General features: G+C 38.8%; 1 protein-coding gene across 1 annotated transcript; it reads right to left on the reverse strand.

Moving 5' to 3' along the window:
* Window positions 1–674: 674 nt before the first annotated feature.
* On the reverse strand, window positions 675–115,474 carry SPAG17 (sperm associated antigen 17). Its single transcript, XM_050708444.1, has 48 exons — window positions 115,146–115,474; window positions 107,173–107,313; window positions 106,782–106,845; window positions 90,349–90,476; window positions 84,586–84,793; window positions 82,687–82,881; window positions 76,930–77,111; window positions 73,303–73,458; window positions 72,496–72,577; window positions 72,010–72,128; window positions 70,979–71,116; window positions 70,786–70,896; window positions 70,049–70,199; window positions 68,219–68,449; window positions 66,029–66,114; window positions 65,254–65,370; window positions 63,627–63,781; window positions 58,738–58,922; window positions 57,388–57,482; window positions 56,285–56,527; window positions 54,612–54,723; window positions 53,918–54,046; window positions 51,921–52,034; window positions 47,743–47,951; window positions 41,068–41,188; window positions 38,446–38,819; window positions 36,650–36,779; window positions 33,356–33,576; window positions 32,280–32,424; window positions 29,095–29,249; window positions 28,507–28,683; window positions 27,301–27,422; window positions 26,134–26,264; window positions 24,393–24,520; window positions 23,815–23,997; window positions 21,353–21,466; window positions 19,004–19,049; window positions 16,253–16,355; window positions 15,790–15,843; window positions 13,782–13,884; window positions 13,040–13,136; window positions 11,604–11,702; window positions 9,931–10,082; window positions 9,267–9,436; window positions 5,568–5,628; window positions 4,232–4,376; window positions 3,006–3,143; window positions 675–734 (listed from the first exon to the last, which is right to left on the reverse strand). The coding sequence occupies exons 1-47, from the start codon at window positions 115,242–115,244 to the stop codon at window positions 3,007–3,009; spliced, it is 6,618 nt and encodes a 2,205-aa protein (XP_050564401.1). The 5' UTR covers window positions 115,245–115,474; the 3' UTR covers window positions 675–734; window position 3,006.
* Between the last annotated feature and the right edge of the window lie 20,218 nt (window positions 115,475–135,692).

A 135,692-nucleotide genomic window follows, 5' to 3' on the forward strand; every position in this document is an offset into this window, starting at 1 on the left:
AACTACACTTGACCGTGTGAATAGGGTATCTCTGAAAGAGATTAAGACATTTCCTTTAGTCACTACTATTTAAGTAGGAACAAAAGTGGGAAAATGCCACCACTAAGCGTTTCAGTCTTTCATGATGGAAAAAAATGAGCATTTGAAGATAATCATATCTGACAGTGAACAAGAGGATATAAAGAGAATTCCTCTGTCAAGTGCAACTTTGTACTCAAAATCCCCATCTGCTGTCTGAAGATAATTAAAGGTAGGTGAACGGTCTGTGCACAGAAAGCTAAGCTCTGATTGTGAAAGCAAGGAGAAATGTTGGAATTAGAAGACCAGAGCAGATCAGTTGTTCCTGCTACAGCTTCTTTCTCAGAGTCACTGTTGACTTCAGTGAAACCAGCTGCTCAGTACTTGAAAAATTTCAGGTGCTTCAGCATGGGCTGTAGAAACGTAACTGCTTTTAAAAACAAAATAAACCTATCAGGATGCACTCAGCACTCTTCTGAAGTGCAATTATGAAGTATTGGGACTGAAATATAAGAATCATTCTGCTGTTCACAATTCAGACAGAAGGTAGTGCAACTTTCAGACTACCCTTCCCAGACAGAAAACAAAATTTATTTGTGTTATTTTGATTAAATAAATGAAAAAGTCTACATTGGGAATATTTCCATAACATTGGACTAAAATTCAGGTAATTCACTATTGCCGATTTTTTTACATCATTCTTCCAGGGCTCTGACCTGTGGTGAAAGAGGAGAGAAAATTAACATGAGAAGAAATAAAAACAAAAAACCCTACTTTTGTACAGTTATTGAAACACAGTAATAATGTCAGACCGCCTTCAGTAGAACTGGTCTATGCTGTTGCTGTTGGAGGGCAATAACATGAAAAAGTGTTCTTGCATAGGCTTAAACTGGATTAAGGGTTTGTTTTTATTGCATAAATTGCACGGAGTAAAAATGACCAGGAATTCAGGCTGGCAGTCTACTTGGAAATACTGAAGGCATTCACTGGCAGCTTCCTATGCAGTATTTCATTTTGAGTATATTAAGAGAATCCTTGTGAAATCCTTTAAATATGAGAAATAACTAAGAAAATATAATAGATTACTAAATTTGAGCAGGTTATGCTGCTTCAGTGATTTTTGCTTCTTGGCCTCTGCTAGGAGGTGTGGCTAGTTTGTGATCAGTTCTAATATTGCAGGGAAGTTTTGAGGTCTCATTGGAGAGAATCATATTGGCTCTGGTGATAATCACCTGGGAAATATGATGGAAATTTAGAAAGTTATGTGCCTCTGCAAAGAAAAACTTAACTACATCTATTCTGGGTGACTGAATAGGACTATTTAACGGAGTTCAAGACTTAACCTAGGAGTGTCAGTGTTCTGTGACTCCAACCAATCCATTTTTTGACATGTTGGAGCTGGACATGGTTTTGAATTCAGGGTTTTTTTGGGGGAAGAATGTTCAAAGAGGCATTTGGTTCAGTTGCTTGGGTAGCGTGGTGTAGCTAATAATCGATAATTCAGTACAAATTATCAATCAACTCTCACAAAGGCTTTCTTAGAACAGAAAGGAGATCTGGCTATGGCAATGGCAACTAAAAAAACAGTCCTCACGATTAGCTGGATTAGCCACATGGGAAGAGGATACTGTGATGTTAATTTCTCTCCACCTGGAAATTTTAATGGGAGATGACACGGGTCAGAATTTTTAGGGCTTAGACTTGGTAGGAAAGGGTGTATACTTGGTGTACAGAGATGATCCAACAGCTGTATTTTAGTGCAGGACTGTAGTGGGCTGAGTTGGGACAGCGAGGTGTCTCGCTGAAATATGAACTGACTGGGTTGAGTATTCTCTTCCATTTCAAAGCAAGGTAAGAGAGGTTTGTCTAAAATGCCTTCACTGATGAACTACAGCTTGTAAGCTGCTAAGATGGAAAACATTAAATTCACTGCTCTTCCTAGACTACAGTTGTCTACAGTTGTCTGTTACTCTGGGAGTAAAATTCCACATTGAAAGGGTAAGAAGATACTTAAACAGGAAAAAAAGCTATGTTTGAAGTACTCTGGGCAGTCTTAGAGCAGATGCAGCAGTCAGAGGTGCATGTCTCTGTGAAGTTTCTTTTGAGAACTGACCGATGTGGTCTTTTTTTTCTCTAGAGAGGAAATGAGATACATCTGGGATTTCTTTACTGACTTGTTAGATAACATGACAGACTTACAGATGTTAAAGTTGAAAGAAAAAGTTGATGTCAGTGTTACAGATATGAGACAAATGGGAACTCTAAGCAAAGCAGAGAAGAAACATCCATAGAAATCCTGTTTATGAACTGTCACCACTGGTTGTATTGTAGAGCACCTGAGTTGATGTGGGTTAGATGAAACACCAGCCTAACGTTAAACATGTTGGTTGGCGGTTTGAAGAGAAATTCCCCGATAAGTCTGTGTTGTTGGCAGGGAAGACGTCTACTCTCTGTATACAGAGTCTGATTCTTTAAGGGTACAGAAATGTGCTGTGTGAAATGTGTGCAGAGGGTTGTGTGTGCTGGAGGATGTCATATTATGTCTGTGTAAAGCTGCTGTCCCTTATTAGGCTTGCTGTCAGTGTCAAAGGGTCAGCAGTAAGACGTGGTTTTAGAAAGTGAAGAGTGTTAAAAAGAGGCTGATTTATTAGGGCTTAACTGCAATAAATCTAGCCTCCTGCTGCCAGGAGGCTCAATGAGTTGTTTAATGTGGAGGCAGTTAAGTGAAGGACACGACTAGGGAGGCTCTGCTGTGAGTGTACCTCCACTGAGCAGAGCAGCTGCAATAATCTGTAAATCTCTTGCAGTGAGTCTTTTTGTTAGCGATGCCATCCAGTGCTTCCCTTTTCTCATGTCGTGTGTGGTGTGTGCATGACAGCTTTGCTGTCAGTACCATGAGGTTTGTTGATGATGTGAATAAGAAGCCTAGAGGAGGTACAACTACTGTGATTTAATTTACAGCTGGCATCACTGCATGAAGTACTTACATTAGCTAGAAAGTTTTCGGGGTAGTGTGATCCGGAACCGCGGCTTACGCTTTGTAGAAACTGTCCAGACTGCTGCTGCCATCCCACCCTGGGGGTATCCTTGAGGGCGGCACTCATAGATGTCAGTGGCTAACACAGGTGGGATATTACGTTAAGGATCTAGCCATTTCTGTACATATATATAACTGAAAGAATATGGGTGGAGGCCAGAAGGAATTCTGGAAATGAGGCTGTGAAACAAGTTGAATCTGAACTACTGACCTCAGCTCAAAGATTAAAGACCAAGTAAAATAGCGGGGAAGGGTGCTTGTTTTGGAGGTCTGTAAGTGCGTGACTGAGGAGTGGGTGAGTGGGAGTGGAGCAGAAACTGTTTTTGCTGCTATGCCATCAATCCTGTCTAGCTCAGTTCCACAATAATGGACACAAAAGACTTCTTCATATCACTACAAAGTAAATTTGCAGAGTTACATTGAAACTTCCAGAGCATATAAAGCCTCAATGCAGTTGCCATTACCTTAGTACTCTGGTCAGCCTCAAAGGATCCTGATTTCTTCCTTTCTTTGGTAAGGGTGTTCCTTACTAAGACTGAGAGTTTCTGTCATGATAATTAAGTGTTTGGGTGCATCTTACCTTACTATTTATTTTAAAGCCTTCAAGACCTCTTTCTCTTAGGAGAGGTCTGGAGCATAAGGGAAAGAGAAATAATAGTTCTTGACTTTAGTACTTTTTTTACTCTACCTCTGTCCTCAATCAAACAACTAAAAAGTCTACTGAACACACACTGGGCTCATTTCAGGCAGCATTCATGCAGTTCTGTGCTCATGCATTTGCTGACATGGGTATTGTCTCATTTATCTGTTTAGTATGTGAGGCTGTACCATCAGATGCTACCATACATTCAAAACTGTTATAAAAGATTTCTACCAGTGAGGGATGGGAAAGAGTTCTTATACTTTGTTTATTACTTAAAAGCCACATCTTTCTGGTCTTAATACTTTTCCTTTCTCTGCTTTTCAAAACCTTGTTACTTTATCTAAATTACTTTTGGGACCAGAATCCTAAATTCTTCATTTATTTTGCCTTGGAAAACACCCATCTGGTGTTTCCATAAAGGACACTACAGCTTGCACTGGAAATGATGCTTAAAGTTCCTGACAGGTGGACAGTCCTCAAGGTTGAGTCTAGTTGTGCATGTGGAGGGTGAGAAGTAAGACAACAAAGGATATTTGCTCTCACAGGCAGGAGAATGGTCTCTGTTTCCGTTAATATTTCAATATCATGGGAAATTTCTTCACGACCGTCAGTACCTTCCCCTGCAATTACCATGGCGAATATTTCTATCTCCAGTTCAACCTGCAATCCTGCTGCCACCTAGGAGAGACAGAGGATTGCTCACAGGTAAGGTGCATGTTTCATTCATAGCTCCCTCCAGCAATGCTTACGGTTGGTTCATGTTCTGTGTTTTCTGATGAAATCAAAGACTTCTGTGTCTTTGAATCATCTTCAGTTGTGCCCAGCACAAATGCTTGTGCTTGCCAGTTACTGAGTACCTGTTTCACTAAAAAGGTCTGTACAAAACAGTGGTTCTTCACATTGCAGATTGAAAGGAAATTGTCAGGTGTTCTTTTCACCTCTTTGCAATTTTTTCCCCTTAAATTTTCTTTTATGAAAATGAAATGAAAAAGAACATAGATATCAGGGAGAAAGGGGAGATGACAAATGAATGGACGTGTGGAGAGGAAAAGAGAATGGAAATTCTTTTAGTCCTTTTAAGTGTCAGTTTGTGGCTGGGCTTCTGGACTAGAAAATTTAACTTGCATTCTGGCACTGACTCCTTGCACAAGGTATTGCTTCTTTATTCCATGCCTGTAAAAGCATGGGCAAGGATATTGACGTGTATTTACCTGGGTGCTGTGTGGATACTGGCCCAAGTATCTGAACAAGATTTGTTCACATATAACATGCAGGGGAAGAGAGAGACTAAAGTAAAACAGAAAGTAAGAAAGCTTTTTACTTAATGGGACAATTTCACTTGCTGTGGCACTTTGCTAGATAAAAGAGTTAAGGTGGAGGATAGTTGCAAGCAAGAGGAGAAAGGGCTAAGGCAACAGTTCACTAGGTTCAACTCCTGCAGGTAACAGGAGAACAGATAAAAGACCAGGCATAAGGTGGAGCAGCTATAACAAATACCCTAAGCCACGGAAAAACTTGGAGGTAGAGGCAGAGTATCCAGTCTGTATCAAAAAATCCCTCTTTAACCTCAGTGCTTGACCTGCTGCTTTCCACTGAACTTAGCATGTTTATCCCTCTGCATTCTGGGGCAGGCTTTGAGACTTGGAGTCTCAGGCCAAAATAGGGCACTTAGTAGGAGGCAACAGAGAGACAGCAGAAGGTAGCATCACTTCAAATATTTTTAAAGTTATTTGAATATATAACTGCATGTATAAATATAATAAAATAACTACCCGCTCTATTCCCAGACAGCTGGTATAGGAGGATCTCTAGATGGCCTGAGGGCCATGTGAGTCTAGCATAAAACAAAAGATCTTTTGTGTAACCTACAGGTCCTGGTGTGTACATCACGCTCAATCCAGTGTGCGGAGGTGGTTGCTTCACCCGAAACCTGTCAGAATAGGAAGAGAATCAGTTCGCTAGAATCTGTTTCAAGCAAGCAGAGTGCACAGCTGGGAAGCAGGCCATCTGCTTTTCCTGTGTTTGTGTAAATGACAGCAGAATCTTTTAGATCATCCTTCCCATCACAATGTACAACTTTGGCTACAGCAATATTCCTGGGCTTTTAGCCAAGGCTCAGGTTTCTACCAAAAAACCAAAGCAGCAGTTTAATGGGCCAAAGTAAGTCTCCAAAGAGCTCATTACTCTGCCTTGTCCTTAAAACAGGACGTGAAACATCTGCAGCCTAAGCCTGCACACACACAGGAAGCTGAACTTACATCTTTTTCACAAACAGCTGTGTGTTGCACACCCAGAAGTCCTTACTGATCTTCATTTGATGTGGTGTGATATGATTATATTGCAAAGCACGATCCTGGTATAAATTTCACATAAATGAGCCTCTTTAATTTCATGGTATCCATTAAGGCAGTAGTTTCATTTCATTTCTCATTATTGTTTCATATCTGTGCAGTCCTTTTGCCACGCGCGTGCAACTTCCCTTGCTCCAGATCATTGCGATGGGACATTGCCCATGTCCCTTTGCTTAATCAATACTATGCAGATAGTTATGTTCTATTGTGGCTCTGGCTTGTAAAAACAAAACATATAAACAAACGAGACACTGTTCAGATCTCTAAAGATCTTAGAGCAGATATGGCCTCTACTTTTTTACTTTACCCTGTGATTTTCATTTCCACCTGAACAATAGTTACTAGTTCTTACAGAAGGAGGTGATAAAAGGAAAGGCAGTAGAAGAGGCATACTCAGTACATGGCTTCTTTTTAGGGAAAGCTCTGGTAGAATTATAAACTGGCTGTCAGAATTCCTGGAGTGCTGGCTGTTAATAGAAACTGGACTTGATCTGTGTCAGGACATTCTAACTAGTTCAGGCAACAGTGTAGACAGTTTGGAAGACGTAAACTACGGACTCTGTCCTGGAAAATGCTTCAGAACGTGGTGGGCATGGGCCAGAACTGCTAACCCATCAGCATGTACTGCTTCATGCAGCACCTACTCACTTAGTTCACCTCTCAAAGCAGCTAGTAAAAGACTTAAAGGTTAAGCTGGATTTATCAGAATGAGGGTGGTATTTTCCAGGACTGTCTCCATATAGTGTTCTGGCATGAATCTAAAGAATATAACATGCATATCTTGAGCCACAGGATGTTGATATATGACCTACTGATTTATCATTGGTATGCACTATGATGCTGAAATGTGCATGAAAGAAAAAATGTCCCTTTGATACCACATGTAATTTGGTTTATTTTATTTTAGTCTCCTCCATTCTGATGGAAGGAGTTGTACAAGAGTCTCTCAGTTGGTCTTGAACAGGTTTCTGAAGTGCTTAGTTGACTGACTTAGTTGACAAGAGACCATGATGATTCCAGCTGGGTGTATCTCCTTTGAGTTTCTGTTTTGATGATAGTTTGCTACTCAAAGAGGAAGAACAAATAGAGGTAAATGCTGTACGTTTATGTTATTCTGGCATTGTGGTACCATAGTAAAGGGGTGCTGTGACTGCTAAGATAATGTCACTGTGACAGTTGTCTTGATTGTCTTTTCAAAGAAGACATCAGACTGCATGTAGAAAGGGAACGTTTGGCAGGTGCTTTCTCACGTTTCCAAAGAAACATACAATATTAGAAGGTACAGCCATCAGGGATGTGACACTTGCACACTCAAGACTAAGGCTATTTAATTCTTTCCTTTTTATTTTCCTTAATCAGGGTTGATGTTGAATTGAAAGCTATAGCATCAGTGCTAAAAAGACAAATCAGGTTTTGAATGACCCAGGCTAACATGACAGTAGGAAGTTTATTTCCGTGCCTTCAGTTAGCCTCCCTCTCCTGTGATCTGTTGGTCTAGTACAAAAAAGGTCCATACAACACGAATGGTTCAAGTCTGGTTTACTCCATGATTCAGAGAGAACAGTCTATAACTGTCCATTAGGACAAATGGCTGAGATATGCCTGAATCATAGAATCATCAAGGTTGGAAAAGACCTCCAAGATCCTCTGGCCCAACCATAAATAGCAGCAGCCTTCACTTAACTGCTGAATCATAGAATTGTTTGGGTTGGAAAGGACTTTGAAGATCATCTGGTTCCAACCCCCCTGCCATGGGCAGGGACACCTTCCACTAGGCCAGGTTGCTCCAAGCCCCATCCAACATGGCTTTGAACGCTTCCAGGGATGGGGCATCCACAGCTTCCCTGGGCAACCTGTTCCAGTCCCTCACTACCCTCTGAGTAAAGAATTTCTTCCTTGTATCTAATCTAAATCTCCCCTCTTTTAGATTAAAGCCATTACCCCTTGGTCCCATCATTACACTCCCTGACAAAGAATATAAATGGAATACTTCCGGTTGCAGTGTGTAATTGAGGATAGGTGTGAGTAAGAAAGTGACATTGGCATACTTTGGCAAAAACAGCTATCTCAGAATGGAGGAATTTATAAACGAAATATTCTTGGGTTTTTAGCTTTGGGGATTTGGGGCCACCTGAAATGAAAAATCTTACTAAATCCTGCAATTCTTGAAACCATCCAGTGGGAGTCTACCCATTCAACTGAAGCTATACTGAAGCTACAAATCCTAGGTGGAAGCTCAAAAACTGTAGCACTCAAAGACAATTATTGCAGGCTCTCCCTTAAGCTGAAAAGCAAGGTGTGTAAAACACAGCGAAGACAAGTGCAGTGGAGAGAACTGAGTGGGAGAAACATGGTTGACCCTCTTTTCTGTCACATGTATGGCAGCTGGGAGGACAGGGGTCATAAGCACACTTGCCTGAATACTGATCAAGTAAAAACTCTGGAACAGTGCTTATGCAAGAGTAATTGAATTGAACATATGTGCAGTCACCCCAAAGGGGCATTCTAGCACAGAAGAAAGCAGTCATAAGCATTTTCTTACTGTATTTGTATATTTTCTAAACCGCAGCTGGGTAAATCTGGTAACTTCCTGTACTTTGTCAGGCAGTGCTGACTACACTGCTGGACTGCAGACCTAAAAATGGATTTATCCTCACCATGCTGGAACATAATGCAGTACTATCTTCTCTCACTCACTGATAGGGGTGATACTGAGTGAAGGAAACATGCACAAATAAAGGTTTTATATCATCCTTATCCTCTGAATCTGTCACTGCTGAATCTGGTTCTCAATGCAGCTCAAGGCTGCCAGACATGGCTGCCTGATTACAAATCAGACCATTTAGATTAGCAGATAGGCAGCATTCAGCAGCAACTCTAGCAAAGCCAAACATAATACTGGCTACCACAAAAGAGTTTGGTCCCTGAACCTCAGAACTTCAGTAAGAACCAGTATATCATCTGCTGTGGGCTAGGGCTATGCATATAGGACCTGTTGTTCATTACTGATTTGCACCTTCCTAGTAACAATAATATGCAAATAATGCTGAAGTATTTCTAATATTATCTTGTCTCAACCCAGTCAGCCATTATCAAATGATTCTAAATATAAAAATAACGTTTGTTATTTCATATTACTCATATGAAAAGGTTGACAATTAACAAGCAGTGCAAATTATGACAGTTAAAAAACAAGTTACTAAGAATTAGAACAAACCTTGAAAAGTTTATGCCAACATTCTTCAGAATCACAGTGGTTGCATAGGTGCAGCCTTCCTTTAGTACTCCAAATGTCACTCTAGGTGGAATGAGATGGAAGCCACAATGATGCCATTTTGTTGTTGCAAGAGAAGATATCTTGACCTTTCCTGCAACAGGATCTTCTATCTTTGTAAACAGAATTAAAATATTAGACAACAGAGAAAGTTGGTGGCCAACAACCTAGGTTCAGAGTTACCACACCTAAATTAACCTACATTTAACCTCTGCCCACTCATTCTGAAGAATTACAAAAAGTCACCCTAACTGAAGAAGCAAAGCTAAGTACTTCTAATATTGTCTGCAAATTTATAGTGGTTTGCGTTTTCAGACGTACTAAGAAGCTATTGAGGTATCTCAGGGTAACTGAGCATACTCTTTTGGCAACCAGTGCTTTCATGTGGGTGCCTGGTACAGAACTATGCTTTTGGCATGAGTTAGTCCCTAGTAGTTGAGAGGAAAGCTACTTTTAGAATTGCTAGTAAATTTATGTATAAACTGCAAGCTCTATTGTTTCAGTAGACAGATTCAAAACATTGTCCAGTATTGCTCCATAATGAAGATTTTATGCAAAAGAGATGACTGAGAGAATATTAGTATTAACAAAAAAGACGCTATTTTACCTTTTTGTGTGGTATGGAGTTTGGTTTTCTTCCCTGAAGTGAAGATGGTAATCTCACTTTCTCTTTTCTTGGCTGTCCTGCAGCATTCACCAGCAGACTCTGAACTTTAAGTTGAAAGGGCATCTCTTGTGACCGTGCAGCCTTGATTAGATCTGGAAAGAAAAGATTTCCAAAAGCACAAAAAAACTAAGCACCAAATTCTGCCCAATCCCAAAGTTCTTGTTCAGATAAGTCTTTAATTTTCTATGAACACATTTGATTAGCACAAGGACAGCAGAATTGGCTTCATTAATATTTAAGAGGTCAACAAGTACATTTAAAAAATGCTAGCAAGTGATTAAAATTTAATAATAGGCAAAGATACACTATAATTAGTAAAACACTAATTGGAAACATCACAGTGGAAACATGCAGTGAAGGTATTAAACACCTATGGAAGTGATTAAAAACAAAAGAGGAGGTACAAAAACCCCAAGCACTAAAATCAAATTTGAGGACATTACTATTCCAAAGGCAAGCCTAGACTGCACAATGATCACCCAGGTTGGTCAAGCCAAATCTGTAATTCCACGTAGCAACAAAGTCTAGTCTAGGTCCCAAAGCAATACAAGTCTGTATGCATAACTAGCTAGTAATCCCTGTCTCTTAGCAGGATTTATTATCTTGAATGCAACAATTCATTTCTGTATTACCTGTATAGTTCTGATTCTGGGGCTAAGATGGTCTACCACATCATCTACCAAGCCCCTACCTTGTCATCTTTGAACTGTGCTCCACTGTATAATAAGGACAGACTGAGCACAGCAATGGCCAATGGAAATGTTTTAGAGGAGGAATTATAGCTTGCTTGTGTCTGAAGTTCTGCCACCTCCATCATGCCCATATTATTATAGCAATCTGCTAGGGTAAGGGAGGGAATTTCTCCCTGTTGTGGTTTAGCCCGGCTGGCAGCCAAACACCACACAGCCGTTCGCTCACCCTCCCCCCTCCCTCTCCGGGATGGGGGAGAGAAACGGGAAAGTGAAGCCTGTGAGTTGAGATAAGGACAGTTTATTAAGACAGGGAAAATAATAACAATAATAATAATAATAATAATAATAATAATAATAATAGTAATAATGTGTACAAAGTGATGCACAATGCAATTGCTCACCACCCGTTGACCGATGCCCAGCCTATCCCCGAGCAGCCGGCCCCCCCACCCCGGCTAGCCACCCCTATATATTGTTCAGCATGACGTCAGATGGTATGGAATACCCCTTTGGCCAGTTTGGGTCAGCTGTCCTGGGTCTGTCCCCTCCCAGCTCCTGCTGCACCCCCAGCCTGCTCGCTAGCAGGACAGAGCGAGAAGCTGAAAAGTCCTTGGCTTGGTGTAAGCATTGCTCTACAACAATTAAAACATCAGCATGTTATCAGCGCTCTTCTCATCCTAATCCAAAACATAGCACCCTGCCAGCTACTAGGAGGAAAATTAACTCTGTCCTACCTGAAACCAGGACACTCCCATTATTTTTATAGCGTTCTCCCTTTCTGCCAGTCATGTGTTCAGATGTATTTTCAGAATACTGAACAGAAATAGCTGTATTTAAATTTCTACTGTACATATTTTGTCAGAAGTTATAAAAAGATAGAAATTAACCTGCTCCAAACAACACTCTGGAAGGCAGCCTTACCTGTTGCACTGCTGGAACCTTTACTTTGCTTTGAATGAGTCTTCAGCAGAAGACCTGGAGATGGTGAAGAATCACTTGTGCTGTTGAGACATTCAGATGCTAAAGGGAAAAATAGTGGGATACTGTGACAAGTGTTTTTCACAATCATCAACATTTTAATAAACACGAAAAAAATACCAACGTATTTGGCACCTTAATTTAGACAATCTTTGAAAACTGTTTACATGACCATGAGATGCTATGAAAATCCTACGTGTAACGTTTTGCTCCACAAGGCAACAAGGATCATTTAAATATGTGTATCCTATGATTCTTTATTTGTTGTTTTCTGGATAACTGAGAAATAAGTCAGGACGGTCTAATGAACAATCCACCACAGGCCTTCTGGTAACTGCAAAAGGAGAAAATACGGGAACTAGCAGGGGTCTGATAAAACTCCATGGAGGACTGCTTTCCTAATATGATTCTTTGTTGTGTACAACTTTTTATCTCACTACATCATCTTAGTACTTGCTAGAGCTGCCGTTCAAACAGAGTTGAAGTATTTCTCTCAATGCTGTAAAGCTTAAATCTCAGATGATGGTCCACTCTTATGCTGCTTACCCTCAATCACTGCTTCATCCAGCTTCAAGTGCTTTCCCCCATATTTTCCAAACTATACTTACCCTGCATGTTTCCTATTGCACATCCTTTCTGCTCCAGTCCCCAAGCTTCCCCTCTTCCCCTTTCACTTCACAATTTGTACCATCTCTCAGCTTTTTCCTACACTCATACTAGTCTTTGTCCAAGCTTGGCCTTCCCATTTCTTGCTCATCCACGACTGATTGTTTATTTCACTTAAGATTTTCTTGAGCATCTTGAGCATCCAATTGATGGATTTCTTTGCATCCATCAACTCCCACATTCATAGCACAATTCTTCAGCTTTGCATCCAAAGCCTATGGTGCTTTCATATTCAGTGATGTCTGTAAAGGCTCCTTTAACACATGAAACATAGAAGTCTCATAGACTGCATTGATATCAGTGGATTAAACAGGAACATTCCCAGATATTTAAACATGGTAATCTATACGGTTAAATTGCTGAACATTGGAATGATACTGACTGTGCCGTTGAGCAGTCTCCCCAGAAATATTGTTGGGTAAATGAGTTTTGGCTAAGGAAAAGATCACCATTTTTGAGGAGACTGAATTTACTAGCACAGACACAGCCTTGTCCATACTGGTGTATCTCAGTGTCAGGGAATGCTGCTGTGTGTGTTTCATGTATTAGAATAGATATGGTTATTGTGGTCCAAGCACTTCATGTATCAAAATGTCAGAATACATATGGGCAGATAATTTATTCTTAAATTTAACTGCAGTATGAAATGAGACAACTGAATAATACAATAAAGAAGATATTAAAAAGTTACCAGACAGTAGAGCTCAAATTACCTCTCCTGGGGTTTTTGATTGTCTCTAAAAGGAGATTTTCACTTCCTATTTTTGGAACTGGAGGAAGTTCATTTGACAGTGCTTCCACATCAGGAAACTAGAGAAAAGCAAGAAAAAGAGCTTAGGTACTCTAACCAGAAACACTAAAAAACAAAACAAAACAACAACAACAACAAATAGCATCCTTCCCCTCTCCTCCTCCTCCCCTTGCCCCCTCCCAAAAAAAAAAAAAAAAAAAAAGAGGATGCAATGAAAATAAATAAGGAGAACCAAAGTAGTAAAAAGAGGACTTATAAGTATACCACAGATTTCAAAGTGCATTTTTGAGGATACTTTATACTGAAAGCATTGATCAGGTGAGAATACAACAGGAAAATTCCCAAGGCCATCTCCAGTTAACATGGGTTGGTTTACTCTTACTTTCCTTTCCAGTTAACAGAGAGAGGTTTTGAAGGGGTGAATGAAAAGACCCAAGGTTCAGCATCTGTTTTGAATCAGACTGTCCCCAGACATTAAATAAGGAATCTACATGGTTTGGCCTCAGTACATATATGCCATCTTCAAGATATGTTTCCTTTGACAAGGGCATATAATTTCCAGTATTAATTCTGCAACAATTGTCCTCTGTAACAGTGTCTTGAGATAATTTGAGGCTGAGATGTAAAACCATAACTGTCTTTGTGGGATGATGACTGACACTACCTGGCCTCACATAAACATACCTGGTTTACAGCTTCATTACCTTTTTTGAGAGAAATGCCTTGCCCAATTCTGATTCAAAATATGGAGGAATTATTTTGTTTCTTATTGCCATTAAGGTTTCCTTTTCTTCATCAAGTTCTTTCCTAAGAAATTTTTGCCATTGTTAGTAAGGAAAAGAAAGAAAAAAGCATTATAACTGAGTTCACCCTGTTTTTCAGTATTATGTCCGAAACACTGAGAAATAGAAGAGTTGCAAGTGGCATTTTGTTTTCTGGTTAATCACGTTGAACAATATTCTTGCAGTTTTCTCAGTAGTAACTGAGAAGAGGCTGGTCTGGCATGCAGAGACAAACTCCTCTGCAGATACCGATTTATGGAGGGGCTGATCAAAATGCTTATGGACTGTGGGTTTGCTGCTCCAAAGAGCTCCCCCTCAGAACATGCTCCAGTTCTCTAAACCTTGTGGAACATGTCCGAGACTGCCAATATAGTGCTTTCTGAACCTTCCAACAAATATTTAAACCTGAGGATTGGTGTTTCAGATGCATTGTGATTGCCAAAATTTATAAAACAAAATTAATCCAATTTCCTTATTTTATGACAGAAAAACTTGACGGCTCTGTGGATACTCAGAAAAAGCTGTTCAAACTTCTGAAGGTAAAACTCACCTGAATAAAGACCACTTATGTTTTCAGCTTGAGTTAGTCCAGTTTTACACTATTAGTAGTGTAAATCTGTTTTACACTACTAGTAGAGCGGGACAATCACTTCCCTCGACCGACTAGCGATGCCGTGCTTGATGCACCCCAGAATACGGTTGACCCTCCTGGCTGCCAGGGCACACTGCTGGCTCATATTCAATTTGCTGTCAACTACAACCCCCAGATCCCTCTCTGTTGAGAGCAGCCCCCGCATGCAGCCCTGCATGCAGCCATCGCTAGTCGGTCGAGGGAAGTGATTGTCCCGCTCTACTCTGCGCTGGTGCGGCCTCACCTTGAGTACTGTGTGCAGTTCTGGACACCACAGTACAAGGACATTAAACTGTTGGAGAGTGTCCAGAGGAGGGCGACGAAGATGGTGAAGGGCCTAGAGGGGAAGACATATGAGGAGTGGCTGAGGTCACTTGGCCTGTTCAGCCTGGAGAAGAGGAGGCTGAGGGGGGACCTCATCGCAGTCTACAACTTCCTCACGAGGGGGAGTGGAGGGGCAGGTGACCTATTCTCCGTAATCACCAGTGACAGGACCCGCGGGAACAGTGTTAAGCTGAGGCAGGGGAAGTTTAGGCTGGACATCAGGAAGAGGTTCTTCACTGAAAGGGTGGTTGCACACTGGAACAGGCTCCCCAGTGAAGTAGTCACTGCACCAAGCCTGTCTGAATTTAAGAAGAGATTGGACTGTGCACTTAGTCACATGGTCTAAACTTTTGGGCAGACCTGTGCAGTGCCAGGAGTTGGACTTGATGATCCTTATGGGTCCCTTCCAACTCGGGATATTCTATGATTCTATACTATTGTTTCAACAACTTCCAGAAATCCTCACCCTTTTAATCTTATTGAGAGTTTTGACGCTGACTTTAGAGCCAGAACTGCACATGATATTCCTCAGTGCTGGCTATGCAGATGTGTATGTATTTATTCTTTAAATTGTATGCAAAATAGTGGAAAATGTTATATTAAAGTATAAATTTGGAATTATATATAAAAAAAAGATTTATATCTCATGCAACTCAGTTAGAAAGTAATTAAGAAGTAATAGGGAAGAACACTGTTTTCAATTGCTATTTAACCTCTTACAAAATCAAGAAAGAAAAACCAAGTGTCTGATCATAATACTAGTTCATCACCATTTCAGGTTATTCGGTATAATCTGAGAAACAGTGAATGGCCTAAATAGCTGTCAAAATATTTTAAGTTCGTTGTGAATGAATGTGTAAAAACATTGCTGTGTTTTTCATGTGGAATAATGGTGAAAACAATAACAATCTTTGCAAATGTAGACTTAAGGTGGCTCTTAAAACAATTAACTTTCTGACCTACTAATACTATTACCTGTACTCTTGTAGTTTGCTCTGCCATTTGGACACTGGTCTTTGTCCATTTGTGCTGAATGATCAGGAAGGAAAAAAAGAAGTGAAAGTGAGAAAACTAGCATAATGTTTTATAAGCACAAATGCATTTATAAGATAACCCTGGAAAGAAATGCTCTTTATGAAGTATGTTATATTAATTTTAACTAGAGACTCATGACTTGAATTTGTATACTTTGCAGCAAAATTGTTCGCATAAATCCTAATTTTTATTGTATTATTCAACCAAGATAACCCACAAAATCCTTTTCCGACAAACTTACAAGCATTTTTCAGATAAGGAAAGAGCGGCACAGAGGGACAAAATAATCATAGGAAAAGCTATTGTGTTATGTATCTAGAGATCTAGTTCCTGGTTCTTAATGACAGTCAGCTTCGTTCCATCCTTCGTGTTATTTACATGAGTTCTCACTGGTCTGTCCTACCTGAAACTCTGCTCTTGTTCCTCTGTTTGCTTAGTGACTGTCTTCTCTGTGTGATGCTGGCATTGGGAAGCGACTGCATGTTCATACAGCTCAATTATGTCAGCTGCAGAGTAAAGAATATCACTGAATGTAAGTGTTATCCTAAACATTTGTAACTGTTATGAATAACAAACGTAAAAGGATATATTTTTAATGCATCTTTCTAACATTTGATGAAAAGCTATGGTTTAAAAGCTGTGAAGATAAAATTTGTCCTTATTAATTACATCCCTGTACTTTTAATCAAATTAAAGATTTATTGCTGGAGAGCCAACTGTAGAGCCAGTTGAAGAGAAGCCTGGATTATTCTGTCTTTTATTGTCAAGAAGCAATTTTATGAGAAAGGCCAATTACAGATTCTTTATTATTGTGGAATAAGAGGCAAAATTCAGTTCAATGTAGAAAAAAAACAGAAGCATATTAAGCTCAAACCTCCACACTGTATTTCCTGAAATATATTTATGTTCTTTCAAGACACAAATCAAATACCTGTGAATAGGAAAAGTTGCTGGCATTCAGTCAGTTTGAGTGGGGACCAACATTCCAGGTCTCTGTCTCCAGGTGAAGAAAATAATTTGGGCTTTCAGGTACCTTTATTACTTTCAGCACTCTTACATTGTACTTAATTTTGGCTGCCTTCACAGTCACAATCAACATTCTCATGGAAGGAACTACTGCTTCAACATGTACAATGCAGAAAAGCCAAACTTTCCATATTTGACTCAGAAAAGTTTGGGGGCTTTAATAAAGAATTTCCCTGTCCACTTACATCTTCTATAAAATGTGCTGCTTACTTCATGCTTTGCACCTAGACTGTGAATTCAAAGAAATTTTCTTGGTTCAAACAAAATTTTTGTGGCAAAACTTAGGATATATGAGTATTTGAGAGATATGATGCTATTTGATCATGACAACATCTGTTAGCGTTTTAGGAATTATGTAATAGCAAATTTCAAAAAAAAATTGATCACCTTTTTCACAATAAAATAACTTGTATTTTGCTTTTATTTTTTTCTTTCTATTTTTGCCTCTTTTAAAGAGCTTCTCTTCCACTCTGTCTTCCTTGTTAATAATGTTATATTACAAGCACATTATAATTATACTTTCAAAATCAGAAAACCGTAGCAAGCCTTTGCAGCAGTTTCCATTTACATTGCATATTGTGCTTTGATATTTTTTAACAAACAGAAATACTCTTAGCAAGGCAGGAGGGGCAGAAAAATAACGTTTTGAAGACTAGCATCACTATGGGATTGAATACTATGGATTTTTCTACTGAAAAGGTCCATGGAGTTTTAAAGGAAAGAAATATTTTTTTGTATTTATTTAAAACATTAATAAATGCTAACAAGTATATTATGAAAACTTAGTAGAAATTCACAAAGGAAAACTAATACCAACCATATGAAGTTAAACGAGAACAAGTGTCGGATTCCGCACTTGAGATGGAGCATCTCTGGATATACATACAGACATGGGGATGAAAGGCTGGAGAGCAGCCCTATGGAAAGGGATGTGGGGGTTCTGGTTGACAGCAAGTTGCACGAGTCAACAGTATGCCCTGGCAGCCAAAAGAGCCAACTGTATGCTGATGTGCATCAAGCACAGCATTGCTAGCCAACTGAGGGAAGGGACTGTCCCGCTGTACTCTGTGCTGGTGTGGCCTCATCTTGAGTACTTAGGGCAGTTTTGGTGCCACAGTATAAGAATGATATAAAGCTATGAGAGAGTGTCCAAAGGAGGTCAATGAACATGGTGAAAGGTCTAGAGGGGAAGATGTATGAGGAGTGGCTGAAATCAGCTGGTTTGTTCAGCCCAGAGCAGAGCAGACTGAGGGAAGACCTCAAGGCAGTCTACAGCTTCCTCACGAAGGGGAGTGGAGGGGCAGGCGCTGAGCTCTGCTCTCTGGTGACAGTACCAGGACCAGAGGGAATGGCATGACACTGTGCCAAGGACTGGATATTAGGAAAATATCCAATCAATATTAGGAAAAGGTTCTTCACTGACATGATGGTACTAGAACAGGCTCCTTAGGGCAGTGGTCACGGCACCAAGCCTACTGGAGTTCAAGAAGTGTTTGGTCAATGCTCTCAGTCATATGTTTAATTTTTAGGTAGTCCATTGTGGAGTCAGGAATTTGACTTAATAATCCTTGTGGGCCCCTTCTAACTTAGGATATTCTATGATTCTAGTACATTGGCCCTTCTTTTCCCTCAGACAAGACTAATAGAAAAAGATGATTGTTTGAGACACGATTTTCAAATGTAATGAACAGCCAGGACTTACTCAGTTGCTTTGAAAAACCTATCTGAAATATTGATATATGTATAAAATTAACCAAGTAGAGCTGTGTCATAGTTCTTATACCTGAGAAAATTGTACACACATGGAAATGTGGATCAAAATGACAAATACACATGCCTAAACACAGGAAGTGTTTTTTTAGAGGTACTGAATCATTGATGCTAACAAGCTTTTAACGACCTGTGAATATCATATAATCATAGAATGGTTTGGGTTGGAAGGGACCTTAAAGATCATTTAGTTCCAACCCCTGAGCAAATCATGCTCAAAATGAAAGAGATGGAAGCATGTACGTAGCATACAGATTAATTCACTTTTGTGTTACTTCTTTCAAAATACCACTACTGTACTTTAATATTTACTATGGTATTCAATCATTTTAAAAGATAGATATTCAATTTTTATTACCTCTGGCACTGAGATCTTCAGATGACTTCTCCCAGATAGGGAAGGACTGCAAGGAAGAACGAATAACTGTGACTAGGCGAGAAACAGATCTCACAATAGCATCCTCTTCAAACGATTTCTAATCCAAACATTATTCTGTTTTATTATTATTATTATTATATATTATTATTATTATTATTATTATTATTATTATTATTATTATTATATTTATTATTTATTATATTATATTATAATTATTATTATTATATTAATTTATTATTATTATTCTGTTACCTGAGAATGTGACTACAGGAATGAAGGTATTTCAGTGTGTTAGAAAACAATAGCTGGGACAAAAGGAAATGAGGTACAATTTCCCTGGTCTAAACAGATACTTTTTTCTTTCTTGATGATGCACTTCACAGGTGGCTTCATATTTTACATGGTTGCTGTTTATTAAACCAATTAAGCCAGTTCATATTCAAACTCAAATCCTCCTGCAAAGGATTTGAACCAGTTTTAAAACTCATGGACACAAGAAATCAAATAGGAATTGTGTTCAGGAATTTGCAGGTTTCATTAATGAGGACCTCTCCTGAGGCTGGTTGACAGTAAAGTGTTTGAGCGGTGCGAGATACTTTTAGTAAGATATTTCCTTTATTTTCATGCTGGCCCCGAAACAGTTAACTGGAAGCCAGAGTTCTTATGACCAGGCAACCTAGGTTGTAACAGAGCTAGGGAACAGTGGAGACTTGGGAGGAGTGTGGCACTGATTCCTGGGTCACAGAAGGTCCACAGTGGGACTCTACTGGTAAGAGAATAGTTGTCTAATGTGAAATCTGTACCTGGAAATGTGTTCATGGCAGCCAGGACAAACAAAAATGATTAGTCACTAGAAAAGGCCATTGGAACTGAGTAGCATGTTAGATTCAGCACCTGACTATCATCAAAACACATGAATGTCTGCCTAGAGAACTGAAGCTGATTGAGTTACTAAAAGATTATTTCTCTATAATCTTCCTTTCAGAAAGGTTGTGAGTTCCCGCCTGCTTTTTTGCTAGGTGTCTCTTTTCTCTACTCTCTTTTTAAACTTGAATGTCACTTGAAAAGTGCTGAGCAAAAATATATATGGAAGCTTGTAATATCAAAAAATAGCCTTTTTGTTTCAGCAAATTAAGGTTACTTGCCTAAAAGGTTCAGGGATGAATTACAGAATTACATGTTTGTTTTAAGCTTGTAAGGAAAAATAGAGTAAAATCCAGAGAGCTAGGAAAAGGACTTTAACAGCATTTAACACTGGAAATATTTCATATTCACTGTTTTTGCACATTAAGACAAGTTTTAAAACACAGACTCTAAGCCTAAGACAATGTTCGTTTGCTAGAATATACTCACTTTTGAGAGGTGGATACTTCATTTAGTAGTGAATATTTACACTAATATGACTAAATCAAGTGCCAGATTTTTAAATTCAGTATGTTTGAATTCACTATATGCTTATTATTTGACTAAATAGAAATAAAAACATTTCCTAAATGAGACTAAAAAAGAAAACACTTTAGTAACTATTAAAAGTCTAGCGCGTGAATTAACATAACACAAAGTAACAAATTTTAAAGAAACCTGTAGGAAACAAATGATTTAAAGAACTGAAATAGAGCAAACTGACCACTACATATATGATCATTCTTAACATAAGATGTAAACAGTGTCTCTTTCATTCATTCTAATGCCCAACCACTTTTGCTGCGTGAACTTCTCTAGTTTATTTTCACCACACATCTCCCACTAACCTCACCATTTCCTGACTCCTACTCCAAGTCCCTCTTCTCCTTTTTCCCACCTTTCCTATTCCTCTCCCTTTTCTTCTCACAGTCTAATTTGCTGTGCAAATTAACAGAGCATGTGCGCCCAAAATACAGGCAGAGGCAAGTAGTAATGATCCAGATTGTTTTTGGATTACCCCAAAACCAGGTTTTAACCCTTTGTATGGAGGTCGCAGTGACTGAAAGACAAGTTTCTTAGCTGCAGTGACAACAGCCTGGAAACATTCTCATCCTAATTCTGGGAGACACAAGTACTTCAGTCATTTTTGACCTGGGTGTTTGGGAATGTATCATTCTGAAGAGGCTAAACTCATAAGCTGTTTTCAGCATTGCTTAACAAGAATGGCAGTAGTGACGTTCAGTAGTCCAGATCAATGCTCAGTGTGGCTCTGCTTCACCACTAAACTACAGCAGAGGTGGCATTGTGCTATCCAAACATTTGTTATTCTATTAATAGATTATGATGTGTTTTAAGGATGACACTTTCAACACAATACAACGTATTTGTTGGAAAGAAGTGGTTTAAAATTGTATTTTTTCTCACCGTAACCAGATCAAGGAGATTTGCAGCATTCTCTTTTTCATCTTCTGTTCTTGGTTCTTTTACATTCATCTCTTCCAGCTCACTTTCCTGCTTTAAAATGTTTTCTATGTATTCCTTGTGGAACAATGGAAAAAGAACAAGAAAGAGGCAGATGTATGCTTTCGAGACGTAGACTTAATGGACACATACATAGAGAAAAAGATTTGCAGAAGCAATGAATGCATGTACTTCTCAGTGTCATAAAGACCCTTTCTGTGTGAATCTGTGTCACTGGTTATCTAGAGGTTTATATGGAGAAATAGTTACAAAAACCTACCAGGTCTAAGAGAGATGTATTTGCTAAGAAGGCAACAGGTAACATCTTGCCAAAGTCTAATCAACGCTCATGACTAGCAATACTGTTGAATCTGCAAGAACTGATAAACTGATGGCACCATGCATCTGCTGAATCTGTAGCAGGCCGCTAGCACACATTAGCATCCACAATAAGCTGTGTGACTTGGAGCGTATCCAAGAGGGTGGTGATGAGCTACCTAGAATCCCCTGGTGCACCACTGTGACCCCTTGCTTCTCAGTATGCAGTCAGGCATGGCCTCCCAGCTGCTGTACAAGCCAGGCAAGTATGAGTGAGTGACAAGTGCCTGAGTAAACTATGTGATTGAATAAAAGAATGTATTGAGTAAATATCTATCTGCTATTAATAATAACAATTTGATTACATTATTAAGATCAGCTTAATGAATAAAAGATGATCTAACAAACACCAGTTGTGGTCTTTCTCTCCTTTTCATTTGATCTCTGTTAGGGAAAAGGAAATTTACAACATCATAGTTGAAAAAATATCTCAAAGTGTCTGAAACTCTGCTTCTACACACAAGTTTACTTTGTCAAAATCACACTGAGTGCTAAAGAAAAGGACGCTTTTTTTGTCCACATTTCTTTATGCTATAGAAGATTAGCTGGAGGGAAAAAAGGGTCCTTACAGAGGGTTGCACTAACACACCACCCTGCTAAAAAGCTACATGCAATACTGAGTTTTATGAACGGAGAAGGTTGGCAGAAGTAATCCGGTTCCAGTTCTTTTTCATTCCTTCATGCTTCTCCAAGTAGATGGAAAAAGGAAGAATACATTTTCTTTAGATATTGATTTGGTTCTGCCAAAGTGACTATTTGGCTAAAAATTTAAGATACCCATTTCTGGAGAAATGCATTAACTGGACATTGATATATAAGCAATGAGGATTTTTCCTTTTCAGATTAATGCAGTTATTCACAAATGTCTCTTCAGTGCCAATAACTGCAATTCTTCCTTCCCGACATAACAAAGTATTCTTTCTCTATAAGCCAAAACAGATCTGGTCAATGGAGAGACTTAAGTTGGGATTTCAGTCTGGAACTTTTTTCTCTAGAGTGTTGCCTTCGAAAAATCAGCGTGCAAATTAAAGAATCATTTTAATGTATGTATAGACTGTAAAAGGATAAAATTTAATGCTGCTAGATTGGTATGTTCCAAACCACGCCAGGGCTGAAAAGCTGTCAATGATATTCTATTACTTTGTAACGTGAAAAAAATAGTCTAACAAGCTACAATGTGCTACTACCTTCACAGATTTCACACGCCATTAATTTTGAAATTCAGTCTGCAATACCATCATCAAAATATGTTAAATAATTAAGTTATAGAACGTGTAAATTTGTTACTCCCTAGTTGGTAAATAATAATGTGTTTTTAACTCTAAAATCTGTTTTAAGAGCATTTTCACAGTGCAAATTAAATAAATCGGTGTTTTATACCAAAACAGAGAAGTGAAGTATGGAACTGCTGGCAAGGATCAACAGCAGAATTTTCAGATCCTATCTGAGAACGCTTAAATAGGAGGTGCAACTTTTACCTTTTTATGAACCAGTCACTAAAGAGGGATGGGCAGACACTTTATCAGAAGACTACACAGCTATTTGCTAGACATGAACAGTGATGGAATTTGGACTTGAACCTAGAAATATTCAGTACTGATCCATGAAAACTAACTGGTAACAAAGACTACTGTTTCTGTGACTTATTCACTAAGCTAACTAGATTTATGGTGGGTTAGAAATACTTGTACAACATTATAAATATAAGTTTTCAAGGCTTTGTGCAGGAAAACAAACCCTAAGCAAAGTTAAACTAACAGATAACAATACTGACAGAAAAGACACTATTTGTTAGTATACTATCTATGATGTGTACTGGATTGGACCCCATGTATTTGCATAGAAGAGTAAGCTCCAAAAGGGATGGGAGAGGAGAGTTGAGCTGCTTCAGAAATACATTCTTCTTAGAGCACCTGTCTATGTATGAAATGCTGTTTGTTTTTCAAAAGTATTAGAATTCTTGTCTCAGATATGTATAAATTCATGTCACCTGATTTGTCTGTTCTCTGTTGCTCATTGGAAGAATGAAGCAAATATGATTGTACTACCTTGAGAGAAAGCTGTAGCTTTTCTCTCAGTTCGTCACTGAGTGGCTCATACTGGAACAGCTGACGGATTTGCAGTTTATTAGGACATTTTCGCACAGGTACTGGCAAGCACGGCTGCTTTTTAGATTCGATGTGGAGACCCTTCCAAATATGTGTTCTGACTGGAGGATCTGTGATCTTCCTCTGAACATAGGCAAAAACAAGGAAAAAGAGCAAGAGGCTATTTATATTACTGGCTAAATGCAGGTATCAGTAATGACTATCTCGGCTGAAAAGCACATATTCTGCTTATAACATCATAGATCTAGACAACCAAGTCTGTAGATTATTAGGCACAATTTATCTATCTTACAAACTCTTCATCTGGAAAAATGAACTCTCCTTAAAACTGCTGTAGCACCTCACTGAGTATAAACGAAACACAAGTTGCCTAGATTTTCCCTGACACAGCCTACCCTCTGCTTTGTTTGCTTAATAAACTGAACTTAATGTCACATTGTTTAGAGTTCCACTTCCCCCTCTGTAGCAAACATCTGATATTGCTTAAGCAGCAAAAGACAGTTTTGAAAAAGTTATACCTCATGAGGAGAAAATGTATTCCAAGTCCTTGTCTGAAGATTTGGAGGAACAATACTCTCTGGTTCTTTCTTCATTACCCAGGGAGAGGCTTCAAGCAAAGGGCGGAGGACAGTAATACTTAAAACACCTGGGTTCAAAGGCACATTTTAGTAAGAATCAGTTTGAATCCAAAAATGATGGACAAATGTTTCAGACCTCCAGAAAAAATATACTTTCATAAGTATAAAGAAACTTATTATCAGGTGTAAAAGTCAATGTGAAAATATGATACACATGGCTATAGGTAATATTGGATCACTTGAGGTGATTGTAGAATAGCTGACAGCTTTGGATTACTCAGACCATGTTTAACAACTGACTGCCAACACTACTTGCTTTTAGTCTTGGGTAACAGCTCAGTTGTATAGTGTGTGCAATATCCCAAACAAAGAACAGACCATTGGTCCAAGTTTACTGAATACTAATCTCAGAAGATGTACATCATATTCAGAATAAACATAATTCTTTACTGTGTTTTATACATCACAGTCTGGTCACTGGATGAACTCCATTAGAGATAAATTATTAACTCTTTTTATTATTTTGACTAATTTTGAAGTTTTTCAAAATATTTTTTCTTACCCAAAGTCCCCCTACCCTAATCTTATTTATCCCATTGTTGGGCTTCTGATATCGCCACTGGAGGTACTTTGTTACAATGATTCAAAATTGTAAAGCCTCATTATCAGTGCAAATAGTGTACAGGGAAAGGTAGAGTATGAAATCTGGAAGAGCATCCTAACAGCTGGATCCAAAGAAAACATCGAACATGGAACTCTTCCTCTGTCTTTCTCTTAACCTGTGATTGTAATACTTTAATGAGAGTCCTTGGAGGTAATACTGAAATGCCACCATTACGAATGACTGTTGGTTGCAAGCAGGTTTTCTTGGCTGGGATCTTCACTGGTATGCATCCTCTCCATCTTCCTGAGATTTCCACTTTCCCTATCTTTTTTGGCTCTCTCAGTGCCCTTTCTCTTTCCTTTTTCCCATGACAAAATTATTCCAGTCAGTTTATACAGTGGTGAGGAACTGGTCATTACTATCATCCCCCATATCTAGGGGAACCATATATTTCTGTCTTTTTCAAGATATGTTTACTATAAGTATCTACCTGTTATACCACAGTATATTTATAGAAACACAGTATCTCTAACTAACTTCACAATCAGCCATTTCAGGTTGTAAATTCTTGCACTGCTGTAATGGGGTGGTTGGTGCCAAGTACCAACCCTGTATTGGCTTCTCCTACTTCAGTCATATTTTTCCAGCTTCTTAATAACATATTTGTTCTTTCTAACAGCTAGACTAATGGTCAACAACAGAGCATCATTGTCTTCATTGATAAACACAACTATATCATTAAATGAAAACTGCAATATATTCAATATTTTTGATGGAAACACACAGACAATCTATGCATTTGGTAAATGCTTTTGTGTGCGTATCTGAGAGTGGAAAAAGATACACCAGTTGTTCCTTCACTGATCCCTTCAAAATGTCATTCATTTAATTCTCTGTTTCCCAGAGTTTTTGCACAAGCTCCTTCCCTTTGCTTCACTGCCAGAAGTTTGGATGCCTGTCTATGTGGGGAAAAACATTTCAAATTTCCTCTCCAAATAAGAGTTTTGAAACTTCTGATCCCACCTTTGTAATTTTTTCTGTTACTAGTTTGTCAGAAAATAAATTAAGTTTTCCTACCTGGATGTTCTTGTACAGGTTCCTGCAAGACCACAGCAGCTGAATCTCTAGAAGCCTCAGCGAGATACTCTTCTACATCCCTGCTCCGTAGGAGTTCAGTTCCTGAACCATCCGTTTGGATGACGAAGAACCTGGAGAGTCATCCACAGAAGTCCGATTGTATTGAACACAGGAGGCAAAGTATTGGCACTGGGGGAGGTTGCAGGGGTGGCCTCTGTGAGGAGAGACTGGGGCTGCCCCATGCTGGACACAGATGGTTCCAGCTGGCTGCAATGGCCCCAGCTGCTGTGCACAGCTGAGCCCAGAAGCCAAGCCGGACCCTCTTCTGGGAAAGCATATTTAAGACAGGGTCGAATGCTGTGCAGGTAGTGAGGAGTCAGGAAAAAAGTGTGGGAAACAACCTTGCAAACACTAGTGTCAGAGAAGGAGGAGGGAGAGGAGGTGCTCCAGGTACCGGAGCAGAAGTTCCCCTGTAGCCCATGGAGGAGACCATGGTGGAGCAGGTGGATATTACCTTAAGGAACTGCAGCTTTTGGACAGCCCACACTGGAGCAGACTTGTCCTGAAGGACTGCAGCATATGGATAGGACCCATGCTGTAGCAGGGGAGAAGTGTGAGGAGGAAGAAGAGGCAGAGAGGAACTGTTATGGACTGACCACCACCCTCCATTCCCCATACACCTGTACCACTCAGGGTGTGTGAGGGAAAGGAAGTAGAGGAGTCATGTTGAGCTGGGGAAAAATAAAGGGTTGGGTTGGAAGGTGTTTTAATTTGTCTTTGTTTCTCACCATCCAATTCTATTTTAGTTGGCAATAAATTATGTTATTCTTCCCTAAGCTGAATCTGTTTTGCCCATGACAGTAATTGTTATGCAATATGTCTTTATCCCACATGCTTTTCCATTTTATTTTCTGCCCTTGTCTTGTCAAGGAGAGGAAACGAGCAAGCAGCTGAGTGGGTGTCTGTCAGCTGGCCAATGTCAACCCACCACACCGATCAAATCCAATGGCTTTCGAACTACATTCTTTTCTAGATGGCAAAAATTAAAAAGCATTTTGATGACAAAACAAGAAAATGGAACTTCAAGAAGTTGACATCAAGTGTGTAGATACACAGTACTGAACAAAGAAAGTGTCAGTCTACAAAACCTGAACTCGTGCTGTTTACCTGGGGACATGCTCATCATAAATGATAGGTTTCTTATCTTCTGGGAGTACTGATGCTGAACTTCTGTTCTCCTTGTTGCCCATGCTAGGAACAACCACAGATGTGCTGCCATCAGCCATGACCTATAATTGAAATTATATAAAATTATTTGAGTTTCATGATTTATTTAAAACAGTAACTTACTGCTGCTGGACTGTAATATGATCTAGCCCAGTGAAAGAGAGGAAAAAAAAAATCATATTTCAGGTGGAGTGATGTGAAATTCACAGGAAAAAAAAAGTGAAGACAGTGAAAAAAGAAAAGCATAGTAACAAGCATTGGGTAGGTTGTGAAACTGTAGTACTCAGCCAATGAGGAAACAGGGAAGGAAACAAGCATCAGGTAATAGCGGACATAGGGCTATGATACACTTCTGCTGCATGCTCCTGCTTGCAGGATGCCTACCATTGCAATTGCGAATAAATTAGCTTCACAAGAGACCCTGTCTTAGAAAATCATCGGGATATTTCTCACATAATGCCAATGTATATCCAAGAGAGTCTCAGTGCCAAACTGTGTAAGTTTGAAACCCCTCTATATCCTCTTTAGTGTACTTTATATCGGATTTATCAAGGCATGTGATTACAAACACACATAATCTATAGGAATGGTAATGATTACAATTGGATGTCACAACCTTTAACTAGAACCTTTAACTGGAAAACAGTATGTGGATCACAGACACTTAAATGAACTCAAAGATAAGTACTAACCTAGCTCAAAAGCATGTCTTAGGTGTGCAAGGATTGCAGCACAAACAGTGTGACTTTAAAGACTGAATTTTACAACAATATTTGCCTTACCAGGCAGATTAGAGTGTTTCTATGGATCTTCTGAAAAGTGAATAGCCTCTCTCATTTTTAATCCTCATTTGCAGAGCTGATTTTTTTTGCTATAAGTCAATAATTAAGGTAGCTTTACAGGTGAGGTAAACTGCAGACCATGTGTTTTATTTTAATCTTTCTAAAATGGGGAAATACCAAAAAAGAGAAACCTGAGAACTGTCATGTTCTCAAGAACATTTCAGAGATCTGATTCAGGAACTGTTCTTCTGGCTAGCTGGGCTACTTTAAGAATTAGTACTAGAAGGCTACAAACTAACTGAAAAATGTTTATGAGATAAAATTACCTAAAATGCAGAGACTCATTTCCTTCCATGTATTTTACCTTGAAAAGATTTCCTTCAGGATCCATCGCCTCACAGATAGTGCTGGAAGTGTGTTTCATAACATATCTCCCTGTTTGTTTTACTTCCTTCTTGCTGATGAAATTGTAAACTTCATGGGTATAAACTGCTGTGCAATCTTCATCAATGAAAAGGGAGCCTGTCTTGATGGGTAAAACCTATCACAGTAAAAAAGTGATGAGGTTCAGTCCTCAAAGGTGAAATATTCAGCTTAGATATAGCATAAAAATAAAGAACAGGTGCAAATCAAGAGGAGAGCTCTCAGATCTTTACTACTGAAACATACAGTTTTGAGGGAATGGAGGGTGAGGAAGAAAGAAGATGATAAGAGTAAGCTGATGCTAGTCTTTGTAAAATCTTTGCCTTTAGAAAATTTAAGATTGTGAAATAAATTTACTATACAGCTGTGAGTAACTACGTAAACATTGGCAGAGTATAAAATAGAGAGACTCATAAGATTCATGAAGGCTACAGAGAAGGGAGTTAAAATAGTCAAGGTGAGAAAAGCTGATGGTGTGGAACTCTGGTCACAGATAAATATCACTGTCACGAAATATAGTAACTCCCACCTGATATGTTCCCTGTGGCTTTGCTATAACAGATGTCCCATCTCCAAAGATGGTACAACAAGAACCATCCTCACAATTTGTTGTAACAGTAGCAAACTTGGGATTTTCTACTCGTACATATTTCACTTTCTTTGTGATGGCTTCTGAGAGTTCATCTAAGAATTAATACAGAACAACTAGACTGGAGTAAATGAACCATAGCACAGTCTCAGGACTCAATTTGCATTTTCTCTCAAAAGTCTGGTCAGTAAAAGACCCTCAAACTTTTGATAACATCCTTTATCATATAATTTTGTTGTGTAAGCATTATGCAACCTTAGAATTTTTGAACTCTCTATTGAATATAGGAAGATTCATAGAATCATAGAATGGTAGGGGTTGGAAGGGACATTAAAGATCATCTAATTTCAACTCCCCCCCCCCCCCCCCCCCCATCAGCAGGGACATCTTCCACCAGATCAGGTTGCTCTAAGCCCTACCCAACCTGGCCTTAAACACTTCCATGGAGGGGGCATCCACAACTTCTCTGGGCAACTGGTTCCAGTCTCTCACCACCCTCACAGTACAGAATTTCTAACCTAATATCTAATCTAAATCTACCCTCTTAATTAAAAACCATTACTCCTTGTCCCATCACTACACTCCCTGACAAAAAGTCCCACTCAAGCTTTCTTGTTAGGCCCTCTTTTAGGTACTGGAAAACCACTATAAGGTCCCACTGGAGCCTTCTCTTCTCAAGGCTGAACAACCCCAACTCCCTCAGCCTGTCTTCATAGGAGAGGGGTTCCAGCCCTTTCATCATCCTACATGGCCCTCCTCTGGTCATGTTCTAATATATCCTTCTTGTGCTGGGGACCCCAGAGCTGAACACCGTACTCCAAGTAGTCATCACTCCAGCTGCTCATTGACATAGAGGGTAGTAACCAAATCCCTGTCTGTGGCACCAGTCCTGTAACCATCTTTTTATTTGCCAGATTTGACTGGCCTTTTCAATCCCCTTCCCTTTAACCGGCAGAACTGTTGAAAAAAACTGCCTCTGCTCCTGAGTCCTTTACTGCTGCTCCCAATGCTCTGTAATCCCTTTTGATGCTCCACAGACTGTTCCTGGCTGCATCAGTGGCATCCAGTTTAACACCATCACTGGTGTTAAACAGCAGCAGCAGATCATAGTCCTTAGGCTGTACAAGGCTTGGCATTCTCTTGGTGATATCCCTGATACGAACCCCTGGTAAGCAGCAGACTTCTCTCAAGAGCGGATCAGGTCAGCAGATGGGTGCCTCTGTACCACTCAGAAGAGAGTCTCCTGCTACTATCACTTGTAACCTTTTCCTAGTTAGACTAATTGATATGAAGGGAGCAGACCAAAGTTGTCTTACTCAGCTCCACCCTCCCTGCAATGGGTCTTTTCTTTTCGGTCAGCAGAGGGGTGAAGTGGTTCCGTAAGGGCACCTCAGGCTTTGGGGGAAGACTTTCTCCTGTTGGTTCCTGTTGTTGCCAGCTTCCACTCTGCTGTGTTATTGCCGCCCCTCTCTTCTGTGAGTGCCAGTGAGGGAATTTCAGGCTGTTTGGTCGTGGGCTGTTTGGTCTTCTGCAGACTATGCTAGGATATAGCTATCTAACTCCTCCTCAGCTTCCTTGATGCTACGCAGCCTTGTCATTGCCTCCTGCAGCTCTAACACCTGGTGCAGGAGGTCCTCCACCTGGGCACACCTTTTGCAGGCAGGTCTGCCACCTGTCCCTACCCCAAGGAAAGATCTAGGCACTTGCAGCAGTCAGAGGTCTGCACTGCAGCCTCACCCCTCAGTAGCTCTGTCTGGGTAGAGGCATTAGCCACCACTGGAGTAGATGGTGCAGCCAGTGCCACAGTCTTTGCCCACCATTCTGCCTTGAGGATCAGGTAGGGTGAGTGCCCTTGGACTGTGCAGATCTGGGTGCAGGGTTAAGGTGTACTTGTCGCCTCCCTCTTGGCCAGTGGGATGGCCATTCCTCAAAGCGATGCCCTCCCACCCAAACTGCCATGCCAACTGCCACACCATGCCCTTTTTGCCCACTCTGTTTGCCGTGCTCCCTAGGGGCTGCTTATGTGACAGGGGGGTGGTGGCTGCCATTACTGCTGGCTGTGCCCACACCTCGTCAGCTGCTCGTGTGAGTTGTTGGCCCCTGGTGGGTCTCTGTGCTCCCCTGGGGCTTCCCCGGCTCAGGAAACCCCCCTGTACACCACCATCCCCAGCTCCACTGTGGAACCCACCTGCACCAGAGCTGATCGCCTCAGCAAGTTCATTCATCTAAGGATGGCCAGGAGACTACATTCTAATTTATCAAGTATGTAACTAAACATAACGATCTGGATATTTGTAACATACAAGTTGGATAACTCAAATTCTTAATGTCTGTGATACATGCTCTAGGATGCAAAGGAATTCCTATTCAGCAGCACAAGTGATGGAAAGCAAATCAAACTGGTGCATTAATTTGGCCAGTGCTTTCCCATTGAACAGACAGGTCACTGTTTTGATTTTTAAAATTCCACACTATTAACTAAATAATTCTTTCCCTGTACAACCAGAACTTCCTACTTTGTTTGAACAGTTTGTCAGCTTGAGACTGACGCAGTCAATATACACTTCATATTAATTACAGAAGACAGAACTTGTCCAGCAATTGAATGAAGCATACAGAATACACTGCCAGCCAGAAGAAGCATGGATGACCATTAGCCTCGTTTGTTTCAGGCAAATGTATCTACATGGGGCATTTTCCAAGGTCATATTCAATGCAATTTTGAATATCTCCAAGGTTGTGGAGTCCACGGTTTCTCTGGGGATTGTAAGGATGCCCCGGCTCTTATATATGTATTCAGTTAAGACTCAAATCAGCTCACATGCTATATCAGGATAGGTGTAGAGAGGGCAATGAAGATAACAAAACTCTCAGGCACTGTGTTCTCATGGTGAGGTGGGTCATACAAATATATAAGTGAAAAGAAGGAAATTTGCTTGTTGCTGCAGTGTAAATTTTGCACTGAATACTGATGCAAAAAAAAAAGACCAGGCAGGCAAACCTAGTCTAGACTGCATCATTGGATTTGTTATCTAGGCTACAAACATGAGCCTTCTTAAGTATATTTTGACAATTATCTGGTTCACAAGATAAAGAAGACATAAGTGCGCCCCTTTTGATTTTACCTGTTTCCTCACTATCCTCAGGCATAAAAAGTTCTTTGCAGTCTTGATAAAAAGTTGTGATCCTAGTACCATCAGCATGGTCTACTACTCTGCTACCATCCAGCTTCTCAACGATTATTACTTCATCATCTCGTACAGTCATAACCTGAAAGAATGAAGGAATATGGATATATATTAGCACTTAGATACCTCTAACAGCAACAACAGTAATACAAGATGATATGTATTGAAACTCTGAACAAGCTGGACTACTACAACTTTATCTAGTTCAGACACTGAGGATTTACATTTTCTTCAAAATCTGCAGCTTTTATATTAGTAACAGTGTAATAACAAAATCTTTGAAAACTGTATTGAAAGAACAGTAAAATCAAGCAAATCAACAGATGGTTAAGGACTGGTGCCACAGACAGGGGTTTGGTTACTACCCTCTATGTCAATGAGCAGCTGGAGTGATGACTACTTGGAGTACGGTGTTCAGCTCTGGGGTCCCCAGCACAAGAAGGATATATTAGAACATGACCAGAGGAGGGCCATGTAGGATGATGAAAGGGCTGGAACCCCTCTCCTATGAAGACAGGCTGAGGGAGTTGGGGTTGTTCAGCCTCAAGAAGAGAAGGCTCCAGTGAGACCTTATAGTGGTTTTCCAGTACCTAAAAGAGGGCCTACAGGAAAGCTGGGGCGGGACTTTTTGTCAGGGAGTGTAGTGATGGGACAAGGAGTAATGGCTTTAAATTAAAAGAGGGTAGATTTAGATTAGATATTAGGTTAGAAATTCTTTACTGTGAGGGTGGTGAGAGACTGGAACCAGTTGCCCAGAGAAGTTGGGGATGCCCCCTCCATGGAAGTGTTCAAAGGCAGGCTGGATGGGGCCTGGAGCAACCTGGTATAGTGGGAGGTGTCCCCGCCCATGGCAGGGGGTTTGGGACTAGATGATCTTTAATGTTCCTTCCAACTCAAACTGTTCCGTGGTTCTCTGATTCCATGATTCTGTGAACACATCCTACAACAGATGATGGCATCTCTGTCTCTTAGCTTAGTAGAGAGTGCTATAATAACACAAAAAATAGTAGTACCGTTCCATCAGCTGGGTCAGTTGCCTGATAGATTAAGATTGGCTCCAGATCCATTCGTTTTGCTCCTTCAGTGCCCACTTGAATGCCTAATGGGGTTGTTGTTATCCAGGTTCCTGCCTGATTCCTCTTAGGTTGGTCAGAATCAGCTAGACCCTGAATGGTATTTTCAGACACTTCATCCTTGTTTGGGTGTGATACACCATTTCTGTCACTTCCTTTTCCTGCAGAAACAAAAATGTCTGTATTAGATTTTGTATTCTCTAAGGCAAAAAACAAAATCAATCAACTGAAGAATTTCTGTGAGTACTGTCTTTGACAGAATTGAAAGAATGATTTACCAGACTAGATGGAAATTACAAGAGCTGCTACTCAAAGGTGTGCTCTTTAATATATTTATTAATGACACATAAAGCCAAACAGCATGCTAATGATATCTGATTATAACGTGACTTTGGAATGCACTATCAATGCAGAACAGAATCTGAATGGCTTATAGGAAAAAAAGACATCCCAAACTATCCCATGAGCTTGAGGACTAAAGTAATAGGAATTTGATAAAACCTAATAGAAAGAAGTTTATGAAAAAAGGACTAATAGAAATGATTTCTGCTTCAGACAAGTTTGCAGCAGTTGAATAAGACAAAGACCTGGATATACCATCCATATAGAATGAATATAAGTTATCAGTGTGAAAGTACAGTGACAAAAAAGGCAAATCCAAACCTATGGCACATCAGAAGAAAAGAGATGCAGATTATATCATGAAAGGTAATGGAGAGATCTTATCAAAAATACGATAGAGAATTCTGGCCTCCCATATTCAAGAAAAGGAACTAGACGAAGTGTAGGCAAAAGACAGCAGCATAGTCTGGACAGGACTCTGAAAGTTTACAGCATACAAATCCTAGCCAACTAAATGCAAAAAAGATACAAATATTCACTGTAAGTTTGTCAAGACTAAACAGTAGAGAGGAAAGGTGGCGGGAAAAAGTGATTATAAAAAAAGGATAAGTAATAAATTATATACACTGGCCACAGATACTGAGACAAAAAAAATAGAAGACGATTTGTCAGAGTAGTTCTCAATCATCCTTCCAGATATCCTAAGGAATATCCTAACAACAGGGATACAGGACTGGATGAATCAGAAAATTTTTTTTGAAAGACTTCTCTTTAGCAGCAATTTTTATTCACATGCTTCCAATAAATTATAAGTTAATGTTATGACAGTTCATAATTATTCTTTGTACTATGTAGCACTGACAGTGATATGGGACCACACTCTGAGGTATGAAGCAAGTTGAGGGAGTTGGCAGAAGCACTCACCAAGCCACCTTCCATCATTTATCAGCAGTCCTAGCTATCACGGGATGTCCCAGTTGACTGGTGGCTAGCAAACGTGATGTCTATCTACAAGAAAGGCGGGAAGGAGGATCTGGGAATCTACAGATCTGTCAGTCTGGATTCAGTGCCAGGGAAGCTCATGGAGCAGATTATCTTGAGTCCCATCATGAGGCACTTACAGGACAACCAGGTGATCAGGCCCAGTCAGCATGGATTTATGAAAGGCAGGTCCTACTTGACAAACCTGATCTTCTAGGACAAGGTGACGCACTCATTGGGTGAGGAAAAGGCTGTGGATGTGGTCTACCTAGACTTCTGTAAGGCTTTTGACACCATTTCCCACAGCTTTCTCCTTGAGAAACTGGCTGCTCATGGCTTGGATGGGTGTACGCTTCGTTGGGTTAAAAAGTGGATGGGTAGCTGTGCCCGAAGAGTCATGGTGAATGGAGTTAAATCCAGTTGGAGGCTGGTCACTAGTGGTGTCCCTCAGACCTCAGTAATGCGGCCTGTTCTCTTCAGTATCTTTATCAATGATCTGGATGAGGGGATCAAGTTCACCCTCAGTAAGTCTGCAGACAACACCAGGTTAGGTGTGAGTGTTGATCCGCTTGGGGGCAGAAAGGCTCTACAAGCGGATCTGGACAGGCTGGACCGATGGGCCGAGGCCAACCATATGAGGTTCAACAAGGCTAAGGGCTGGGTCCTGCACTTGGGGCACAGCAACCTCTACAGAGCGCTACAAGGTGAAGGAAAAGTAGCACGAAAGTTCCACAGCAGAACGGGACCTGGGGGTTGACAGCTGATTGAATATGAGCCAGCAGTGTGCTCAGGTGGCCAAGAAGGCCAACAGCAACCTGGCTTGTATCAGAAACAGTGTGGCCAGCAGGACTAGGGAAATGATTGTTCCTCTGTACTTGACTCTGGTGAGGCTGCACCTTGAATACTGTGTTCAGTTTTGGGCCCCTCACCACAAGAAGGACATCAAGGTGCTGGAGCATGTCCAAAGAAGGGCAGTGAAGCTGGTGAAGGGTTTAGAGCACAAGTCATATGAAGAGTGGCTGAGGGAGCTGGAGTTGTTTAGACTGGAGAAAAGGAAGCTCAGGGGAGACCTTATCATGCTCTACAATTACCTTAAAGGAGGCTATAGCGAAGTGGGGATTGGTCTCTTCTCCCACGCACCAGGTGATAAGACAAGAAAATCTTAAGTTGTGCAAGGAGAGGTTTAGGTTGGATATTAGGAAAAAATTCTTCACTGAAAGGGTTGCAAAGTATTGGAACAGGCTGCTCAGGGAACTAGTTGAGTCACCATCCCTGTAGGTCTTCAAAAAACATGTAGATGTAGAACTTAGATACATGGTTTAATGGTGGACTTGTCAGTACTAGGTTAAAGGTTGGACTAGATGATCTTAGAGGTCTTTTCCAAACTAAATGATTCTATGATAAGCAAACATTTGTTTCTTTCTCTGCCACACACAGTAACATGAGAATACTGTGACAGACCACAAGTCCATACAACCAATTGATAATGACCAATATTAGGTGCCTTGAAATACGTGCAGTGAGAAAGAAAAATGTTGCAAGTCCTCTGTGAAAAGAGCATTTCTCAACACCAGGACTAAAAACTTATGTGTAACACATAAGTAAGGATTTCACACTACCGTAGTTGCAAGGATTTCTTTGAAATGACTGTTAAGTCACTCTTCTAGCTAGGTAGTTCTTATATAACCTTTTACTTCTTAGAGTTCTTGCAGTTTAGAAAAAAAAAAGAAAACTGGAGTAGGAGAGAAATGATCTGCTATGACGATATCAAATTAGCAGTGTACAGCAGCTGAGTACAGATAAAAATTCACTTTTACACTGGCAGAATTTTCAGACTAAAGAAAAGTGCCTTTTATTTAGTATTATCAACCCTGCTATCTTTAAATCTGTCTGAAACACTCAAAATGTTACCTTTCTTAGAGCTGGTCTCCGGTAAAGGCTCTGATTCTGGTAACAGTTCCGTGTTATCTGGAATTGCAGGCGGTGGAAGGACAGGGCCAGAATCAGGACTCCTACTCACTGTGCCATTAGCAAACAGAATCTACAAAAAGCAAAGACACATTAGAGGCTAAAATAATTTCAAACACTAATAAAAAATCTCAGAAGTATGTGTCACTAATATAATAGTCACTAGAATAGGGACTAGAATATTGGGTTACTAGAATAGTGGGTGATAGAACTAAAAAAGTAAGACTGCCAGAATAAATACAAAAAATAAAGAAGCTATCTTAAAAAGAAAGGACTGCTAATTACTGTAGTTCACATATGTAATCAACAGGGATTATATTTAGTAACAAATAGGCATTGTAAAAGCAAAGGCTATTCTTTGTGGTCAAAGGTTGATGTCTTTTTATGAATACCACTCTTTCTAGCAATGGTAATGCATCCATATCACCATATTGATCTGGTATTCAGTTATTCCACATGTCTAGGATTGCTGTTAGATTTTTTATCCATCAAGGCAGCTAATAAAAAGTAGTCATGGTTATTTATCTTATCATAGCTGGTTTCTGAAATCTACTGTCCATAACGCTTAACTTTTGATATGCATATTCCCTGTGTGGCAGATAAAGCCTAGAATTACCCATATCATCTCTGAATTCATTTACAAATACAGCACAGATATTTGGGGGAGAAGATGGTACAACGTGGAAAACAAATGGACAATGTATAGTCACATCTTCAGAGTTACAGTTACTGTAAGATAATTAACCATTTCTTCTTTTTTGAGTACTTGTCTGTATGCATTCCATTTTTGATGACTCATTGACATTAAGTTAATGTAAAGAAGGTGGCAATTAATCTGCATATGCAGGCATTGTGTTACTATCATGCTAGGCACATGACCTATTTTCTTCTGTCAGGAGACTGTATCTTGAGAATATACAAACAGCAGCCAGCTCCTTTGTATATTTCTGAAATGCGTATGTTTCTCAGAAATCCTGGGTAAATAGTTTAAGATCTAATGTAATGAATGAATCTAATGCATTTGTACTAGGATTTGTGGTCTACTTAGACTGTAACAAACTTGAGGAAATAATAAGGAATAATTTGGATAGTTTCTGAGTACAATCAGACAACTCGTTTCATCTGTTTGCTTACTACACATAGAGTTTTAGACTTTGAAAAGATAATTGCTTGTAGATTGATTACAGTATCTGCAAAAGTGGTATCTAACTTATAGCACCTAAAAATTCACTCCAACCTACTATGTGTAAACAAAGGAGGAATATAGAAATACAGGAATATAGGAATATAGAGTCTTTTTGATGAAAATTTAGGATACCTGAAGGTGTCTGCAGGACTGAAGATCAGGTCTTTTTTGGTTCCTGTATGACCATTAAAATGACTGAAAAAACATATGGATGCTTTTGTGTTGCCAAAATACCCAAAGACTAACTAATCCACACTTTAGATGTTTAATTCCAGGAATGTAGTTCTCAAAACTTTATTCAGCTGTTTCCTAAACCCAAAGTTGTCTAAATGTTCATGTGCCTAAAATTTTCATCATTAAAGCTCCACATGCACCCTAAGTTCTGATTCTGAACAAAGCCAAGAACATTTTAAATCTTGACATAGCTGCAAAGCTCAGTTGTTACTTAACTCCTGCATCTATAAGCTGGATACTTCTCTATGTCAGCTGACAAGCACAAGTTAAACGCTAATCACATACACAGGCTGCTTCCAATTAATTCTACTGAACATACCCAGGTAGATCCATCCATCATGTACTTTACGACAGTTCCTTGTCCAGTGATGACTCTTGACACCTCTTGTTCTATATGACTTGCCACTGATGTATATAGTTGAGAGTTCTTTATCTTTTGGGGATAACTTTGCCTTACAAGAATTTCCAGAGCAGGCTGTTTCGCCTTTTTTCTTTTGGTGTCTTCTTGCCTTATTTCACCTTCTGTAACCTCATGTTCCTTCTCTCCACTTTCCACAACCTCCTCCTCCATTGCTTCATTTGCTTTGGTCTCACCTTTCTCAGGCTCCTCTTCCTTGGCTTCACCTGCTTTGGTCTCACCTTTCTCAGGCTCCTCTTCTTTGGCTTCATCTGCTTTGGTCTCACTTTTCAAATCTGAAAACATATTCACAGTTACTTAATACTGTTAAACACACACTCAAACAGTGTAAAACCCCCAGCACCATGTTGTCTACAGAAGGTATTCAACTTAAGCTATTAAAAGTAACTCTCCTCAGTTTCCTCTGTAATCCATGGAGTTAGGGACAGTCTCTATCAGAGAACAATTCAAAGCAGTTATCTAATTAGAAACTCCTGTGGAGGTGTCTGTCTTTTCCACATGAAAACAAAAGAAATTTGAAGGATTTATTATGGATGCTGAACTTTTGGAACACTGACATTTGGTGAGAGGAATCTCCTAACTTCCCCTAATAGAGAAAAAGTTACTTTCACCAAATTTAAGACTAAATGGAAAATGAACTTAGATATTTTGTCTACTTGAACAAATAAAAGTTTTTAGATTAAATTATGGCAGTGTGTTGACTGTGCTAATGAGTATAACAGGCAGTTGTGTCAAGACACTACATGTATGTGTCCATAACTGTTCCATTCACCTTAACTATTTCGTATTTGAACTTATGCTCCTTGCCAAATTGTATATTTGAAAACCATCTGCATCCTCTTTACTGTACTTTGTATCAGATTGATCAGAGCATATTTACTCTAAACTGCCAAAATATTTTGATATGAAGAGGGAAGGGATATCCAAGAAGAAAAATGAGGGAAGATTTTACTATTAATTCAGGCCTGTATGACAAAAAAATAAAAATAAAAAATCAAGATATTTCTCAACCACATGATTATAAACCTGTGCTGTATCCTGGTGGACAATATAACATTTCTATGCTATTTAATAACAATAAGTTTTTTTCTTAATTTATATATACTGGACTTGCTACTTGGCTAGTTTCTAAGAGGTATGGATGACATTTACTGTTGTTTCATCAGTTGCCAGGAAAATGAATGATTCTGCTGTTTTTTATGCAATAGCTCACGTATAGGATATGTTGGAATTACTGATAGCGAGATTTCACAGGTGTGATAAATCCTGGATATATAGGCACTTCTGCAGTTGTTCTGGTCTATTTTCACCCACTCAGTAGCTCTAACACACCCTGGGCTGCATGGATCTATTCTACATAGGCATTAAATAACATCTGTATGTGGCCATTTTAAAAACTGACCAGGTGACAAAAGAAAACTAAAACGCATTTGTCTGCTTCAAAACCCAAAACTTATGAAAACTGAGGATTACAACAGTTTATGGTATGCAAAGATGAACCTCATGCTGATTTTCAAAAATGCAGGGAAATCGAATCATTGCAGAAGAATACGTCTAGCACAGAAACTTAGAAGTATCTATATACCTGATCATTCTTTGAAAGGAAATTCAAAGATAAATGTATAAAGGGTTATTACAAACACCTTGTCTGTACAGTCTGGGTGGCATAAAGCAAAGGACTTACTTGAAGTGATTCCTTTTTCAACATGATCATATCTTTTAGAAAAGCAACTAAACCTGATTATAAAATATCCAGCAGAAGACAGTATATCACAGCATGGGTTAGTTTTGTTAGTCACTCTTAGCATTAAAAAATGAGAGTATCTTAAATCTAGCATAAAAGCACTATTCTTGAGTTTCAAGTTCCTAAAATTTGTAACACATTTATATACTGTGTTTACAAGCTCTGTATTTACAAGCTGTCACCAAAATTCTGATTTCTTTGTACTTCCAGAATGGCACCAGTCACTCATTTGATCTTTATTTTGGTAGTCATATAGAGTTCTCCTGACATGAGCTCACAGTAAGATAAACTTTCTGATCCACTAATCATTCTTGTTACTCTATCCTGAATATTCCAAACTATGAAAAACTTGCCTTGTAGGCTTAACAACAATACATAATATTCCAAACACAAATATAGGCAACTTAATCTTACTGTTATCACTTAAGATTCCTCTGTATATATGTATTCAGTAACTGAATGTGCTCCTTTTCACCTGTATTCCTATACATACGCATATTCAACAGATTATTCAACATGACTCCCACATTATTTTTAGGGTTCCTGCTTCTCTCCCCCCAGTCTATGTCTAAATCCTTGCACTGTTAGATTTTATATTTGAATTGAAACACATTATTTATGTTGCAATTGCTATTAAATAGACATTATGAAAGAATCAGCCATCTGAGATGTTAATACTTCACATTGCTATATCTACACCCATCAAAGCAGAAATAATTTCCTTCTGTAATTTTAACTTCTTTAAAAACTCCTTATTCTACAGTGGCTGAAAAACTAACCTTCAAAACTTTCACCAAGGAAAGTTACTACTAGTCCATTGGGACAGGAGACATTCAAGCTTCGGAAAGCAAGAGCATCTGAAATGACTTGTGTTTGGGAAGCTGGTTCTTTTATCTCCACCTATGGAGCGAAACATGAATTAGTTTTATTCCATTTTAAAAGACTTAAGAAAAAAAATAGATTATATAGATATCAGTTTTACCAAAACATTTCAAAAAAGTACTTTCTATCAGTCATTTATAGCACTTTGAGAATGTATGGATTTTGAACTGGAAACATTACTCTGTTTTTTTGATTATGCTATCTTATTTCATTCCTCTTCATTAACCCTTTAAGAAAAACTCTTCCTAACTTTATTAATTTTGCTGAGTCATTATGCTACCTTGTGCATGGTGTCAGGATGAGATGACAATAAATGGATAACATGAAGTGGAAGACCATAACAGAACAGCATTGAGATTGCATCAGCTACTTTACCTATAATTACTAAAAGAGCACAAAAGATAAGTAGAACAGTACTTCCAGTCTGCTGGAAATATGACAGATGAGAAGAGGACAAGAAGGAATAGTTGACAATCAAAAGGTGTAATTCTCTTTGTATTGCTCCGTAGTGGAAACCGTCCTGATAAATAGAAAAGATGAGGATGACCTAACCTAAGGAATGTCTGAAGACACTAGAACATTTGGGAAAAATACAACAGTGGATCCTTTGACGTCATCTCCTCAGAAATGTATGTGACAATGAGCTACACTATGCCAGTCCTAAGATGAAAGCAGTTTTTTGCAGACAGGTAACAGAGAGAACTAGTCCTGGTATTATCCCGTATTCTTGATTTATAGGAAAAGAAATATAGAGGAAAAATAGAAAAAAATGGCAGATGTTTTGCCCGATATTTTTAGATAAAGGATACTGTATATTTTATAGCTACTTTACATATTACTGGGTAATTAAGGCTATCCTCATTACCCTAAGATCACAGGCACAGGAATCATAAGGAAGACAACAAAGGAAAGGGTAGAAGTAAACCTCAGTTGTCATCTACTTCTCCCTTTCTAATAGTTAAAAAAAAAAAATCAAGTATAACTATATCAAAATATCAAGTATAACTATACAGTTTGAGAAAACCTACCTATTGTAAAAATTTCCAGGGCTAGACATTTCCTAGTTTCCCTAGGCAATATATTCCAAGTGCTTTACCTTGTTTAACCTTACTGAGACTTTCCTATTGGTTAGCCTGAATCTCTCTTGCAAAAATAAGTTTACTTCTGATAATTTCTTCTGGTTATATGGGCTAACATAAGAGATGACATTGTCCATTTAGCTCTTTAGAGCAGGCTGTTCTGTCTCTAAGCTCTGGATCAAACAAACCCAAACCAACTCTTTTAACCTCTCCTCACTGGTCAAGTTTTCTAGACCTCTTACTGTTCCTGGTGCTTTCCTTAGAATTCTCCAGCGTGGCCCATATTTTTCTTGCAGTGCGTTATCCATAACTGGAAACAGCACTGCAACTGAGGCCTTACCAGCCCTGAACGGAAGAATAATTTCACTTTAGCAGGCTATTCTCCTGTTTATTCTCTTCAATATGGCGTTTGCCCTTCTCACAGCAAGATGGCATTGTTGACTTATGTATAGCTTGTGATCCTTTTCAACTCTCAGACCTTTTTTTGCATAACTGTTATTGATGGAATGGTCATCCATTCTGTTGATATATTATTTATACGCAATTGTAGAACCTAGTACATTTCCTTACTGATTTGCATCCTATTTTCTGGATGATGTCCATGTGAATTTGTCAACTTCACCTCAGATCTTGTCCTCTAAAATACCTGCAAACTCACATAGCCAGGTGCTGTATGCACTAGCAAATGAATATTGATTGATTTATTTATTTTTTAATTTTTATTAAAACACAAAAAATTACTGAAGACATTCTAAATGAAGTCATAAATAGCCTCTTGGAAGAAGAGGAGGAACTTAAAGATGTCCTCATGACAGAATTTTTGTGGTATAGGAATTTATGCAGGTTTTCTTTTGTACCATACAATTGCTGTACATTACGCTGAGTGCTGTTTGGCAAATCCCTGCACCACTTTCAATGCTCATGCTCTATAAATACCTAGTTAAACTTGTGAAAATTGGCTCAGTAGCAATTTTTGTGGATATGGACAGAATCCATGTTGAAACAAGAGACATAGCATCACCTCATTCACTGGGTACCACAGAGCAGCATAGCTATGTCATGTCAGAGAGTCTTCCAAGGATGTTCTCAGCACCTGTCCATTCTTGTCTTTCTTACTACCCTCTCCTCTCATTTACCGTTCACTGGAAGCTATTTCCTGTTTCAAATGTATCTGTATTGCATTTAACCCTTCATTTCCATGTTGCCTATTCTACCTCTTTGAACAGCTTAGCCTAGCTCAGTTAACATAATTATGATAAGCTGGCAACTCTTTAAGGATGTTTTTCTTAGAGCATAAGAACTCTCCATCTCCCTGTGTAAGAAAGTGAGCAGGGAGGGAAGAAAACCAGGATGGCTGAGCAAGGACCTGCTGGTCAAACTGAGGAGCAAGACGGAAATGCACAGGCAGTGGAAGCAGGGATGTGTGGCCTGGGAAGAGTACAGGGATGCTGTCTGGATGTGCAGGGATGGGATCAGGAAAGCCAAGGCACGGATGGAACTGAGCTTGGTAAGTGACGCAAAGAATAACAAGAAGGGATTCTATAGGTATGTTGGCCAGAAGAGAAAGGCCAAGGAGAGTGTGCCCCCTCTGATAAACAAGAAAGGAGAACTGGTAGCAACAGATGTGGAGAAGGCTGAGGTACTCAACAAGTTCTTTGCCTCAGCCTTCACTGCCAGTCAGGCTGCCCACGTCTCTCGAGTCCCTGACTCTGTAGATGGGGGCTGGGGGAGCAAAGTCCCTTCCACTGTAAACAAAGAGCGGGTTCGAGACCACCTGATGAAACTAAACACGTACAAGTCCATGGGGCCTGATGAGAGGCATCCCAGGGTCCTGAGGGAACTGGCTGATGGAGTTACCAAGCCACTCTCCACCATATTTGAAAAGTCCTGGCAGTCAGGTGAGGTCCCTGGTGATTGGAAAAAGGGAAACATCACTCCTGGTTTTAAAAAGGATAGAAAGGAGGACCCAGGGAACTACAGACCAGTGAGCCTCACCTCTGTGCCTGGAAAGATCATGGAACAGATCCTCCCGGAAGCAATGGCAAGGCACATGCAGGACAAGGAGGTGATCCGAGACGGCTTCACCAAGGGCAAATTGTGCCTGGTCAGTCTGGTGGCCTTCTGAGATGGAGTGACTGCATCAGTTGACAAGGGAAGACTGACTGATGTCATCTACCTGGACTTCTGTAAGGCCTTTGACACAATGACATCCTGATCTCCAAACCGGAAAGAGATGGATTTGAAGGGTGGACCATTCAATGGTTAAGGAATGGGCTTCAAGGCCACACCCAGAGAGTGGTAGTCAATGACTCTATCTCCAGGTGGAGGCCGGTGATGAGTGGTGTACCTCAGGGGTCTGTCTTGTGACCGGTACTGCTGAATATCTTTAACAACGACATAGACAATTGGATTGAGTGCACCCTCAGCAAGTTTTCAGATGACACCAAGCTGAATGGTGCAGTCGATACAACAGAAGGAAGGGATGCCATCCAAAGGGACTTGGACAAGCTTGAGAATTGGGCCCATGTGAACCTAATGAGGTTCAACAAGTCCAAGAGCAAGGTGCTGCACCTGGGTTGGGGCAATCCCAGACATGAGAACAGACTGGGTGGAGAACACATTGAGAGCAGCCCTGCAGAGAAGGATTTGGAGGTTCTGGTGGATGAAAACCTCAACATGAGCCAGCAGTGCATGCTTGCAGCCCAGAAGGCAAACTGTATCCTGGGTTGCATCAACAGAGGAGTGGCCAGTAGGTTGAGGGAGGTGCTTGTCCCCCTTCTACTCTGCTCTTGGGAGGCTTCACTTGGAGTACTGTGTTCAGCTCTTGGGCACCAAGCACAAAGACATAGACCTATTAGAACATGTCCAGAGAGAGGCCATGAGGATGATGAAAGGGCTGGAACCCCTCTCCTATGAAGACAGGCTGAGGGAGTTGGGGTTGTTCAGCCTCAAGAAGAGAAGGCTCCAGTGAGACCTTATTGTGACCTTACAGTATCTAAAGGCAGCCTACAGGAAAGCTGGGGCAGGACTCTTTGTCAGGGAGTGTAGTGATGGTTTTAAACTAAAGGAGGGAAGATTTAGATCTGATGTTAGGAGGAAATTTTTCACTATGAGGGTGGTGAGACACTGGAACAGGTTGCCCAGAGAAGTTATGGATGCCCCATCCCTGAAGGTGTTCAAGACCAGGTTGTATGGGACACGGAGCAACCTGGTATAGTGGGAAGTGTCCCTGCCCATGGCAGGGGGTTTGGGACTAGGTGATCTTTAAGGTCCCTTCCAACCCAAGTCGTTCTATGATATGCTTCTATGATTCAGTTAGCAGTTCTCTCTTTTTTGTTTCAGCCATCCTTGATTAAAGATATAATCAAATTGGGGGAAAATCAAAACGTAAAATATATACTTTAAATATTTTTGCAGTTAATTGGGAAAGATATTAAGAACCACATTCAGCAAGCGCAAGCAAGTTATCTAGAAATGCTACTCTCTTTTGTAACTTGATCACTCAGGTTAGAAGGGATAGCTTTTTAAAATAATTAGTATTAAAGAATTATCCCAGAATGTATATTTTAGAGCATCAACGTTAAATGAAACTGTTTATGGACCTCATTGCTTTATGTACCAATAATACCTGTTATCAGAAGACACTGCTTTCCTAAACTGAACGTGGTGACTAAACTGGTTCTTAATAGTGTTCATGTTCATTTCTCTCCTTCTCTCTGAGCTTGTTTGGTGTTTTAAAACATGCATTTCTAGGACTACTTGTTGGAGAAAACAGCGTCAAAAAAGAAAAGAGATTAAATCATCTCAAATAGAAAACTTTTGCATCCTCTTCCAGCATGCTGCTATATCTTCTGTATTGCTTTGAGAACTTTTGATGTAACTGATACTCTGGCAGGTCTGTGAGATCACAGGATCAAACAAACCTCCTGTGGTTGCCTAAAATATTCTACCATTAGTTAGCTAATGACCTGAAATAATCTAGGTTAGTTATATTGCAGAGGGGAATTGTGAACCATTTGTCCCCCACTCACATGTTTTAATGCCCCAAAACTTCTCACAGAACTCTATGGAAGATGTTCAAGATCAAATGTTATGCTCTTCTGATGCACATGGCCATGTAATTCCTGTATTACTCTGTGATAAGTATTCCATAACAGAAATTCAGAATCTGTTTTTGAAATGCCATCCATCCTTTCCAAAGGCCTGTCCTGGGACAGAAATAACTTCAGCCATCGACAAAAGCAGGTTCTTCAAGTTGCTGGTCCCTGGCTAATGACCAACTGGAAAGACCAAATTGCAAAGAAGGCTTTTGCAAAACTCTCCGCTAATTAGGCTAAATGCTGGGTGCTGTGCTTGGGTCATAACAACCCCATGGAGCTGAACATGCTTGCGGAAGAGCAGCTATAAAGTTGCCCAGCAGAAAAGAACCTGAGGTTTTGGCTGACAATTGGCTGAAAATGAGACAGCAGTGTGCCCACGTGGCCCAGAAGGCCAATAGTATCCTGGCACATATCAGAAATATTGTGAACAGTGGGACGAGGGAAGTAATTGTTCCTCTGTACTTGGCACTGGTGAGACCACACCTTGAGTACTATGTTCAGTTTTGGAACCCTTACTACAAGAATGGTACTGAGTTGCTGAAATGCATTCAGAGAGAAGCGAAAAAGCTAGTGAAGGGACTAGAAAACAAGATATATGAGGAATGGCCAAGGGAACTAGGGTTGTTTAGTCTAGAGAAAAGGAGGCTCAGGGGAGACCTCATTGTTTTCTAACAACTACACGAAAGGAGGTTGTAGTGAGGTGGGTATCAGTCTCTTTTCTTAGGTGACAAGTAATAGGATGTGAGGAAATAGCCTCAAGTTGTCTGAGGGGAGGGTTAGATTGGGTATCAGTAAGAATTTATTCACAGAAAGAGTGTTTAGGCATTGGAACAGGCTGCCTAGGGAAGTGGTGGAGTCACCATCCCTAGAGGTATTTAAGAGATGTGTGGACATGGTGTTTAGGGACATGGTTTAGTGGTAGACTTGCTAATGTTATGTTGATGGTTGGACATGATGATATTAAGGGTCTAAATGATTCTATGATTCCAATTTGGTTGGTTAAAGACTTTCCAATACAGGTTTTGGAAAGCACAGAGAAGTTTTCTTATTTGGTTAAACTAAAAATTAATTTCTAGAGCAGTTCTAGTCAGTGAGAATGTAACAGGTTTAACTGTAAAGCCAAAGTCAACAAAACATGTGGATTACGGAAGACTCACTGTTCTACATCATGGAGTCTTAAAGGGTATCTTCATTAACAACTGCCAATATTTATACCCAAGAGCAATTGGAAGAGTAAAACATATCCTTAGAAGCACCATAAATTATTAGGAATTTGTTAAGGCACATCTCAAAGCCCTCTGAGACAAATATATTTGTCTAGTACATAAGCTTATGTATCTAAATTTTTGTTTGTTTCTTTTCTGTGTTAATTGGATAATGTCTGTTCTCTCACCTTTCCTTCTTCTTGTTTTATGTGGGTGTCTGGTGGTGGAGAGCTTACTCTGCTATGGCTTGCTTTTGTAGATGGCAGAGATTTTCCTGGTTTTTGTTTGACTGACTTATCTTTTTTTCCTGAAGCTGACGTAGTAGAAGGAAACACAGTCGGAATATGAACAGAAGGGATGTTCAGAACTGTTGCTAAGACAGGATCTGTTTCATCATCTAAAAAAGGGAAAAGAAATATTTTAATGCAATTACGTTTCATAAATGTAGTTTACCACATTCTATTTTTGACAATATTTTATACACTAAATTTTACCTTTGAAATAATAAACTCAGTGGAATAAGACAGAGGGACTGAATATATGAAATTATTTGGAAAATCTCTCCACAGCGGACTACCTGTTAATCTAAAAGAAATCTTCAAACTTGTTTCCCATAGCTTGTCATTGGTCTCAAAAATAGAAATTACAGCTTTGTTTTTCTCTTTTACCTCCGGAATACTTATATACATGGAGACATTTTGAGTCTAGCATCTAGGATAAGGTCGCTGTTATTATGCTTTATCACAGGCTGATGGAGCATGGACTGACTCCAGCAGTTTTGGACTTCATAGCTCTATTTTGCTAAAATGATTCAGAAAGATTCTGTTGCTGAGTCTCTCTCACTTCTTAAAAGTCAGTCATTAGGGCAGCCTGCTAAGCACGCTGACAGGAAGTACTCATGTTGCCTTCCAAAACACTGACTTGAAAATAATATTAATATAAAATAAGATTTTATGTAACACATTTTTTTGTTTCAATGAACAAATATTTCTCCTTAATCTGAAAAACCCAGCCAGCTGTAACCCTAATCCTTTTTTTTTTTTTGACACTTTTTTTAATCACCTCCTCTTGCTTGAAGGCAGCTTAAGTCCCAAGACTACAATTCATGGAATAGCACCTTGTTTTCCATCCAGATAATTCAGGCAATTGAATTCCTGTCCGTTTTGGAAAATTTCTTACCCCAGATGGAGCTATTTATTATCCATATCTTAACCACATCCATATAGATAAAGGACTGAAAACGCGAGTGAGCAAAACATGATGCTCAGAAAACAGCTTTTTTAAAATTTAAATAAATACAGCAAGCTTGATTTGCTTAGTAGTTTCTGAAAGTATGAAGTTTAATGACAAGTCAGTCATTGCAAGAGTGTCTTTAGGAAGACTTCCAAAAATCCTTTTTTTATAAAATCCTTTTGATTAAATTACTTTTTAATTTTGCTTTTTCCAATGTTTTTTAATATGAAAACTAATAAATTAGGCAAAGAAAAGTTAACTCATTGACAAATTGCAAGCTAAATTGCATTCAGACAAAGGGGGAAGAAATGCTTACAGAAGTGTGCTAATAAAACCATTCCAGTATGAGCTCACTGTATTTTCTGTAATGCAAATGAAGTGTTAATATATCTTCAGCTGAACAAGACTGTATTTGTGGTTTCCAGAAAGGTTTTGGCTTAGATGCTTTTAGCATTGCAGGTAAGAAAATGCAGAGCCCACATCAAAAATAAAATTCTAAACTACTAGAAAGGTTGTCTGTGTGTTCTGGAACATTTGTCTTATAAATGATTCTGGATTTATGGGAACTGCAAAGGTGACACAAAAATTAACAATCTAAGGCTAGAAGAAACTATCATCTAGAAACTATCATCAGGTGATAAAGTCATAATTAGAAGCCCTTGGAAAACAAACCTTCCACCTCAGGTTTTAAGCTAAGCCTTTAACCTCAGTTTTTGTGTTGGTGCCAGCATTAGGGAAATGCACCATTATCCCAATACATTCACGACCTTTAGCTGATAGGAAAATTTAGATCAGCATAAGGATTTTTGAAGTCCTCATTTTCATTAGCTGATACGTGGCTGACACATGCATCTGATGCTTTGTTAGGTGGCTCTGTTTTCAGGTTGCTGACATTTATGCTGCGTGACTTTTATGGTTCACTGGAAGTCTGAGGAAAGATGAATAAATCTGTTTTATTTGTAATATGCCAGAAATAAGTTCTCAAACAATTATATAAGATTGGAAAGTTTAAAATTCTCCATGGCAGCCATTGTGATGCACATTTATTAGACAGCCTGACCGTTTAATAAAAAAGCAGTAGTACTGATCTACAGGTGGCTAATGAGTAGAAACAGCTGACCAATAAACTTGGACAGAAGTAATTCTCTACCAAGAAGCAGGATAGTTGACATGTAGGACTCTGAGGCAACTGACCTTTAAAAACATTAGTGAACATGATCTATCCTTTCAGGTTAGTCTAAATATCCATGTGAACACCGCAAATTAGGTATAAGCAACCTCTTACATTTAGAGGGGCACTATCAAGCTCCCATGCCGTGAAGTGGAGCATGATCAGTTTCAGATGACACTTTCCAGAGTGCTGAATTTAGGAATAAAAGCTGTTATAGGCTCTCAACCCCTAAGGAAATTTCACCTACTCTTTTACTATGGTTGCCCTGAAAAATAAGAACTCATTGTCTGAGGGTAACAAAGACAGAATAGATTGCTGTGACTGAGGGAAAGTGTCTTTACAAGTCTTGAGAATGATGGGAAATTCCAGAACACTGTCAGAGTAAGGAAGGTTTCTTTCCTGCTGAAAACAAAATCAGATCTCCAGCACTTGGAGTTGTGCTCTCAGGATTTCATCCAAGCACAAATACAGGTGCAAAGGTTATATAATACCCTGATGTGAAAGTCCTGCAGGTGCTCAAGCAGTGCATCACAAAGTGATGAGAAGCTTACTCCTAAGTCAAAAGTTACATTTTGGTCATGCTAGAGAAAACAATTCAGAACTTAAAAGTTTGTTTAACTTAAACATTATTAAAATTCAACCAAGAAATAAAAAAGATGTGTAAAGCTGACAAACAATCTGGGGATTTTTGTCATCTTAACTTCAAAAAGGAATATGGAAGATATAAAATGAGAAAAACAAGAAGAACAGAGAGAATTATAGAAGTTCCAGAAAATAATTCAGTAACACAATTTAACCAATCCATGGGGAGAAACTACAGATTACGTGGCATACCATTCTACATTAGGGATGGATGGATGGTGTATATGAATAGCCTAAGCCAGAGTTTTTCTGGTTAGAATTTTTCTAAGCACTTATAATACAAATGCCCACAGGGGAATGTAGGCATAAGCAAGTGATTGTAGGAAAACTGCAAACAGTCAAAGCATACCAACCAGTCAGAAGTGCTGCAGTAAAGCTCAACATGGCAAGGAATATTCTAATGTAGAACAGGTTGCTTATGGTATATGTGAAAAAAACCTGAACATCACCAGCTAACAAGTAGGTGTTTAGACACATCTCATGCCAAAATACATGAGTTTTCACAGTCAACTACATTGTGGATGCTATCTTTGCTCAAGTTTAAGAAGTCCTTTTTTAGTAATTCATTTGAAAAATGTATTGGAATAATTAAAACTGAGTGTATAGTTGAATGGTTTACCACGGTCCACACAAAGATGCATTCAATTAAATGTTTTCATATTTTAAGAGCTGAAAAAAGCTGGGATTATTTTCTGATCAGAGGAAGGTTTCACTTTTATTTGTATGATGGTTTCAGTGGCCTTTCAAATGTAATGGAAACAAAAAGCTCTTGGTAAAAACAGACGCTATTTTCACTGTGGTTTTTTGAAGCAATTGCTTCCAGTTGGTGAATGTGTTTATTGAAAGGCTGAGAGAAATCCCTCATTATGACTGCACAACTGTAGCCTAGAGTCCAACTCCTAACATAAAATGAAAGTTCCATAATCACCTATATGAGTTAACAAAAATATTATTTCTTGGAAAACCAAGAAGACTCCTCAGCAAATCACATTTTCTTTGGCTCAAATTAACTGGCTGATTTTGCTGGACTACTTAATAACAACACTTTCAAGTTTCTCATTGCACTGCTCTATTTTCACAGTAAGTAAAAAATGCATGGAGACCTCCCTCCATTTTGAAATTTGGATCATAGAATGTTCTTGACAATGTAATCTCAACTCAAGCCTTGCTGAAAATTCCCCACCATGTAGTAACAGCTGTTAAGAAAGACTAAATTGCATGCAACAAATTATTGAATAAGGGGTGTATGGAAAAAAAAAAAAGAAGAAAAATATTTCCCCCTATGGTTCTCAAATATCCTCTTCTATTTGCTTACTTTACCTGCTGTCTTCCCTGTAGGTCCATAATAGCTCAGGGACAGCTGGATTCCATCTTCTAAGGTGGCTGAAAAAGATCCAAACTTGCTCACAGCTTTCTTTTGATTCTTCATTTTTCCTTTAAAAAAACAAAATTAATTTTACAGATAGCAACACATACTAGAACCACCTGACCTGCAAACCAATGACTGGTGTGAACAGTGGCACCTTAAGGTGGATGACTAACCTGTAAAATAAATAAATACAGGGTGGGAAAAACTTTATAAGGGTGATAGCTGTGGTGCATTGCCTGTCATGCCACTCATATGGTAGTGTATAATAGTCAGTTTTGTATAATGTACCTGTGGCCTTTCATCTACAAATTGCATTCTAATTAGCTATGTCTGTAAGAACAGGTTTAACAGCAACAATCAGTGAAAAAATCAGTGAAGAGTCTTTTTTAATTTAAACCGCAAAAGAGCCAAGTTCTAGAGTCAAGTATCCTGTTTCTGTCCCGTATTGGCTGACAAGAATGTTGAACTGCTCATTTCTCACACAGGGGACTCCTGTTTACACAGAAATAAAGCCTCCCACTGGTGACAAATGACTACACGTTGCTTCAGATGTTAACACATTGTGATTGAAAGTACCATCTGACAGACCCCAGAATGACACAGGACCACTTTCAGAAGGGCAGACAAGAAATATCTCATCTGTGGAAGGGATGCAAATTTTCTATTCATCCAATCTACTATTATTTCAATGGTGGCAGCTGCTGCCAAAGAGAGGAGCAGGAACAGGATGCTTTCTAACACTGAAGAGTAAAAGAACTAACATACCTACCAAAAGTTATACTTTTCCAACACTCTTCAGTTCTGCATGAGCAATCCCAAAGTGCTTTTAACAAATATATACACATATTGTTACAAAACACTTTCCTTCCTGGAACCACCCTCGGCTGGGTTCAGAAAGGATTTGGATTCAATACTTGTGTCAGTTAGCAACATGGCAATGGCAACCAGCAACAGATGTTGCTGAACTGCAGAAAGGATCTGTTTCCACACCAAATGTCTTGAGGAGGCAATAATGCTACAGCCATATGATCCACAAAAGGAGATCCAGTTCAAAGGGGAAACTCTTCCCTTTCCAGGAAAATTTATTCTGGGCATAGTATACAAAATTCAGTTTGCATTCTCTTAGGCTTTCCCAGGCCACATTAAGATCAGGAGTCCACTACTAAAGAAGAGAATTCTTCTCTTAAGGAATAGTGAATCTGTTCAGTGATTTCCCTGCCTCAGAGAGAGAGTGGTTTGCACCTGTTGTCCTGCACTGTGCTTAAGATCTCTTCATGATGCTTAAGTCAGAAAACTGGATTATTATTTAGTCCTGTGTCTTTTAATGACTGGGTCCTCCTCTGATCTCAGATACAAAGAGCTGTCTCCCCACATAAGTTAACATTTCACACAACACAGTCCACAAGGGTGAGGACAGAGGCTGAAGTGCCCAGTCTTTGCCATCTCCTGACTCAGAGGGTACAAAGACCAAAGACTCTTTCAACTCCAACTTGTTGGAGCTGTTCTTGATCTGCAAGTTTCCAACATTCTCCGACAGATTATTTCAATTGTAAGTCTGTCTACTGAAAAAAATATTTCTACATCTTCTTTGGATTTCTGATCTGGACAGTGAATTGTAAAAGAGATGGTAGTGGCCAGAAAAATGCACAATCAATTTTTTTTTTTTGATGAATGTTACTAATAACTAAACATTTCACTTACGCCTTATGGTGGAAGAAACCTTACATTCACAGAGATTCTGATATATTTGTAATTTTGAATGATGTCTAATAACATAAATTCCTGCCCACATTCTTCATTTGAAATTATGCATCTATTTGGAGCAACACTGATCTTATTCACCCTCTGTAATTAGGAATTTATCTTATGTTAGCTGATAAGGTTTGCATCCAACTACTAAATGTGTCAAACTATTAATTCTTTATATCAGTGATGTCAAACCACTAACCTGATGTAACTTGATGTTCATCATTACTTTCTTGCACTTCAGTTCCTGTTAAGTTTTTCTTGGGATCTGTGATATGAATGAAGAAATTGTGGTTGTCCTTTATCACTTTCAACTTAACCAAAGTTAGACCTGCAAGGCAATGGAATACTATTATTTCTCCCACCAGGCTTCGGAACTGACCTCTGTCCCCAAAAAGCTTGCACCTGCAACTACAAGGTACACGAAGAAGAAAATTGCTCAGAACTGGATTCAATTGCTTAATATTGGGCAAAGATGACAAAATTAAGGTTATCTGAGTTTAGATTGTCTGACTAAAAATTCAGAAGACTTCCTGACAATGAGATCTGAAAGGCTGCAAAATAACCATGTTACTTAGAAATGTTGCATTTGACTGGACAAATTATTGGGACATGCATTCTTGGAATATCTTGCACTGGTTGCCATTGAAGAAATAAATATGAACAGATTTTTCACCACTTCTAATTTTTGATACTTTATCTATCAATTGCTAACCTACTATAGCAAAATGTAAACTTTAGTGGTAATAGAGTCTAATATGGAATTATACGGTATGCTCACAATGTCTTTAACAGAATTTCTACTGCTGAGATGCGAAAAAGCATTTACGGATAAAGAAACTATGTCATCAGTTATTAATAGAGTTAAAGCAAAGCATAAAGAGTAGAAGACTCACCTTTTACAAACTCTATCTTCTCTAATTGAATCTGTCCTCCATCAGATGGGAAAAGATAGTGATTGATTCCAGACACTTGAATGAGACTCTCCCCCATGTTGTAACCGAGAAACTGGAAAAACAAATTTTAGACTATGGGTAAATGAGAAAGGCAGAAGCTGTGAAAGAGGTAAATGAAGGACAGATCATTACAACAGTATTTTTCTGAACATTTTTTTTAGACATTTAACTGCTGTAATTATTACTTTAGCAAATATATTGCATGTTATTCTTATATCCAAATAGTACCTCAGTTACTAACTGAAGTAACTTGTTCCACAAGAGTGCAGAATCTGGTCATTCAGTGGCACGGAGCCACCAGTGGAAATGAAGAGTAGCAGTCTGGTGGCTTAACATATAATGAGAGGGGTAGAAAAATTCTGGACAAGTGCAAAGAGACAAAGTCCAATGCCATGAGATCTGTACATCATGAACAGGACAGGTAAAGATTCAGATTTTCAGCCTCTAGATTTTGGATTTCAGACACTGTAAACCTGATTCTTAGGTTGCTCTGCCTTCTAACCAGCCACAAATTGGCAAAACTTAGTTAAGCGTACTCAGGCAAGTTCAGACTAGGAAGTTATATATCTCTGAGTTTGAAGCTCATACTCAAGTAAGTTTAGACTAAAATATATTGACACAGGCAAGTCACTTCATTTGCAGTGCACAACCATTGTCTACATCTATAAAATGGGATTTTGTGTCACAAAGGAACTCTGTTGTACCTTATTTATATTCCTTAATTCGAAAGAGATGTGGATAGTGAAAGTAGGAGCTGGGTACAGAAGTACTTCCATGAATATGGATCTCCTGTTTTCATAGCTTTATCCCCAGAAAACTTCAAGGAGAAGTAGGATATTATCCATAACTGTCATTTCCTGGTACTGAAATAATGAATAGCTTTTGGGACACCTAGTCTAGTACCTACGAAGATTTGCTTTGCAAGTCTATAGTTTCATGGTGTGTAGTGAGAAGGAAACCACAGGATGATGGTCTTTAATGCAAGGTTTAATATAAAAAGCAAATATAAATCAGTGCAAACTGCCTAAAAATTGTTTGGATACAATAGTGAAGAGTTCCCCTGGTAAGGAATATCCCTCTGTTAGTGTAACAGGCCAAAAGTCTTGAATTAACTCACTCCAAGAACATGAAATTTGAAACAGGAAATGGAAGAAACAGTGAATTCCTTTCACTTGATTTCCAATGTGGACAGCCAAAACTTCAGTTAGGTCTAGCAATGCCCAAGTAAGTGAATCGTAACAGGTCTCTATGTTCCTTTTTCCTACCCTCTCCCATGAAAGCCACATCTTCAGGCAAAATTCATCCCATGAATATATTATTCATGGTCACAAAACCACGATCAACTTATCTTTGTGTTATCGTTTGTCATATACATTAAAGAACATCCAAGTTAATTTAATAGTCTTGTGTAGGATAGTCTTAAATGTCAGAAACTGCTTTTCAAAACTTTTAGGAAATGATCTGCTGCTAAAATGATGGAATTAAACAGGATGTAGTTAGACTTAATTTGCCCTGAACTCTAGTTTCACAACAGATAATAGCTTTGCTGTAATCTTGACTATATGTAAATAGCTGACACTCTCCTAACGTGGTGCAACAATATGATTCTTTACCTTATACACTTTCTCAGAATGTGTTTCTGGAATGCTGGGATCCTCCTCAGGTTCAGGGGCTTTTGCTGTCTCATCTTCAAGTTTCTCTTTGGAAGAGAAACTTTTCTTATTGGAACCTTCACTTTCTACACATATTGCTGTCTCCTGTCTTTTATTTTTACCACCCAAATTTTCTTTTTTCACTTTTTTTTCTTCCTTAAGTCGTTCTTCCTCTTGTAATCGATTCTGTTCCTCCTTCCAAGCCTAAATTAAATTTTAGGGTTCAAATTACTGTGGTTCTCTTTCTATTTCACAGTATTTCATACGTGCATGCTGAAAAGAGCATCAGTAAACAAACTCAAAAGAACATTGGTTCTTTTGGTCTTTTACTCACATTTTTCAAACTTGTCTATAGTTTTACAATATTACATACTCTATTTTGCATAAAATGACTGACTCATTCAACTCACAGGATCAGTCATTCTTGACAATAGGAGACATATAGGATTACTATTTGTATCTTACACATTCAGTCATAAGTGAATTATTCATTTTGTTTTTCACTTGTCCACAATGTTTATGACCATATCAGAATGCATCACTGCATTAATTTATTCCCAAAGTGTAACTGTGAGATAAACTGATTTCATTCTTTTACAGAAAGAAGAATGAGGTATCAAGACCAGAATTACCAATTTGTATCAGAAAGACAACATGAGATATCTGATATTTTCCAGTACACTAAAGCACTGAAATCACTGTGGAAGAAATAGTAAGCATTCACAATTACAAGATAGGCATTAGCCTAACCTGAACTATACCAGCTCAAGTTGAGTATCCAGGAACTGGCTAACACCATTTCATATCTACATTCCAGTGTTAGTACTTAAAGTGCAGAGCACTACACACTACTACACTATCTTGTAAGAAAGATGAGATATACTATGGCTGTGAGAAGTCAAAATAAAATTAAAAAAAATCAGGGGAGTATACTAGTTAAGCTAGATCTGTGTAGTGTAATGGATAGGGCCAAGTCTATATAAGTCTACAAGAACAAAAGCTTATCTTTCTGGCAAATCAGTGTTATGTAATCCATTTCAGAAACATACATATTTTTGTCTCACCTTAAGAGAACCTTCTCTGATAAAAGGACTTTCTTCATTGCTGGATTGAGATTCTGGAATGGTCTTCATTATGCTCTCAGGTCTTGATGTGCTGTCTTTGAGACAAGAAAGGGGAATAAGTGCAGTCATAAATACATAAAAATTGAATAATTTAAAAAAAGAATGGAAAAATAAATAAAAAGTAGTGTGAGTAAATAAATAAACATATTAGTAAATAGTACAATACATAAGTATAAAAGTAGAATAAAGCAAATGTTAAATAATTTTAGAGATAAAACAGAAAGGCTATTCAGATTAGAAGAAATTTATCTCACAACTAGTATTAATTGGTATTCATAACTGGGGACCATATATTCCTTTGGTCAGTTTGGGCGAGCTGTCCTGGTTGTAACCTCCAGACTCCTTGTTAGCAGGGTAGTATGAAAAGCGGACAAGCATACTATGCAAGCCCTGCTCAGCAACAACTAAAACATCAGTATGTTATCAACATTATTTTCCTCCTAAATTCAAAGCACAGCACCATACTAGCCACTATGAAAAAAATTAACTCTATCCTAGCCAAAGCCAGCACAGATTGCTAGATGGGTACAAGTTATGATTTAAAAGTCAAAACTGTCCTTTTGGTTTCCAAACTATGTACAGAAGCATTAAGTAGGTTAAGAAATGACAATCCTATTTTTGGAAATGGTAATTTTTAGTGCTAGAAGGTTTCAAGTATATTCTCAAAGCAGGTGAATAAAGCAAAGACTAAATAACAAATCATTGTTAATTCCATTTAAATACACAAATAGAGAATTTGGACAAGAGCTCTCTTTTGTGAGAATGTGTTTTCAGATTCTGTTGCCTGCTCAAAATTCATTGTATGAATGGCTTACAATTTTCACTATCCAAAATGTTGCTTGTAACTAAAGTTTGCTCTGCAGTCTAGTTAAATCCAGTTTCCAGTTTTAGCTTCTAGTTCACAGCTTCTCACTTCCAGCTTTTATGCTGCCCTTTTAAAAATGATTTTTTCTGAAAAGTGATGCCAACTTCAACTACTGATCATCTTTACATATGGTCAGTCATCTAAACAGGGATTCATATTTGTTTGTAATCCTTAGAGTAATTCCATTAAATAAACACAGGTATTGTAAATGTAAATTTACATTAAGAGCCTCAGTTTGCAGAATGAAGGATGATGCAGAATATTTAAATACATGTATTTAATTCATTTTGAAACGTATTTATGTCTATACAGATGACAAGGTTAACTTATGAAAAATATATTGGATTCTACTCTCTGAACAGCTTTGAGTCTCAACACTTAACATGAAGAATGATTTTTCTACAATAAAACAGAAAGATACCCACTTGTGGCTTTCTTAGGGAAGCCAGTTTTTTTGACAGCACATTCAGAAAATTCAGAAGGTCCTTCTGCAATGCCTTCTGCCAATTTAAGAGCCTCTATTTCCCTAGCTATCTTCTCTTCTTGGTATTTGACTTCTTCTTCTTTCACCCAGTCTTCAACTGAGTTGGCTACCAGCTCAAGATAGTTCCTGAAAAACACAATATTTATCTATTTACCGTAACACAGTTTCCACTCATATGATTTCAGGTCAAACAAAATCACTTCGCTTCTCAGATTCTTATACAAATATTATTCAGTAACTGTTGAGAGAAGGATTGTGTTTGACAGGGTCTCTCTCATTTTTCTTTTTTTCTGTTTAAAAGAAGGTGGTATTTTTGCCTGGATGGTATATGCTTAATCTCTTTCACGTTTGGGATTTTGGTTCTCCTTTCTGCAAAGTGATAATAGAGACCTGTTTTCTAAAGAATGCCTGCCATCAAAGAAAGTCCAGAAAGTCAGAAAACATATAGACATTCAGTTTAAGAAATGTTGAGACCAATTTTGCTCTTCACTATTCAGTCAATATTGAACAGTCACTTGGATGACTTATTTTCTTGGTAGCTCTTGATTTATATTGTCTTTTAGCATACACTTCATTTGTTTGTTCAGCAACTAAGGAGGTGTTATTCTATTTAATTCCTAGCTCTTCTCTATCAGTATGACTGGAAAGGCATTTAGAAATTGTCACCCAAATCCATACTAGTGAATCAATGCACTGTAGCCTGGCATAAATTAAGAATATTGATAATTAACAGCTGAAGTCAGCACTGAATGATAAACTGATCCAGAGTTTGCAGCTGGCATCTGTACTTGCATTATCTCATCTTCCAGTGGTATCTGAAACAACTACTAAAATAGTTCATTGTGGACAACTGCTTTCAAGGTAGGGTAAAGGCTGAAAGTCATATATGCAGTTGCCGCTCTACCCCTTATTTGGAGGACTACCATAATTCTTTAATGTAAGATTCTTCACATGTGCAAAAGTAAAAGGGGCTAGTATAGAGTGCATGAGATTCAGTTGTTACATCTTCATAATGTTTTTCATTCATAAATTCAAGATGATTCAGCTGTGTTCAAATGCTCTGTATGTATCTGCAGTTTTTGTTTGTGAACATGTAGGCAGCACAAGCAATTCTTGACCTCGTGCCAGTTTCAAATTTCTTACTGTAGCGTTACACTGTATGTTCAAGAGATTTAATATGTATGCTACCTACACAGGCTGGAGATGTACAAAGTTTATGTACAGCTTAAAGATACCCTAGTCTCTCCTACCTCCTGCAATGTGTGTGGAGCCTGCTTTGAGGTACCTGCATGGAGGAACTGTTTATCAAGTATTCAGTAGAGACAAGACAACTCTGCTTTTATCCAAAGAAAAGTGAACGAGGTAGAAAAACAAAGATGTTGAAAACAAAAGGCAAAACTAGTCTGGACCTAGAGTTGCCAGTACTGGAATAACTTGAAGATGAATATATGTTATAAATAAAAATGAGATTATTCGCGTGGAAAATATTCTAGGGCAATGAAACAGTCATTCAAAGTCAAAAATACACATTCTATTATTATGTATTCTGATGTCACTACTGCCAATGTCTGACTCAGAATCATTTCTCAGAAAGGATTATTTTTTCCAGTAACTTGTGTAATGTGTTTACTATGAAACAGTAAACAAATGTCATTAAGATTGAATTTGAGAAAAAGAATAGTTGTGATAATGTTGGAATTCAATTGGCTTCCTGATAAAGTGGTCACTTCTATCCAAAATCAAAATGTTTTGTACACATGTATCACTGTAGGCATAAGCACCCATGCCTTTGGACCCTGCTTGTAAGTAGCATCCATTGGATTTCACAGGTAGCCTCCTGCTGCCTACCCTTTGAAGGGCACAATTCCTACACTTTTGGATGTTCTACATGAACTACAGGACTTGATATCCATAGAGAAGAAGGAAAAGTTAACCGGAATATCCAGGACCAAAACCAACTCCAAATCAAGTTGCTGCAACATAAGAAGTTAAATTTCTGTCTTGCATTAGAATTTACTATAACAGGACCCACTTGTAACAAACTGGTAGTCATTTCTCAAGTATGCAGGTAACAGAAGTATATTCTGGAGAGCAGCTATGAAAAAACTCTGCAAAGTGGGAATCTGATCTGTAAGATGTCACAATAAAAAAGTATCAAGTAAACACACACCATAACAAAGAGATAGTCAAGTACCCCTCTGTAGTGAAAGTGTGACTCTTAAATATAACCCAAAATTTAGAATAATAGTAATTTTAATAAAATGTAAATTAATGAATAGTTATTAAACTCATCAGGATCCAGTACTTACGTCTAAGTATAATGTATAATTATTAATATAATTATATATATGAATATAATTATATGATAATTAGTATAATCAAATTATAAATATAAATTAAAAATATCTTTACAATATAAGCATAAAGGTAAAATACCACTAACACTGAAACTACATTAATAAGTAGGGTTTATGACCGTGTGTGGCAACTCAACAAGATCTGGAAGCTAATGCAGGCAACAGCTTGAAGCACTCCAGGTATTTAAAAGCTGTCTTTCACAGAAGTGTTATGTTGCTTGGAAACATACACTAGCAAATATTTATGATACTTTGTCTGGAAATCTGAAATGATCTTTAGAAAAAGGTTGAATAAGGTCAGAAAACGTGCTCATTATTTTGCAGAGAAAAGGTATGTATAGATGCCACATAACTGGACCAAATGAGAGCCTATAGCTCCTCATAGATACTAAGTAGCAGATAGAGAGCACTCATGGTGAATACTTCTCCAAAAGAACAGTAAAACCAAACCTTCTGGTTAGCTCTTACGCCAGTTTCTTTAGGAATGCCTTTCTGCTTTGAAACAGAACGCTGTGAAGTGTCAGTGAGCAAAGCTGGCATGCCCCATGCAGAAGCTATATTTAATGTCTAAGCCTTGTTTTCAGTATATCTGGAAGAATAATAAGAAGAAAATATATAGCTAGACAAGCCTCAACAGAATTATAATTCATCTGCCAGAGAGCATGCGTCATTCCTTCTTTGGATGCAAAATCATTTAACTTTTGTTTTGCAGGATTCAAGAGCTCTTCCCATCTTGCAACTAGCCTTGAATTGACTATTTCAATGCCCTTTCAACATGAGCTACCAAACTGTTTTAGGACCCCATAGATGAAGACTTATTTTTTCAAAGATAATTGCTTCCTGAGGAGGTCTTGGTCATCATTATCTGCTTCTACGGATAATACAACAGTAGGTCATTAGGATGAAGTTATTCATGTAAACACCAAGTGACGTTAGATATACTAGGGGATGTGACCTGGTCTCCAGTGTCATTTCAGAAAAGCATGGGTCTCCGATGGTCTCAGATCTGCTCACCCTGTGCAGACATCTCAGACACAGCTGCTAAACTGGCACCAGGTGTTTATGTTCAGGAACTTGAACCAGTGCATAGGGTATAGGAAAGATATCTAAAGAAGGGCAGGAATAATTGGAAAAGTGAACAGGTCAGGGATCCACCAATATTATTTTGTGCAATGGACTTCATTTGACATTACTGTCTGTGTCTATCTGAATGCAAGACCTGCATTTACTTTAACATATGATCTTTCATTATCTTTGGGGTACATTGCAACTGTTAAATACATGGGAGAAAAAAAAAAAAGATTGTCCAGACAGACCAGACATTTACTGAATTTAATGGAACAACCACAAAACAGCCATCATTTTCTCCAAGGAACTTCCAGTTTCTGCTGGTAAATCTCTCCTGACTCTGGTCTCAGTCACTGCTAATCACAACAGCCTCTTTTCATAGCAAATAATTTAAGTGCAAATGACTAGAAAGTTGAGACTGACACATGGAGTTCCTTGATTGAGAGCAAATATATGACACATGATACAAAATATGTCTTGAGGAAGACACGTTTTGCCTATTTAGCATTCAAGCCTATTAAAATACATAGGTACGCACAAAAAAATTATTTTCAGATTCCAGTATTCTGATAAATAGGACACCTCACTCAGAAAGTGATGTTTGCTGACAGATTTGTGAAAAAAAGTTTGTCCATTGGATAAGTTGCTTGCAACTCTATTTGATAAATCAAATCTAATTAAATCACAGTGCACCACTGTGATGAGGTTAAAGCTAGCTCAGGTATCTCTCCATGACATCATAGCCTTTTTACACATCAGTATGTGGACACATATTCTACCTGTGATCAATAAGTTGGAATAGCAGTTGGATACACATCATCGTGTATACTGCTGCTTCAGTGAAAAAAATGCATTCCAAAATACACAGGTCCACTGGCAAAAGCTCGAGTAATAGCACACCAAGCACTTTCATACTTCTTACTGGTGAGCAGATAGTGGCAAACAGTTAAGAAGAATCTGATATTGTTAGAAAAAAAATATTCTAATATTGACAAAGGGACTCTAGCTTTTCTTGAAAAATTTTCCATGACAATGCATGATTTATGTAAACATAGTTGAAAAAAAGATAATTAAATTTTTAGACAGTTTTCTTTTTGACATCCTCCACCTCAGCATCATTTTTTTGATGTGCATATCCATAAAATAACTTTGTGTGTATGTATTATCATATTTTTATAGTATGTGATAAGCAGTTACATACACAGTTACTGCATGGTTCTCCTCTGAAAAGCTTTGTCTCAAAAATACTTTGATATAGTACTGCTCTCCACCTGCATGACTTGCTTTCTCATAAATATAGTTACATCATGGTGTCTTTTCATTTCAGAGCTTTGTTCCAAGCATGACCATGCAGACTTTAATTGAAAATGACTGTGAATGAGATATGAATAATAAAATTAATTACCTGAATCCAACATTAGAGTGTAATGCAACATCCCAAGTCTCTTGGCACGAACGATACTGATTCATAGGATTGTGAAGAACCATTAGTAAAGAGTTATCTTGGGTATGATAAAAGCAATCAATACATCTATACTCTTGGGTTGCAGCATACAGAACCTGAAAAGCAAAGAAACAAAGGTACATCCTCTTTATATACAGTAGTATGTGCAGATGGTACACAGCAGAGCTTTTAGCTGGTACTTCTGAGGTACATTGGAACTTCACTCTTCCTTCAGGATGTACGCAAAGCACTTGGATTCTAGCAATCTGAAGTGTTCGGGTATGTGGAAACTGAACTCCATTACTATCCATATTGAGCGGAGGTACTCACTATCCTCCACTTTTGAGACTGACCATGAATGAAAAATATCAGCTAAAGAATAAAATTGTTTATATCTATTTAAGATTTAAAACCAAGTGTTTAAATACATAACGAATAAAAGCAGAACTATTGTCTAGCAGGTAGAGAAAAACAAACTAGCTTCTGTTAAGATAGTTTGGTATCCAATTTGCTACTCTATGACCTGTACACCTCTGAGATTTACTGTGTCCTATATTATTCCACTCTGTTCTGGACAGTCCCTCGCTTTTCAGTGTTCACATTGTCTGCAGGCTGTAACTTATTTTTTAGTTATAGACAGAAGAAAGTTTTCTTTCAAACCATCATTTTTACAGAACTATTGAACTGAAGTAAAACTGAAGTAATACTATGACAACAAGTATGATTTAAGTATGAAAATCTCATTACCAGCTGGTTGTAAGAATTGTGCTTAGATGTGACATTTAGTATAGGAAATAAAGAAATATTATTACCAAAATATTGTTGTTTTCTGTTGCAGTTATTTTATACCAGTATCTTTTGGCTAGATTCATTATTGACAGTTCAATTAGTATTAGCTATTTACCTTGCATAAGAAGGAATTCCCCATGTACTGAAATCTGTGACCAGACATGCAGTGATGCTAAAGTGGTGCTGAAATAGCAGCCTTTCCTCAATGCTTGTATAGCATGTGTGAGGATCAAAAACAAATTGAAGCATGTTAAGCTCAAGGCAGCACACAGCTTACACCTCTCCAAAGAGAATGCCTATCACCTTATGCCATCTATACCTGAACTTATCTTTCATATTTGTTTTTCTGTCTCACCGCAAGAAGAATTTTGGTCTTTAGCTTGCAAGATTTCTATAAATGAACCTTGTAGCCCTGAGAGGGTAAAGCATGATTATGACAAAATTTTCTATTTGCCCATAAAACATATGCTGAATATGTACTTGTAAAGTATGCTGCTACATACAGTGGACTTACGAATGCCATAACTGTCATGGAAGATCACCTCTAAGATCTTTTTTTTTTCCATCACGCATTTAGTTAAAAGACTCATACGAAAAAGAACAGCTGCAGTGCCGCCAAACCACAAAATAAAAAACAAGTACAAAATTCAGTTTCTTGTTTGAAATTTAAAGCAGCTGAAGAACAACGTGTTTTGGTGAAAATGTTATCAGGGATAAAACTGAACCAATTCCACTACTAATTCTTTGTGAAGCATTCTGATGCATGACTGTATCTATAACATTGTCAGTTCACAGATACCTGAAGAAGAACATGGGGTTGAAAATACTCAGCAAAACTCCAGTCTGTCAGACAACGCTTCTGAATCTTTTTTATTTCTTCTAAGTTTGGTTCTAGGCCATTATTTTCCAGACTCACCTCAAAATACAGCAAAACAAAATAATGAATATCAACATTTCAGTGTCAATTGTATCAAGTTAACTGTAATCTGTTGTCTTAGTAAACGGCATCCCATGTTGCATCACAGTTAATTGCATAATGCTGCACATGTGTAGAGCCGTATGGCAATATTTAATAAAAAACACAACTGCTCCCAAAGGTTTTGCTTTTGTCTTTTCTTTATGGCAAACATAATTCATCTATTTTTATTATTAGGTTATATGTTTTTGAGTGCTGTAAGTAATTATGAATATTTTGACAGGTCCTATGAAGTAATCTTAAAATTGCTATATTTATCCAGGGCTGTATGGCAGGCAGGTGTTTTTAAAGAAGCCAAACTACACAGTCTATTAGTTTGACAGTTTGGCAATTTCTCTCAAACTCTCATCCAAGTATTTGAACCCTCGTATTCAATGAAACCAGTGTTGCCAGTAGTAGCTTCACCAAACCCCATCACCTTAGAATTCAAAGAAATTCTAAGTGCTTAAAAGATTTGTCACTATTTCCCAAACATCACAAAATTGACATTCTCATGCAGCATTGCAAAGGAATCCACGTCAACATTTCCCAGCATTGAACAATATTTTCTGTTGTCTCATACTATAGAACACAGTTTAGTCCACTCAATCACACTTGCCAGATCAGAAAAAAGATCCAATTCTTTGCTCAAAACAGGATCAGCCGACCAATCTCTTCCATCCTTATCATCTGTTTCTGCATGTCCTGAAAATTGAAAGCAGAATTTTAAAATTGCTCCAGAAATTCCAGTCCTCAATGCTAAGATCAAAGTTCTGCAATTTCTTTAGCCTCCTCAATGAGACTGCCATCAAGTTGAAGCTTTCTTTTATGACACTAGTAAGCTAAATACATGATACACCTCTCCCACACTTTGAAATCCATGTACAACAACAAGCATCAAACTGTTCAGTGAAAAAAAAAAAAGAAAAAAGAAGTCTTTGTAAGTTCCACTCAAATTTTCCTCTTGATCTGTCCTGTGATGGCCTTGCATGGTCAAAAAGATTACAAATATTCTAAGAAGTGTCCTCAAGACTCAAACGTGAAGAACCATTTTTCTGCTTACTACCTGAGAAATGACAGTTATTCCTTTGCACAGATTACACAAATAACAGGTAAAATAAATTATTTTTATATGAGAATTTTTGAAAAAATGTATTTTAAACTTTACAGAATCATTGGATTTATAGAGTTCTATTAGCTACTGACAGATTACATCTGTCAAGGATCTAACTAGTAATTCTGATGAACTAGTTTGACTGATAAACTATCAGTATTACAATGGGCACCTGATATGAATAGAATCATAAGGAGATTTTTACTTCTATATTCTCATTTTGTCTCTTTCTGAAATAATTTCATTTTAATAGAATTCTTTATGCCCTGGGTTAGGGCAGAAGTCACTAATATTTGATCAAAATTCATACATCAAGAAAAATTCTATTCCTGAGAGAAAATACTCCTGGAAGTATTTGTTTATAAATGGTTCATGAACAGCTCAGCTTCCAGACTGTTTCTCTGTACCTTTAGGCTATGATTCTCTGGAAAGTTACATCTGTTTACTGACTGCCTTTAGAAGGCTAAAGAAATCCAATAGCAATAGTTTTCTCTTCTTGATATCTGTTTTTGTGCTGCAGAAGTGTTGAAATGTTGACAGCTGTGTTTGTAACTACAATATTTAGTACTGTGTTTAGCAAAAAAGTAAAATAAACACCAAAAAATGTTCTCACACTTCAGAAAAGAGGCAGATAAGAGGGATTCATTTTGTCCGCTCCAACATTGCAAGGAAAGGATTCCATCTAAGCTAATTGCTTAAATAACCCTTCTTTTTCCCCTGGTCACAAAAAGGGCCTAGATAATTAGCCTTGGCTAGATGCTTACTCTTAGACAGATAAAGTTAGGCTAGATACAACACCTTCATTCTGTATATACAGTTTTTGTAGAATTTCCCTTTTGCAGAACTCTCAGCTTCATTCTTTCCTGTATCTTTGCTGCAAAAGCAAGTTTTAACATAAACCTGAACATACACTTCATTTTAAATAAGTTGCAAGCTCCACTGGCTTGAAACTTGGAACCGTCAGTTCTACCATATGTTAGCCTTATTTGCTGGTCTCACTTTCTTTGATACAAAATAAATATGGCTCTTCTTTACTTCTAAATTGGGCCTAAAATTTTGAATATCAAAACTCCATGCTGAATTTACTTGCATGTGAAAGAAGAGGGACACCTGGAAGATAAAAATGCAGTAAAAGATATGTATGCACGTGTAATTACCAAGAATAGCACTTTTTTTTTTTACCTTTCAACTTTTTATATCATCTTCTAGAGTCCTCATGTGTAAGGTATATATATTTTCCACTCCTCTTACTTGTTCAGTGGTAATCATCGAATTAACCTTATATATCACTTTTGATTTTAATCTGTGGATGCTACTAAGGTAGTAAAAATTCAGCTGCCATTATAACTCACAAGAACTTGCATTCAGAAAGGTATTTGTTTTCAGTTATTTTATGTCTCTAAAATGTATTTGATGTCACTAGCAACTAAACAGTTTTACAGTACACATTTTTCTACACATACCGTTTTAAAGAGTTGCTTAAATCAACTGTTTAATGTTGTCATACAAAAATAGCTAGTTTTTGTCTTTATGTAGTATTCCTATGTAGATAGTCAATGGGCAGACTATGCAATACTTAAAATTTGGTGATTTGTACAAGGAAGAAAAATCACTGCCTTGTAACAGCAAACGATATGGTAAAATAAATAGCAGATTCAAATTCTTCAGGAGTAACATAAATAGAGAGGTTTTTACCAGAGCCTCTTGGTGATTTCTCATTAAGCTTCGTTTCCATAAGGAAGAGTTGTCTCAGCTGTCTTGCAAACCTGGCTGGATTATCCCACGGGATATAAGACACTTCAGAATCACCTCCAACCATAGATCCAGAGCTCTCCAGGAGACCAGAGTCACTCAGCCCAGTCAGCCTCAGGCTTTCAAAAGTAAACACTCTGAAGGCTCTTTCTACTTCAGCCCAACTCAGAAGTTCTATAAAAGAATTACAGTCATTAACTGAAAATGTTCTTATGGCTCAGCAGAAGATAAATAGAAGACTATGCAAGCATATTGTTCTTGGCAACTCTGCAAAAGCCAAGAACAATTTCCTTAATGGTATTGGATCAAATTATGTCAGCTACTTTTTACATTGCATTCAAAGTTGAATGTTTCCAAATTGCAAAATGATATGCCTAACTATTAATCCATCTTAAATGAAGTGCTTCCTACATCTGAATACGTACTGGCTCATTAACTTTATACAAATTATGTTGATTTTAAAGTACTGAGTAAACTTTACCAAACCAGTTAACAACTAGTTATTTTCAGCTTTAGCTCATGAAAAGGCTTCTATTATCATCTTTTTTTTTTTTAATCTGTAGCTTTTCAAACAAAGAACAAAGTGTTTTTTTCCTCTTCAGACAACATTTTACACAAAATTTGCATAGAAGCATGCAAGGTGTAAAGGCAATAACAAATGCTATTTATGGTTATTTGCATTGGTGTCCATACATTGGTAATTATTAGAAGGACTGAACTTTAAGACAGGTAGTTCTGTCCCCAAATCATACACAGTGTATCTTCAGTTTGAAACATTTTCTCTTTGGAGTAGTTAAACATTGAACATCTTGAAAATGTTGGCTATCTAGAGCAAAGTTAACAGTTGGGAGAGTTTGGTAGTATAGTATGGTCTAGTGAAGACCATCAAGTTTGATATCCACCAGCTGGCAAGCTACAGCAATACAGAATACCTTAATAGCTAAGACACACCTTCTAAAAAAAAAACATACCAACAACTAGAAACAATGCAGCTAGTGTAAACTAATCCAACACATGGGATTTTGGGAATGAATAGCTGGGAAAGTAACTTCAAATACTGTGCCTTGTATGATGACATAACTGTAACAAAACGGATTTGAATGTTTCTATTTCTTAGTAGTCATAGAGTAAACTTTTGAAACTACCTAAGGGTATTTATGCAGTCTTTGGGATTGTTTCACAGTGTATGTCACAGTGGTATGCACATTACAAGAAAAGGTAACAGCATAAGTGATTATAGTTGAAGTAGTGAAGGTATTCTGCTGGTTTGATAGAGATTATTGCAGAAGCCATTTCATTATTAATTCCAGCAGGTTACAGAGAATACATTTTTAAAACCAGTTATTGTTCAATAAAAATTTTCTACGATACATGTGCTCTTCCACCACAAGAATGTTGGTAAATAAACCACGTCATTGTCTCCCAAAATGCATTGTGTCCTAAGATCAAAGTAGCCATTTGTACAATTTTTTTTTTCTTTCTCTCTTATTAAACGTGAATAAGTAATAAGAGAGTTCTGAGATGCTGCCAGCTCTTAGTTATGCAATATTTAATACACATATTGCCTTGCCCAAGAACCATGAAACAGAAGTCTGAAGTTAGCCTAACTTGTATGGTAGGCCAAGGCATGATCAAGAATACAAAAAATGGGAAATTCTTCAAAGGTTTTAGGTAGCTGACAAAACTCATCACCAAATTCCATCTATTCAACAGAATCATCAACCAGAAGAAAAAAGAGGAAATTATATCAATGAAAAAAGAAAATCAGTTCACCACTAGTGAAATAACGCATGAGCTCATGAACACTGGCCAAGCGTTTAGTGTTGTTTACAGTCGAAGGAAGGATGAAATGGATAAGTTCCCTAAGAGGCAATTTATCCATCATTTCACGTTCAATCTTTTCTGGATTTAAGTTGTCTTGGACCTGGAACAAAAACCAAAGTACAAGAGTTAAAGTAAACTTTAACACCAGTGGATTTCTAAAAATTGTTAGAATAAATACGTTCTTTTATAGGAAAAGATGTTAACTGTGCTTAAGTCAGTCGGATATATACTTAAATTTTGAGCATGTGCTCACAGCGCGTTATTGAATCATGGTGTCAGATATTTTGGGCAGGAAAAAGAAGATGCAGAAGAAAAGAACTGACAGAAGACATAAAAACAGATAGATGTTAGAAGATATTTGTCTGTGCTAGATAGTCTCAAAAATTCTGGAACACTAGAGTAAATCAACAGAGTTCTGTATCTCTCATCTACACCAAAAGCTAAACATTCTTGTTATTAATGCAAACACTGAAATCAATATAATGCTCTGTGTTTGTGACGTCTCCTCTGTCAGCAGCAGTAACCCATTGCTTCTTAAGCACACTGAAGATGTATTAGTGTGTCTATCTCAGTAGGAAAATCTAGGCTATGCTGTTCTCCTTTGTAAAAACACCACTCTACCCTTTCTAGTGCATTCGCTGTCTGCGGACTTTAGAACTGATCATATATTATAGATATCACTATACCTTCAGCAGGTGTAATCGCTGAGCCAGAGTATCACGGTAATTAAATAAGAGAGGGTACTTGGGGGTTACAGTTTCTTCACTGTACTTAGGAGAAAAGTAGTCATAGAGATTCTGTTAAAAAAGAAAGATGCATTAAACACCAATAATAAGACTTAATTATCATTTTAGGTAACAAATAAAAGACAACACAAACCTTTTTTTCACTCTCAGAAAGTGGAAGAGAAGGAAGGACAGAAGCTATATGACCTGCAATGGTATGATGTAGCCCATCTGCCCGGCGCTCTGGCACCACCAGACTAGGTGGTGTAAGGTCTTCTTCACTTGCAATAACCTAGTAAACATGATATATGATAGCTTCACTACAGTATGACTGCTGCATAACATCCTTAAAACAAGCAAACAGATCCTGAGATAAGCTACATACAAGCTAAACACATATCCATACATTTGTAAGGAAAAAAAAATTATTTTTTTTAACAAGTACCAAAAATGCAATTCTGCATGTTAGTTTCTGCCCCAAACAGATTATAGAAAACAGAATTAAATGTGTTCTTTTATTACTCACTTTTCAAAGGATGAGAAGAAAAATATATCCAACTTGAAATGTTAAGAATTGTAATGATGAACAGAGATTTTGACTGCATTTCAGATGTTGGACCTTATCTTGACGTTTTTTTGCCTGAGTCTATTTTTGAAGTAAATAAACTAATTAAACTGAAATATTATTTTGAAAAGAAGGAAGATTTTCAAATAATACTACAGAGCTTTACTAACTTGTAAATTGTGTCTGAACTCAACAGAAATCAGACCTGTCTAGCGTTAGCAGAGACACACACCAATTCTAGTGTTAAGTTTGCCATAAGACCTTTGTACTGAGTAAAACAGTAAAAGTTTAGTACCACTGTTGCAAGATGTGAAAAACTGTTACTGATTTAGCTACAAAATGACAAGCTTTTCCTCATTTGATTATATTGGATCTGTAGTCTTCGAAATACGATTTTGGGATAATACTGTATGTACAGAGTAAGCGTGCACAATATGAAAGGAAAACAAGGAAGCCACTTTTCAGTTATGATTCCTTTATATTAAACCTCCATGATCAGTGCCTCTATGCATAGTCTCTTAGCTCCGTATGAAAGAGATGGATTTATTAATCTTTGATCAGTTCATTATAACAGGTCTAAGCTGAATTAACTACAGGAATTAAAAAAATAATATTCCCACCTGTTCCAGCATGCAGTTCAGCATTAAGGGCACAGAAAAGTATTCCTCAGGAATCTGATTCAGCAAGTCATTGTAATATCTCATATCCATAGAAGCAGCCAAAACCGGAAATTCTTCCTCTGTTGTAAAAAGAAAAAAAAAAGTATTAGGATGGATTTGTTAAAAAACGTCAATTTGTGTTACTGACCAGTTCAACTCCTCAACAATTTTTCTAAAAAGGACTAATAAAGTCTAGGACTGTATAGCTCTCATATCCAAGTGTGACTAGGAACAGTTAGAAAAAGTGATTATCTGAAGAACTTATTTATCACCATTGCAGTTTCCAGAGACTTTCACAATGTTTTCACTAAGAAACTACTCTCACAACATCAAACCAGATTTGGCTTACTGAACAAATAGTTTCAGAGATTTGTGCTGTCAGATGAAGGAACAGTAAGATTAACAGTAAACAGCTACAGGGCAAGTGTTTTAATCCTTTAATCATACCCTGTGACAAAATTACTGTTGGCAGATTTTCTTCTGCTTGCCCTTTTTTCTTTGAAGGTGTAACCTGTGGTGCTGGTTGTATCTAAAAGAACAAAGATAAAGACAAAAAAATCAGAAACAAACGAGGATTGCCAAATGTAAATAGGTGGGAAAAAACAATTTCTTTTATCTTTTGCTATTTACCCTCTTATCAGATGCTAAACTTTTAAATGGTTCTTACTAGGGGAGTCAAATCCTACCTGACTGTGAAAGGAACAAGAAATGTTGTTTTATGAATGCTTTAAATGAACATTCAGTAGCACTGCTATGGATGGAGTAATCCAATTTTTTCCCCAGCACTAGTACACATCCTACAAGCTGCTTTCTTGTGCCCACTTAAGCTTTTGTCCACCATGAAAAAAGTAAAGGAACTGATCTGGGATAGAACTAAACATCTTCTTTGGATAGTTCACTGATCTGTAGCAAGACACAGTACCTCTGCAAGCATAGTGATTTTTCTAGGCACATGAAGGTGTCACCAGAAGTTAAGTCATTTTTACACCCATGATACTTTATGCCAGTATCTGTATGATCCTTTAAATTTTCTTTTTTTTTCCCCTCTTTCTCCAGTGTTCTGCTTTTTTTTTTCCCTCTTCAATTTTTGAAGTTTTAAATGCTGAAGACAAAAATCCCGATTTCATTCACAAAAAATTACACATGGAGTGATGGTCCAATCTGAATTTTTAGTGCAGAATTAAAGGCAGATAATTCTATCCTATAGCTAATTATTTTCTACAAAAAACGTGGTAAAGCAAAAAGGATCCTTGCCTCAGTTGCAGGTGGTTGTGTTGATTTGCTCTCTGATAATTCAGGCACATTAATAAACTTGGTGTTTTCCAAGTAGTTACAATGCTGTCTTCTCCAATCCAGGCAGTCATACATTAAACAAGCAATACTTTCAAACACTGCAGTGCCAAGTGCAAGCTATAACAGAAAATAAGGTAAAAAGGATGAAGTTTGCATGCAAAAGTGTCATGTAACTTAAGACACAAGAGTCATTAGTTCTCTAACCAGCAGATACACAGCTGTTTAAATTTTCCAAGGGTATTTTTGTTTACTAATTCAAAATGTTTTATAGAGTAAGTCTAAGAAAACAAGGCATCCTCATCTTTATTTGCCTAAATGCTGCCATACCACAGTACGGACTGAGTGTTATCCAGCTGCTTCAGTTGTATACAGCTTAACTAATCTTAACAGTAACCATTCAAGGTCTGTTGTCTCGCAATTGAAATGTAGGTTATCTTTTGGATGGGAAGGAAGAGGCAAGGGAACATAAAATACTTCTTTTCTATAATCTGTGTATGTTTCTACTGGTGATCAACCTGCAGCATATTTGCAATGCCAGCCATTCTCCTGCCCTATGAAGGATAAAAAAACAAAAATAATCCAACTAATCAATGTAATCTCATACTACTTTCTCTCTTTCTTTCTATTCCTCTGTTAAAACAAAGAAGGCCTCAAGAACAGAAGAAAATCCATAGCTGTGCAAACAAAGGAATGTCATCATATCACCCAAACATCCAAAGGGAGAAAACTGTATCTACTGAAATCTGACATAGGAAGAGACAAGTTTACAGTGATGTACTGTGGTTTTCACCAAGGTTTTGGAGGAAAAAAAAAAAGTTGACACCAACAACTATTTTAAAATTAAAATGCTTTTGTATTGATACCAAACCCTGTTTCAAACCACGTGCCACACTCAGGTTTAAGTGGCTTTAGTGGCCATATTCTTCTTTTGTACAGCCTAAACATGTAATGATGGTGTCTAGTAAAACATCAGATGTCTCAATTTTAAGTTTCCTAAAATGAAGCATGGTGAAGAAACACAACTGTCATTAAGTTCTTAACTCACACTAAAAGCATTAAGTGACCCTTAAGAAGTATCAAGCATTTGCTTTCTCTAAATCTGGCCCTCCTTATAGCGCTTCAAAACAAGCACCCAAATCACTGATCAGATATGGAATACTTGTTGCAGTTTTCATAACGTTTGAAGCTTAGAAGAGGTGTTTGGGAGAGGAGCCATATTTGTGAAAACAAAATTTTCAGAGTTAATATTTGTGCACCTTTGTTCTTCTAATTCAATGCTCTTTTGCAAAACTTTCCATTCATATATTACAAGAAATAATTGGAGCATATGAAAATTTCAATTTTAAAGTCTTGGAGTGTTTTTCATGCACAGTCTTTTAAACAAAACAAGAATGAAGTGTGACCAGCAGGTCAAGGGAGGAGATTCTCCCCCTTTACGGCTCTTGTGAGACCCTACCCAGACTAGTATGTCCAACTCTGGGGTCACCAAGATAAGGAGGACACAGACCTGTTGGAGCAAGTCCATAAGAGGGCCACAAGGATGATCAGAGGGCTGGAGCACGTCTCCTATGAAGACAGGCTATGAGAATTGGGGATGTTAAGTCTAGAGAAGAGAAGGCTCCAGGCAGACTTTATAGTGGCCTTCCGGTACTTAAAGAGGGCCTACAGGAATGCTGGAGAGGAACTCTTTATCACCGAGTGTAGTGATAGGACAAGGGGTAATGACTTTAAACTAAGAGAGGTTTGACTTAGATTCGATATTAGGAAGAAATTCTTCACTGTAAGAGTGGTGAGGCACTGGAACAGGTTGCCCAGAGAAGCTGTGGATGCCCCATCGCTGGAAGTGTTCAAGGCCGGGTTGGGTGGGGCTTTGGGCAACCTGGTCTAGTGGAAGGTGTCCCTGCCCATGGCAGCGGGGTTGGGACTGGATGATCTTTAAGGTTCCTTCCAAATCAAGCCATTCTATGATTATATGATTCTAATTTTTACAGAGTTACAAATAATGCAACCTGACACTGCTTAATAGGACAGATACAAAGGTTAGTATAATTACAGTTTTATGAATTTACTTCCTTGCTTTCTCCTCATCTCAGAACAGAATCAGATTCTTGTTGAAAGTTCTCTGAGTCTAGCCACCCGTGACTCTTGAACAAAGGAAAATATTTTTGAAAGCATTTTCCTTTATAAATATCTAAAATATCTTAAATGGAGATGACCTTCTGTATATAACAATATCATTTTTTGTAACAATGCCTAACAATTTGTCAAAAAAGTTCTCCTTCTGTATCTCTTGATCTTTCCAGATGCAGCAAGATAGGACTCAAAGACTCGCCTGGAAGCCCACCAGAACAGATTTACTCTATCCACCTATGATTTCTTGACTTGCATTCTTCCCATCTGCTTCTTTAAAGACTTACAAATGTTCCTACTTCTTTAGAGCTCTGCTGAATTCTGATAGAGAAGAATGTGAAATTACAACTACAATCTGCTGGAACAATTTCAGTGACGGATAATTATTCTTTTATTTCAGTAAAGATATGTGCTTGCAGGATATTTAAGGGCTGCAACAGGCCCCTAGAAGAGGTGATTACTGGGAAGATAGACAGGATTAAAGAACTTCTTTCTCAAAATTGGCTTCATGTTTTAAGATTAGATCAAGAATATAATGGCGAATAATGTTGTAAGTAGCAAGTCTACACCTTTCCACAATTGAGGCATTTTTAGTGAATGCCTTAAAAACCACTATGGATTTAGCCCAATTCAGTTCTGATCCCTTCAGGATCAAGGGTACTTCCTAGCTCACCAAATTGTTTATATACAGGATTTAATGTACTATAAAAAAGTGTTAGGAGAATGTAGTTTGTCCTTTAACCCTAATAATATAGGCCACAAATACAGTAGGATAAATCATGGAATATTGCTTTAGCATGTTCTATTTTTCACTGCCACCACTGTGGATTGGAAGATGCTGGACCCTTTTACCTTGCCATACTTGAGATCCTAGGTTGGAAAAAATTTCTAACAGTTTACTTTCCTTTCCAATGCTCCTGACTCAGCAGGCTATAAAGAGTAACACATCAGAGACATGTTTTGGGTAGGACAACAAGAAGCAGTACAAGGTGCGCTAAAACAACAGCTTATGGTCAAAAAGCCCTCTTGCATTCATTTTCATTTGTTCTTGTGACTTTTCTGATATATAGTAAGTAGACCTGGTGTCAGGAGGACAAAAACATATTTTTAATTTTATTTAGCACTGACATCTGACTCTCTAATGAAATTTAAATTGAACCTTTGTGAAGCCAATGAATAAATTTAGTATTTCGAACTGTTTTCGATTCTGCTGCTGTGGCCTACAACATTAAGAAACTCCAGGGCAGGTACCTTTATTCAAAGGATTCCTTGTGAATACATGCTGAATACGCTTGTTGGATATATAGAAAATATTTTTTGTTGAAGATAACAAACATACTAACTATTTTGTTTCTGTTTCACGGAAGAGTAAGCTAAAATTCCTTCCAGTTCTAAATTGGTGCTAAATGTTACAAACCTCAAAGCATGCCACATGTTGTGAAAGCATTATCTACTGACCAGCATTTCTTTGTCAGACCAGTCGGAGGGAAAGGCATTCTCCTTAACCAGGTGATGAAGTCTGGCAACATCAAAGAGACTTGATCCGTGCTTTCCACTGTTCAGAACTGGCTCTAGGTATTTCCAAAACATTTCCAGATCTTTGACAGCTTCATCTTTCTTTCTTTTCTCTGCTTCAACATCTAAAATTTTAAAGTATTAGATAAATCACAGTACACTATCTCCATTCTACAGAAAGCACAAATTGTATAATAGTCTTCTATAAGTACTGTTAGAATATTCCCATTCTCATGGTCTCAGAAAAAATCCGACACCAAACTTTGGGTTTAAAAAACTCCACCAAGATAAAGCCTAAGTATGGCTAACATGGCATTTCTTTTAGAAAAACAAACACACAGAAATAAAACAAAAGAAAAACTTCACCAAAATAGCAGCAATTAATGTTTGAAACCTAGGAAATATAAAAATATTTGCACTGTTCCAAAGCTGCCAGCACAAATTTAGACCAAACAGTTCATTAAGTATAGGATAAGCAAGCTTTACTATCAACATTTTGTTGAAGAGGAAAGTGGGGTTAAAAGAAGTTTAAGGTATAACATGACTACGAATAGTGAGTCTAGAAGTTGTATAGCTCTCATTTTTATTGCATGGTGATGATCAATTTTCAAAGGTGCTCCAGGTACAGAGAAAAAACTTTCTCTCTTAATGCCAAACTTACAATCACACTCTGGAATCCAAGATCAACCACACTTATTATAGCCTAATTTTAAGAGATATAAGAACATTAAACCTTCAAATGACTTGCTTTCATTTGGATGTGTGGGTGCTCAGCACTTCTAAAACATAAGCATTGAGGCCAAATACCACACTTGTATTTTTCCAGTGGCCCTATGGATTTAAACCAAAACAACCCTGTGAGGCTGTGAACTCTTCAAAAAATGCTGACCTTCTTAAAGAACTCAAAGATATATATTCCTTGTGTAGTAGCCATCAGAAGTGATGGCCAATTAACTTATAAAATGGCCCTATCATAATTTTGAAGGTATGTACCATAAGTAACTCCAAGCACTGGGTAGAAGATCTGGGAACTCTCTGCCAAAAGATTTTGTAGGTATAAGAAATTTTCAGGAGTTCAAGGAAAACTGAACAAGTCCTTAAAAAATAAACAAAATAAATACATTGAGGTTTACTACAAAGACAAGACACATCAGGATCAGGAAAATCCCTTGACTTGAAAATAAGTGGACGCTAAGTGAGGTGCACATTGAGAAGTTTCATATGTGCTTTTCCTATTATTTATTTTATTCCTATTATTTCCTATTATCTCACTATTCTTCTTTTCTTATTACTTCTATTCCTTTCCTTTACTCTCTTCATATTCTTCTTCTCCTCTTCCTTAGGCATCAGTTCATGACCACTTCTGGAGATAGAATACTGGCCCAGATGGTCCTTTGATTTAAACTGTTCCATGCTCCTAACAGCTCACCTCAGTCGCAGGACCATCTTTCTTCTTCCTTCTTTTTTCATCTGCTCATGAAAGATAAACTCTAATTCAGTGGCAATGTTCTCCTAACACACTCAGCTTTGAATGCATATCTTGGCAGTATAATCATATTTAGACCGCTCAGTCATGGGTCATCCACTTCACGCTGCTGAATGGAAGTTGAGTGGCACTGTACTAACAATATTGCAGCCAAAAATTTCAGTTTTACAACAGAAGAATAATAATATTTTACTAACTCTACCCCATAGTTTAATACTAAAACACATAAGTGTATGATGCTTAGGTTTCCCCTTGCACCGAAACATCGTGGCTCTCTAGGATCAATCATTAGACGCTCTGGCCTTGAATACCGCCTCTCTTCTTCATTCTTGTGCCTATAATACTAAGGCCTTTTCTTCCTCAAGTATATTTTCATCATGTAAACCCTCTCAGAATAAATTAAAGTTTCCATGAGTAACCCCAGAAGAAGATGCAGGAGTTGGGAGAAACTGTCAATGCAGAAGAAATGTGGCACAACCCCACAGAAGAACTGAATTCTCATTTCTATTACTAAAGAATTTGAAGTGAAGATGGTATTCAGCAGTACTCTACATAATTTTGGAACAACAACAGCAATCTGTTATAATCATGTAACAGTGGAATAATAGCATCTAGTGTATACTGATACACTGCATAGTGATTTTGAACCATCACTGTGGAAACAGAAGTCCTAGAATCACTAGGATGTGTCAGGTCACACATTTCCAGCAGAAACTGTCAGGCTGAGAGACTGGTCGAAGTTCTGAATATTAACTCTCAGAAAAGAGGAGATAAAAGTAGAGCTACTAGAGTGATTAGAAGAACAAAAACCTAACCATATGAAAGGTACTAGTAGTGCTTGACTTGGTAACATCACAAAATGAAAGCCAACAGGGCATGTAGGCACCAGAGAAGGAAAAGAACACGAAAGCTATGGTGCCTAATCCATGGTTTAGGAGTACTAATGCCATGAACAACAGAAACGTTATAACACTACTGGATTTACAGGTTAATGTCTTCCTTTCTAGAAGTATATCTTTGTACATTACTGAAATGATCGGTTGTGATCTATTTCAAAAGCCATTCAACTAGGAAATAGTTTAACCTCTGCTCCAAGGCACAATTAACTATATCACTGGTGACAAATGTTTGCCTAATATAACCTTAAAAGCCTCAATATTCGTACTCAATCTACTTTAGTACTTCACCAACCTCTCCTGTAGAAAGTTTCTTCCTGCTATATTGTATTTTTTTTTGTAATTTATACTCTTTATTTTCTATTCTAGACTTTTATAAACTTGAAAATTTTTATCATATCCTCCTTTATGCCTTTTATCCTTAAGTTTAAAAAGATAAGGCTGACTATTTTTTTTTTTTTATTTTCCTCATAGGTCAAGTTTTACAGATCCCTAATAATTTTCTTTGTGATCATTTGGAATTTTCTGATTGACACAAATTTCTTATGAAATTTTAACTCACTGTTGAGTTGTATGATAGAATTACTTCAGGTATTTTTTAGGACATATTTCCATTTATAATCTGGAGATTTTTTTTAGTGGCATAGTGATACCGATGACATGTTCATTTGCAAAGTCAGCATGATAGCTTGACTCACAATGTGTCTTTTAGTTAGGTGCTTCCTAGCTTGTATTTGTACACACATTATTTTTGCATAAATATACTATACTATAGTTGTCCACATTAAACATAATATTCTTTTTTCCAAATTGTTATTCTCTATTTTGTCAAGAACATTTTGCATTTGAATCACACCCCCTTTTTCCAATACTGATGATAATACTTTATAATACCAGAAACAGCACAAATTCTCTTGACTCGACTCCATGCATCCTTCTGTTTTATAAGCCTTTAATAGCTACTCTACAGAAGCTAAGGTCTTCCAAGGAGGTTGCACCTACTATACATACGCTTTCCTCTAGACCTATCTTGCTTACTGGGGGCCATGAGAAATAGCATTATTAAAATTCAAATATACAACACTAACTATTCCTCTGCTTAAAAGGTCAGTACTTAATTTTGTGAGGAAATTAAACTTGTCTGATATGATTTGTTCTTGAACAACATATAGAATCATAAAATTATTAAGGTTAGAAAATACCTCCAAGATCATCTGGTCCAACCATCCCCCTACCACCAATATTACCAACCCACTAAGCCATGTCCCTACATACCACATCTAATCTTTCCTTAAACACCCCAAGGGATGGTGACTCCGCCACCTCCCTGGGAAACCCATTCCAATGCCTAGCCACTCTTTCTGAGAATAAATTTCTCCTGATTTCCAACCTGAACCTCCCCTGGCTCTGCTTGAGGACATTCCCTCTTGTTCTGTTGCTAGTTATCTGTGAGAAGAGGCCAGCCCCCAGCTCTCCACATCTTTCTTTCAGGTAGTTGCAGAGAGCAATAAGGTCTGCCCTGAGCCTCCTCTTTTCCAGGATAAATAACCCCAGTTCCCTCAGCTGCTCCTCATAAGACTTGTGTTCCAGGCCCTTCCCCCGTTTTGCAGCCCTTCTTGGGACATGCTCCAGGGCCTTGATGTCTTTCTTGTAGTGAGGGGCCCAAAACTGAACACAATACACGAGGTGAGGCCTTACCGGAGCTGAGTACAGGGATATACTAGCTGTTACTCATATATTCATTTCTTCTAACTGGTTGTAAGTTCTTTGTTCCAGGATTTTCCCAGAAACAGAAATTAAGCAGATTTCAGTGCCCTGGCTATTTGTATTCCTTTCCCTCTTCCTCCCAGATCTTTTTCCACTATCTCACTTGTTCTTCATGAGTCTCAAGTATAAATGAGAATGGCAGGCAGATCTTTAAACTGAATGCAGTTTCAGTTAAACTGAATCAGCTGATCTGAAAACTTCTCTAACTTACCTCAGTACTACTCAGTTATTTTACCTATTCCTTTGCAATATGAAGTTGAATCTTTCTGCTGTCAGCATTAATAGTAGGTAGTTGTAACCATCACCTGTCTGCAATGGTATCTGTAGTGAACACAGATTAACCCTCCACAACACACACGCCAACAAGAAGTACTTGCATTACTAATAATGCTACTTAAATGAAGGACTACCAGGTATATTTACTTTTTCACTTTATAAAGTTTCCTTATAAATAAGCAAATAATCATAGTTGTTTCATCATCTTCCCATGGACTGAGGCTGAGTGGCTTGTAGTTCTCTGGGTCTTCCATCTTACTCTTTTTGAAGATGGAAGCGACATTTGCTTTCCTCCAGTCCTCAAGCACCTCTCCCAGTTGCCATGGTCATTCAAAGGTTGCTTAAGTATTCCCTGACCTGATCCTCTTCTACCAAGGGTGTATGTCCTGTGCTCCAGACCTTCCCTCTATCTTTGGGGTCTGTGATTTCTGAAGGTTATTCATGAACACCACCTGTTTTCCTTTGGCCATGTACCTCAGTAAAGTCTTACTCTGTGTTCTTGGTAACACCCCTCAAAGGTATTGGAAGGGTGCTCTTAGGTGCTCTGTAAGCCTTCTCTTCTCCACACTAAGCAAGCCCAGGTCCTTTAGCCACTCCTTACAGGGTGGCTGTCAGCTAGACTCATTCAAATTTATCAGTATCTTTCTTGTACTGCAGAGCCTAAAACTCTGGTCTCATGAGTGCCAAGTAACAGGGATAACCACTTCCATTGACCTACTGGCTCTGTTAATAGAGCTGAGTATGGTTAGCCATCATTGATGACTCGTATTTAGCTTGCTGTCCACCAGAACCCCACATCCTTTTCAACAGAGGTGCTACGCAGTTGTCCTCAGGCTGTATGACTACAGGGTGTTATCCTGTAACACATTCTTTTCTGGCTGGGCACACAGTCACAACCTAGCCAGCTGTGCACTTCCTTTGAAATTACCAAATGTACAAATTTTCTTAGAAACAGACCTTCCTGGCTAATGACACATACAGGTATGCATTTGATAAAACGTTCTGGTGGCTGTTGCACAGAACTGTGGCTGCAACACTGACTGCTTAGTCAGTCCTTCTTTCCACCGGCCAGCTAAGGCAAGCTTTTACTTTAGCAAACCATTTGGTTTGGTGACCAAACCAGTGGCAACAGCATTTTTGCATTAGGAAATAAAGCTGCGCACAGATAGTATACATACACACAAGGCACAGAGGAGAAAAGCACAACAGGAACGGTCTACTTGAATATAAACCAGTACTCTTTCTACACAAATTTTGTTCTTACGACCAAATTACCTTCAGGTGAAAGTAAAGATTCTTCTTGAAGTTTAGCTGCTTCCAAATATGTCTGTAATGGATCGTAATTCTCAGAAGAAATCCTGATTACACTTGAAACATTAACTCCAAGCTCAGACATCACAGACAGTAGCTGAGGGTTGTGGAAACCCAAGATTATAAAGTAATAATGGGCACCATCATCTGGTTCATCATCTGTTCAAAGTACAATAAAGCAGACCGGAGTAAGGAATTCAACAACTAAACAAATTTTTTTTTCCTTGCGTATACAGTGGTACTGCAAATTAAGGTCACAGAAGCAAACTATTACAAACAATTAAGAAAAATGCAGCAATCAGAAGGAACCAGTAGGTAGCTTCGGATATTCCTACAGTCTCTGGGGTGTTTGTTTTTTTATTTTTCTATCATCTTTGCAAGCACAAAGTACCTAGACAAATTCTCCTTTGAGATAATCTGCAATCATTGCATTCACTGTTTTGTAAATACCCTTGGGACTAATCAGATGATCTCAGTTAATAAAATTTAATGGCAATGCTAGCAGTTCGTAACATAAAGCTATTAAGCATACTAAACAAAGACACTTTTCACGGTGGTTAGCTTTTGGAGGTAATTATTATTTTTCTTACTTTTTCTTCTTATTAGCTGTGACTAACAAGGCAGCAACAAGTATGGATATGGGGTAAAAAAAATCTCTTATCTTATACAGGTACCTGATGTTTTCTGCCCACTCCTCAGACGCCCCTCAGATCGGAATCAAAAACGTTGGATCTGGTAAAATTGTTTCTATAGGGCCTAGCAGAACCACATTAATAGCTACTCAAAGCCATTCTGTACAGTACATTCTATACTTACATAAGCAAGATAACATGAGTTCTCTACATTACTTTAGCTTTGATTCTTACAGGCACAAACATTTCTTCAAACACTTCTCTTTTAAGTCCCTGAAAAATCTTAAAATTATCAAAATGATATTTTTGCCATGTCTTATCTAAGAAAATAAGCTAATGCACAGAAAGCCACTGTTCTGCTCCTATGTAATTTTGTCAGCTTGACTAAGATTCAGATTTGTTCTAAACATCTAGACCAATGCTTTTTAGATGCTTGAGGAGTATCATTGATCTCAAAAGAGATATAGACAAAAGTCTGATGAAATAGGAAGGAATGCCTGCAGGGGTTCAACTGGGGAATAACGGCTACACATTCAAGACCAGCAAGTGCTTCTCTAGCAGGAGAGATCCTGTTTTTTCTGACGTAGTTAAAGCTCACTGTGGTCCAAATTAAATATAACTATGATCTAATGAGGAGAGGTATGCACATTCTCCAATATTTTTTGTTCCAGTGACATTTGTAACCACGGGTGCCACGTATTGAGAATAACGATTTTCTCAACACTGGTTAGCATATTATTCCTTACCTTGTATAGCTCACTTCTGGACTAGCTTTCTTCAGGTCTCAGCACTACCCACATGTTTTTACAGCAAATGAAATCATATTGCCCTTTATACAGAACCTGGCTTCACCCCTAAACAATGGTGGACAGCTCAGTTTTACTTTATTAATACAAGGAGAAAGATGCCTTTGGATACTGACACATGCATTTAGTTATTCTGAAATCTTTGTGTAAGGACATGTAGGATTTATTTAGCCACTTTAGTCTTACACATGCTAAAACATTTTTGATGTTAACGTGCTACATATCTCATCTCTATTTTATTTCTTGGGTTGTACAATATATCCTACTTCTAAGCAAAGCACAGTGCCCTCTTCAAATGCAAGGTGGCAATGTTTTAATATTGCCAAATGCATCTTTCAACATGAAACAAAAAACGTACTGAATGTGAAGCTAGGATTGACGATTTTTGCAAGTTTATCAGGAGCATATCTGCATTTTTTACATACCAATGTATTTGAATTCCTCTTCCTCTTCTCCTCGTCGCTTCAACTGGGTGTTCTTTTTAACAGTAGCTGGCACTGCAGGGGCTACGTCTGTCTTTCTTCCTTTCCTTTCTTTCTCAACTGTCTTGGCACTAGGGCGTTTCTCCTTCTTGCCAAGAGGTTTACCTTTCTCTTTTCCTCCATCTTTTTCCTTTTTTAGCTCTTCTTCTGCCTGACAAGATGAAGAAACTAAGGTTTCATTGTAGCCTTTGTGAAGAACAAAGGGCAGATTGCTATAAAATTATAGTGGATCAATGAATAACTTGAATACTTTTCCCTCTCACAGTTGTAAAATTGTTGTGTTAAAGATGTCTTAAACACTGCTTTTTCCTTCTCAAACGCACCATTCAATTTATTATATTCTTACTAAATCATAGTGTTAAGACTTGACATTAAAGAGGAACTATGAGGGGAAGGTATATGTTATACCTACAGAATTGATTAAATGAATACTGACAGAAAGACAAGTAAAGAACCAATGACCTTCAGCAATTACCACTACAGTACTTGCATCAGCCAGAAACCTTCCCTGGACTAAAGGAAAATAAGACTAAAAATTCAATTTCTGTTAAGTCTTCAGCATCTCCGTTAACACTCTTGAGTATGGCACAAAACAGTACCAGCACTATTTTGTCTTTGATGTAAGTATCTGTCTACTATAAACTACAACCAAGAGCCTTGTGCTCATTTCACACAGGATATTACTCAGCCATTCTCATTATTTCCTAGCAAACCCTCTATGCTAAATTCTACTTGATAATTTAAGAGTAAAGAATGAAAAAAGATGGTGATAGTGTCCCAATGGCTCACATTATAAATCCAAGAAGCTCACAACGAGTCTAAAATTAAAATAATCCAAAATATATTAAGGTAAAGAGAAATGCTGTAAGAACAAAAATCTTACTTTTTCCCAGCAGCATGACTATGCTCTAACCACATGAGAATGTTGTTGTTTTTTTTTAAAGCTAAATTAAATACATTGGAAAGATATTAACTTAACTACTAACTGCTAGCATCCTGCAGGTGTCACTTTAAAGGCTATTAAATAAATAAATAATAATAATAAAATAATAATAATAAAAAGCTCTCCATGCAAATGAGATATGTCAGATGACTCCACACAGTTGTTTTCCTTACACCCAGCTGGAAAAGCAGACTTCCCAGCTGTAGAAATTGTGTTTAGCTCAAATTCAAAACCAAAGCTGAAAATCATTTCCTTCCTTCCCTTCTTCATGCATTCCCTTTCTGTACTATTTAGAAATACCTTCAATAGATTCTTAAAACTGTTTGTGCTGTGGTACTGGGGATTTTGAACAGTATTAATTATTTGCTTTCAGATTTATTCAACTTTGGACATTTCAAGCATAAGATTTTGATAGTATCAATTTGAATTCTAAGTTGATGAACACACCAAAACAGATGATGCAATCATCAGGCCACAGTGTTTACAATCAGTTTTATTAATTGCACCTGAATCATTTAATGTAATTAAGCCTCAAATAAGCAGAGAGGTATCTGAATTTGTCACGATTCCAATAAAGAGCACTACTTGGCCTTAGAACTTCAGGAACTAAAAGCCTCTCCTTTTGAGGACTCTTTCCTTTTTGATGTCACATTTCATGTTCCCTACTAGGTGCGGATTTCTGTGGAGTTTTCAGTCTTCCATTAGCTTTGCATCTGTCATTTTAAACTTTGTATTACATAATTACATAAATCTTACTACCTCACACGCTTTTCTAATTATGCAGAAGTGTCTCTGAATAATTCAAATGGATACACTTGGCAGTCAATGACAAGCTTCTGCTCCTACTGAAAAACAGAAATTTCATAATGGAATTATGGTTTATTTTTGCCTTTCACTTTCTGCTTTTCTTCTGCCATTCCATATATCGGTGTTTACTCCAAAGAAAAATGGATGGTTATGTTAGTTTTCTGAGAATTAATCTGCCAGTGCAGTCCTGGTTTCAACACCTGAGCTGTCAGTGGACCTTGTACTGTACGAGCTAGTTGGAAAGGACTGAAATTTTATGGCAGGCAATTTAGAGTTAAAATTCTAAATTAAAAGCCAATTTTTGCCCATTCTGTACTGCAGAGTATGTTTATAGTGAAGAGGCCTCCCAACTGACTGAGGCCTCCCAAACTGAGAAGTTTTTCCTTCAGCTGCTTCTCTCATATTTGTCCATCACACTTTGATAGAGATATAATCCAGTGGAGCAGACAACTGTCCAGATTGCTTGGCTAAAACCAAGAAGAAACTGTAATTCCAGAGATTCTTCTACCTTCAAAACCAACTATCCTCAGATTCTCCAGGGAAATAAATTCATACATACAAGAGTAACCTTGCCAAAACAAAGCCTAAGGCTCCATTTTAATATTAAAGTGACTAATCTTTAAACTTCAAATTTTTGTTTACACAGAATCACAGAATTGTAGGGGTTGGAAGGGACCTCAAGAGATCATCGGGTCCAACCCCTCTGCCAAAGCAGGTTCCCGAGAGCAGGTTGCCCAGGTAGGCATCCAGGCAGGCCTTGACTATATCCAGAGAAGGAGACTCCACAGCCTCCCTGGGCAGCTTGTTCCAGTACTCTGTCACCCTCACTGTGAAGAAGTTCTTTTGCATGTTGGTGCAGAACTTCCTGTGTTCCATTTTTCGGCCATTGCCTCATGTCCTAATCCCCACAAACCACTGAAAAGAGGTTGGCCAAATCCCTCTGTCTCCCACACTTAAGATATTTGTAAATATTGGTAAGATCCCCTCTCAGTCTTCTTTTCTCAAGGCTGAACAGACCCAGGCCTCTCAGTCTTTCCTCATAGATGCTCCAGGCCCTGTATCATCTTTGTTGCCCCCCGCTGGACTCTTTCCAGAAGACCCCTCTCTTTTTTGTACCAGGGAGCCCAGAAACAGGATACAGTACTCCAGGTGAGGCCTGACCAGGGCAAAGTAGAGGGGGAGGATCACCTCCCTTGACCTGCTGGCCACGCTCATTTTTATGCACGCCAGGATCCATTGGCCTTCTTGGCCACCAGGGCACACTGCTGGCTCATGGTCAACCTGTCGTCCACCAGGACTCCCAGGTCCTTCTCCGCAGAGCTCCTCTCCAGCAGGTCATCCCTCAGCCTGTACTGATACATGCAGTTGTTCCTTCCCAGGTGCAGCACTCTACACTTGCTCTTGTTAAGCCTCATTTGGTTACTTCCTGCCCAGCTCTCCAGCCTGTCCAGGTCTCACTGAATGACAGCACAGCCTTCTGGCGTGTCGGCCACTCCTCCCAGCTTTGTATCATCGGCATACTTGCTGAGGGTGGACGCTATTCCCTCATCAAGGTTTTACAGTTTACTTTCCAGCACTAATTAATATCTAAAAGAAAAGTCATTTCTCCTCCATTTGTTATAAACAATTTGCACTTATTTGCACTTTAGCTTTACCCTTTGAATTCCTCTTCATCTTGAGATATTTTTTTTTTCTCTCACATTCTTTACACATTTATTTGGCTTACATTATCTGTCTTACGAGGAAAGACTAAGTGAGCTGGGCCTGTTTAGCCTAGAAAAGAGGAGATTGAGGGAGACCTTATCAAACTTTACAAATACCTGAGTGGACAACGTAAAGAAGACGGGGCCAAATTTTTCTCAGTGGTGACCAGTGATAGGACAAGGGGTAATGGGTATAAATTGAATCACAGCAGGTTTCATTGCCATATGAGGAAGAGCTTCTTTACAGTTTGGGTGACAGACCATTGGAACAGGCTGCCCAGAGAGGCTGTGGAGTCTTCTTTGGAGATACTCAAAACCTGCCTGGATGTGATCCTGTGTAACATGCTCTAGGTGACCCTGCTTGAGCAGGGGGGTTGGACTAGATGATCTCTGGAGGTCCCTTCCAACATCAACCGTTCTGTGATTCTGTGATTATAATTTGTAAAAGTTTTGCAATTGACTTCAATGAGACCAATACACTAATTCATTGACTAGCTTTTAATGTTATTGAGTCTGTATTATACCTCCTCCGCCAATTATTCCCACAAATACAGTTATTTATAAAAAACATTTACAGACTTTACAACTACACATAATCCTTGAAACCATTTTCTTTAACTTTTTACATGCACAGACTGCTTAGGTCTCCATATCATCTAATTTTACAGGTTTTATATCATGTCTTGTAATACCTGTAATTTTTGATCAACAAACAGTAACTTTTTGCAGCAAGTATTTGACTTTTTGTTAATGAAGGTCTTCAGTTCAATGAATATTTGGTGGAAAAGGACTATAACAAAAAATAATTGTTCAGTAAGTTTTTGAAATGTAGCACTGACAACTTTTTTTTTTTAATAATTACAGCAGTTAGAAAGTAGTTAGAGGTCTGATATGATTGTGATTCTGTGCAATCTTGCTGAAATTCCTCCTAGAACACACAAGTAACCTGATTAAGGCAGTCTTGGAGGTAGAAGTAATGATTTTGGAGAATATGTGGAAGTGAGGTTTTTTCTGATCATCCTCATGGCCCTCCTCTGGACTTGTTCTAATAGGTCCATATCTTTCTTATGCTGTGGACCCCAGAGCTGAAGGCAGTACTCCAGGTGGAGTCTCACAAGAGCAGACCAGAGGGGGAGAATCACCTCCCTCGACCTGCTGGCTACACTTCTTTTGATGCAGCCCAGGATATGGTTGGCTTTCTGGACTGCAAGCACACATTGCTGGCTTATGTCAAGCTTTTCACCCACCAGTACCCCCAAGTCCTTCTCTGCAGGGCTTCTCTCAGTCCACTCATCAGGTCTGGACCTTGCACTTGGCCTTGTTGAACTTCATGAGGTTTGCATGAGCCCACCTCTCAAGCCCATCAAGGTCCCTGTGGATGGCAACCCTTCCCTCCAGCATGTGGAATGCACCACTCAGCTTGGTGTTATCTACAAACTTGCTGAGCGTGCTCTCAATTCCACTGTCCATATCACCAACAAAGATATTAAATAATACTGGTAACAATACTGACCCCTGAAGGACACCATTTATCCCTGCTTTCCACTTGGATCTTGAGCCATTGTCCCCATACACAGTGAGAAATGAAGCAGCAATGGATTTAAATTAGAACAGGGTTGATGAAGTTAGAAACCTTTTACAAATATCTATGTTACAAAGATATTTGAACAGTAATACTGATTGCTGTAGAAAGGTGAAAGCACAGCAGTGCAAGGTTTTTAAGAACAGGTTCAATAACCATTTACCAAGAATAGTTTATGTATATTTTATCCTGCCTTAATACCAGAGGATGGAACAGATAACTTCTCCAAATTTCTTCCAGAGAAGTGATTCATGACAGTAATTTCTTCACAATGCTACTCTGCACATATCCCTGATACCTCTCAAGTAATATAACCTCTCCTACCTTAATTTCAGCAGAGATATATTGAGCTGAAGCAAGTTTCTACCACTATTTTCTGGTGGTTCTATGCTTTAGTTAAGACATTACTACTTTTTACTCAAGTGAAGAGTTCTCAGGCAATACTTTTTCTTTTCTATTTTTTTTCCCTGTCTCACCTGCATTTGAGTAATTGGGAGCTTCTTCCCGAAAATCTAATTAACTTAAAACATAAATTTCAATTTACATTTATCTTCAGTTACGGATACAGGAAGTGAAGCATGAGGAGAAAGCTGAATTTATGCAAATAGCTCTTGAATAGAAGTGGCTTCATAAAGTTAATTAAGCATCCTCTCTGTGGCATACTGTACTACCTTCTTTTCAGCTTCCCTTCTCTGAAGGTCTTTCTGTTTAAGACAAAGCAGTTGAAATTTCAATAGCTTTCCAGTTAGTGTTACAGGAACCTCTTCTCCACTATCAAGAATGGCTTTGGCTGCTTCTACTACCTGCAGAGAAAAAAACAAAAACAGCTATTACTTGTACGGTTTTAATATTGCATTTGACATAGTTTGCATGCAGAAATGATGGGGTATTATTTCACATTGTACAATATGTGGCTCAGAATGGCCACACGTTCTGAAAAACAACAAATCAGTAAGATGCATAGCTATTCTTTGGTCCAAAGACCTCAAATGCTATAGTATGAGATAAAACTAGAAGAGAGAAAACTATGCAAGTGTGAACAGATACACAGTTTTTAGTGTAAACTGCATATATATATTTATATTTTATTTATATACATATATATTGGTTTTAAACTGGCAACTTTAGGCAACTACTTATAAACTAATAAAATAAAATAAAATAAAAACATTTAGCAGGTACAAAATCAATAGGAATACTTTGGAGTACTACTTTACAAAGTGACTAGTGTCTGAGGCACCAGCCTTGAATGAAAGATACAAACTTCTTGAAGGGAATTTGAGAGTGTCTGTCTTGGTGAAAATACACCCCTCCCTATGTAATGCTGATTCTGTTGGTATGCAGCCTAATTGGGGTGAAATAAGGCTATTGAGTTTTCTTAGGGTGATGACAGCAGCGGGAACATACAGCTGCATTGTCCAGATGTGTGGCATTGACAGGCTGTTTTACGACTATGTTTTTTACAGCTTGTTTCCACTAAATTTCGTACAACACAGTAACATCTGGGCCGTTTTCCTTGGAGCCTCATAACCACTTTATTTACTGCGAAAAAAATAAAATAACATAAAAATACCATAAAAAGTTGTTATATGTTTCTTTTCACTTGTGTTGTCTCTGTAATAAAGTTCACCTATGTAGGAAGCGCTGTTGAGGAATAATATAACCATAATATTTTCCTACTTTTGTTTTTAAGCAACCATCAGCTTTATTTATAACCATGGGCTGAATTAGGTGTTACTCAAATGTTCTGACATGTTTCTCTTTTCCCTTCTTGGAGCAATTACAGTTGGGCACATATGGTGTCAATTTTGCTTGCTAACATTCAGACAATGAAGGTGCACACTGCATCTCACTGAACTGTGTCTTGTCTAATGCAAACACCACCATTAGCTTTGAGCTTTCATAGTTTCTTGCCCAGCATAGAAATTTTCACTTATCAAGTAAAACCTGGGTATGTAAATATAGCCACTACAAATGCTTCTCTGAATTATCAATGCCAGAATGGAATCCAGAATATTATAAGCAAAATTAGTATTTCATGTACATGGGAACAAAATACGGGAAAAAAAATATATTAAATTTCAGATTTTTCTGGATCACATAACAGGGAGACAAAGCAAACAAAATAATTGTATTTATAACCCCCCATCTCCAAACAATCCTGTTCCTCCAACACTAATAAATCTGATAATCTTCTTAACATACACTTAAGAAAATACATCATGGTTAAGATGAGTTTTCCTTTACATCTTTTGTATTCTGAGTAATACTACTGGTCACTATCTCAACAAGCCAACCATGGAAGGCTTCTGGAAAGAATCCCAGTAACTTCAGAGTCATGGCAGAAAATCAATGGCATATTAAGGACTAACTTAAAAAATCCCACAGACTGTACGCACCCTAAAAGCTACTAGCCATTCCAACAAAGAAGAGTCACCCAGAGCTAACTACAGAAAATCTGAGCTCTGAAAGAGACTTTGGTAGAAATATCATAGTAATTTCCCTTAGAGAAAAAAATTCTCAGATTGTTTTTTTGCAGAAATGGTGTTAACAGCCTATGGAAAGAGATGCTTCCCAAATGCCTAATCTAGACGAGATGCACATTTCTTGACGCACAATAGAGGGGAAAGGGAGAGATTCTGGAAGGATTCCTGAAAAGTATATATAGTAACCCAGAGCTTGATGGCAGTTGCTGATTTATTATTCATGGAAGAAGGAAGGAATTCCTAGATTCTTACAACCTATTCCTCCTGAGAAATTCAAAGTGCTTTACCAGTTAAATGCAATGCATTGTGATTATTCCTACTTTGTAGATAGAGAATACAGAAATTAAGGGACTTGTCCCAGGTCTATAGTAAACTGGACAACTCTGTGAGTGGAGAAGGAGGACATTTATTTTTTATTTTTTTTTAACGTGAGGTGTCAGAGAGGTATAAACCAAACTCTATTTAACAGGAATACATTCTACTACTGGGGAGAGAGTTCAGACAAAAATAAAATGAGCACCCTACATTTGGTAATACCATGAAAACAGTTTTTCACACAGCAATGTAAAGTCTGCTCCATGCATATGCAAATAATAACAAAAAAAAAATCCTTCATCACTGCTTGTTTAAAGATAGAACATAGATCAATTCATGCAGAGCAGATAAAAAAATTTATTACACTCATGCAAGTTTTCTTCATTTGTGGCCCTGTGAATTATGCAGGCACCTGGCATAAACAGCTAAAAATCCACAGAGCCTCAATAAAAAAAAAAAAAGCTGAAGACAAAGACTTGGTAGGAGTACAGAAGGATTTTTTTGGGATACTATGAGGTGGATTCATTTCAGATTGGCTATACTTTATCCTGCCAATGATGACCTTTTCCTTATGTGAGAAACCATGGAAACTTGGACAGACAAACTCAGTTAGGTAGGGCCTCTTTTCCTTTAAAGGAATAGGAAACTTAGCATTCCTCACACAGCAGGGGTCACATTTGTGAAGTGCAGAAAGGCTGCAGTGATGCAGTATTTGATCTCATATGGTGGCAGTATGAACCATGCAGAGACTTAGCTGCCTGGTGCAAAGGGCATGTATTTCAAGCCATTCAAAAACTGCATGAGTGCTTGTAGATGATGCTATACCACTGGCATATGCTGATGTCATTGAGATTGGAGACAGGTTTTAAAAGTTTGGAAAACCTTTAAAGCCAGTCTTCATAGTATCTTTCTTTGAAATGCTTCCTTTTCTTTATACAGAACCATTCTGTGGCTGCTAAATCATAATGAGAAAAGCATTTGAAGTGATAAATTGAATTACCAACTTTCACAGCATTATCATTAATTGGAAGTGGCTAGCATCACTTGCTATGAACAGTGGTCAGCCCTAGTTATTCTATATCCATGATAAGCTTTGTAAAGCTCCATCTTCCCTCCTGTACTTGAAACTGTAAGAAATTCAAGACTCACATACATAATGGTTCCTAGAAGAACTCCTTAGTTAGACATATCCCTTCATAGCTGACACAGATCAAGTCAGTTTGAAACAGGTAATCTATCTTTAACAGAAGAACCATCAGTCAATAGGTTATATGGACTACTTATACCAATGAAGCTAATATTTACTGTTCAAATATAATTTGTTAAGCAAGCTAATAAAAGCTAATAAAATAAGCCAAATCTTAAACCAATCTGCCATCAGTGTTGTGAATCCCTCACAAGAAGCTTTCAAGCCAGACTATGGAATGAAAGCTGCATGTCATACTGAAAAATTACTTCTGGCCAAAGAAGACTTCTGTATGCATAGTATTAAATATTTCTGAATCTGGTGACGCCATTTCATTGACTAGAGCATATGATATCACTTTGAAAGAATACCAGGAAGGCCCTGAGCAGACTGAACTTCTTTCAGATCACACCTGCAGTTTGTTGAAAGGTAATTTAGTTTGTGTTGTCTGACCATGCCCCTCATTTCATTTTTGCTTCTCAGAACCTCTTCCCAAATATGATGTCAAAAGATCACTTGTATAATCATCCTCCTCCACTGCTGAATTAAGGTCTCGCAATTCAAACCGAGCTAAATCAGTAAATCAACTGCATATCTGAAAAGAGCTCCATATAGAGCTTATGTATCCACAAGGTAGACTGCAAAACTTAAGGCAAACCAGAAAATCATCTTCATTAATCAATAAAGACTCTACCAACATGTATTTCAGATAATTTAAAAAAATTATAAAAGTAGATTTGATGTCTCCCTTCTTCCCCTCAGTGTCCATGTCCTTCTTATGCTGTGGGCCTCAGAGTTGAAGGCAGTACATCAGGTGGAGTCTCACAAGAGCAGACCAGAGGGGGAGAATCACCTCCCTCGACCTGCTGGCCACGCTTCTTTTGATGCAGCCCAGGATATGGCTGGCTTCCTGGGCTGCAAGTGCACATTGCTGGCTTATGTTGAGCTTTTCACCCACCAGTACCCCCAAGTCCTTCTCTGCAGGATATCTTAACTGGTTTAATCTCAGCAATGCAGAAGGAGAACTTCCTAAGACACATATGTACAGTGTATGTGTCTTACTGTTAGAAGTACTCAAATAATGTTTTAAGGGAAACACAAACAGTTGAATAACCTCATTTAAGTAAAAAAGAGAAAACGTTACATATAAATTATGATGACTTTTAACCTTGGCTTTATTAAGTATCTCATACAACAGCTCTAAGCATCTGTGGTATACACCTCCTATGCCTTCCTGACCTGCTACCAAACTCACCTTCTTTAAGGGAAAATATGAAATGAATGTCCAGTTATCCAAAAGAACAATCATTAGCATTGCTATCTCAGGAAACAGGAGTGTCATGCAAAGGAAAGATTCTCTCATGTGGCTCTTTAGATACCTGTTCATTTTTAACACCCTAACTGGGGAGAGAAAATTGAAATGGTGATTCAAGTGATTCCTGAAGAACTCCTAAAGACCCCAGAACTTTAAAATGAGAAGATACACCAGTCTGCTGTGATCTGTTCCCAGAAGAAAAGACATATTGCTGTGATGAAATCTTGAAACATTTACATTTCAGTAGTATAAATGTGCCCAGCTTGTCTTTTCATTGCGGAGCAGAGTATTTTGTGCTTCTGAGAAGTAAATTCTTTCCAGTAATCCCAGCCAATTGGATTTGCACAATGAGCATTACAGAGCTAAAGTCATGCTTCTCTGATATTACATCTGGCTACAGACAAACCAATAAGAGGTGGAACAAAAAGATTTAAGAAGTAAAGCTGTCTCATCAACGCTTGTGCTGGCAGAACCTGCCCAGCTACACATTGCCAGAATTTTGTTAAGAACCCTCAGAACCTGTGGGACAGGAGGGCCCAATGACCTCATGGGCTTTGCACCGCTCCTCAGCAGGACCTCTCCACTTACGCCCATGTTTGCAACAGGGCCTTGGGCATTTTTTTTTCCTCTGGTGATAAAGGATTCTGTAGTTAATTATTCTATTTGAGAAACATGTCTTACACTCCACAGCCCATAATTAACCACTTATAATCACCTGAAACTTTGAAGGCAACAAAACAGATATCAGTATTTCCTTTTCCAGAGGGTCCGTCTACCAGTTTAAGAATGACATTGTTACAGACATACTTGCTTAACATAGAGATTGCAACAAAACTTGCATGGAAAAAAAAAAAATTATACCAAGTTGCACATATGCAGGAAACCTTGTAATGCGGAAAGCAAAAACAAGGTGTCACCAGCATTCTAAGCAAGTTTAAAGTCTAAGTTTTAAATAGATAGATGAATTTCAAATGGTATCAAGTTTCTTTCCTAGACAATAAATTGTCAGCAATTTGGGGTTTTATAAATGGCCTCAAGCAAGATAATTACAATTAACAGTAATAAAATAATAATACAGGCAGAGGGTGTTGCCTGAAGAATACTAGAGCTAGGATTATGAAGAGTCATTATTCTGAAATGGAAATAAAATATGTTCAGTTGTCTCATGTAAACAATAGAACCAGATTTCTCAGTTTCTATGAAACACAAAATTAGAAGACACAGATTGTTTTCCTGCAGGAGCTCAAGATTTTTTACCCCAGTTGTAGCATTTACAAATCCTGGAACTTCCTAATGTGACCTACTGTCCTTAGACGGGCCCCTGGAAAGGGATGCAGAACTACAGAAGCTTTAGAAATTGATTGTAAGCAACTAGAATTTCTAGGACCAACCAGTTTATAGCAACAGCAGTACAGTCTAAAGGAACAAACAAATCCCAAGCCAAAGGCACATCATTTGATAACCTGACACATGCCACTCTTGAGAAGATACGTGACAATGACATTCTACTCTCCTGGGTATTAGCGCTAGTGAGACAACTGTCTGCCAAAGCAATGCAGAAGCTCAAAGTCCACTAGTGAAAGGCTTTACGAAGTATCCATCTCTTAAGGTAAGCACAACAGGTAGAAGCTTGTGTAGCTGAAAGCACTAGTTCTAGTAAAATTTTCAAGGTATCTGTGGTGATTTAACAACTGATGGGCAGCTAAGTTACACTCTTCTGCTCGCTCACCCTCCCTCCTCAGAAGTATGGGGGAGAAAATATGGTGAAGAAAGGAAAGCTCATGAGTTGAGACAAGGAGCAGTTTAAAGGAAAGTAAATAGCAAGCTAAGGTTGGGCAGAGGTAAACAGAGAAAATAATTATTCTCTACTTCCCATCAGGAAGCAATGTTCAGCCTCGTCTTGGGAAGCAGGGCTTCAATAAATTCACATAGTAGTTGCTCGGGAAGACAGATGCTTTCATAACAAGAGACCCTCCCCCTCCTTTCACTTCCCCAATTTTTATTGCTGAGTGTGACGGTGTATGGTATGGAATATCCGTTTGGTTACTTTAGGTCAGCTACCCTGGCTGTGTCCCCTCCCCACCTCCCTCTTGCCCACCCCTGCCCTCTGGCCTATTAGGGGGCAAGAGTTGGAGAGACAGCCCTGATGCAGTGCCAGCACTGCTCAGCAATACTCAAAACATTGGTGTGATACCAATACTGTTCTAGCTACAAGTGCGGAGCAAAGCACTATATAGGTTGCTCTGTAGAAAGTTACCTCCAACCCAGCCAGAGCCAGCAGAGTATCAAAAATCCTGGAATACTTTAAAATTATCTAGGAGGGATATGGATAACCCCATATTTGCAGTTCATCTGGAGATGCCAAAGATTTGTGTCTTGGGGTGGGATAGTCTCTGTTTGGAATAGTTCAGCATGGCCATAAATTGTCCCTATTCAGTTGTCAGCAGAGCAAACTGAATTGTTTGTAAAGGTCTCCTGTGAGATAAAGAGGGGGAAATCTAACCTCAGCCGATATGCAGACATTGGTCTCAATTTGTGAATATCAATATGATTGATTCTTATGGAAGTCGACCAATCTGAATTACGAAACTTGCTAAACCCAAGCTAACTTTTTTTGCCCCTTAACTTCCTTTTAAGTAAACTGACCTAGATTCTTGGACCCAAGAGGAAGAGTAGTTAAACTCTCCTAAGAAGACAAGACAATAAACAGCTCTAAGCTAAATATAACACTTCATGCAGTAGGATCATTTACAAAACAAGTTATGTTCCGTACAATTATTTACCTGGTAGGTGTTTGCTACTACAGACATGAAAAGCAAGGAGTAGATGGTGCCCACAGCAGGATTTAATGTTCCCTACCCTTCCCTGGAGTCAGTACCTCACTAAAAGGCATCCTCATTTAATGACAGTTCTTAGCCATTTTGTGAGCATCTGCATACCCATACAGAGTGAAGGCCAAGCGCTCCTGCAATAAAATTCTCTTAACTCACATCCACACAATTGCACTGGACGATGGCTGACTAGAGAACTGTTCCATTCTATTACAACATTTAAGACTGCAGTGTTTGTTTTGCTCTGTACTGGAACTGGAAATAATATGAAATCTTTCTATCCTTTTGACCATTCAGCAAGGCTGCCAAAGTTCTTTTTTACTGTCAAACCCACTCAACAAAACAATGACACCTGACAAGTTTTGGCCCCTGGACTGTTCCACTTTACAACCACTTTTCCAACTAATTTTTGTTCTACAGTGGAAAGAAAACAAAATTTTACTAACTTTTACTACAAAATAGAATTCTATTGACACATCTTTTGACTGGAAAGACTGCATCTTAGAATGACTATCTCTACTTTTGAGAAAGGCTACTCTTGATCCCAACCATTCTGATGGTGCTTTGTAAAAATCTATATGCTCCCACAAAAACTATACACTTTTAATTATATGTTTCCACAAGAAATCAAAAGACTTCCCTAAAAATACTCTTAACTAGCATTATTTCTGAAACTTGTTTCTTCAGTGACACACATTCTGGCTACTAACCACTCTTTGATCTCCTCCAGATGCCACTGCACAACTCATAACAGCTTGTACCTTCTTGGGTAAAAATATCCCTAGCCACAAGCACTACATCTGCAGCATTAAGAATTTTGTTTCACTTTTTTTGCTGAAGATATTGTATCATTACCTATATCACTTTAAAAAAACAAACAAACATAAAACAACACAATAAAACCAAACCTTTTGCTTTTTCTATGCTAGAAATTTACTGTAATATCCTTAAGGCAACATAAATGCATACCCCTTGTCCCATTTTTTTTTCCATGAAAGTACTGTTAGAGACAAATGGCAGCATCCAAAAAAAAAAAAAAAAGGACACAATCAGAAAGATAACAGAAAGGCATGAATTATTTAGGACCAACTGAAGAGAGACATAAAAAAATATTCAGAATTCCTTAATGAAATTCATGCCATTGAGGTGAGGACTTATTAGAATAACATAGCTTTGAATACTTATGTGCCTGCACACACACACACGTGTATGTGTATGTGTAAACTTTTATACTACATTAATAACACCTATACCCAAGAACTACATACTGAGTTCCAATATAAAGTGGACCTTCTCTTTACATTGTGATACCACCAAAAAAACCACTTCAAATAGTCTTACCAGCAACAACCTTTACTTCACAAATCTACATTCTACATAATTCCAGAAAACAAGCAAACAAACAATTCACAGAAATGCTTGAAGTAAGACTGCTTTAAATTCCTTGTTTTCTGCCAGAACTCATTCAGTTTACTCTACTTCAGCTTGTTCATTGCTATGTTTCACTACCCTACATGAAGTCTTAATATCTTAGGTAATGTATTTTGTGTTGGAAGTGACAGGAGAGGAATATGTTTCACTTACACCTAGAAAACCCAAGGATCCTTCTGACCCTGCTACAGCTTATTATTAATGCAAAAAGTGCTGTGAACATTACACAATTTCCCAAGGACTCTGAGAGCACAAACTTAGGAAGAAAAAAAAAAAGTAAAAGAAGAAAAAAAAGCACCCTATAAATAATTTTAAAACAATGCAAGATTCTGTTTCTAATCCATAACCTTTTAGTCCTCAAAAATGAGCTGTACAAAACATGAATTAATTAAGATTTACGTGCAAACAGTCAACTGAACTGTGTTTTGATGGCAAAGTGTACATACTATGCTTAGCAGTAGAAGGATTTAATTTGGGGAGTCTCTTTGGTTTGCTTTTTGAAATTGCACAACTAGGTTGATATTTCTATACCCCTGTCAGTACGGGTTGGCTGTTATGGATCTTCAATAAGACAATAAAACTGGCACTTTTTCTGCTTTTGCCAGTCCTGAAGTTTGAAGTATCTGAGTTGATACTTCTTCCCTGTAAAAAAGAAGGTAGAATAGAAATGAGGTTTTGAATGACAATCAATTGCTGTGCATATTTAGAAGGAAGCCAACAGGAGAATCAAATAGGTTCCGTGTTCAGCCAAATATGACAATTCGTAGTCAATATCCTATACTTTCTTCTGTTTAAATCTTAACAGTTCCTGCATGTGACATGCAAGCTAATGATTATGATGGAGAAAAATGATTTTCTGGGTTGCAGAATCAGAAACAATTCAGTGTAATCAGATGGGTAACAAGATCTTGGACAGCCTGATTTACAAGTACTCATTATTTCAGATTTAAGGAAGAAAGGAGTTAGTCATGAAAGATACATAGAGAGACAGAAGAAATCAGAGGAAAAAGCTGGGCAATTTCTATATGGGGAACATGAAAAGGGGGCATATAAGGGTGAGCTGGCTGTGAATAGCAGAAAAGATACAACCAAGAGACTCTCCACATAACTGAACTGCTTGCAGCCATAACTAAGTCTTCTTTATCAAAACTGTGGAAGATACCTTAATGATCATGCTCATTAAAAAAAATGGTTTGCATGGTATGGTTGTGGCTCATCCTAGTCTTTAGAAAATGAACAGTGCTGAACAAAGATGAATCTTGTTGAGAATTTTACAATGAAAAGAATGAAAGGAACATTTCATAAGTGGTAGGCAGACAGTGGAGCTTTATACAATGTTCCCACACTCAAAATGTGAGAAATGACTCTAAGATCAGAGTCTACTCTAGGTCTATAAAGTTGGTATGCAGAATGTGCATTTCAACATTAAAATATTTTGCAAGATACCTCACAAATTACAGGCAACTTCAGAAAAATTAGAAAGATACTGTAACAGAAAAGTTTTGAGTATTTCCTATACCAAATAGAAAGATGCAAAGCAGAGGACTCTAAAGTGAACATCTGCCAAAGCACACACTACAACAATCAACTTTGGTTCCATGAAACCTGGACCACCTTCCAAAATAGTTATTATCAATTTAATTCTGTTTTTTTTGAAGAAAAGGTCTTCTCGCAAACAAAACAGCTTTCCCTGGTAAGGCTGCAATTCTAGTTGAAACATTAACAATGATATAGTGAAAAACAGAATTCCCTCTGTGTTATTTAACTATTGATTTAGAAATAAGCATTCTACGGTTAAGAAAGCAGTGACAAAGACTGAAACTCATTAACTGACAGACCTAAAAATGCAGAGATAAACAAAGAAGCACCATCAAACAGGTGAGTTTCTTATGGGGTCTGAAACATACAAGATGTTGAAACTACTCTATTAAAAAACTGTAAGTGAGCTAGGAGAAGACACAAAATCCTCAATTACTCAATTTCCAGAAGACACAATAACCATAGCAGTTATAAAGAATATAGCATAAAACTCATTCATACAAAGCAGTTTGGCTACCTTAGTCAGCATAGTGTGAGAAGCAATATGATTTATTTTGTTAAATTACAAGATATGTATCTTAGGACAAAGTAAACAGACCAAATTTAAAGGATTGAGAACCTGTGAAGTGGTAACTTTGGGAAGGACTCACTGGTCAACAGTGAACAACTCAGTCTAAAATTCACTCTCAGAGCAAGGCAGTAGCCAAGGTAACTTAGTCAATCTTCAGACTTGCATACAATGAGCCATCAAATAGAGTATGTGCATTATGTTACACTTGTATTTGATGCATATTCAACAAAACCACTAAGTTCCTTCTAGTGTCCACAATTAAATAGTGAATTGTAAATGTTTCTTAAAGAAGACTCACAGAAATTACTAAAGAATTGAAAAATATGAAGAAGTCTATTACACATTGCTAAAGAAAGAGAAAAAATTAGGAGCAATCTGAACACAATCTCAAAGTTTTTACACTGAGAAGATTAATTGCAAGATTTTCTTTGATCTAGTAAATATGGCCATATATTGAAACATGTATTTACACTGAAACTATAGGTAACTTTTATCAGGAAAGGTCCCTCCTGTAAAGAAATTAAGCTGTAACATATTCTCAGTCATTTGTAATCATTTAGAAAAAAACACCCAATCATGATTTTCGAAGTTTCACGGCTGAGTATTTTTGGAAAAAACACCACTGTGACCTGTGGCCCGGGTTACGATAATCTCTTCTACCAACCATATCTATCCATTTACTAATTTCACACAACATAAAACAAATTGGTGATAGCTGCATTAATAAGAAATCCAACTCTTGGCTTACAGTGTTGACATTTTTTTCTTATCAGTAGCCTTTCTTACTGAAAAAGAAGAATTGAAACAACTTAGTTATTGAGAATTGAACTTAGTTATTAAGAATTGAAACGACTTAATTAACCATCTTCTCCTACCACCCCCTGAAACTTATGGGATTTGTTGCTATCACAGACTTTACTTCACTTGTTTAATGGACTCTTCCCACAGGTTTTGCCCATCTTTTCTACTTCAAACATGCTTGCAGAAAAGTCTTTAAAATCTACTTTTCCATAGCATACTAAACAGAGTCTAGCAGAAGATGAAGTTACTCTTGGCTTAAGTTGTCGTTGTTGATGTTGTTTTTATTAGTTCTACCATGCCTGAGAGATTTTCCATCTTGCATTCACCTATACCTGTCCTCAAGGAATAACAAGTCTAGCGAGGACTTGTGGAGTGCAGTGCACACTGTTCATGCTGTGTCCCATCACCAAAATGCAGCAGGCATCAGTCGAGTTTGCTGTCTACCCAGTGATTAACAGTTGAAAAACTCTTATTTACAGCTGATTTAATCTGTTCCAGTGGCATGGAATTCTAGCATGAGAATGCAAGCTCATTCTCTCCCAATTGCAAGATCCTGCATTTGGGCCGGGCCAATCCCAAATACAGGCTGGGCAGAGAATGAACTGAGAGCAGCCCTGAGGAGAAGGACCTGGGGATGTTGGTTGGTGAGAAGCTCAACATGAGCCAGCAATGTGCACTTGCAGCCCAGAAAGCCAACTGTATCCTGGGCTGCATCAAAAGAAGTGTGGCCAGCAGGTTGAGGGAGGTGATTCTCCCTCTTTGTTCTGTTCTTGTGAGACCCAACTTGGAGTACTGCCTTCAGCTCCGGAACCCCCAGCACAAGAAGGACATGGACCTGTAAGAACAAGTCCGGAGGAGGGCCACAAAGATCATCAAGGGGCTGGAGTACCTCTCCTACAAAGACAGGCTGAGAGAGATGGGGATGTTCAGCCTGGAGAAGAAAAGGCTCCGGGGAGACCTTACAGCAGCCTTCCAGTACCTCAAGGGGGCCTACAGGAAAGCTGGGGAGGGACTCTTTGTCAGGGAGTGTAATGATGGGACAAGGAGTCATGGCTTTAAACTAAAAGAGGGTAGGTTTAGGTTAGATATAAGGAAGAAATTCTTTCCTATGAGAGTGGTGAAGCACTGGAACAGGTTGCCCAGAGAAGTTGTGGATGCCCCATCCCTGGAACTGTTTGACGCCATGTTAGATGGGACTTTGAGCAACCTGGTCTGGTGAGAGGTGTCCCTGCCCATGTCAGGGGGTTTGGAACTAGATGATCTCTAAGGTCCCTTACAATCCAAACCATTCTATGATCCTACGAATGGGTCAGGATTTGTGTTTGTCCCCCTATTTGACAGTATTTCTCAGTTTGACAACTAACAATTCTGTTGCAAGAAAGCAGAATTAATATAATATTTTTTTCACATGTAGTGGAATAAAGATTAATATTTTTAATTGGAATCAACCTTTTTGGTTACACAGGATTCACAGTCTGGCTTGTCCTGGAGATGAGTCGAAGCAGTGTGCAAAAGGATGCTGTTGTTACGAGACTTCAATTTTGCTGGCTTCACAAGCACAGGCGCTCATTCTGAAGATAGCATTCTGAGATTCACATCCAAACAAAACTGCTCTGGTCTCTACCACTTGTGCCTATTTCATCTTTCCATGACCCTTTGTCTCAAGCATCTCAGCTTGCCTGAGAGAACCACAAAATTGTTCCACGTCTCTCTCCTTTCCACGCCCCTCTCTCTCACGGCCACATCCATTACTTAATTGTTTATTTGCAGCAAACCTGGCTATCTACTTCCAGTCTTCTCACATGAAGGGGCAGCATGAGGCTCCATCTTCTTTCACAATTTTTTCTCACCATGGTACTGCTCCATAGCTCCAGCTTATTCCCTTCTGAGTATGTGACAAGAATCCTTCTCAAAATTTCCTGAGTAACGTCAAGGCAACTTTCCTAACCCAGTATCAATGAGTTCAACAAAACTGGAAAAGAAACTGCTGCAAGGAAAAAAAAAATCTTTCCATCTACACAGCCCCCGAACTCGATCTCAACAGAATTTTCCAGAAAAACAAAACAAAACAAAACATTTTGATGAATAAACTAGTGTGGAAATTTTAGGCTTGAATAGATTTTTGAAGTTCAAAGTATGGTAACTGACAAACTGTTTCATATTTAGTAGTGGTAAAGCATCTTAATTACACATAACATGACCAACTCTAATAGAAAATGGACACAAAAACCAGGTACATAAACAACAAAATATATGTGTACATATATATATAAAAGTATGCATATACATATATATATTTATGCAAGGTATATGTAATAATATATAATAATATAATATGCATATATTCTCTTTTGCCCAGAGAAGCAGTGGATGCCCCATCCCTGGAGGTGTTCAAGGCCAGGCTGGATGGGGCCTTGGCCAACCTGGTCTAGTGGGTGGCATCTCTGCCTATGGCAGGGGGGCTGGAACTAGGTGATCTTTAAGGTCCCTTCCAATCCAAGCCATTCTATGATTCCGTGATATATAATACACATAATTTATTCAAACATACTGCAGCCTTAGGTCTTGTCTGTTAGAAAAACTGTACATGATAAATCAACCTGATTCACTATTAAATTTGTTGCTTTTTTTCAGGAAACTTAACATTTTCCTTTGCACATACAAGAAAAAAAAATCATTTCCATGGTGTCTTTATGAGAAACTCAACTTAACATGATTTAATTAAGTGTTGGAATTAGCACAAAATTACAGATCAGGACTCCTACTCCTCAACAAGTCACTTAAGAGACAGAAAAACAGTTAGACACCAAATTGTCCCAGATACGGAAATCTTTTAACTATACATTCATAAACCCTGCCATTATCCTCTTCAATTTGTACAGTAAGAGTGATGTGAAATTGAACACAGTAAGACGTTAAAAGCCCTGAATGAAAATACTTTATAATAGACAAAAGGCATTACTTTAATATAATACATAACTAGCCTGCAATATAGTTTGTTAATGTTTCCTGACTTACAGCAGGCACCGTAGACTGCTGCACTGAAATTTATTAAAATACCCCACATTTGAGTAAATTCAATGTGCAAGAGCTATAGCATGGGTAATAATGTTACTATTAATACCACTAATAACCACATTGCTATCCATGTCATCAGTCCCAAATTCATACACATGTATACTTCATATGTTCAAAGATCACTATAGGTTCAATAATCTTATTTACTGTCTCACTAGAAACAAATATGCACTTGTGGAAATCCCGGTGTGTCAAGTCCCAAAACAGAGAACTGTATGCAGAAAGGACAAAAATGTTCCTCTTGGAAGAACATTTCCCACTCTATGTTCTGTTCTAGCCTCTTATTTGTTTATCCTTACTGCAGCAAAAGTTTTGAATGCACAAACTGCACTTGGACTTTAAATGAACACTCAGGAGCAAATTTCTACCCAGAGAGGCAGAATCTTAATGCTTGTAGTGACATGATCAATCTTTTAATTTGCTACAGCCAGAACGGAAACTGAGTCCAAGCAAAAGGTCAGAACAGGCATTTTATATTCTCTGTTAAAGGAGAGGAGGAAAAAAAATGTCTTTGAGGAGTAAAGTAAGTAGCTAATGAGACACAGCACTGACAGCTGGAATTTAATAAGTATCCACTTCACAAGGAAAATTGCTCTTAGTAATTAAATACAGGTATCACGCAAAGCTTCTGCTTAGAACCAGACTTCAAAATCTTTCTGTCAGTAGGACTGAAGGGGTTTTACATCCCAGGTAATATAAGGGTGAGTTTGCCTGGGAGGCTAGTCCTAAATGAAGAGGGTTAATTGCATAAAATTCACAGTCATGTCAGTGGTAAATAATTCCAAAGGGACTTGTTCAGATAGTAGTCTGGCAATACTGAAAAACAGACTGCAACTAAAAAGACCTGTTATAAAGTCCGCCAAAACCTGAGACATATTAAAAGTTTATTAGTCATTTCAGAACTAAAATGCAAACACAATCTTTTTAGAGGGATCCAAAATTCTTTATTTTCCAGGTCTGTAGGGCCATAAAACTTTACCTGAGAAAATTTTAAACAATCTTCTAATTAATCACAGAATTTTATAACCTCTCACAAGCTGTACGTAAAACATTAACAAGGTAGGGAGAAGGAAGTCCTATTTGTACTAAGCATGATTCTCAATCAAGCTGACATACCCCACTAGATGAACCACGTTAGAATTTAACATCAGTCTGAGATTGTAATGGAGATAGCACATGGAGATGGTATTTCATTTATGGGACTGCATGCCTGTAAACGAAGGAAGGTACAAGTCTCTAAATAACAGTGAACATCTGGGAGGGCAGAGTCTAATTATTTTTCTGTAATTTGTAACAACGCCATCAAAATATGACCATGTAACATATTCTCAACTTAATACAACTCAGATCCATAGAAAGACATCTTGATTCTCACATAATTAGTAGTCCAATGGAACTGTGTTGTTATCATGAGAAAAAAGAATTTTAGGTATCCACATGGGTCAGTGCTTTTACCAGGTAGAATTGCATTTACTCTGGTATGCATAACATAATTACACAGCTCTAATTAGCACAATGTAAAAGAGCTCTGACTCTAAAATACGTCTCAACCTACCTCATAGAACACAGGCACATCCTTAACCTTTTTTCCCTTTTGACTTCCAGATTCTGTGATCTGTAAGGAAATAAGGTATTATACCGTGAGTAGATTTTAAAATTAAACAAATTATTTTACTAGTTATTCTTTTTCACTAAATACTACAATCACACTCCAAATTGTTAAGGAATCATCTTAAAGTACCTATGTACCTTAGGGAGAGAGCTTTGATGACCAGCATCTTGAAGAAAAGTTTGTAAAAAAAACCCACTGTTTGCAAGGGGCACACCAGCCTAAGTAAGCTTTTCTTCTTCCATTTTCTAATGAATTAGTGTAATTTTTAAAACTTCCACAGAGAATTTAAATAGGGTTGGTTTGTTATTAAAAGTTCCTTTCTTGGAATACCTGTCTGAAGATATCTTCACGCGTCACCACGCTGAAGAGCTTCCGTTGTGGCACCTGCACAGCAAGAGACAAGGCTGTTGTGTGGATTTCATCCTCAATTTTGGTCCCAACCACAAAAGAGATGCTAGGCTTCCAGTCATCCTATTTCCAAAATAAAATATTTAATGCATTAGAACACGAGCACACAAAACACTTCTCTGCAGTTTCAAGGAGTAAGCCTGTAGAGATAATTACTCCCTTTAAGACATATTCAACATTAACATATGAATCACACTGAAATTAACTATACAATCAAAACAATCATGTACAGCTTTGTCCCTCTTCTTTCTTCCATCAGGTGGCAGCATTATGCTGTAGAAAACACAAATGCCTAGAAACACTCTATAAAACCTCCTCACGGGCGACGGTTGCATTAGCATCACACAAAGATAAAATAACTTTTAAAGGTTTTCACATTTTGGTAAACAAACAAGAAATAGAATTTTAAACGTATGTATTTATACTGTTGTCATTCTTTGCTCTAGAAAAAAAACAACTTTCAGCCCAGAACTATTTTCTAATTTCTAATTGTAGCATTGTTTGTACTATGTTTTATGAGGTTATATTTACTCATGCTATCATTCTTACATGCTTTCAGTAAGTGTTCTGAAACAAGAAAAAATTTGTATCTATGGCAAGTTATATTTCATGACAATATCAACAAATAAAAAACACTAGCAGCTTGCAAACATATGCAGGAAAATACACATGCATTTTTAAGAAGAAAAATTTATTTTCAGCATAAAAGAAATGCACAGCAAGAGAAGATTGTAACAAGTTACTTATGGATATACATCCACAAAAGCTTTAAAATGATGTAATTTAAACGGTTGGTTACTCTTCTTCTCCACTTCTTTAACCTACTGGAATCCCTTTAAAAGTGGCAATCTTCAGCACATCCACATCTTCTCTCTTCAGTTTTCTCTATCAGCATCACTGACATCTGAACCAGAAGCACTTCTAAGGGTTGCACTTTCCACTCTTCAGGATGCACCATATTCTTTTCTTTTCTTTTTTTTTTTTTTTTTTACTATGAAATTCAATGTGTGCATGTGTAAACTGCAAGGATATCAATAAAACTTAACAAAGGTCAACATGGAAAGAGTTTCAGTGAGATCCAGGTGGTCCCAGGGCATTGTCACACTAACCAGGACCAACCTAAGCAGACTCACATGCCAATCAGTGCGCATCATGGCAGGGAAAGATTTTAAAGACAAATTTAAGAAAGGTTGGTAACTAGGATTTTGATGGAAATTATTTCATATGCATATATCATGTAAAATGTATATGCGCATGCTTGCAGAAAAGAGGAAAAAAGCTTGAGTTTATGGTAAAGTGAGGGAAAGAACCCTTCAAAAAAAAGTTAGATGGAAGTGCTGACAGGAGAAATTTATCTTTCTCCAGTTTTAAAACATCCTTCCTCATTTGATCCTTTTCATATCTTGAAAAAAAAATCCTATCCTAAATGTTTGCAATTTGACAAACTGATGACTTGAGATGGGAGAAAGTGACAGTTGACATGACATAAGTTTCAAACTAGTAAACGCTTGCAATGTTTTATCACACTCTTCAGGTAACAAAACATGTCATTTAAACATGGCATAACATGATCATACAAAAGTGCCCCTCTTTTTAACCACAGTATATTCAGAGAAACAAAAAAGTGGGAAAGACCACCTGCCTCCTCCATGTTCTATAATAGCACAAGATACACCTTCAGAATTTAATGTTGCAAAATGCACGAGAGTGCAAGCACACCACTGACGTGTTAAGACCACGCAAACACTATGGAAGCCACAAGAGTGTCTGGCTGCTCTGAGGCAGAGGACACTGCTCACAGGAGAAATGGCAGCAGCAGCGCTGCTGGCAATGCTCTGACAACAGCCCACATGGGGACTGTACCAGGTAAACTGAATTTCTTTTTTCCCTTTTCTACAAAGTTTGGGAATAATGATAGCTCACCCTGCCTAAAGTTGCCAAGATAGCTGCTGGTGCAAAGTATTCTGAAAGAGCTTGGTATTCCAACATCGCTATCAAAACACGTGTACAGGAGCTACAGTTAATCTGAATTCAAGTTAAAGTTGTCATCGTATAGCTGCCAAGAGTTTGACTCAAAATTTACTATTCTTTGAACAAGGCACTTGGATGTCCATATTTGTGTGCAAATGTATTATTTTTTAGGCTTTTGGAATTGCAAAATGTCGAGATTAAAAGGCCCCCATGTGGTGGCATCCTGGTATTCCCATAACTCGTGAGAAAAGCTAGAGCTTTCAGAACATCCACATACTAGGTGAATTAATGGAGCAACAGGTACACCAGAATGTCCTCTTCAGTGTGAGCCACCAAAAGAGAAGCATGGGGCCCAGTAAGTGTCACAGACACACAGTGACAGCACAGAAAGTGCGCCATACTCAGGAATGTTAGGCTTTAGCCCAGATTCGTGGTGAGGCATGGTACAGCAGCAACAGAGCCTGTTCCTACAACTTCCTCCAGTTCTTTGGATATGTGAAGAAATCTCCGTCAGAGTCCTAAAACCTCTACCTGATGACTTCTTTAGTTCCTCCTTAGAACATGCTGGTGTCTCTGTGCCCACAAATTACACCTGCTTAGGACTGGTTAACAACCTGCAACAACGATGTCTGTGAAACCTGTCTTCCTCAGAGACCTGTCTCTTCTTGACCTTTCCACCCCTTGCTCACAATGGTTGCTAGCTCATTTCTCCTTCCATTTCCACTCCCTGCTCCTTGTCAGAGTGCCATAACTTCTCCGAATCCTTCACGCATCCTTTACTTGCACCCCTAGCATCATCTTTTCCTCAGTTCCTTGTCCAGCTAGTCCCTAAGTTTCGTTATCTGACCCCATTTCCACCTTTCTCCACTCTTACATTTCTTGTTAAATTCCTAGCACCTGTAATAGTTTCCCATGAACTTTCAGAATTATGTTTGAGTAATGAGACTTTCTCTTTTGCAACACTTCTACATTCCCAGGGAAGGCACCAGAAGCAACGGAGTGAATTTTCCAGGTTTCCACTGTATTGGCCACCTTCACAGCACCCTGTAACACCGAAGCAAAACATCAGGGTAAGTCCTGCTTGCGAAAAAATGATTTTTGAAAACACTTAGGATTTATCCAACTAACATTCTCGGGATTCAGCAAAAGATATGCCCTTGACACCAGCGTGGCACCTCTTTTTCCTTCTGCTAATTCTCTGCTTCAAATAAACAACCTGCTAGAGCTTCTCCACACAACAGCTATGAGAGTACTTATAGCATTGGCCAAACACTGGCTAATACATTAAAATAAAATACAGGAATCAACATCTAAAAGATAACTGGTAGTGAAAATCCACCTAACAATTCTAAAGAAGTATATGCAACATGATACAAAGTCTTTTGTGTAAAAAATTAAACAGTATTAAGCAATGTTATCCTATCCCTCTATGAATCAAATATATATGCCTTTTATGCAAAAGGTGCAATACCTGGAAATTGGAGCTAGATAAATGCCAGAAATAGCTACACACGCTTTGGCGGGGAATAATGATCTAGAATTCCCAGTCACTAACAGCATGTCATCCATTTCTACTCTGACTGTTTCTGAAGCTCCTTTTTCAGAAAAGCTGAACATTCAGATCAGTAACTGGAGTCAATGAGGACAGAGAACATGCAGCATTAGTATATAGTTTAAGGTGTTAAAGTGACTGCTTTTTTTTCTGACTTTAAAATCTATTATTTTTGCAACATCCTCCTTATGTTATCAATACTGTAACAGTATCCTTAATGTTCAAGGCACTGAAAGGATAGAGAAGAAACAGACCCTACTTCTACAGCTCACCACCTAAAATCACAACATAAAAATGAGAAGGAAAAGTAGTAAAATGTATATGGTTACTTTAAAAACATTTTCTCCCTCAATATACAACTGTTCCTCTACTTAGTTTAATTCTTTCAAATGTTTTTGTAGAAGTGAGACCTAAGAAAGGATCTGATGGGGGATAGATCAGTGATCCTAAGGCTACCTTAAATGAGGTTCCCAGCTTAAAGAACAGGACAGAGAAAACCATGGAAGTAACTAGAGGAAAAGCATGTAAACAGTCTAGGGAGGCTGCCACTGGGAGAACAGCAGAAGCACTACCTGCTCTGAGTCTCAAGCCTCAACTGTGTTCCTCTGTAACCTGATTTTTTTTCAACCTGTTAAAAATCAGTACACATAGTATACATATCTTATTTGTCACGGTACTATTGGAATAATAAAGCTATGTCAAAAAATCTCTAACTTCCATCCATGCTGAAGAAGAAAGAAGATGCAGCTCACAGAATTTTCTTTCCTTTTTAAATCTGTCTTGTACTTTCTGCTTCATTTCCTAGACACAGAAGAGCAGCTGTTCTAGAGGAGACATTTTAACAAATCAGATATATTGACTACATTTGCAGTACTAGTTTCTAGATCTCTTTTGCTAGGAAAAGCATCACGCAGTCATCTCATCCCCATTTCCAGGAAATCTGAGTATCTGTCATTTTTCATTGTCACTTATTCTTCTGGTATTTTATTTTTCTTCCAAGGGCCACAACTAGTAGGCTCATTTCTTTACACCTTAGTTTCAAATATAAGTGTAATGGCTGAAGAGAAACATTTGAAAACTTAAACTCCAAACACTTCAGCATCAAAAGGCAAGAGTTCTTTAATCTCCCGATTTTTAAGTAAAGCCTTAGAAATAGTGAGATTTATTAAAGATTTATGAACACCTAGGAAAACATCCCCTCTAGCATTCTTTGCTTTCAACAATGAGGGAGCTTGTAAATCAGCAAGTCCAGCAGGCTTTACTGGAAAAGGTTGCTCATCAGCCATTTTGCAGCCCTCATGTAGTGACTGTGTAGAGCACGAGCATTAAGAAACCTCCAAGTCCACTTTCATTACCTCTTGACTGACACATGACCATATTACTACTGGCTTCTGGTTTTGGGGGCCTGAACTTTTGCTGTATTATCCCTGCAGGTTACAGAGTATTACAATTCAATTGAATACCTAATTCCTCTCCAGAGAGAAAGCAGTATGAAGAGTAATGAAAGTGGAGTCATCCAATTCAGAACATTTTGAATGGTTTTATACAAGGTTTACTTTCAGTTCAATCTTCAGGCCCTAAAATGCACATAAAGTGACAGAAACAGCACATATGGGGAACCAGAGCAGAACGTGGCTTCCAGTTGCCATGCTTAATTACAGTTGCTAATAAGGACATATAATAGATAACAATTACTTCAATTGTCAGGGCTGTATTTGCCCAGAATTTCACTTAGCAAGTATATTTAGTGACTTAAAGCACACAAAGGTTCAAACTAAGCATCTTAGTTTATATTTTGTAATTTAATTTTGCAGTGAACCCAATCAAAATACCTTTATAAATATCTGAAAACAAACACATCTTGCAGCTGTATGTTCTTCTGCACAGCACGTTAGACACAAAAGGTGCATATAAACTATAATGTGAGGCTCTCCAAAATCCGTATTTCCTCTGTACATGTTTTCATGTTGTCTGTTTGCCAGTTTTCACAGTGTGTTTAAGTAAAAGCCATTATTTGGTTAGTAAATACCATTTAAATCATATTTTAGTTAGCATACCCTTCCATAAAATGTTAACACCACTGGTAAAATGACTCCTTTTCATAGATCAGACTAATAAAATATGGTAAGTCATAAACACACATTAAAATGGGAAATTTCATTGCTCAGCCTATCTGGTACAAATAAAACCAGTTCTAGTAAATTCCCTTTGACTCCACTAATAGGAAAAAATATTATCTAAACTGATAAAAGTAAACGATTTTAAAATTCATTAAACATGATTTACCAGGAGAGAAATGTCTTTAATTGATAGGAGTTCTTGTCATCTCCCAAATAAATTCAGATTCATACGGTATATCACACACAATGTAAGAAATAATTTTGTACAGTGCAGCTGGTGACACGTATAATTAAAGTAGCTCAACACTCTGTGTTACAGGCTGCTTTCAGTTTATATATTCAAGCTTAAATTATGTATGCTATATATTTACTGAGGAGGGCGGAGGAAGGAGATAATGTGGTTAGACTATTTGCAGAATGCGGTTTGATTTGAAAGATCATTTTTATCCTTTGATTAAAAACCCTATAAGATTAAGTACTTAAGAAATTCAGTTTTCTCCATGTTCAAGAGGAAGGAACTAAAATTTGGCAGCATAGACATACTGTTGCAAAGGTGTGCTTTTACACAGCATGTTTATTTAAGTATTGCCACGTTTGGCCATACTTGATGAACCATGATGCCCAGAAGAGATCTGCAGGTATTTGACAGTTTTGCACCCTGTATGCCCCTGCCCATGACTATCAGAGCTGAACATGAATTCTTCATGCAGTAAGAATTTTTAGCAGTTGCCCAGCATCACAGAAGCCTGAGCTCAAACTGACCCCGAGGCTCTGCCTGCTAGCAGCAAGACAGAGAAAGTGGAATTAGTTTAATTGGAACATAAAACGGATCGACAATACCAGAATTAAGGAGCCAAAGAACCTTAATTAAGCCCCGCTGGGTATAGGCATTATGATAAACTTTAATTAGGCGATCACAAACTTTTTTTCCTACAGTATTCTTGCCCCATTCAGTGAACATATTCAACATTTTCTTTCCATCTGCCTCAATGTGTGGTCTTGAATAATCCTAATTCTGGCATTTCCTATATTTCGAACATTTATTTCTTACCTTTTAAAATACTTCAATATAATGGTTTGCGTTTAACAAATGTAATAAATTACATATAAAAGCAGCAGAGTAAACAAAGCACTTTGTTCAGTGAATTCACTGGACAATATCCACAGCCTTAATAAACACCACCATAAAAACAAAATATCACTAATTGGCACCTTGCTAGCAAGCCCAGGAAAAAGGCCAGGAACTGAGTAGGTGATGGAGATTGGACCTCCACTCACCCCCAATGCTTCAGGGAGGTTCTCCTAGGGCAGGGAAGGGATTTGCTAGCAAGAAAGGACTCGAGCGCTTTTGAACTCTACTGAAAAAGCACATTCTGGGGGAAAAATGGGAAACAACAGCCTTAGCTGAGCAGCACTTACCGCAAATTGTGATTTTGTTTGGCTAAACTTGTACGATATTGTGACTACCAAACAAAAAATAAATCCAAGGAAGTACTTTTGGACATCTGTGGTGTTTTTGGAAAGATGATTGGTCAACTGAAAAACTGCCTCCTGCATACGGAAATCTTCATAATTACTAGAACTAGTGCATTAAAAACAAACAAACCAAAAAACCCACCACAACAGGAAAAAATACCCTTGGTTTTCGAGTAAGGCACAACAGGCACCCAACAAACAAGGGAGCCATGGAAGTCATTTGTCTCACTTACAGAAGTGGTGCTAGGTAAACACATGCTAGATAAATATTATTGTTTGCGAAACTGCTACGCTATTTTGAAATCAAATTCTTTCTCGTGAGTCAAGATTTATTAGAATTACATTGCTTACATAGAACCTGGAAACCCAAATATGCCTTCAGATCCTCACACGCTGTTAAAAAGAAGGGGGGAAAAAAAAAGCGCCTTTAAGCTGCACACACCGAGGCAGGAAAATTACAGCCTCGCATTTTCAACGCTGGAGTTAATGCTGTGTCAGCACCTCCATCAAACCCCGTTGTTCAGCAGTTTATAAAAAGCTCCCTCCCAGCCGAAACTTGGCACCCACCCCGCCGAGGGGAGGGCGAGGGCGAGGGCGAGGGCGGCGGCGGCGGCGGCGGCGGCGGCGGCGGCGGCGGCGGCGGCGGCGGCGGCTGCTGCTGCTGCTGCTCCTTAGGGCACCGGTGTGGGGGGAGAGCCCCTCTATGACCCCCAGCCCGCCCCAGCGCCCCTCGCCCCGGCAGGGCTGCCCCGGGTCCCCCTCGGCGCCTCCTTCACCTCCTCCAGGGCGGCGGCCACCAGCGCGGCCTCCCAGCTCTTCGCCGCGGGCCCCGCAGAGGCGGCAGCGGCAGCGGCCTTCGGCCGCTTGGGGCCCATGGCGGTGCCGGCAGCGGGCGCAGGCCTCACGCGTCGCCCTGGCGACCGGCACCCGCCCGCCCCGCGCCCGGGCCGCGGCTCGGGCCCTCGGGGGTTCCCGGGTTGGAAGCGGGGCCGTGGCGGGTTGGGGACACGGGGCTGGCCCCGGCAGCGGTGCTGGAGCCTGCAGGTGTGGGCGGCGAGGCAGACCCCAGCGCCACATCACACCCCGAGTGCTGCCAGATGTGCCTGCGCCGGCACCAGAAGGGGAGAGAGGGAGGCACGGTTGGGAGAAAGCAGGAGGGCTGCCAAGATAAAGAATTCATTACAGAGGAGTCATGTCGTGATCTCACACTGGAGACGAGTGAAATATTCTGTGTGATTTAACATTTGGTGAAAATACCCCAAACCACATGGTGCCCTTCCCCCACCCGGTTGTACCGACCAGCATTGCTCGGAGCCTCCAAATCTTTTAACTTCGCAGGAGTCTTCCAGCCACGCTGTGCAGTCCATTACTCCTTTAGTCTGAATTTTATTCTAGGATGATACTGACCTCATGTATGTGCTTTATAAAACACCTTTAATTACATGCTTTTAGTGGAGAAATAGGAATTCGGGTTTATAAGGAACATAAGATACAAGTCTTGTATCATCCTTAGTTTGCAGAAGTGTATCTTGCCCGGGTTTGTAGACAATGATGTAGTTTATAACATGGGAAAGCTGCACAGTAGATTTGCCAACATCCATAAACATTTTCCCCACCCCATTTCTTGGCTGATGTCCATTTTTCTCTTTTTGAAGTTTTCTTTTGTTGTCCAGGAAAAAAAAAATCAGACTGCAATTGTTCACAGAAACAGGGATTGTGACATTTTCACCATACCCTTGTTCTTCATTAAGGTCTTGGATATGCAGACTGTGCCTGCTGAGGTGTATTGAGAGAGTATGGGGAAGGAGGATCAGGCTAGGAACAGCTGTTAATACAGCAGGACAGGACAGAGGTATGGGGCAGAACACACAGATAACGTTGCCAAATGCCTTTACTATTAACTGTCCTGCCTTTTTATGGCTCGGTTTTCAGGGTTGGATGTGAGATTCAGGATGACTGACTGGAGGGTTCTGCACCCAGCTCCTGATGGTACAGCTGGAAATACACACCACCATGATGTCAGTTAGAGATGAGGACTGCTTTGAAGCACTGCTTGCTGTGCCCACACCTGGATCTGTAAGCTCAGGGTTGTTGGAAGGCTAAAAGACAGAAAAGTCACAAACAGCTCGGAGAACATGAACAATAGCTGTGAGAATCATGAATTGGCCTGGTTTTATCTATTGTGTGTTTGCTTGTATGAATAAGGATTAGTTAAAGGAAATTGTTTTGTTTTGCTGCTTATCGTCTTACTAAACACATCTAGCTAACTTGCTGTTTATTGTTGTTGGATGCTGTAGCAAATAGCAAGTCAAGCTGAAGCAGGACAGCTGATCACTGGGAGCTTACCAGGTCATTTAAAATGACCTCCACCACTCTCCCGAACAAAAGAGAGAAGGAAATCATATTTATTCCTTGTTACAAAGGGCCCTAGTGTATTGTTCTAAAATAGGTTCTCCACTAATGAAGTCAGCTAAAGATGTCTCCTGTTTGGCTGCTTGTCCCTGTCCATTAAGTTGTGCTGCCAAAGATGCTTGTAGGCCAAGCTATAAACCAGATCATTGAAACCCTCTTGGTTAAATCCTCCAACAGACAAAAACAACAAATCAAAAATATTGGGAAACTATGGCTTTTGTTCCCTCCAAGTCATGCAGACTGCAAAACGCCCAGTTGTCGCCGAGCCATCTGAAAACCTCCAGCTTCCTTCTGATAACAGAGATGAAGTTACTGAAATCTTAAATCTTGTATTAGCAAAACTGAATGTAATTCAACTATACTTATAAACCAAGAATGAAAGTAATACGCAAAATAACGATCCAGAGTGACTATATGTGGTTTGGTATACTTGCTAAAAAGGAATGCACAGATGTAAAACTGCCATTTCTACATAGAGAAATTGGTTCTGCCATTAGTGCAAGAGTTAATGGGCAAATCTGTAATGACTTTTTGTATGACAGGAATATTTATGATGAAATTTTCAGTGGCAACCTTAAAATTTTCAAGTCACCTTTTCATTTTCTGTCTTATTAAAAAAACAAATATAAATACATGAACAAATGACAGTGGAGTAACCAAAGCTGTGACTTTACAATAAACTTGCAATTCTAAATAATGCTGTGTGTAAGTACAAGGCAAGTTGCATTTTCCTGGGAGAGGAGTTAACTACTTCCTATATTCTCAATTTGCACAATAGGGTAAGAAAATGTGCAGGTTAATACTGCAGTGTAGCTAGACACAGTAACATTCCTGTGCCCACATATTTAATAATAATATAGAAGAGATCTTTCCTTTTAATAATATAGAAGGGAAGTAGGTATAGCACTTACATCCTTCAGGAGGAAGAAACACTATTTGCCTTTTACTGTAGTGTGATTTAAAGAACATTTGCTCTAATTTGCTCTCCAGTAAAGGGTGAAGAGTGAAAAGATATTACTAGTTGTAAAAATCATGTCTTCTCTACTTGATATTTCCTGAAAGACTACAATTGACTGAAGAACTAGTAGAGGTTTTGGATCTTACATACTTAAAGTCTGATCAACTGAGAGGGGAATTAATTTTAAACATGCATCTTTTTTTTGTTTTTGTTTTGTTTATATATATATATGTTTTTAAGTGCTTATTTTAAATGCTTGACCAATATTTTGCAAAAATGATCTTTTCAGTAAGAACCATCAACTTCTCTCCTTCAGCTGACAAGTCAGCAAAGAGTGTTCTTTGCTCAAGTTGTTAAGAACACACTTAATTACTTTATATTGCTTTCCTACGATTTAGATGTTTCTTAAACAGCGAGGCTTCCTGAATTACGGCTTCAGAAAACTGTTTCCGTTTTGGAAAACTTTCCAGAAGGCGGTATAGAACAGCTAACATGGCCTTCAGCACTGCTAAGGAAAACAGTCCTTCATATTCCTTACATTTCTAAAAGAAGCAAGGTATTATTATTTTTTTTTCTTGAGAACATTTCGTGGTTTTTTTTGTTTGTTTTTTTGTTTTTCTTCCCCTCAGAAATGAAGAGGGGGAAGAACATAAAACTCATGTCGCTTTCCTTTTCAGTTTCATAGGGCTGTAGCAACCAGGCTGGGAACAGTTTTTCTTGAAGTTTGCAACCCTCCAGGACACAACCATCTCACAAATTACACAGATTTGGCAGCTATGGCATGTGTTTCCCCAGCCTCCCTGAAATTTCACGTATCAAGTTGGATGTAGGAGGTCTTTGCCTACATTTGCTGCTCTGGCCACCAAATGCTTCCTTGCAATTTGTTTCTCAGTCTCTAAATTTGTTTATACAATTTGCATAAAGCTTCCCACATGGACTACATTGGCCTTGTGGATGTAGACCAAGTAATATGTTTTGGCGTCAGGACCTATAAAGCTTATTTCTACATCAGTGAATTATCAGTGCAGTTTAGTTAACAATGTGCCCTGAAAGGGACAAAAGCTGAGCATAAATATATTAGCACAGTCCCCTTCTGAGTGTGGCATAGCAGGCTTATGATATTTCTGGCAACAAAAGTCACTCATTTCTTAATGGATGAGTTCTAACCATAATGAAACAATAAAATAAACCCTGTAAAATAACCAGTAAACAATAAAACCTTCCTCAGACTGTAACAGGCCTTCATAATACAACCACGTAGGAGGTGCTAGATGATGCTGAACTGTAAGATCATGCAGGAGTGGTTAGAGAGAAAGGAGGCACTTAAATGTAAAGACAGTACAATTCAGCCCGGAGTCAAATCTATTGGCCAAGTGGCAAGGTCTCCCCTCTGAATCGAAGCCACTGCATGTGCTTATCAAGACATAACCTGTAAATATGCTGCTTAAGCCTGTCCATCTAATAATGTGGCCAAAATCAAAGGAAGCTGTTTATGTTCTCCTCTCCCCCAGGCTCTAGCATTTGGTGTTGGTGGCCAGCCATTGTTTTTTCTTCACTCATATTTTCCATCAAGCTGAGTTACAAATGTATGTAGCCTCTGTTGTTTATCAATAATATAACATGCAGAACAAATCAAACTTCCTTTATATATACAAATAAGCTTACATTTAAAAGCCTCCACCAACTTCATTTTACTGAAAAGAAAAAACAAAAAAAACCCACCAACAACAAACCAAACCTTACAAGGCCCTGCATTTAATTTCAGAAAAGATGCTTTCATAGCCTAGTCTCTCCCACGTGTATGCATGTGCAAGGAGAATGCTTTTTCCTCTCTGTAGCCAATGATATAGGGATTCCTGGCAAAGCTCAAAATGAAATCCATTATCATCTGTCTGTAAAATGACTTCCAAATTCCAGCTGGATGCTGTGCAACAGTCTCTTTAAAGAAAGACTCTCCCTGCATTTGGTATTGTAGTTCCACTGTCTCTCGGTAACTGGATTTTGGAATCAATTCAGTGTTGCCAGTCAGCAAAAAAAAGTCCAATTTCTGATATCTCAGGCCTTATTCCTGCATCTTCCAAAACAAATCATGAGGTTTTTATTTTTCTCCTTGAAGAAGTAAATTCAAAGAAAACATTTGCCCACTCTTGGAGAAAGCCAAAGTCCCCATGCCCTCTACAACCCCATCCTTCTGCACTTTCAAATCCTTTATCATTGCATACTTTCTTCTGGCATAAAAGCAGTATTTTCCCTAAGGTTAGAGAGTTGACCATTCTGATCTGCTTCTGTAGCACTCCTACCACTGTCAAGAAAGGGAATCTTACACAGTAGTGCTGAGCACAAACCGCTAACCTTTCTCAACAGCCAAACAAAGCAAAGTCTAAATAAATGGAATTTGAAACATTATACTCTTACTGGTGCAAAAATAAAACTGTTTCTAATCCACTGAAAACAAACATTAACACCATGGAGGGTAAACAGACCTAAGATCCATGCCAGAGCTTGCACTGAAAGTATTGATAATAAGTGGTGGAAAGACATGGTGGGTTTGTTTGTTTATTTTTTAAAGGAGAAGACATTAGTTCTAACAATCTATGCAGTCTGAACTGGAATTGCAGAATTAAATAGCTAGGATCATAATTCTTTGACTTTGATGTCCTAATTCTGTGAATTCATATTTGGATGGTTTTTAACTGTGAATTTTCTGAGGGTAATGTCCAATTGTAGAATAATTAAATTACAGCAGTGTGATTTATTCTGAAACTGTTCTTTCAATTTTAATTCCCCCTCCTTTCTTTCCAACCCTTTTCCCTGAGCACATGCATGCCTCAATGGATCTAGTTCAATGATTAGATTTTGGAAAGAAATACACAAAATAATATCTATTTCCTGCCCTATTTTGGCACCTTTCTCTCTCTGTCACACTTGTGCCTAAAATCTGCTTTATAGAACAGTAATGATTAAACTTGCCAGTCCTATGACTGTATTCCAAAATACTATTGTGTCTTAATTTATCATCCACTAAATCCTTTACTCTTCCTTAAACCCGAAGCATACCTATATTCTCCTTACCTCAGACCACAACTGCGTCCTGTGCTTCTCTTTTTCCCTCCTGCACCATTTCTGCTTCACATGTTTTCCTCATTCTGCATCTCCAAAAATCAAGCAGTACCCTGATCCCCTGAAATTTCCCCCCACTTCCAGCCCAGACCTCTGCCTGCGTCAGCAGACTGTGGCACCACCAAGACTCAAAGCCAGCACCTGCCAGGAAAGGCAGGAACATCCCTTTGATGTTCAAAGCACCATCACCTCTCTCCTGCCAATCCTTGGTTCTAGATGTGCCTGGTCTGTGTGATCTGTTACCCATCTGCCAAGCACCGTAGTGCAAGAGATCTTGGCACAGTGTTCCAACAAAAGTATTTATGTAGATGTGGTTGTCTCCCTCATCACCTGCCCTGGAATGCCTCCTCCCTAGCACATTCTTAAGTGACTGATCACCACCATCTTCTGGGTGATATGAAATAAAAGAATATGAAAGACATGGGCCTGTTAGAGGGGTTTCAGAGGAGGGCCACGAGGACAATCAGAGTTTTGGAGCACCTCTCCTACAAAGACAGAATGAGAGAGCTGGGGATGTTCAGCTCCAGGGAGACCCTCTAGTGGCCTTCCAGTGCCTAAAGGTGGCCAGCAGGAAAGCTGGGGAGGGACTCTTCATCACAGAGTGTAGTGATAGGACAAGGGATAATGGTTTTAAAGCAAAAGAGGGTAGATTTAGATTAAACATTAGGAAGAAATCATTTATTATTGGGGTGGTGGAATGGGTTGCCTAGAGAGTTGTGGATGCCCAATGCCTGGAAGTGTTCAAGGCTAGATCGGATGGGGCTTTGGGCAACCTGGCCTAGTGAAAGACGTCCCTGCCCAAGGCAGGGGTGTTGGAACTATCTTTAAGGTCACTTCCAGACCACTGGTTCTGTAATTCTGTTTGAAATAAAAGACTATGGGAAGGCTAGATGCTGCTGTACATAGTGAGTTGGCAATCTAGAATTTGGCCGGCCATCCTGTAGGAAATCAAATAATATGGGCATCCTGAGGGCATCAGAATCTAGCTCTGAACCTGTGTAGTGTCCCTTACAAGTGCTGTGGCCCTAGGTATTACTCAGAAAAACTCAGTGAAAAACAGGTGTCAGAGATGAGCAGGCTAAAAGCAATATCTGCATGCCAGGGCCTCACCTTACACCCCTCCAGCTGAGTTAAGTGAAAGATGAAAATTATGAAAGGTGGTTTACCTTTGTGGAATTACCTGTAATAGAATATTATTCTTCACCTTCACTGGATGAATGCAGTGCAGTTTTGCAAAGTAACCCCCAAAAGACAATTTCCTGCACTCCTCCAAGTCTTCTTATTTATCCTATGTGCAAGATTTTAGTGAGTCTCAACAGTAGGGGAAGTAGAAAGAATTTGTTCTTTATTTCTGTAAATGACAGCAAAAACAATATTCTGTCAGAATTTCTGTATTTCTTTTAGCTATTTGAAGGAGAGCAGTTTTAGTTAAATATTCTCAGAAAACTAATTCTTTATTCAAAGAGTAAATTATGTAATTTTAAGGAAGTTAAGTAACAAAATATTGTTTAAACAATAAAATAGTTTAACTTCCCTGAAAGCCTCTCAGATACCTTTTAATGACTGATTTAATGTAAAAACTCCACTCACTACTGACAGGTATTTTCTAATAAATAACAGTTTCAAAGAACAAACAGTAACATCTTATCATTAACATAATGCAGCTTCTGCCATGACCACCTACATATAAGGGTTCAGTAAGCTTTAAACAAATAGAACACAGCAGGACTTTACAGAGATCAAGTCAAAAAGGATTTCTAATTAGCACTTTTCTTAGTTAACAAATAGCATAAGCATTAATTCCCATCAGCCAAATTCATTAATTCACACTGACATCAGTCAGAATGTAAAATGAGGCCTTCTCCCATCTCTCTTGATCTCATTACGCCAGGCAAAGCAAAACATTTACTGTGCCAGGGATGCAAGATGCTAAGGGCCGTCAGTTGAGCAGGTACAATATTTAGATAAAACCTGGCCATATTCCCAACGTAATGACCCACCTGAGCCAGTGTTCATGAGATCTGCGGTGTTTCTTTTGTATCTAGTGATTTCTGAGAGAGGGACTAGTCAGCATTTGAGAATAATGTGGAGAGATTTGACATAACCAGCTGAGCTCAGCAGTTTGGCCCAATGTGCCGGCTGTGGTGTCTAAACTCTAAATCTGTCCAGCGCTGATGTATTCGGAGTACATGCAAATCTACGCAAACATCCGAAAGTCATTTTGACTGCCTGTCATCAGTAACTACAAAGTAAGACTGTGAGTAAAATGAAACAAAGCAGAATTTCTTAGCTTTCTTTAAAATGTATGTTAAATGCCAACAGAAAGTTTTTTGGTGAATGCATATTCTTCCATTTGCCTTGAATTATCTTTGCTTTTCTTCATCATCCCACAAAATCCTACAAAAACTAAGCAATAGCATCTTAAAGAAAGTCGTGATGAATTAGTTACTTTTAACTGCAAACTCCTGTCAGTAAACCTTGAGTGCCATTACTACCAGCATGCATCAATGAAGTACAACTTGTCTGGTTTCCTCTTATACAAAAGTCTAACATTCGCAAGATTTATATGAATATATATATATATATATATGATTTTGCAACCCAACTATTGTTTTCCAGGACAGAAAATTAATGAAATGATATTGAAAGTCTGCCTTCTGGTCTAATGATGTTTAGACAGCATTAGAAAAAGACAGAGCTATGCCACCAAGAAGTGCGAGAATTTCTGTGTAATAAAAGGCTATGCTGAAAATGAACCACTTCTAGAGCTGTTTTCATTATATTTTTCAGAGGTGATAGAATTTGATTTCAGCAATCATAATTTAGCTTTTGCACAAAAGCTTCAACCAACACTTTAAGTTGGTTTTTAGAGCTTGGTTCATGGGATTCAAATGGTGCAAATATATCACTGTTATTTGGGGGCGTTAAGCTAGCTGTGGGAACAGCTGATCAGTTTAGAAGCTATGAAAATATTGACTACTAAAGCTCAACACTTACCTCATTCAGACCTTGCCATCAGAGTCTGAGTAATTCTAGATGTTTTGAGTAGCAGGCTGAGGCCCAGATCTGAGGCAGTTTGCTCCCCAGGTATCTTTGAAGATCTAAGTTGATGCACATAGCTCACACACCTTCTGCCACACATCCTGGATCACTGGAGGTATAATCACATCCAATCAAAGGTCTGTCTAACGGGGCAAAACAGGGCAGACTGAACTGTCTTACTGTTGTCTTCTGTCCAGAATGAGGGCATTAGCATTACATAGCAGATATGATTGGCAGCACTTCTCATCCAATCGTTCTAATGGATTTCAATGAAGCATTAGGAAGTTCATCCACCACACATAAGAGGGTGCTGTTTAAATCAGAGACTTGGAGATCTTTACTGCTAAGCACTGTAGAAAGTGCTATCGTTTTTACTTTTCAGAAACATGGGAAAATGATAGAAAGCTTTATCCTGCCATAAACCAAATTCTTGCCTAAATTTTCATAAGAAAGGACTATTGATGATGCCGCTTGGCTTTGGGAGGCACTCCTCAAGGCTGCATTTATGCCATCATTGACTATTTCATCAACTAGCCAGGAACAGTGTGGTTTTCTGAAAGAATGAGTACATTCCTATTCCTGATTTTATCTATGGACGTGATTTGAAGGCATGAAGAAAACAAGGGAGGGATGGAGCTCGAAATGAGAAGCCTGAGGCACACTGTATCACTGCTGCTACACACAGACAGCAGCCCATACAGCTGAAAGTGTGTGAAGGGCGAGAAGGCCAAGTACTGAAAGGCAGGCACTTGAGGCTGTGAGGAAACAATTCCAGTTCTGCCCATGCAAATATGCTGGTGGTGGGGCATGGTACTAGTGGAGCACGGCAATATTACTGTTAGGGGCTGCCCTATGTTTTTAATGTCTTCTTAAACTGAGGTACCTTGACCTGCCTTAACCCATTTGTTTGCCCATCCTCCAGTGCTGGGCTCTAGACGTCCACTTATGTATTTGGAATTTAAAGAATTGGCAAAGGAAGGAAACATTATGCACAGACTTTCATCTATTTGTTTTCCTCAGGTCAGTGGAGAAATACAATGTTTTAACTGAGTTTTGAAAGGCTGCTGACCTAGAGGGAAGCCCTGGAAATCATTTGCATTAGACTTTTTAAAAGAACAGTTAATTAGTCTGATAAAGATCGAGTGATGATAGGTACTTCAAAAAGCCTTTTTTTTTTTTTTTTCCTAGAAAGCATAGGACACTTCTGTACATAGTATGTATAAAACATATTTTGAAGAAAGAGAGATATAATAAGATGACACAAAGCTTGTTTTAGCATTAAATATGCATATTTTCAGTATGGTTTTGATTTATTTATTTATTTATTTGTAAAGCTGGAGCTACAAAACTCAGGCTAATTTCTTTATGGCAGTTTTCTTCACACCATGAAGTAGAAAGACTGTTCTCCTTTATGTCAGTAGATACTCGTTACTTTCCATCTACAAGAAGAAAAGTGCAAGCATAGACATGCAAATATCAACATGGAACACCATGCCTTACCCAGGTAGAATAGTTTAGATAACTTAGCTCCTTCATGAAAGAGAATTATATGTATTGCAGAGTTATCCCCTGTGATATCCCTCCAACTACCCTTGGCTACCCACCCCGACCAGAGACAGAAGGATGAGAGTGTAAGTGTTGAACCATGACACTGTTTTGTTCTCAGTGATCATTTGGTTATTTAAAAATCAAACTTATGACCTAGAGTTCTGAAAAGCAATCATAATTATTGTAATATTCTGTCAAGTCTGGTGAAAGGCAGACTTGTTACCTTGAGGTGGGGTTTGTGGTAATGTTAGCTACCTTGGTTACTGGCTAGGTGGCAGTAGAGTTTATTTATGTGTTAATACACAGTGTTCTATATTCTATACCAGTTTGAAATTCAGCTCACTGTACTGGTGAGAGAGTTCCTGTTGTCACACATCCTGCTCATATATTACAGCTGCTGTCCATTCTCCTACATCCAGTTAAAAGTAATTTTCATAACCACAGCTCACTCTTGTTTGTTTGCTTCTTTTGTTTTCATAGGATATGAAACCAAATCCCAGTAGTTTGGGCCTTTCAAGAATAAAATTGTAATAAGCATTACAGAAATCAAACAGATGCCTACTTCTCCTGGACAAAGCTTGTTTGCTCTCATTTTCCTAGGAGGCTCCTAGATCATATATTTCTAGTGCCTACTTTTCTTGCTTTCTAGAATAGCAGATTTGGGCAGGATTTGGGCTGCAGTTTGCTGGCATAGTTATAGGGGCTCATGGTATGATAATCCTCTTCATGGTGACACTGGTGAGCAGGAAATAATCCTGGGAGCAAAAGCAGCTGTGCCAGCACCAGGGCTCTTATGTCCACTCAGGGAATATTGTTCAAGGTGGTGGTTTAACTTCTCCAGAAGGTCTACTCAGGGTCATTCAAGATGGTGGTTTAACTTACCTGTCAGGCCTCCTGTCCTTTCTAGATAGTCACACTGGCAAATCAGCTGTAACTGGAAGGAGATGTCCAGCCTGGAATCAGAGTGTGTAAGAGAAGCTCATCTGTGTGATTCCCAATAACGTCAAGAAAACTGGTGGTCTGGAGGCCACGTGAAGTGGCAGACATCATGGCAGAACACCTGGAGACCAAGGTTGTGCAACTGCTGCAATGTAGCACCAGCCTCGACCCTGATGGACATTAACAGAATAGAGGTAACTGTCTTGGGTTTACATGGTGTGGGCTTGGTAGCAGGTGGGTTGCAGGGGTGGCCTCTGTGAGAAGAGTCCAGGAGCTCATGTCAAATCAGAGCCAGCTCCAGCCAACTCCAAAAGAGACCCAGTGCTGGTCAGGGCCAAGTCAATAAGCAATATTGTTTGCACCTCTGTGAGAGCATATTTAAGAAAAGGAAAAAAACTGCAGTGCAACAGCAGCTGGGAGACAGAGGAGTGAGAAACAGCCCTGCAACCACCAAGGTCAGTGAAGAAGGAGAGGGAGGAGGTGCTTCAGGCGCCGGAGCAGAAGTTCCCTTGTGGCCGGTGGAGAGGCCCCTCGTGGTGCAGGCTGTCCCCCTGCAGCCCATGGGTCCCACATGGAGCAGATCTCCATGCTGCAGCCCGTGGAGGAGCCCCTGGTGGAGCAGGTGGATGTGGCCTGGAGGAGGCTGCAGCCCATGGAGAGCCCCTGCAGGGGCAGGCCCCGGGCCAGAGCTGCAGCCCGTGGAGAGGATTCCACGCAGGAGCAGGGGGTCTGGGGGGAGCTGCTGTCCATGGGGGACCCGTGCTGGAGCAGTTTGCTCCTGATGGATGGACCCCATGGTATAGACCCATATTGGATCAGTTCTTGAAGAGCTGCTGCCTGTGGGAAGCCCCTGTAGGCTCAGTTCGGGAAGGACGGCATCCCGTGGGAGGGACCCCATGTTGGAGCAGAAGAAGAGAGTGACTGTCAAGGAGTGGCAGAGATGAAGTGTTAGGGACTGTCTGTAGCCTCCATTGCTCGTTCCACTGCTCCACTCGGAGAGGAGAACATAGAATAGGGTGGATGGGGGGGAAGGTGTTTTTAGTTTGCTTTTAATTTCTCACTGTTTTAGTGCTCTAGTGATAGGCAATAAATTACATTAATCTCCCTATGCTGAGTCTGTTTTCCTGTGACAATGAGTGATGAGTGATCTCCTTGTCCTTATCTCAACCCTTGAGCCCTTTTCATTGTATTTTCTCCCCTTTTCCTTTGAGGAGGGGGAGTGAGAGAATGGTTGTGGTGAATTTCAGTTGCGTAGCAGGGTAAAACCACAACAGTAACACAACCCAGCCTAGGCCAAGCATCTTCTGGAGAATCAGGAAATGTGCTGATCCTACCATCAAGCCGGAGATCACCAGGGTATTTTTGAGCCATACTGATTCTGGTTTTGGACCTCTAAACAGGAATTTGTGCATCTTGACAAGAATACACAACTCCTATCTCCTCCAGACGAGGAAACTGTGCTGCAGGCTGCAGCTGCCTTCAGCCCTGCTGCTCTTCCTGGCCACCTGTTGGTAGTCGCACTCTCACACGCAGCCTCAAACCCTGGGAGATTAGACCCATTCATATCTGAAATGACTGAGAAAAGAGTGGATGAAGGCAAAACTGTTAAAATTGCTCAGCCCCCTCCATGCTGCTCCACCATGGACCCCCAGCCCTGCTGAGCAGCTGCCCCCCCATCCCAAAACCCCTTGGAGCAGCTGCTGTCCGTCTGGTTGCCCTGGCCTCCTTGTCAGCTGTTTGATGTCACACATCAATCTTCCATCTTTCCTGCAAATCTCTGATGATCGAGTTTCGCATTTCCAGGACTCTGGCTGTAAAGCCCCTTTCACTGGTATAATTAGTAATTAGAGGAAAAATGTTAGCAAACTCCTCTGGCATAAACAGACACTCAATCCCCATCTGTCAGGTCAGGAAATTCACATTAGGGTGAAGGACTAATACAGATTTTTCTATCATCTGAGGTAAGTGACCGCACACGCTCTGCACTACTTAATTAAGTCGCCCACATGACAATGAGGTGGATCTATTTTTAAGTGACTGTTTCAATTATAAACTGTTTTCAGTGTTTTGAAAGTCATCGTGTCTTTACCACTAGGGACCCCCACTGACTTTAAAGAAATGAGTTCTCTCAACGGTGCTCTGCAGTCCTTGGTGAAGAGAAGCGGGGATCATTCATGACTTGTGTTCAAGTGCTTTGTTTTCCACAGAGCTATGTTGCAGAGATGACCCCATTCAATAAATGCTCAGGCATGATAGGTAAGGCAGACGGAGAATGGGACCATTTTAGTATAGCAGACAGTGCATGGTAATTTGCAGTGGGTGAAGGTGAAGACAGACTAGTTCAGCCTGGAAACAAGGCCCCACATATTTAGTGTGGAATGCAGCTAATGGCTGGAGACAATTAGCAAACATTACGATGAACGGCCCTTCTCTGGAAAGCTTCCAGACAAGATTGGATGTTTTTTCCTCCTGTAACAAATGCTATAGTTTGAAGATAAGCTAATTTAGGAAAGTCCTATGCCTTGTGTTATGCTGGAGGCCAGCACAGATGTGCAGAATGGTTTCTTCTGGATTTATCATCCACAGTGGGAGTGAAAAATGCCAGCCAGGCCCTACTTAAGCCATAACTGGGGCTCCATGCATTGTTTCCTACAGCACTTCCTCTGGCCTTGTGGAGCTCATTTTGAGAACTATTTTTTCCCCTTCTGCAAGGGAGAAAATTCATACATGACTGAGGATCAAGCCTTCCATAATTATCTGAGGAAAAGCTAGGGGCTGTATAGCTGGGGAAAAACTCAACAGCAGTTAAGCTCAGAAATCCTTTTCTGGGGTTTCTGTTTCATTTATAGGTTTTTGGTGCAACCAAAACAAAGATAAACAAGTCAAGTCCCTGGCTGTATTCCACTCCTAGAGTTAAGCAGCCTTTAAATACAAAACCCCAGCAACCACAAACAAGGCAATTCTTATGTGACTGAAGTTTCATATTGTTCTGTAACCCAGTCCTGCCCAGTTTCTCCAGAAGGAAAGTGATCTCTTTCAAAACTTCAGAGGCAAATTACACATAGTGGCACACAGTTATTTCAGGGATGGGCAGAAAAGCTAGGCTTGCTTGAACCACACTCAGATAAGGAGCCATTACTAAATGGACGTTAAAAAAATGTGATCTGATTCTTCAAACAGTATTTAGTATTTAAGTCCTCAGGTCAGTGTTCATCTCAGAGCTTGAGAGGGACAGGGTGAACCACGGCTGCTGGAGCAGGGAAAGGAGAAGTTTCCAGAGAAAGAGAGAATCCCCAAAGGTTATATGAGATGTTTCTTGACATTTTCTTTGCAGGATGTGTAGCTGAAGAAGGGCTCGAACAATTTTTTTTTTTAATGTTGGATCCATTTCCAGACACACCGAATACTGTGTCTCAGGGTACTAAAAATCAAGCTTGACATTGAGTTCACTGTTAGATACAAAATGGAAACTAATATAACATCACAGGAGAGATTGTAAGAAAAATAAAGTTAAATTCTTACAGTAGCATAACCTCATACTTTTGACATGATGCATACCTCACTATGCTGACCTTATTTTCAACAACTTGGAAGTCTTTGACCTTAACAGCTTAATAGTATTCTCTTAAAATATTTTTTTCAGAGTTTATGTTCCTAGGCCTCAAAGAGGAAAGGTGAACTTGAAGAAAAATAAACCAGTTATGTAGGCTGACATCCTTAACAACTGATAACTTAAGATCACTTTCAGCAGCCCCTGTCACTTGAGCTAGCTGGAATAACTGGTAATGGCAGAAGTTTGTTATTTGGTAGATGGGTGAGCATTAGAAAGGGATGAAGTCATTCTATTCGTACTATCACATACTATTGGCTTTTGGAGAGACTCCATAGCAGGGGAGATCTGGACTCTGCTCCAACGGGGACTGTGATCAAAGGGGATCCCCTCTGTCTGCACCAGAAAAGCCATGTTCCTTTTACCCCACCTCTATTCTCTGGTCCTTGCTGCAGCTCTCTCTTTTCTCCATCCTTAGACACATGTAGTTCATTCCCTTCTCCCCATCCCTGCCTTGCTCAGCTTGTCACTGATTCCCTTCCCTGATGTGTGTCACTAACATTGCCCGGTTCCCTTACCAAACTGTTTCTTGTGTCACTCTGAGTTTACACTAATTTCTCCCCACCTGTGGCTCTCAAACTCTCTGTCTCCTCATACCACACCAGGTTCTCAGGCTCTTCATCCAGCCTTGGCTTTCACTCTCTTTTCTGCCTTCCATATTTGCTGCTCCCTCTCTGGCCTCTGGGTTTCTCTAGTCCAGCTCCTTTAACCGGACAGAGCCCCCAATAGCTCTGATCTCTTTCCTGCCACACCTCTTCATCCAACAGGTTTGCAATACAGACTGTTGCTTCAGCCTTCTCTTGAAACTGAGTATTTCCTCCTCACATGCCTCCTCCTCAATGTAGCCTCCACTTTTCCTCAGATCCCTGTCCTGAACATTATCTGCAGAACTCAAGTTTGCAGTTTCTATACTAAAGTCAATTTCCTGCTCAGTATATCAATTTGTTTTTATTTCTTCCCTCTCTGCTCCACATCCAGTTCCATTCAGTACGTCCTCTTCACCACCTTTTCTGAGTTGCACATTGTAGCAGTCCTGAGAGAATCCCTCCTACCACTGTTCATTCCAGGAGCAGTGTCTATCAGTAACATCCTACTTGACTTCTTATGCATGCAGAGCATTCACAAAATCCTTGGTGACTTCAGCTGCACAGCTTTGACTTGTGCATGTCAAAATGAAATCTTTCCAACTTGGCCAAGCTCTGATAGCTTTCACAAGGAGAGAAAAGGAACACTCCTGATTCAAAAGGTATTCCCTCTAACAGGGCCACATTTTCCTTTCAAACTTTAGTACCTCTAGAGATTCTAAAATAAATAAATATAGCAGAACATATTAAATATTAGCAAAATAAAAAGTTCATAATTTCATTTTTTCAATTATTATTATTTTTTGTTGATTTTTTTTCTGAACAAGTGTTTTATCATGAGTATCACATGATCAGGGCAGACTAGGGACAGAGAAGGGAAGGGAGACCCAGAAAAGAAGAAATCTATAACAAAGATGTCAATATCTTTCTTTCTGTATCAGCATTTGCAGTAAGTCATTGACAACATAGTTATGGTCTGGTACTCTCTTCAACCCTCTGCTTGCCTAGTTTCCTCCTCCATTCAATCCCTTCCCCAATTCCTTGTCCCCACCATTTTAATTCTTCAGTTCTCTATCTGTTTCATCTCTCACTCTTATACCTCCTTATACTCTTTCCACATCTCATTGTAGTTTTCTTTCTTAGTCTACCTCTTAATTATCTCCTAAATCTCTTCTCTTGGTGCTTTTTCCCTCAAGTCATATTTTTTTCCCCCCTCAATCTCCTTCTTGGAATAACTTTTGCTATGAGGAAAAAAAAAAGACCACAAGAACAATAGCTGTAAGGCCAGATGTCTGAACATCAGCATTCATTTGTACTCTTATTTTTGGTCATATGCAAAATGTGCCCAGCTGTTGCACTAAGCCCTTTAAACAGTCAACAAATCCCTGCTGGAACCCCATCTGGAATTGCTCATCTCTTCTCAGGTCCTCTTATACTACCTTGTAATTGTGTGTCTGATTGAAGAAAGGATTTTCTAAAGAGTATTTTGAGAAAATATGAGCAAATTCCATTATCTTTGTTGGAAATCTCTTCATGTGACACTATATTTTCTTTTGTGAAAGCAGAACATATTTCCCCTTTGTTATTCTCAGTCCTCTCTATCTGTCCCTCCTCTCCCTTGCCACATCTCCATGCCTCCATGTATCACGGCTGGCTTGCTGTCCTGGCTTGTCTATGTTTGAAAGCCCCAGGCTGCTTAGTGATAACACCTGTCCAACAAGTTAAAGAGGGTGCAGATCTTATGGGGACTGTGAAGGGAGGCAGAGGCTGCTCTCTCAATTCAGCATGAGACTGAGGGTTAATAGAAGGAAAATATTGATGTTTTATTAAATTACTCCTATAGGTTGGATCATGTAACATGTCCAAGATCTAAACAATGATCCTGTTCTGGAGGAATGTGAGGTTCAGACTGATGAGATAAACCATTTGCTGGAATATCTCTCTGACTTCACTAAATTGCTTCCCTTATTTAATTACAAATTAATTGAAAACACTTGTTGCCCAGCAGAACAATACTTAGAACCTGATTTGTTGATAGTATCCTAATCCTCCTTAATATTCCCATTGACTCTCCCACGATTATGTCATCAATTTTACACTTTTTAGACTTTGGCAAAACCTTTTATGCAGGACCTATTAACAGAAATAAGAGAAATAGCTGCAGACCTAGGGTACACAAAGTCTTACTAATCCTAACCAGCTTGATGCTGACATAAATAATAAAGTGGCACATTTGCAAATGCTGTAAATTTGGTAGCAGTCACTAACAGAGCTCATAAGAGATGGATGTACCTGTGTCAGTAGAGAGAGGAGACCAGCATTTGGACAAGAAGCAGGTGAAATCTATATAGAAAGAGCACAGATGATGGAATTACTCAAATTTAAAGCACCTAGCACATAATGTGTCCTCTGCCTGTTGTATTTCTAATCTTTAATCAGTACAAGTTACTAACCTTGCTGCACTTTTCAGTGTTTAGCATGATCTTTCTCTTGATATTCCAACGGAGGCAGAGCTTGTCTGAAGCAGACAGCTCCACTCTGTGGTAGGAAAAACATGGTCTACAAAGAGAAAAAGAGTTTACTTTAAGTCCCCAAGAACAAAGGTGCTAACTTTTCAGCTGAGCCATTGGCTTCTCAGTTTTGGATGATACCTATTTGCCTGCTGTGAAAGGCTTTGTAAAGATAATAGAAATACAAATACAGAACAGCAGTGATAAAGTGCTTAGCAATATCAAATTCTTATAAAATATCTGTCAGCCAGCATCACTAAGTATTCTTACTGCAGACAGCTCAACATATAAATATGAACCATTGTCCACTTTCCTTCTCCCACATAAAAGTTCCTTCTTTCCCTTCTATCCTATAGCCATCTCTCTTCCTGAAACACTAATCATATAAACAATTTATATTGTGTACCAAAAAGGCTGACAGATCTGTGTAATTTTGGACCCCAGGATGGGGAAAGGACAAATAAGATCTGGAGATTCGTGGTCTGGATTTGTCAAAACACCTTCACTAGCATCAGTGGGGACAGGACACAGGGAGGAGGGAATCTTTTGTGCAGGTTGATCCTGGCTATTCTGGGTCACAAGCAACAAAGTTATAGTGTAATAGGCAGCTGACAAAAATCTCAGGACCCTGGGGATGTGCAGTCTCAGGAAGATACTCTTTAAGAAGGAAAGTACTGACTTCATACTTCCATCTCTGTAGATTTTTTTTCCCCAAGTATAGCTCCCTCCCTAGCACATAACAGCAATATGCGTCACAAATAACGAAAGTATGAAACATTACAGCATAATGGCCGTGTTCCTGCTAAAGTCACACCCTGATGTAGATGGTAAAGGCTGAGTTACTACCATTGTATGAATGTCAAACAGCTACAGAAGACATTTAATTAGCTCCCAGACAGGCATAATATATATGTACAGGATGGGGGACAAGAGGCTGAAGAACAGCCCCACAGTAAGGGATCTGGGGTTTTGGACAATGGCAAGTTGCATATGAGTCAACAGTGTGCCCTGGCAGCCAAAAGGGCCAAATGTACCCTGGGGTGCATCAAGCACGACATGGCCAGCTGATTGAGGGAAGTGGTTGTCCCATTCTACTCCGTGCTGGTGTAGCCTCACCTTGAGTACTGTGTGCAGTTTTGGGCACCACAATACAAGAAAGATGTAGAACGATCAGAGAGTGTCCAAAGGAGAGCTATGAAAATGGTAAAGGGCCTAAGAGGGGAAGATGTATGAGGAGCAGCTGAGGTCCCTTGGTTTGTTCAGTTCAGAGAAGAGGAGACTGAGGGGAGGCTTCATGGCGGCCTGCAGCTCCCTCACGAGGGGAGCGGAGGGACAGGCACTGAGCTCTGCTCTGTGGTGAACAGTGACAGGATGTGAGGGAATGGCATGGAGCTGGGACAGGAGAGGGTCAGGCTGGGTGTTAGGAAAAGGGTCTGCACCCAGAGGGTGGTCAGGCACTGGAACAGACTCCCCGGTGAAGTGGTCACGGCACCAAGCCAGCCAGAGTTCAAGAAGCATTTGGACAATGCTTACATTTGGACATGTGGTCTGATTTTTTGGGGTGGTCCTGTGTGAAGCCAAGAGTTGAACTTGATGATCCTTGTAGGTCCCTTCCAACTTTCCTATGAATCTGTGATTCTGTAATTCAGAGAAGCCTCCGTGTTGTAGGCTGGGAAGGCTGAGACTACATGCTGAGAGATTTTCAGGTAACTGGGGCTCTTATCAGGGAGGAACTGGAAGGTATGGCCCAAAACTCTGGATTTGGCTGGGATATTTAGCCAGGTTCCTGGCAAAATAAGATGGTAAATATAGCCTGGGATGCTATATAAGGAAGCAGCTCCATTTTTAATCAGCTAGAGCTTGTTTCAAGCAGGCAGTTTCCATCCTAGATAGAGGTGGGTTTTTTGGTAGTGGGTCCAGGACCTGTCTTGGTCCACACACGTGAGCACACAAACCTTCACTAGCCCAAGGAAGCAAAAGGCCAGAGCAGCTGATGAGAAGCAACTATAGAATGAGTGAAAAAAAGAAGGGGGTTGCAGCTAGTTCCACCCTTACATGCTATCAATGGGGCCTCCTTCCTCTCAGCAGCAAGGGTAATGATAGTGGGGAGGTGTACTTCCTCTGCAGTTGGGCTCTCTTAGTTACCTGTTCTATAATTCCAACAAGTCTATGTCCCCATATGCTGTGCTATTAACAGCATCACACCATTTGTACTTCCCCCCCATCTACCAGAGAGCTTCTAAGAGTGCCTTTTTCTGAGGAAGATTGGTCATTGCAACTCAATTTGATTCAGCTCCCCCAAAAAACTCTGTGGGCTATGTATCCAAGAAATAAGGACCAAGAGTTGGGGATTGCAAAAAATGTCTGAGCATGTTTAGTTAATCAATTAACAGAAGCATTAATGTGTCCGTGGATACAGTGACAAAAGGCTGCATAAATGAATATAACTAATGGCCTCAAAGATTCCAAGATAAAGGAAAATACAGTCTTGGGTGTTTGCAGTGTCTCTGGGGATTTCAAGATAAGGAAAACGCAGCAGAGCTTCCAACCAGTGGCTATGGATCAATGGAAAAGTGCAGTGTCAAATGGCCCAGGACTTT

This window comes from Cygnus atratus, chromosome 1 (genome assembly GCF_013377495.2).
Source record: "Cygnus atratus isolate AKBS03 ecotype Queensland, Australia chromosome 1, CAtr_DNAZoo_HiC_assembly, whole genome shotgun sequence".
Taxonomy (NCBI): domain Eukaryota; kingdom Metazoa; phylum Chordata; class Aves; order Anseriformes; family Anatidae; genus Cygnus; species Cygnus atratus.

Coding starts and splice junctions, on each gene's coding strand:
- SPAG17 (XM_050708444.1), bottom strand. CDS start 115,244: ATGGGCCCCAAGCGGCCGAAGGCCGCTGCCGCTGCCGCCTCTGCGGGG. Junction 58,923..63,626: donor CACTCTAATGTTGGATTCAG/GTAATTAATTTT, acceptor TGTGTTTTTCAG/GAACTATCTTGAGCTGGTAG. Junction 19,050..21,352: donor ATCTCCTTGATCTGGTTACG/GTGAGAAAAAAT, acceptor TCTTCCTTGCAG/TCCTTCCCTATCTGGGAGAA.